Here is a 144,179-nt window from a genome sequence, read left to right on the forward strand (position 1 = left end):
TTTGACAATGCACAGTTTCTTTATGTGGCTAGTATATAATGAAACTGGGATTCGCATGAATGATAATCATGAATGACAAATGGCGGACATCGTCACAAAGGACGGGTTGGTCAAGCTGCAACGTAGCTGTATTTTATAAGACCAGCGTCAGTCCAGACTGTTCAGTCTATTCTGATACTAGATTGCACATAATCAGCATGTATTATCAAACAGACATGAGAAACGTGCCATTGAGGAAACACAACCACTGTCTGTCAAGATCCGTTTACTGACTACACACTGACCAACGTTAAATGACATAAGTAATGAAAATATTAAAACTCATGAGTCCATGGCCGCCCATTGCTGAGACGTTAAGTCCTCGCTCTCTCTATTGTTTTGTGCTTAATAAATATATATGAGTATATACTGCTCTGATTATATCCTGCTCAAATATTGTCGAGGATCTAGTTTTGATGACATAAATTTAAAAAAGTGAAAAATTCCGATGCAATGGCGCAACCATCCCTATGAGACAGTCTACAGTCATGGGCAAGACGTCTACGAAGTGCTTGAAAACTTGAATTTCGTTGTACACACAGAATGACAGAATCGTTGCTTATCATTATGATACTATTGATTTCCAAGTTGAAACTAAAACGTTAACCCGGAATAAGACAGACAGACAGACATTTTATTCAGTAATAGGCCACTGGCCCAAAATACATTCATAGATATATATTTTGCATGAAGTTACATGCGTAACATGCGTCAGAATTATATATTTTCCCAACAATATATAAAAATAGGCATAAATTATTTATTACATTTATGTTTGTTGAAGACATTATGTTGACAAAACTGTAGTTGTTATAGAGGATGTTTCAAATATTTATCCAGAAATCCTTTTATCTAGGTAGGCTTTACAATAAAGTATTACATGCATTTCATCTTCGATTAAATTAAGATTAATCTTCTGCAAAAAGGACAAAATCTTTAATCATAATGGACATTGTTATATCTACCGGTCTCAGAGCTAATTTTAAAATTACTACATCTAAATTTTGTTATAAGTCCGTAAATGAATTAGGTGTGAAACCAATAAACAGCAAAGAAATGTGATGTAAATAACCATTGTATTTACTACGTTCACAAATCAATACAAATTCAGTTAAAAGGTATCACTATGACAGATAAAAAAAAGTGAATTTAGTTTTTCGCCGCACTCAGCAGTATTCCAGCTTATGTGGCGGCGGTCTGTAAATAATTGAGCCTGGACCAGACAATCCAGTGATCAACAGCATGCCCATCGATCTACACAGTTGGGATACCATGATATGTGTCAACCAAGTCAGCGAGCCTGACCATTAGATCCCGTTAGTCGCCTCTTACGACAAGCATGGGATACTGAAGATCGATTCTAACCCGGATCTTCACGGGTACAGTTCAAAATAGAGTGGCAATGCAAATTCAGAGACAGCATAACACAAGCGCGGTGATTATAGCAATATACAGACAATGACGGTAATATTCACCTCAGTAACAGCAATCCGATTCAGTGGGCTCACAGCTAGGGGGCGGTGGGGTATCCTAGTGGTTAAAGCGTTCGCCCGTCACGCCGAAGGCCCGGGTTCGATTCCCCACATGGGTATAATGTGTGAAGCCGATTTCTGGTGTCCCCGGGACAACTCGGGCATTTAACAGGGGTGAAGAAGACTGGGTATAACTGTGTAACGAGTCGTGATTATGGCGTTTATGTTACTGAATCGAGCAGACGTATGAATAGCACGCGGAGGAGTGACTGTCCGCTGACGTGTCAAGAAATGAGCTTCTGAAATCAGGGCCTAGATTTTCGAAGCTCTCTTAGCGCTAAGATAGTCGTAAGTTAATGTTAATGAATGGCACTTACGACTATCTTAGCGCTAAGAGAGCTTGGAAAATCTAGGCCGAGGTGTGGTGCTCCGCAAAATAACGTGAGCTGTTTCATGTCGGTCTGTACATGTATGATCGAGTCTGGACCAGATAATTCAGTGATTGACATTATCAGTATAGATCTATGCAATTTGGATAAGATGACACAAGTTAACGAGCCTGACCTCCCGATCCCGCCAGTCGCCTCTAACAAGCATGGGTTGCTGAAGACCAATCGTAACCAATCTTCACGGGTCCTGGGGTAGAAGCAGCATAAAGACTACCATAAATGAGGACTGTCAACAGGACCATGTGGTACAAATCAGCATACTGAAGGCACCGTTCACAAGTAAGTTCTTGTAGTTAGTCGCATAGTGTTACAGACGTGTCGAAAAAGCGACAGAGAAGATGCAAACGTATTTATATAATAGTCCATTTATCATGGGCATTGCTCCATGCACAGTGCATCCTCGAAGGGCCCAAACAATAATTATTATTACCCCGGATAACCCAAGCTGCCTGTTAGGCGCTAGGTGGTTATAGTCACATGACTTTATCCCACCGGGTACCCAATTTCTACTGGGTGACCTGAGGCAATTTTTAACAAACTCGCTTGCCTAAGGTGAGACCATATGTATCACATGTGCTTCGTTGTGTAGAAACTTTCAGGAGTACAGCTGCCAAACACGGCCACCCATCCAAGGACTCTCCGCGCCCAACGTTGCTTAACTTCACTTGATTTGTGATGATGTGCCACCACGCAGGTAGAGAGAAAAAGTTACTACCTGTGATGAAAACTATTTTGTTTCTGTTCTTGATGCAAATGTGTTGGCCGAGAAGGGATACATGTATGTGAGTCGCCGATAATACGAGATGAGAAAGTTTTTTCGTCACGGTTTCTCTTCCTCTTGTGTTGCAGTTTTATGGTCTCGTTTTATCATTTCTTTACTTTAGCGTAATACGCAAGAGGAATACACCTCGTGTTGTTTCAAGGTACTTTTGAAATGGGTCATTATCTTTCAACACCATACAATCTGTAAATATTGTTCACATAATGGCTCGGACTAGCGCACAAGAAGCCTGTGAGTGAGTATGGTTTTACACCGTTTGTAGCACTACAGAAACTATCTCATGCAAAGAGAGGGGCTGTAGAGTAGCCCCGTAGTTACAACGTTTGAAGACCCGGGATTTGATTCCCTACACGGATACAATATGTGAAGCCCATTTCTGGTGACATTGCTGGAATATTGATAACTGCGGCGTAAAACCATACTCATTCACTCATGCAAAGAAAGAGGACTCAAGGGATTTCCTTCACATGACTTACATACCATGGATTTATACAATCGTGTATAACCAAAAAAACTCAAGATTGTGTGAAATGTGTTCCTGTAACTATGTAGAAAATGAGTACCACTTTTTACTGATTTGTACTGTCTATGATGATCTACGTAAACGTTTTATCCCTGTCGATGTTTTCACCCATCCAACCTTCTGTACATTTAATCGACTGATGAGTAATGCTACTCCTCTGGTTTTAAGAAATCTTGCCATGTTCATCTTCTATGCTAACAATCGTCGTCGCTACAGCTTGAAGGCTGCCAATGTATAACATTGTACCATGGGCCGATAGCCTACATTCACATGAATATAGACTATATATTTGTGTACATGCATATCATTGCCAACGACTGGAATGAGTTATCAATGTTACATCATGAATACGTATATGCTGACGGTGCAAGAAGTAGGTCTGAAACATCGTGACAAAGAATTAAAAAGTTGTTATAATCATGAGAAACGAGTCGCGAGCATATGTTAAAACGGACATCTTACCAAATCGGGCACACGTCAAGTTATGAATAGCACGCTGAGGGGTGAATGTCCGTTATTTAAAAAGTGTTAGTAGAAGGGACAAAACCCTTTCCACATCCATAAGAAATCTGTGCTAAAAGCAGAGTCTATTGTACAAGTGTGACTCTATTATGAGTATATATTTGTTTCATCAGTATTACGGCTGTACGATGGTGTACGAACAGAACACAGGAAGCCTATCTATAGGTGTGAGTATTGTTTTACGACGTGTATTGAACTCATGCAAAAAGAATGCACACTGAAGATGTTGCCTACTTCACATGAAGTGTTTACCTTGGATATCGCTCCGAGTCTTCTCCCACTATATAGGATACTCCGCAGATCATTACAATAATGTTACCGGATGCTCCTGCATGTGATATAAATGCGGTACATTAAGAAAGGATCAGCGTCTTTGCAACAAGCATCTTATCACAGGCAAACTGTAGCACAAAGAGGGTTGCGCAACAGAGAGTAAATGACCAGTCTTCCTAATTGCGAGCGAAGCATTTTCTCTCTGTTGCGCAACCGTCTTTGCGCTACAGTTTCCATGATCTGTACAATCTATCCACTACTGCAACTGTCTGAAAATCGTACGCGATACGACGCATATAAAACCACCACATACGGAATGTTCAAAATGACCAACATAAACAAGATTTATACAATCGTGCCAACCACTGGAGTAAGTTTTCAATGTTACATCATGAATATTTATATGATGAAGGTGCAAGAAGTAGGTCTGAAACGCCGTGACAAAGAATTGACAAGTTGTTATAATATAAATCATCCGTAAAATATTCGCTGTCTGAATATAAAATATCGTAATTTCTCTGTTGGACACGCGCGACGTCCATTGATTTAGCGCATATTCTATTAATGCAATGCACTTTCTTAGTATCCTTAGAAAGGGTACAGACGGCTGAATTTCTACGTAGAAATTTCTACGTGTACCCAAACTTGGCTGTATTATGTCCGCAGTTTTCTACTGAGGACTGTTTTCTCTCTTTCATCGGCAGAGTGGTAACTCATTGCCTTTCCCCAACACAAAGGGAACATTTGCAAGAAACTATTGCATGTACTGTGTATGCTACACAAAAATAAAACTTAAAGAACGCCCATTTTTTTTAATGACTGAAGGTGATTTGTCACGAGTGAATAAAGTCCAGTGAAAAGATCTTAAATGTGCACTTCAAACATGTCGAATGAATGTTTATTGTAGCTCGTAAGTGGTAGAAACATCAAAGTATAGTGTCAAAGTGTCGTGTCCATCTCGATTCTATATGAATTCTTACCAGTCTGCTGCAAATATTTTGAAAAGAGTCGATGCGGTTTGTTGAATGGCCTCTTGATATACGTCCCGTCTGCTTCCGTTTGTGGAGTCTTGAATAAACGCGCATCAAAATCTCGTGCAGCGGAAGTGAGACCCGATTGGTTTAACTAATTATGTTTGACATCACGTGACAATGCTACGAACACCTGCGTGAAGTATACAACGTGTCAAAATGACGAAGCCAACTTTAAGAACGAGAGTGGCGGGGTAGCGTTGAGGTTAAACTTTTGGCTCGCCAGACAGACGTCACAGGTTCCATTCCCTTGATGGGCGCAATGTGTGAAGCACATGTTTCCCCGGTGTATTATGCTTAGAATTATGCGACTGTTTAATCCGTGAAGGTCCGGGTTAGAATTGATCTTCAGTAACCCATGCTTGTCGTAAGTGGCAACTAACGGGATCGGGTGGTCAGGCTCGCTGACTTGGTTGACACAGATCGATGCTCATGATGTTGATCAATGTATGGAGCACATGTTTGGTTTTCCCCGCCCTATTATGCCTTGACCTTGGCGACACACGTCTAGACTGTTTTATTAGATTGTGTTAAATTGGTACAATATGTTGTGTTCATTCATTTAACAGATGAAGAGTGTCTTACAAAGATCTGATTCAAAACATCCCAAACGAGCCTAAATCCTTGTCTGTTCTTTTTGTAAATAGACATAATGATTCTACATAGAATTTTGTCGGTGTAGACTTTTATGCAGCTTGTCAAGGCGTGAACGCTATACTTCAGTTTGTGTACAATTAACAGTTCAAGTAACATACTTTACCAGCTATATATAGTTGGATCCCGTGAAGATCCAGGTTATACTATTAGGTCTCCAGCAACCCATGCTTGTCGGAAGAAGCGACTAAAACGGGATCGGGTTGTCAGGCTTACTGACTTGGTTGACATATTGTATCGTATCCCACTTATGTAGATCGATGCTCATGCTATTGATCACTGGATTGTCTGGTCCAGACTCGAGTATTTACACACCGCCGCCACATACACTGTAAAACTTTACCGTGAATTTTTACGGTAAAAGTTTGGCAACCATATAAAGAGTGATCTCTCTGAAAACATTACACGAAACAGAACGTGTTATCTAAATGACACTAAACACAAACAGACTACCATTTCCAAAACCTGGAATGCCTCTAGCACATATGCTAGACTCACCCTGTACACAACCCAAAATGAAAAACAGGTCAATGTCCTGTGCTCAAAGTAATACAATTTCCCTCTAATGGAGGATATTTGTCAAGGGAGTATTAGACAACCTTAAGTTTTGAAACTGTCCAGCATAAAACATCGCAGTAACACTTATATATTCCGTGAAAGAGAAAACTTGATATATATATTCCAATTAAGATTCAGAAACAATTTACAATATGACACAAAATCACATTGCCCATGCAGACTCTAGCATTACTTTAATGGTGTAATAAAAAACGGCCATCTTTCTTCAACTTTTTTCCTTTCATTAAACGATCCTTCAAACTGCTCAAATATTTCTAATCTCAAATAAGATGTCAATTCACAGTGAAATTTTAACAGAATATTTGAACTTAAAAACAATAAAATCACAACATTCAGAAGTGAAATTCTTCCGTGAAAATATTAATAATCGTACCGTACTCACTGATAGTCCTCCTGTTTAATACAATTAATTTTGAACAAATGATAAGCATTTTTATACTGGAATCTTCTTAACATCGACAATAAGGACAGCTAAGTGTCCACAAAAACTGAATCTATTCAAAGTGATCTGTTTCATAAAAGCTATGTCATGAAATAAGGATTGTGTTTATACATATCCAACATTGCAAGAACGCTAATATTCTTGATGAACACTGACATCATATGAATCACTTCTAAAAAAAATACATCAGTTATCTGTCTTACCATCAACAGACAACAGAATGCCAGGGACAGCTTACAATCATCATAAAAATTAATGGAAGAGCACCAAGTGCATACATGACACAGAAGTGTTCATTGTCCTGTTATAGACTCCAGTCATATTAGATCCCAGCAAGAGGAATAATCAGGTGCCATTTTAGTCATATGTGGTATATTTTAAAGCAATAAAACAGTCGGTGAAGAATGAGTATACAATGCAGTCAACACGGGTACGGTGTGTTTAACATAAATAAATAACTTACTTGAATCACATCCGTAAGTAATTGTTTAATTATGTTTTTAATATGATTCAGATGTTTCATTGGCAACCCTGATAGAGGATCTAAAGGGAACAAAGGAAAAAAGGAGAAGGTTAAGATTAACCCGAAGGTTCTCAGATTAATCAACGCTCTTGCGGATTTTGAGTGGCTGGAATCACACTCATAGTCTGATAGCATGGTAATTCGAGTTACTGTTAAATTTCAGTTAATCTCGTTGGTTACAGGTTACAGGTTTAAAGGTCTAAAGTGTAAAACCAAAGCAATAAGTAATGCTTACTTATCAGAGATATCTTTATTGTTTGGTCTTGAGTTGATGTTAACCATGGTAACAAGTTATTTCAAAGAAAGGGAGATGTTACAGTATCGTGCAATGATTACTCCCAAATGACAATGGACAATAAGCGCTCCCTGAGACGCACATGCGCAGTGCATTACCATGTGCGTTCGAGCAGACGCCATCGTTGGAATGTAACTTGTTTGTTTACATTTAACCTATGAAACTTGACGCCTTGTCATTTCATAACAACCTCAATATATGGGGCACAGTGTGTACCCTTGGGTCACACAGCAGAAGAGCTTAGGTATAATTAGTGGAGATTTACTGGTTATCCTTCCCAAAAACATGAAGTGGGTTATATGATAAATGCCATCCTTTTTCTATTGTGCAAACCATTTCAGTACGTTTCTTTTAGATGTCCTAGGTTCAAAATACCTAATTGTTTCAATACATGTCCAAAGTGCCCGACATTCTGGATGCCCTTTTATTGTAAGCCCACTCCGGGCAGGATACCTAATTTCCCAAGGCTATGAATGCCAGTAAATACCTTCTTACGTCCACACATCTTACGTATGTACCTGTGCGTAGGTCAGTAACCTTGCACAACATGACGTAATACCTCCATCCATGAAATCTAACCGGGATGGTCAAGAGTCGGTTAGGGAACTTGGCTGTAGTGGCTCCTTTCTCTGTGCTGATTGGTTGATCTGGCAAAATGTACAGGAGGATACTTTATCCTGAATGTGTTGGTTGAGTTCAGGCCACCACACACTCAACCCTGCACGTTCACGACAGTCAGTCCCTGGTGTCCATCATGAATCCTATCGAGAATGTCTGTTCTCATCACTTCCGGGATCCCAATCCTGTCTCTGTCCAGTAGAATGTTTCTGGATACTGACAGTTCACCTCTGACTGGATAGTACGCTCGTGTTGGTATTGGCACATCTATGTATGCCGCCGGCCAACCGTTCCTAGTCAGTGACATGACAAGCTGAAGAGTCTTGTCCTGTGTCGTGGCTTCCTGAATCTCTGTGAGTTTATGGTCCGACATAGGTTTTGTCTCGATGACGGACTCCGTGTAGGCTTCTACTTCCTCTACCAGGTTGTGGATTCCCGCTGCACTGGAACTTTCTGTGTAGTTTAGTGGTGCCCGTGAGAGCATGTCCGCTACCACCATGTTCTTCCCTGCTACATGTTCTGCCACCGGGTTGAATCTCATCAGACGCATAAGGAGACGAGTGCTGGTGCTCTATCCAGATCTGACTTGTTGATCAAGGGTACTAGCGGCTTACGGTCTGTCAGTAGTCGGAACGACTCCAGTCCATACAGGTATCTTGCAAACTTCTCGCAAGCCCATACACTCGCTAGCCATTCCTTCTCGATCTGAGAGTACCTGGTCTCAGCAGGAGTTAAGGTCCGTGAGCAGAATGCTACTGGCAACAACTGGTCGCCGTGCTGTTGTAGAAGTGTAGCTCCTAGGCCATAGCTGATTGCATCGGCACTCACAACTGTGGGTTTCTCCAGGTCGTAGAACTGTAGAACAGCTGGACTTGTCAGCATGTCTTTGACTCTCAAGAAAGCTGCATCTTGGGCAGGACCCCATGTCCATACTGCAGCAGATTTGAGTAGGTCACTCATTGGACGGAGAACTGATGAAAGGTCTGGACAAAATCATCCCAGATAGTTGATCATGCCCATAGCTCGCCTCAGTTCAGTGATATTTGTTGGAGCTGGTAGGTCTCTGATAACTTGAGTCTTCCATTTTCACTGATCACGTGACCAAAGTAGCAGATGGACGTTTTCCGGATTTCACACTTCTCCCGGTTCAACTTCAAACCTGAGCGTTTGACTCGTTCGAGAACACTGTTCAGTCTCTTGTCGTGCTCCTCGAGATCGATAGTTCGACCCCAGATCAAGACATCGACCATAATGGCTTCTGAGCCCTCCAACCCTTTGAGTACTTCGCACATCTTCCTCTGAAAGATCTCTGGAGCGGATGTAATTCCGAAGGGAACTCGTTTAAAGCAGAAACGACCGAAGGGAGTTATGAAGGTTGTTACCCAGCAAACATGACACAACTGGGCCAGTAACGGCTCCCTTCCTCACTTGTAACTTCAGTAACGGCATTAAGCATTAACCTAAATGGCCCATTATGCATTTTACAATACTGTCTTAACTGTATTGTTTTAATACTGGCCCAGTCGCAACATCACAGTTTGTTTAAAGGCATAGTGTAACGTTACTGGGCCAGTATGCTGCATACAGTATAGGACTAAGTTATTGGTCGGGTACTGGCACAGTACTTAATGAAATACGGTACGGGGCCATTAAAGGGCCACTACAGAGCCAGAACTTACATGGTGCATTGTGGGTAAATTGAATTACATTATCGGTTAAAATGTGCCTGCCATTTCATCGTCTGCTAGAGGTGAGGGGTTGATGTGTCAGCAAATCATTTGGCCAAATATGTAGGTATTCTTTGAAAACAACATATAAATCATATGTAACTTTAAGGCCAATATAAAGGGGCACGAGAAAATATCTATTACCAATTTGGGTCCATTCAGTTCTGCTCAAAACAAAACTGTTTTCCCTTCCACATTCAAAATCTGCTTGCAGTTCCATGACATTGACCACAATCTAACAACAGTAATGTCGTACCGATGAATTTAAATATTCTGTACTAAGATACATCAAATCATCTGGCATTTTATACTTGTGATAAATTTAGGAGTAGTAGATTATGGTCTAGTAGCAATACTACACCTCAAGCTTATACTACTAGATTATAAAGTGCAGTTGTACAATTGTTTGTAAGCATTCCTATACTGACAGGCTCAAATTGTTTTCAGTGCAATTTCACAAGTATTAATCAGACCTACTGAAAATCATTTAAAATAGACGTTACTGTTATCATGTGTTTATTTGATCCCATCTTGTATAAGTTATTTAGTCTTTTCACCTTATTCTAAAATGTTGTTACCCAGTTTTGCAAATAATTATCTTGACAGCCTTTTCAAAATGTTACCCTCCTAATACCCTGCAACATTACTTAGTGACCTAACCATCTGATATTTTCACAGGTTGATCGCCAAAAGCATATTGGCGGAAGCACCGTAAAGGAAACCGTCCAAAGAACCATGAAGTATGTCCTTGGACATACTATTGCTTCTCAATATAACTGGTTGAGACAAACAATGGCGGAAGAAGAAAGGACCAAGTAAGAAAGCATTTGCTCAACTTCAGCTGTGCGCTGCAATCACTAGTGAGTATAATAGCTCTGATATATAGTTCTATAGATTATGTAGATTTGAGAATTAAAGGAATATAATGTCAATGAAAGTTAGCACTTCAGCTGGAGTGCCTAGTCACTATAGTGAACCATATGTGAAATTAATGGTGGTCATTCCAATCAGATTTCAAATAAGGTCACTACGGCGGCCATATTAAAAATGCCAGTTTAACTCATTGATCATTTATTTCTGCAGTGATTAAGCAGAAATTGGGTATGTATAGGACGAGTCAAATACTCTGATCTCTGTCAGTGCTCTGGGTATGGCTGTGATGTTTCGTTTTGATTCAGATGAGCTAAAGTACAGTGACTTGAAACCTGCAGTAAGACCAAGTTTCCAGGGCAACCATTCTAACACTTGAAAGCTTTCCTAAATGATTAAGGCATTACATATTAGGTTTGACAGCTGTGCAGTTAAATAATTAGAACTCTATTTTTCTGCATAACGGTTTTGATGTTTATGAACATTCATATAATCTTCAACTATGCTTCAGGAGCTGTTCTCAAAACTCCCCTGCTTACAACAGCAACAGAAAAGGAGGCTCACAGTGAGATGATGGCTGATAAATTCGGGGGACAGGGACGGGGGCCGCAAGAAGCGGCTACGGGCTAAGGAGGCTGCGGCCACCACTCGCGATAACAACACATCCGAGTAACTACAATATATTGTATATGAACTCAGAAGATATAAAAGATGTTTTACTTTATCCCTGTTGTTTTCCTTTTAGTATGATCAGCAAATTGAATACAGAGGGGTGACGCTTCCAAGGGGTGACATTGGTGACAATTATTATAGATGGATCCTAGTGCTATGTCAATTGTTGAACTCGTGCCAGTTAAAATTTGGGAGTTTGCTGTTGTAACAGCCGAGATTCCTTTGCGGGAATAATCGACTTAGTTCGTGTACATTTGCACTGTTTATTTACATCATGATACATGCCCTGGGGGAGGCTCGTCGCCTCACTCACGGTGCCCACTTGGGGTGGCCATGGACTGGAGCAATGTAGATTCCTTGGTCGAGGCTGACATCCGAATCGAACTACGGACCCTTCGGTTGTGAAGCCAACGGACTACCTCTAGACCACAGGTCTAGTGTGGTTTCATACAAAAGGGTCCAGAATGTAAACGTGCTATGGTACCAGTACACATAATATCATACTGGGCCAGTACAAGACCAGTACACTGCCAGTACAACGCCAGTGTGTTGTTATTTGTATTGGGCCATTTCCACGCCAAAGTGCAAAACGTTACTGGTCCGGTACTGAGATCCGTTATCAAGCCTATATTGTGGTCCTTATAATACCAGTACGGGCTCAGTAGTGTCATGTTAGCTGGGTAAGAGACTGCTGTCTGGATCCAATGGAATTTGGTGAAATCCGCTTGATGCATCCAGTTTAGAGAAGAAACGTGCGCCGTTCAGTTTCGGAGTGACATCTTCAAACGTTGGGAGAATGTACCTTTCACGTTTGACAGCGACATTCAACTTCTTCAGGTCTACGCATATTCGTATCTTCTTGTTGCGTTTCACAACTGGTACCATCGGTGCGCACCACTCTGTGGGCTGTCACTTCCTCGATGATGCCGTCTTTCGCCATACGCCTCAACTCCTCTTCAACCTTCTTTAGGAGTGGGAACGGTACTCTTCTAGGTATGGACAGACTGTATCCTTCTTCAAAGTAATCGTCACACTCAAAAGTTTTACTTATGACAGTGAGCACTGGCTTCTAAATGGACTTAAAAAAATACACTGTTTTCTCTATACCATCTTTTGATTATTTTGTTTATCGATGCTTATTCAAACGTTTCATCTCAGGAAATATCAAAGTTAAAATTGAATTGAAACTTTCTTTGTAGCGAATAAGCTTTGGAGTGTCAAAACATATCACACTCCCATATGTCGCTAATTATGAAAATAACATTTATGAAACCTATGATATTTGTGCCATGTACTAGAATGTGTATGGCAACTGAAAGGCATTTTCGTGGTTTTTCAATGTCTCACAATCACCTGCCTGGTCAAGAGGCTCTGAGATGGCGATCGAGACAGATTCCCGTTCGTTCTTCGCTGGTTTCCGCCGAACGAATCCGGGTATTTCCGAGTGACCTTGGCCAGCAAACCATTAAAATCGGTGCGAGTCGTAAAGACGAGGCCCAGCTTAGTGAACCGTTCGTTCGTGAAACACACTTGGAAGACTTGTTACCGTTCCTCTCTTCTGCCGAGACAACCCGGAACCAGTCTAGAATGCATAGACGGGAAAGCCAATCTTATTCCGTAATACATCACAGCAAAACGTGATAAAAATAGACACGTTTGGGATCTAGGTTACCCCATTTCAACCAACGAATTTGCGTATTCTCGTGATAAGTGAATTAATTGTCGACTGGCCAGTCTGTCATGCACAAACAGTGAAACTCCACTGTCAGAGTGGTAGACCGACAGAGAGATGAATGTTTCGCACGTGTACTCGTTGCGTTTGTACAACAAACACCTTGTTACTGTGTGTGGAAGTGCATTACCAATATTGAGACCGACAGCTTCACAGTGTTGCGTTTGCAGAAGGCTACGAAGTACAGGTGTTTTCCAATCAGACGATTTCACAACCGTGAAAGCTCCCAAACCGTTTCGGGATATACCAGGTCCCCGCGGACTGCCTTACCTCGGGTCACTGTTGGACCACAGAATAGGTAAGTTAAGATTTCAAATACCGAACAATACTGACCAGCTATTCTGATCATTTGTGGTTAGCTCACTTTGTATCACATAAATGTTTGTCCGTTTCCCGAATGTGTACTGGCTAGCGAAGTTTTACGTCAATACATCAGTATCACATGTGATGCAGGTTTTGCAAATACCACTAAAATATGGCGATAACTTTTCGGTAGCCAGTAGATCGATGCTCATGATGTCAGTCACTGGATTGTCTGGTCCAGACTCGATTATATGTTATTTATCAAATGTCAGCTGAACTGTACCTGACTGTAGTGTGAAACAATACGTTTGCTGTTAGCCCAAACACTGTTTTGAAAAATTGTCAGGTTTATCAGTAAATCTCAAATCAGAGCAAATTGTGAAATATATTTTCAGAACCGTAACCTAAATTTGTGGATAACCTTGATTTGTGGATCGTGGTAATTATCATGCTATTTCATAATTTAAGTCTCGACTGACATCACGAAGCGGTAGTTTTGATGTACATACATTACGATACATATATAGAACGTCATACTAGTGCATTTGGATGTTTTGTATTGAACAAGATGTCATGGGAGCAGAAAAACAACGAGTTCGAAGAGAACGACATGACATGACATCTTCCAATTCAATACAAAACATCCAAATGCACGAGTATGATATTCTATATTTATTATATACCCTCTTATCTTGCATTAATCTGTTACTTAATAAAACAAATCATAGCGTAGTGGTAGGGGTTCAATACAGAATCTGGGGTGCAATACGGAATTTGACCACATCATCCGTTATGCCACCAAATACCCAATTTTATTTTGACAAAATGTCAAGTAAAAAAGATATCGTTTGCACCAACCTTCTCACATCTCGTCGTCTGCTTTCCTAGGTGTCTATACTTAATGCAATGGACTGTCGTACATAGTGATTAAAAAAGTAACCGACTATGCAATCCACGAAGGTGACCTCACATTTTGTTACCACACGAATGGGTGATGATTTCAAATGGCTTCTGTAAACAAACGTTTCATTCATGAGAGGAAAATTGGCCATTTCCTGAATCAATGTATAAAATGATCAGTGAGTATACAAAATGAAATCGTGCATTTATAATATGATTTTCGTCACACTTCCCTTATGTTCATGAATCAAGAGGGGCAGTGGGGTAGCCTAGTGATTAAAGCGTTGGCTCGTCACGCCGAAGACCCGGGTTCGAATCCCCACATGGGTAAAATGTGTGAAGCCCATTTCTGGTGTCCCCTGCCGTGATGTTGCTGGAATATTGCTAAAAGCGGCGTAAAACCAAACTCAGTCAGTCAGTCATGAATCAAGGTTATGCAAGTATAAAAATTTCCTGAAAATCCATCAGTCTTGAAAAGTGATTCCTTGAATGTTTTCGATAATGTGAGGCTTAAAAAGCAATTAGTGGGTTTAATGAGTGGCAAACATATTGTAAAGTTGTACCCCAGTGAGAATAATTATTTAAGGAGTCAAACATATAGTGAGCTAAATATACTTATAACCATCTTTATGTTAATCATCTCAGCTTAACACCCACAGATGTCCTGTTTTGTTCTAAGTAGGCAGGAAAAATGACAGCATGAGTCAGTATCAGTTGTATTTTAGCAGAATTCAACATGGCATGACAATTCATCACACATGTCCATTTTTCAACTCATTTCCATGTCAAATAAGCTGAACTGTTTCAACTACAGCTGACAGTTGAATAAAATCGTGACAGTCATGAGGCATGTGACCATGGCAGTATGCCAGATTTACCATTGACACACACTGTCATGAGCAGTTGTATATTGTTTTCATTGATTTTTTTTGTTTGTTTTTAACACCACACTCAGCAATATTCCAGCTATATGGCTATGGTCTGTATATAATTAAGCCTAGACCAGACAGTCCAGTGATCAACAGCATGAGCATTTATCTGTGCCATGGGATATGATGAGTCAGTGATCCTCACTAAGGGTCAAGGAACTGTACTGAACACATTAAATCATAATGGCAGATCGTGGAAGTTGTACCAACCAATGGATCAAACAGTCATCCTAGACAAGAAATGGCCGAACAGATTAGTCGGGACAATGGCATTGAGAAATTGGTTGCAAACTGCCACTCAGATAAGAAAGCTGTTAGCAAGAGTATGTGCTCAGACGGTACAAAATCGTCAGCACAGATGGCAGCTGATGCTCATGTGTCTTCCCTCAAACCAGATGTAGTCCGGTTTGGTTCAAATGAGAATGACATATTATTAAATAACTCGAAATAGGGACAAGTGCACAAAACATAAATAAAACACATGGTCCTGAAACCTCTGTACCCAACAGGATCTGAAGTCTGACCTTTTTTGATCGATCATGGAAAAAGTTGTTTATGAAACTATCAATGATAGTATCATGTAATATTGTGCTATTTTCACGCTTCACACCGGGGCATGACAAACGGCTGATGGAACAGTGCTTGACTAGCTGGGGTAATCTCACCTGGCTGTGCTGAATTACACCTGCATGTGTGCTGGTGCTGTCCCACCAGCCATTTGCCACCCCTCGGTGTGAAGCATGAAAATGGCTAGCAAAATTTGGAAAATATCCACACACTGTTCACAACCATCTCATCACACTAACCACTAGAACCCATGAGATCTGATCTGATGTCCCCGCCGTGATATTGCTGGAATATTGCTAAAAGCGGCGTGAAACTAAACTCACTCACTCATGAGATCTGATCACCTTATCTTTTTCAGATATGATCATATCATAATTCTGTCTGCTAATGGCACCTGGACTAGTAGATCTGTGTTCATTCCCACTATCCCCTACTATTTCAGCACAGTATATATAAGCATACAAATCCATTTAATATATATTTATGACGTTCAAATATTAGGTGGTATTCAGTTTTCTCAAAGTTTCTGTAAAGCTATTTAACAATATGAATCATCCTAGATTACTGTCAATAGAAAGTAGGGGAAGTTGCTGTCTTTTAACATATAACAAAACCTCAGACAATACTTAGCAGTATCTTCTTTTCAAACCAGTTTAACTGCTATCTTATTTGAACGGACAGAGCATCTGCCAAGGAATTAGATGGTCAGTGGTTTGATCCATGGCTGTTTAAAATGAGTAATTATTGTTACCCTGCCTGGCGCTCAGATTTGAGAAGGAAAAACAAGGACTAAAGTACTGTCGGAAATAGAAAAAAACTATTTTCTCATTTATCTCTACAATTTATGGAGTTGATATGTGAAAGTATGAAATATCTGTTATACTAAGTTCGGCCTAACTACAGTCTCAGTGGTAGAGGGATAGGAAACGGAGAAAAGGGACTTTACTGCGACGATATTGTATTACAAAGGACACTTTTTAAATGCCCAATTTGAAATTAGACGTAGATTCATTATAAACGATAGCTGACGTAAAAAATAATAACTTTTATGCTGAAATTCGAATCTATTAAGGATGTAGCTACCATGCAGTCTCATTGTCACTATAAAAGAAACAGATAGGAGAGGTCGTCTCAAAAGCAAAACCTGGGGTCGGGCTGGGGGATAGAGATATCAGCTAAGAAAAGATAATCCTTTAGGGCAATTATACTGGGGAGGAACACGGCACGTCATAACAATTTACAAATAATATCCAGTCCTGTCGATCTTCGGGTGGTCATGCCACCTATATACTACGATGCGTTTCTATGGTTTTCGGGTATCATACTCTTTTACATATCTCAACATAAACTTTATGAAAGAAAGACACGTAAGATGTTAATCAATAGATAAGACATAGTCAACACACATGAAAAAGCACAAAATATCTTTGAGATGACCCCTTGTGCCTGTAGGCAGCATGTGCATTTCATGCCAGGTAAGTCAACGGTCTGTCGTCATACCTGGCTGAGCGACCTAATTGCCATCTATAGTCTGATCTATTGTTTTCAGCAGCTATTCGTATTTTTCTAAGTTTTGCCCGATTTTACGAGTAAACATGCTTTTCTGGATATCGTATAATGCATCCCACTGAACGCCCAGTTAGGCCGAAGTGGGTTATTTCGACATATGCTATTTGCAATTGTGTAAATTTTAGGGATACAGAGTAACAGCCTAAAAACAGTTTTTTTCTATTTCCGACAGTACTTTAGTATCTTCATTTTAGACAGCAGCATGATGTCTCAATGAGCTGAGACTTTAAAACTGGCATTAGTCCGGAAAAATGTACACACATGCACTACATTATTCCAAATTACTCCATACCTACCATGAAATCAGTTGGTTGTATTGTATATGAAACACTTCCTTTTTCTATTCAGGACGCTTCAAGAATGTTGACAAGTACCAAGATTCATTGATATGGCTGCATGACAAATATGGGAAGATTGCGAAGAAGACACTTGCTGGTAAAACTACTGTCCACATATTTGATCCTGACTATTTCCGAACGGTGTACCAACATGAAGGCAGGATTCCCTACATCCCCCCACTGCTGGAGAGTGTGCAGCTCTACAGACGGAAGAGGGACATGTCTCCTGGACTGGGCTTTACGTAAGGGCAGCATTTTTATTTTTTGTGTTTCTCATCACTCGACCAAACCCTTTTAATTTCATTGCAGACACCCCCCAGAAAACTTCTTTTTTTCCAACATTCCAAAACCGCTAACTCGAACCTAAACTGTAACGCCTCGTCATATAAATTTTTTATCTGTCTAAAATGGTTTATTCAGTTGCTGCCACAAGTCCAAAGAACGCGAGAAATTGTAATAAGAATTTTTTTTAAAAAATTCCCGAACAAACGACACATTTTCAGAATTTGGTGGCTACGTGAAACACATAAGAAAAAATGATGCCCTAAGTGGAGTAACAATGTGCTCTTCCCAACTCCCCACCCCATTTTTTATCACTAACTGAGGACATATTGCATTGCTTACCATGAAAATGGGAATGACATTGCTTATAGAACTGGTGCAGTCTGAAACTGCAAAATTATACGGAGAGAAATAAATAGAGGATCACAGGAAAATTCAAGCGTTCCTTTGATATTTTCCAGTTTTCATCACCAGTTTGTATAGCGCTTTAGTGTAGAAAACTGGAAAATAATAAAGGAACACTTGAATTATCCTGTGATTCTTTATTTGTTTCTCTCAGAATACAACTTTCAAATATATGTAAAAACTTGCACCCTATGCATGTGTGTGAATTTGACTGTTCAGACTTCAGCTGGAACAGTATGTAAGGTAAAATATGTCCTTTTAAGATCAAGAATAAATTCGATATACCGGTAATGATCTTCTAAATCATCAATCCCATTATATGACACTGTTATATATAATTGTATGTTAAGCAGCAGGTGCAGTTGTTTTTGTCTGGTGCAACAGGTTTATCATGTAAGGTTGCACAAGTAGGTTTCATTTCCTTAAATGGAGTGCAGCATCAAAGTTTTTGATGCACAGATGTACTATTCTCATCTAATCCTTATAGTATTTTTTATTTACGCTCCCCACAGCCATGCTTTTTCAGGATCTCCTTGAAAAGGCAATATGCAAAGAGCTTTATATCTTACCATAAAATTTCTAGTTTTCAAGAGCCTCTGACATTAGTATAGTTTGGTATTATATATTACCCTAACCTAGAGAATTATATTTAGGTGGCCTCCCCTAGTTCCATTTGACCCCCCCAACCCCTAAAATAACTGACCTGTCCCTAATTAGGTCAGTTATCAGTTGCGAAATTGATACACCAAAAGAATTCCAGTTTACAGGCAAAGAAAGACGTTTTACAACGACTTGCAACATGTTGAAAGACTGCCAATTAAGAGAAGTCTAATCTCCTTTAAAATCCACAGGTCTAAGGCAAGAAAAAATTCATGAAAGACTAGTGACACAAGTAACCATTAGGTAGATGCAGAAGATATGTCCCGACTGCTTCTGTTTCAAATTGATTGTAACTCTACCGACATCTCTTGTTTACAGTAATGGTGAAGAGTGGTACCGTCTCCGCACAGCGGTCCAGAAGTTGATGATGAGACCTCACGAAGTCTATGCTTACCTCCCCTTTACAAATCAAGTTGCATCAGAATTTGTGGACAAGATTGAGAACTTAAGAAATGAAGATGGTGAAGTGAAAGACTTCGAAATTGAAATGGCAAAGTGGTCTTTGGAATGTAGGTCAAAGTTCTCCTAAACAACGTGTTTATGTGTGTACAGACCATGCCTATATGTATGTATGAAATAAGCCAAAAACCCAGCCAGACTTCTGGGCTAGTAACTTCTAAAACTTACCAGCCCAGGAGAGATTCAACAAGTCCTTCTTAAACACTAAATAGACAGTGCCAGTGGACACGTTATCTGAATATTGTTTTCACCCGTCCATCCAGCTGGCTAGCTGTAAAATTAGACTGTCCGGCAGAAATCTAGCCCATCTCGGTCGGTCGGTCGGATGGGCCTTATTTCATACACTGCTATATGATAACACCTGCATTGCCAGGTTTCACTTGTCAGAGGTACCCATGAACATCTCGGTTAGAATTGGTGTTCAGCAACCCATGCATGTCGTAAGAGGCAACTATTGGGATTGTCTGCTCAGACTCGCTGGCTTTGTTGATACATGTCATATCCCAACTATAGGATTATAGGATCACAGGATTGTCTGGTAAGACTTGCTGGCTTGGTTGATACATGTCATATCCCAACTATAGGATTATAGGATCACAGGATTGTCTGGTCAGACTCGCTGGCTTGGTTGATACATGTCATATCCCAACTATAGGATTATAGGATCACAGGATTGTCTGGTCAGACTGGCTGGCTTGGTTGATACATGTCATATCCCAACTATAGGATTATAGTATCACAGGATTGTCTGGTCTGACTCGCTGGCTTGGTTGATACATGTCATATCCCAACTATAGGATTATACGATCACAGGATTGTCAGGTCAGACTCGCTGGCTTGGTTGATACATGTCATATCCCAACTATAGGATTATAGGATCACAGGATTGTCTGGTCAGACTGGGTGGCTTGGTTGATACATGTCATATCCCAACTATAGGATTATAGGATCACAGGATTGTCTGGTCAGACTGGCTGGCTTGGCTGATACATGTCATAGCCCAACTATAGGATTATAGGATCACAGGATTGTCTGGTCAGACTGGCTGGCTTGGTTGATACATGTCATATCCCAACTATAGGTTCACAGGATTGTCTGGTCAGACTCGCTCGCTTGGTTGATACATGTCATATCCCAACTATAGGATTATAGGATCACAGGATTGTCTGGTCAGACTGGCTGGCTTGGTTGATATATGTCATATCCCAACTATAGGATCACAGGATTGTCTGGTCAGACTTGCTGGCTTGGTTGATACATGTCATATCCCAACTATAGGATTATAGGATCACAGGATTGTCAGGTCAGACTCGCTGGCTTGGTTGATACATGTCATATCCCAACTATAGGATCACAGTATCACAGGATTGTCAGGTAGAGGTTCAGTTATTTACAGACCGCTGCCATGTAGCTGGAATATTACTGAGTGCAGCATTAAACAACAAACAAATGAACATTTGCCTGAGGTCTACACAAGGTACATTGTCGAGACTACCCCTTGTCTGAGGTCTACACAAGGTACATAGTCTAGACTTTGTACCTTGTCTGAAGTCTGGGGCGGTGGGGTAGCCTAATGGTTAAAGTGTTGGCTCGTCACGCCAAAGACCCGGGTTCGAATCCCCACATGAGTACAATGTGTGAAGCCCATTTCTGGTGTCCCCCGCCATGATGTTGCTGGAATATTGCTAAAAGCGGCGTAAAACCAAACTCAGTCAGTCAGTCAGTTGTCTGAGGTCTACACAAGGTACATTGTCTAGACTACCCCTTGTCTGAGGTCTACACAAGGTACATTGTCTAGACTACCCCTTGTCTGAGGTCTACACAAGGTACATAGTCTAGACTACCCCTTGTCTGAGGTCTACACAAGGTACATAGTCTAGACTACCCCTTGTCTGAAGTCTGGGGCGGTGGGGTAGCCTAATGGTTAAAGCGTTGGCTCGTCACGCCAAAGACCCGGGTTCGAATCCCCACATGAGTACAATGTGTGAAGCCCATTTCTGGTGTCCCCCGCCATGATGTTGCTGGAATATTGCTAAAAGCGGCGTAAAACCAAACTCAGTCAGTCAGTCAGTTGTCTGAGGTCTACACAAGGTACATTGTCTAGACTACACCCATTGTCTGAGGTCTACCCCTTGTCAAGGTACATAGGTCTAGACTAGACTACCCTTGTCTGAGGTCTACACAAGGTACATAGTCTAGACTACCCCTTGTCTGAGGTCTACACAAGGTACATAGTCTAGACTACCCCTTGTCTGAGGTCTACACAAGGTACATAGTCTAGACTACCCCTTGTCAGAGGTCTACACAAGGTACATAGTCTAGACTACCCCTTGTCTGAGGTCTACACAAGGTACATAGTCTAGACTACCCCTTGTCTGAGGTCTACACAAGGTACATAGTCTAGACTACCACTTGTCTGAGGTCTACACAAGGTACATAGTCTAGACTACCCCTTGTCTGAGGTCTACACAAGGTACATAGTCTAGACTACCCCTTGTCTGAGGTCTACACAAGGTACATTGTCTAGACTACCCCTTGTCTGAGGTCTACACAAGGTACATAGTCTAGACTACCCCTTGTCTGAGGTCTACACAAGGTACATAGTCTAGACTACCCCTTGTCTGAGGTCTACACAAGGTACATAGTCTAGACTACCCCTTGTCTGAGGTCTACACAAGATACATAGTCTAGACTAACCTTGTCTGAGGTCTACACAAGGTACATTGTCGAGACTACCCCTTGTCTGAGGTCTACACAAGGTACATAGTCTAGACTACCCCTTGTCTGAGGTCTACATAAGGTACATAGTCTAGACTACCCCTTGTCTGAGGTCTACACAAGGTACATAGTCTAGACTACCCCTTGTCTGAGGTCTACACAAGGTACATTGTCTAGACTACCACTTGTCCGATTTCTTTTTTGTGGAAGTTTCAGTTGCTGAGTGATTTAGATCACTGTCTTTGTTTTCTGACAATTTGGTGCCTCAATCTGAGATTGTGGGTTCAAATCCTTAATTGGACTCAAAAAGTACAAAATTTTGGACTTAACTAAGAAAGTGTAATCCCAAATATAACACTTGTGACATCTGACCATTCCTCTTAGTTTTATCATGTTTATCCAACTGTTACCATTTTTCAGCTGCAGCAATGAATTGTTTTGAGACGCGTCTTGGATACTTGGACAATTCAGCCTCTGCAGAAGCAAATAGGATGGTCAACTCAAATACAGTTTTGTTTGAGAAGTCGACCAAAATGAAGTTTTTACTACCCCTGCATAAGCTTGTCACCACCCCAACATGGAAGACCATTTTAGATTCTGAGGACTTCTTTGCTGGGTAGAAACATTTTCTTTTCATTTGCAAAACAGTAAATATTATCTAGAGACTAGGGGTGGGTATTGCAGTGAATCTTCATATTGTGATATATTGCAGTGCGAAAGCATATATTGCGATTTGTATTGCAGGCATTATTTTTAACCCAAAAAACTACTTATAATCGAGTAAATGCTTGATTTATGAAGCAAAAACACGACAAAAATCACTATGATTGATTAAACTGTAATAAAAACTTTTAATCATAACAAAATAAATAATGTTTGGCACAAATGAAACAAGGAAAAGAACAATTTAACATGAACACAGTGGTTACTAGTTTGAACTAGTTTTTCCACTCTCAAAAAAAGTCCTGAGATTTTAGACAGCATCTTGACCTGGTCAGGACATATCAGAGATCACTGGTCATTCATGAGTAAACATTCAGATCCCAAACATTGCGAACACTTGAACAAAAAGTAAGAACACAAGTTCAAACCGAACTTAACTTGACTTCCGGTTTGAAAAACGGAAATATCCGAAGATTCCAATTGTTGCGAAGTTTACCGAATACATGTCGAAATACTGGTTTTCTATCAGCTGTTACGGATAAATAATTGCCGTGACGAAAGGTTTAAGAATCCCCTTAGAACCAGCAAAATATAACACAGACAAGTCTAAAATATTCAATAATGTATTGAGCAAACAATGAGCAAGATGTAATGAATCACAATTCAGATTTCTAGTACAATGCAATTGAGTCACAGATCTAAAGTTTTGAGTCACAAATAAAATATCAACTCACCACGAGCCTTGGTAATTACAGTGAGATCAGATATTCTAACTGAAGCTTGTTTACAAATGAGAGCAGTCAGGCACAAAGTGTCAGGGTCAGACGATGTTGACGAAGGCAAACAACGATGGTAGGCAAGTCCCGTGTAATTCCGTGTGTCAGTCTGTGTGTGATTCCTTGTCGCACCCCACAACAACCAGCCTTTATATATACTGACACAGATTCTCGAACTTTCCAGCAAAGCATGGCTATATCATTAACCACTTAGATCTTTCTCGATATCGCTGGGAGACTCCGCGACATAACGATGTCAACACATAAAGATGTGGTCAAGGGAGGTAACTCTGGAGCGCCATCCCAAAAGGCATGCCGCTAAAAATACTATTGCCATTGAACATATATGACGAGAAATGTGACCCACAACCAACACCCAAAACTTTAAACATTGTGACTCATAATTATTATCACCTAACCAATGTTATTACAAATTACAAAAAGCACACTCTCGTAACACAGCTTATCGCAATACGTATCAATTTCATGTCTGAACCGGTAAATACCAGTAAAACGGTTACATTGCGCAGCCCTACTATAGTTTGGCATGAAATGCATGTGGACCCGTTTTTTGGTAAATATCTCTTCATCCAATGACCCAATCGATCTCAAACTGTGCAAGTGGATGTTTTGTCAGACAACCTAATCACATTGTAAATCACCGATTTTATGCATTTGTATTAACTGTAGAGACTGTTGTTTACTGAGAAAGTGCAATACCAAATAGATCATGTGTTGCTTACAGCACATCCCCAGTGTATGTAGCATCCGGTCGCTCCTCCACCACCCCGATATGAGGGACTCAAATGCTTACTTCCAAAGTGATGTTCAAACGATTGTCATCTTCCTTCCCTCATGCACCTTCCCCTTCCCCTCTTTGCATCACTTTGGGTTTTCCGACCACACCACGCTGCCAGTGACTCACTCTGTATATGACTGAAATACTTTCTAAAGCACCATCAAACAAAGACTCACTCAATTGCGTTGTCTCATAGGACGGGATGTCGTTTAGTCGAAGAAACTGCCAAGAAGATCCAGACGTTGGTGGACGAGGACAAGCTGACGGAAAACAAGTACATGTTCCTGGCATACCTGCTCACACAGAAAGAACTCAGCTTTAAAGATGTCACCACTATCACTCTGTCCCTGTTTGGGGATGGCCTCAGCACGGTATGATTTGTATACATCACGATTATAGCATGACAAGACCGCCCATGATCTAGAGTTGGCAGATCGTTTTGGTATGACGGAATCATCATTGTTACAATCTAATTTAAACCAGTTCTTAGTTCTCACTACTGCTAAACGAAGATCTTAAGACATCCCTAAACCTCTAAGATGCCATGACTGCAAACTTGCATCACCTGGGCAGGCCAGGAATCTTGAGTTGTGGGTTCAACTCCCAGATTTGCCAACATTATATTTTCATCAACATACACCTGCTTGTGGATTTTACCATACTGCATCATCTAGACTTCCTCCTACATTTATTGTGATAAAAGCAACTCAGTTGCTCACTCAGAAACACAGAAATGTATGGTACAGTTTAAGATAGGTACACGCGTGAAGATCCGGGTTAGAATTGGTCTATAGCAACCCATGATTGTTGTAGGAGGTGGCTTACAGGATCAGATGGTCTTGCTCACTTGCCATGTAGACCCATGTCATCATATCCCAAATGCGTATATCGATTCTCATGCTATTGATCACTGGGTTGTCAGGTTAGACTCAGTTATTTACATACCGCCACTATATAGCTGGGATATTGTGAGTGCAGCATTAAAGGCAAAGTCACGATTTTCGACAATATGTTCGTCTATAATATACTCTTCAAAAAAAGAAACTTGACATGCTGTTTTGGAGTTTATTTACTGAGTGCACATAACTTGGTCACTTGGTCAGAGTGAAATGTCAGTATCTGGTGTGACCACCATGATCATCGATGGCAGCGGTGACCTATAGAAGAAAGGAGATGCCGAATGCTGTCTTGAGGAATGTTTTTTTACTCTTGCTGAACTGCTGTGTGCAGTTCTTGTGTCTGAGGTAGCAGACTACGCTGGCGCAAGCGTCAATCAAGGGTTTCCCATTGATGGTCAATGGGGGACAAATCCAGTGATCGAGAAGGCCAAGGTAACACCTGAACATTGTTTTGCTGGAGGAAGTCCTGTCAAACGCGTGCAGCGTGAGGTTGAGCATTGTCATGCTCCAAAGATCAACCGTTGACGTTGATGAAGGGAACAACGGCATCTTCTGGCAAAAGTTCTGGCTTCCCATAACCAATTGCGCACTGTTTGGTCGGCGATTTGGCGCAGTCCAGGGATTTGGATTGTTGTGGATGAGGCGGCGTGGTGTTTGAATGAAGATGTCTCAACCGGATGTAGCGATCCTGGGCAGCGGTGGTAACTCTAGGTTGACCTGACTTTGATCTGTCATTAACACTCCCAGTATTGTTGTATCGGGTCCATAGGTTTGAGATGGTCTGTCTGGACACACTGAAGTGCCTTGCCACCTCATGCTGCAATGCCCGTCCTTGTAAACGGCCGCTGGCGTTGGTCATTGAGCTTCAGTCAGTCTTTTCATTCTCTTGTCATCTATATTGGCTAAGAGCAATCCACATGGAGTGCCATTCATGTATCTTTTTAAAGTCTACAGTCATAGGCTTCAGCTCAGGGTGATACACAATTTCATGATGCACGTGCATTTCATGTAGGGTGCATTTTAGCGATTCACTACAGACGTGAGTGAGTGTAACCATTCCCCCACATGTTGGGATTCAGCATGGATTGGTTTGTGTCAAATAGTTTTCTAAAATTCAAATTTTTCATATGTCAAGTTTCTTCTTTTGAAGAGTATATATATATATACTGGGCCATAGCACTCAGTGGCACTCACTTTAGCTCCTTATTGATAGAATAAAAGACTTATTTTCCCTTACGATTTGCCTGAAATCAGTAATTGAAACTTCGAGATGAACAGCTTCCAAACAGATGACACTTGCCATATATGGAATGTAAACGATTGTTCCATACATTGAAAACTGTCGCACGTGGTGTTGTCGGTGTTTGCCGAACTGGCCTCAGTCAAAAGGTGCGTTATAGGATATTCGTAAAGAGCGTTCCAAGGGACATAATATGGGATTCGCTTGAAATATAGTTCGGTCGGTAGAGGGTGCGAGAGTCGATTTAATGCAACGTTGCATTAATTCATTCAAACTTTTTAATTTCATATTGCAATCTTAATACATAATTTTTTCAGAATAGATTATATGGTAGCTTTGCTGGGGGCTGATAGTTAGTGTTAATGAGAGAAATGCAATGTTGATTTTAGAGAAGTGTTTAAACAACAAACAACTCTAAATAGGGAAGCCTTACAGTTGCTTTGGCAAGGTTCAATTTAGAAGGAAACCAGCAAGCATTTACAAGCACTCAGCTTACATTGAACAAAAGCTTCCAACAACAGTGGAGTATAACTGTTACTTACTTCCTCCAGACAGTTCCAGCAGCACTCTTCAACTTATACTGTCTGGCTGCCCACCCCAATGTCCAGCAGACCCTGGTAGAGGAGATCAGAGCTGTGGTTCCCCAACAAGGGGAGATAACTGCACAGATGATACAGAAGATGCCATATCTTAAAGCTTTTGTCAAAGAGACTTTCAGGTAAAACCGCACTTACTTTTAAAAATGGCTAAAGGCTCTTTTTCAGTGGAAAATCTCCATTGGATCATGTGGCATATATATATATGGATAAGTGAATATGTTTGACTGTATGCTTCATGTGCGATATTTACCATGTGCAACTTCCTTTTGTCTGGCAGTTAATGGCAGACCTTGACCTTCTGCAAAATGCTGCCCTGAAAACAGCCTCAGCTTTATAACAATGAAGGAAAGCTGTGATGACAGTGGGCTCAGGTGGCCTTGTTTAAAGGCGGACTCACAAGGGTCAGCTCATCCAATTGATATGCGAATTTGACCGAGTCGTATCGTCGGAGTGTTTAGTTGAATTCAACAGACAGAGCAAATCGTCCACTTCAACCCGCATTGATTGTGTCCCGAGTGTGTGGAGCCTGTTCTAGATATTCAGCAAGTTGGATGTGGCCCGGCCAATCAAATTGCATTTTTGGTGTCATGTGGTAAATGTTTACATCAAAACACCAAACATTGCTTTGTCTGCTTCAAAGAAACCACGGCTCGATTTTTAGCAGGAGGAAACGGAGTGTTTTGTGGCTCATTATTATCTCAATATTTCAATACATGATCCTGAAAACCTTCTTTTCCTATGTGAAAGAAGTTGTAGCCGACTACATCTTCAATTTCTAGTTCTTCAATGAGTAGGTTGTATGCTCCGTGCATGTCACGACAGAGAATCAAATCCTTCGTCCAACAACTTCTCTTCCATACCGCAGTGAAGCATGAATACCCCACTCAGACACATTATACTGACTCCGAGGCGACCAGTCCTTGTTGTGCCCATTAATGCAGAGCGCCAGGCAGGGACCAACAAGTACCATATTTTAACGTCTATGACGCGGTCAGGGATTGAACCCGCGACGTTCCACTCTCTGGGCGGATGCTCTAACCACTACACCATGGAAGCGGTCTGTGATTGTGGGTTCAGATTCCAATTCACCCAGATAGTTCTGGGTTTGTTGGTGTCATGCTTGTGGGTAACCATGTAAGATCAGCATCACTTTGGACGTCCCAGTTAGCTCCATATTCTCCCATGAAGATCCGGGTTAGAATTGGTCTTCAGTGACCCATGCTTGATGTAAGAGGAGACTACCGGGATCAGGTGGTCAGGCTCGCTGACTTGGTTGACACAGTCATCGTATCTCAGATAGATGCTTGTGCTGTTGAACACTGGATTGTCTGGTCCAGACTCGATTATATACAGACCGCCGCCATATAACTGGAATACTGTTGAGTGCGGTGTTAAGCAACCAACAACCGTATTCTCCATGATTGTTTCTAGGTGTGTAAACACACTATGTGTGGGTTTCACCAAGATGATTAATGTCCAAGACCTGCATCTATCCTCCCAGCTAACATGAGCTGAGATGCTGGGTTATAAGTGGATTAATGTCTTTGAACAGCAATCGGAAGTGATGCGCATAAAGGCAAGAATAAGCCAAAATAAAGTGGATTAATGTTCAAAACAGCATAACAGCCATCTTATTCAAGATTCAGTAAGAAAGGTGTGACTTGAACTGCAGTGAAAGAGTAATTGAGTTTTACGCCACACTCAGCAATATTCCAGCTATATGGCACAGGTCTGTAAATAATCGAGTCTGGACCAGACAATCCAGTGATCAACAGCATGAGCAACAATCTGTGTGGTTTGGATACGATGACATGTATCAACCAAGTGAGCCAAGCGTGACCAGATCCTATTAGTCACCTCTTATGACAAGCATGGGTTGCTGAGATCAATTCTAACCTGGATCTTCACGGGTTAAATATGTAATTTTCAAGCAGGACTTCATCCACTTTCAGGTTTTACCCAATTGGCCTAGAAGTGTCCAGAAGTCTCCAGAAAGACCTGGTTATTGGAGGGTATCATGTACCTGCTGGGGTGAGTGAGGGGGTACCTGCTGGAGAGGGGGTGACTACAACTATTGTGGTTGCAGTTCATCAACAACTAGGGTCTGGGTTAGCAAGTGTTAAGCATTTATGCCTTTGTTCACTTTCCCATAATATAGCACACTATCAGTTCATTTGAACTATTCACTGATTTACTAAATGCCCTTCAAAGACTCTATTCACTGATTTACTAAATGCCCTTCAAAGACTCTATTCACTGATTTACTAAATGTCCTTCAAAGACTCTATTCACTGATTTACTAAATGTCCTTCAAAGACTCTATTCACTGATTTACTAAATGCCCTTCAAAGACTCTATTCACTGATTTACTAAATGTCCTTCAAAGAGTCTATTCACTGATTTACTAAATGTCCTTCAAAGAGTCTATTCACTGATTTACTAAATGCCCATCAAAGACTCTATTCACTGATTTACTAAATGCCCTTCAAAGACTATTCACTGATTTACTAAATGCCCTCAAAGACTCTATTCACTGATTTATTAAATGCCCTTCAAAGACTCTATTCACTGATTTATTAAATGCCCTTCAAAGACTCTATTCACTGATTTACTAAATGCCCTTCAAAGACTCTATTCACTGATTTACTAAATGCCCTTCAAAGACTCTATTCACTGATTTACTAAATGCCTTACTAAATGCCCTTCAAAGACTCTATTCACTGATTTACTAAATGCCCTTCAAAGACTCTATTCACTGATTTACTAAATGCCCTTCAAAGACTCTATTCACTGATTTACTGTTTTGTTCCCTACTGTTGCATATTTTCAGACTCAGCTGGAAATGAACAACTTTGTACTCTTTAAGAAGCCTGAGTACTTTCATGAACCAGAGACTTTTCTTCCCGAGCGTTGGCTCCGTGGTGGTTCTGCCCACAACATCCACCCATTCCTCCTCACACCGTTCAGCCACGGTCCAAGGATGTGTGCAGGTAACTCAATCTCTTCTCTGGCATCTGATATCATCTATTGGCATCCACTGGCATCTGTTGGCATCCACATCTTCTCCAGTAAAAACAAAGGACCAGTGAAGCTGGAACTCTTCATGCTTGATTCCATCAATGACAACACCCTAAATTGTTCTGGTAGTTTGAATCTGAATTTCAAAATGGCCACCACAGCACCCATATTGAAGGAGGTCTTTATGGCCCTTGCTCAAGTCATTATTGTAAAACTGTAATGAAATTTGGTAGATGTGGAGGTAGTTGTGTCTCTTGTTAATTGTTTTGCAATATTTCAAAGTTTGACCTTTGGATTGACTTTTGCACTTTGACCATGTTGCTAAGTTCTTTCCAAATGTTATTCCAGTGAAAGAAATTAACCTTATTTTCAAACTGGCCCTTTGGCCCAGTAGACATAAAAACTTACTGGTCCAACATGTTTTCTACTGGCCCAGTAAAAAAAAAAAACCAATGCAGTAAAAAACTCAGCTTTATATTGACCATCTGTAGTACTAGTAATACAAATGACTATGGTGAGGCATTTTAGAAGTTGTAGGTAATAGAAATGACAAAATCTTGCCAGGTTCTCGGTCACTGTGAACAAGCCATGAGACAGCGAAGATGCCTGGAATGTTCTACTTCGCTCATTTTTATCCCCCGCCGCACGTTTAGCGCAAACCGGGGGATATAGTATTAGGCTTCGTCCGTTCGTACGTACGTACGTACGAATTGGAATATCTTAAGAACCGTCGACTAGATTCTTTTCATATTTGGTACCTAGGTTCATCACACTATAAGAAAGGTCCAAGTCAGGTTTGGTGACCTTGACCTTAATTTCAAGGTCACAAGGGGGACTTTCTCGTTTTACCTGCATGTTAAGCTATCTCAAGAACCGTTCAGTGGATTTTTTCTTCATATTCAACCCCAAGCTTTATCTAGGGAAGGCGCAGGGCCCAGTCGATTTTGGTGACCTTCACATAATTTTCAAGGTCATGGCGACTTGGAAGATTTCAGCATGTTAACCTGCATGTTAAACTATCTCAAGAACCATTCACTGGATTTTCTTCATATTTAACCCCAAGCTTTATCCAGGGAAGGCGCAGGGCCCAGTCAATTTTGGTGACCTTCACTTAAGTTTAAAGGTCACAGAGACACTTTGAAGATTTCAGCATGTTAAATTGCTTGTTAAGATAGTCAGCAAGATATCGCAAAAAATATTCAGTGTATTTTTTTCATATTTGACACCAAGCTTCATCTAGGGAAGACCCAGGGCCCAGTCAATTTTGGTGACCTTCACATAATTTGTAGGGTCACGACGACACTATGAAGATTTCAGAATGTAAGCCTGAATTGTCAGCAAGATATTTTAAGAACAGTTCACTGGATTTTCTTCAGAGACTTTCAAGACCTCCCTTGAATGTTTTTCAATAAGGAATTTCTTTAGTACTAGTTTTGCATATTTCATACACTATGACATTCATGTCAAGGTCAAAATCAGTCTGGAAAATATGTGTGTTTGAACAAAGAGCAAAATAATGTTTTTGTTGACATTTAACTTCATCTTAAACTTTCATTACTTTATAAGTTTGATTTGATAATTTGCGGCGGGGGATTATGTCACCTTAGTGACAAAGCTTGTTTTCATAAGAATGCTGCACATATTTCTGCCATTTTCTGTCAGGCGCAGTCACTTACTTCCTTATGTATGAACTTCCAGATTACTGTGTTTACAAACAAAATGAAAGTAGGTAATGAACGCGTGTGTGGCAGGGCATATTAAAAGCGAAACTTATCAATGTTACTGATGTTTCTTTATAATCAGTGATGATAAAGACACATAACCTTGTCACCCACCGGGGGACCAGTGACAAGGTTTCAATTCGCCCAGGCAAGATTCTACTATTCGCCTCGGGGCAAGCTCTAATTTCTATCACTGTTATTCCTCTTCCAAAACACCTGCCTGTCTGACAGTCTCTTTCACAGTCAATTTTAAAAAGTTGCACACAAAGGATGTCACACTGCACTGGAGGACACTAATCGTTGTTCAAGGTAACTGGAATCTTGTACTGGGACAAAATCATTTGAAATCATGTTCTACCTCTGAATAAATGCAGAGGCAAGACCATGTTGCAGCAGTAGGGCTGAGACGATACACTGTCACGATATGATATGTATCACGATATTTTTCCTCCAATACGATATGTATCACGATACATACACCTTGAAAAAATGACACAGTATTAAGATGTAAAATGATTTATTTCAAGGTATTTGTATATAACAATAACACCATTGTAATAAACAAACAAGTAGCTCTATCATACTTGAGTAATTTTCTCTATATAAGTACTTTAACATGTTTAAGATAATGCTGTTTTGAAAAAAAGTCGTGTATCGTTTTGTATCAATACACCAGTCGACGATACGATGGCTGTATTAAACTTAAATGTATCGTGATGTATCGGTGCATCAGTGAATCGGTGAAACGTCCCAGGCCTATGCAGCAGTGTAATGTCCATCCTCATACTGCATGTGTGGCAAATTTAGGAGGCAGCATAACATTACTGTACTTTTCTCCGGCTGCTTCTCAGGAACTCTGTCCCATAGAACTTGTGTGGGATAAGATGGATGATGAGTCAGACGAATGACGAAAACATTACATATTTCAGTGATGAGTTGTCATCGTGTTTGACGATGAGTTGTCATCGTGTTTGATGATGAGTTGTGATGTGTTTGATGATGAGTTGTGATGTGTTTGATGATGAGTTGTCATGTGTTTGATGAGTTGTCATCGTGTTTGATGATGAGTTGTCATCGTGTTTGATGAGATGAGTTGTCATCGTGTTTGATGATGAGTTGTGATGTGTTTGATGATGAGTTGTGATGTGTTTGATGATGAGTTGTCATCGTGTTTGACGATGAGTTGTCATCGTGTTTGACGATGAGTTGTGACGTGTTTGATGAGTTGTGATGTGTTTGATGATGAGTTGTCATCATGTTTGATGAGTTGTCATGTTTGATGAGTTGTCATGTTTGATGAGTTGTCATCGTGTTTGATGATGAGTTGTCATCGTGTTTGATGATGAGTTGTCATCGTGTTTGATGATGAGTTGTGATGTGTTTTACAGGAAGAAGATTTGCTGAGCAGGATCTGTATGTACTACTGACAAAAGTTCTGCAGCGCTTCCAGGTAAAATGGCACCACAAGGAGATGGGGCAGAGATATCAGGTACTGATGGTGCCTGACTGCCCAGCTAGGTTCTCATTTGCAGACAGGACATAATTCATGGAATGTTCTGAAAAAAATGTTGTATGCAGTCTTGGATGTCATACTCAGTATCCAATGTCATATGCAATCTCTGTGTTGAATGTTATATGCAGTCTTTGAAGATACATGCAATCTCAGATGTTGTACACAGTCTTAAGTGAGTTAAAATATAATGTTGCATCAGCTTTTTTCAGCCATATAGTGACTCACTGCCTGAATTAGTGAGTACGTTTTTATTCAAGCAATATCATGGTGGGGGACACCAGAATTGGACTTCACACACTGTACCCATGTGGGGAATCGAACCCGGACCTTTGGCGTGACGAGCCAACACTTTAACCACTAGGCTACCCCACCCGCCCCACAGTCTTGAATGTTGTGTCCAGTCTCGAATGTAATTAACAATCTGAGATGTCATGTTCATTCAAAATAGTGTTCGACAACCAAATTTGATCTGAGATCATATGCAGTTTTGAATGTTGTATGCAGACTCAGATGTCATATTCAGTCTAGAATACCAGACTCAATACGGGATGCCATTTTTAATCAGATGGTGTTATACTACCACTAGTCAGTGATACGGGAGGCAGCAACTCCATAATCTGGTATTGGATGTATAATGAGTGAGTGAGTGAGTTTAGTTTTACGCCACACTCAGCAATATTCCAGCTATATGGCGGTGGTCTGTAAATAATCGAGTCTGGACCAGACAATCCAGTAATCAACAGCATGAGTATTGATCTATGCAATTGGGATACAATGACATGTCAACCAAGTCAGCAACCCTGACCACCCGATCCCCGTTAGTCGCTTTTTACCACAAGCATGGGTTACTGAAGATCAATTCTAAATCGGATCTTCACGGGTCTGTATATATAAAACCGCCTCCGTGGTGTAGTGGTTAGAGCGTCCGCCCGGAGAGCGGAAGGTTGCGGGTTCGATATCCGGCCGCGTCATACCAAAAGACGTTAAAATATGGTACTTGTTGGTCCCTGCCTGGCGCTCGGCATTAATGGGTACAACAAGGACTGGTCGGATCGGAGTCAGTATAATGTGTCTGAGTGGGGTATTCATGCTTCACTGCGGCATGGTATCTCAGTGGGCTAGCACTATAAAACCAGCTTAAGTCTGGGCTAGTTCAAGCAGCCGCACATACACACGCATGCACGTCGTCATATGAGCGAAATATTCTCAAGCACGACGTTAAACCCAATTTCACCTCACCTCACCTGTATATATAAAATCCACACAGCATTGGTATTGGTGTCAGTATGTACCGTACACTGTAAAGATCAGATTCACTGCAGTAAAGAAGTTGTATATACAGAGAAGTTTGTTGTTTTTGATGAATTGTTCTAGTAATCATTCATTCATAAATGACTGGTTTAACTGTGACTTCCATTTCTTGATTCTATTTAAAGAATTTTGTTTGAAGCATTATTCCAACTTTTGTTGAACTTTATCCTGACAATCCAGTGATTGGTATTATGAGCAGTGATCTACATCATTTGGGCATGACTGATAAACAATTACCCACTGTGATCACCAGATCTATTTGGTTGCTTCTGACAACCAGCATATACCGGTAGTAAGTATTCTAACCGCAAGTGTTTCATACTTATGTTGATCTCATCCATTATTGTTTTCTTTATGAATGATGTTGTGGAGTGTACAAATTTGCATATGTTATGTATATTTTTATGCACATATAATGCCCTTGTCAAAACAATCAACATGAATAAACTTTTTATTATACATTTGACATTTTATTTTGTTTTCATAACAAAACTCTCATTTACAAATGATAATAAATAAGAGAACAGCTGTACCCTGAAAACTGCACCCTAGATCAACACGTCAGATGGTCCCAGGACCGACACCCTTGATCAGAACATCAGTAGGTCCCAGTAAGACTCGAGTGGTAACAGACAGCATCACTTTTGGCGACTCCTGAAGATGGCACCAGGTCGTTTCATCTTCCTGTCCTTGAAGTTGGTTTTCCATGATCCGATACTCCTGGTTAAGTTGTCACGATATGGCATGGCCTCTTCGGTTTTCTGCAAGCAGATGAACACCTGGTGTTTGGAAGTACCGGTACATGAAAAGACAGATACATTGTGCCTGATTCCCATGAAACCTAGGACTGCAGCAACTCCACTATGAGGCAGATATGATACATATCAATAGATGACAAGTCAGCAGTTGACTTATTATTTATTCATCAGTCAGAGACGTAACTTGTCAATTATATAAAAAAATAAATTTTTTGAAATAGTGAAATAACCAGTGATAACATTACTGTCAAATTAGCATTATCCTACTTTGATAAATAACGCTCAAATTGAAGTAAAAAGACTCCTTTTTAAAAGATACATGAGTATTTGATTCTAGTGATCACAACTAATGAATCAAATTAATGAATGGATGCAGTCTGATTCACCAAATAAATGTGTGAATCGAACGGCCCCAGTGAAAACCTAATGAAGCTAACAAGGGAATAGCAAGCCCAGCATATTACAGTATTTTCACCTGCTGAACCAAAACAAACTTGTAAAAATACCACAAAAGATACTGATCTACCAACCCATTCAGACTTCGACCTAATTATGACTTAAGGTCAGCAAGAATGCCATTCACCACAAAATTAAAAATGTATTGTGGCAAACTGTTCTTGCATAAACAGAAACAGCTAATTCAAGCTCGTTTCTCGAGGTCCACAGACACATTTAACTTGAGACCTATAATATTTTATTATCTTTAAGAAATACTTGGCTAAAATGAAAGTGAATTAGAGCATGAAACACAAACCAGTTGCTGCAAGATAACAAACAAACAAGAATTGATATTTTATATTTTGTTGGAATAACGGATATTAAATGTCTCTTTCACATACTGCACTGATTAAATCTTCTTGATTTGGCTAAAAAAATTAAAGTTTCATTTTTTCAAAGTTTTCAGTTGAAACCAGCTAAAAGAATGTGAAGAATAGTTTATGTTTGAAGGATAAGATGCATGCTCCGCCTACCTGTTGCCTGGTGACCTGGTCTGGCAGAGTCACTGACCCCTTCACCAGAACGTTGACCTTGGACAGCTCATCCTGTGTCAAGGGCGTGACAATGTAGAGGAGCTTCGTTTTGGGGTCGATACCTCTCACAAGACCTGCAAAATAATTATAATGCACCAGAGGTCAGGAGAGTGAGTTGGGTTTATTGCTGGTTTAAACAATACTCAAGTCATATCACAGCATGGCAGCTTAATGTCAGAGGAAGGTCTGAAGCAATGCACACGTAGGGAAATGACAAATCTGGACACATGAGATCAAATGATGTTTCTGAATGAGCTTATATTCTAAAATACAAGGCGAACAACACAACACAACCTTGGAAACATCCACTCACCATCAGCCATTGATAGGGTCATAGTGAATTAATAAATGACTATTACATAGATTTTTAGTTCGAGCCCTTCAGTACAAAAACTCACCCAAAAAATTGTAAAATGTGTTCACAGCGTTAATCTGCAAATCTATATTGGCATTGCTCTCTGCTACTCATTCTATTGCAATGCCTTAATGGGAAGTAAAGGGAATACAAAACACATGACAAGAAGTGTTACATATAAAATTTGATTTAAAATTATCATTTTGATTAATTTTTAAATTTAGATAATTATTAGCATTCTTCTGCCTATTTTTGGGATAAAAATCAGTAATGTTTGGATGTTGTACCATATCTGAAATGTTAACAGAATCTTACCTAATCCGAGACACTGGCATACAGGGAGTGTTTTCAACATTCTTGGGTGGGAGTCTCCAGTGACCTTGACCTCTGGTAGAGACGCAGCACACAGTCCAACAATGCTTCCATTCAGCACCAACAGCATCTTTGACGGCTTCAGCCCAGCAGCATCACACACGTGGACTGCGAGGGCAGTCCAGGGCATGGTGTAGGGGACAAGAGACAGGAGGGACTGGCTGGGTTTGAGGGCGTTACAGAAGTAGGACAGGAGGGTCACGTTGCGATGGTCGGCTGCCATCCAGGTGATGAACTTTCTGAGAACCAAACATTTTGAGGGGAAACATGACAATAATGCCATAATCATATCCTGTCATAAATTACTGAAATAGGTCAAGAAACCTTTGGTTCAAAGCATGAGCAAGAGGGGGCCAAGACTAACACCTTGTCTCTGAATATATATATAATTTTGATAGAAACAAACAATTCTTGTTGAATTGAAAAGGAGCCCCAGTGAAATGAGAGATTCCTGAACCTGAGGACATCTAGACTTCTTCATTTAGGGCTTTAGCATTGAAAAAAATAATATAGTTCAGGAACTGTGAGACAGACTAGAGAGGGCCAAGTACCCAAGTCATCAACATACATAAACTGACCTACACTGGTTGACATGAGGTATCTGAGAAAAGGAGGGTGAAGTGCTGCTGCACATCCACACAACATTCACACAACACCCTATACATCCCCTACAATCAGTGAGTGAGTTTACGTTTTACGCCGCTTTTAGCAATATTCCAGCAATATCACGGCAGGGGACACCAGAAATGGGCTTCACACATTGTACCCATGTGGGGAATCGAACCCAGGTCTTTGGCGTGACGAGCCAACGCGTTAACCACTAGGCTACCCCACCGCCCCAACTACAATCAAGCAACTAACCACTAGGCAGTAGGTGTGACGATACCCCACGACACGATAGTTATCGTGATATCTTGGAACCGAATGCATATACAATCAGTCCCACTAGCAAGAAATTTTGACATAACAATATAATGAAAATTAACAATGTTAAGGTCAATCGATATTATCAAAAAAGTATCGATATATTTATCGCCAGATAAAGTATCACGATTATCGATACTACGACATATCGTCACAGCTCTGGCCATCAGCCCTAATGACAAGGGTATCTGACAACCCTAAGAGAGAGTACGTATGGTTTTACGCCACTTCTTGCAATATCAAGGCGGGGGACACCAGAAATGGGCTTCACACATTGTACCCATGAGGTGATTCCAACCCAGGTCTTTGGTGTGACAGACAAATGCTTAACCACTAGGCTACTTCTCCACCCAGTCTCCCTAACACCTCATGACTGATATAAAGTCATTATTGTAGAATCTCCAGAACACATTATGTGCCATGTTTTTACAATCATACAAGAAATATCAGCCATGATACTGAATCAATGATATGTCTAAACATATAAAAAGCATGTTATTTCTACAACAGCCAGTCAAATGCAAATATACTGAATGTGAAAGGGTAGGGATATTTAATTCTGAGGGAGATATTTTATGAAATGTGCATTCAGTGTTTAGTACAAAATACATACAAAAGTATTGTGATCTGTAACGTTTTTGTTCAGTACCGGTACATATAACATTATTGGTTCAGTAGGAATATTGCAATTCATGCACATCAGACATCTGATTGTAAAACACTCACTCATGCATCTTCATGACTGGCGTCTGCACAACACACAGCTCATGCCCGTCTGCTACCAGGTCCTGCTGCTATAAAACAAAGCATCACATCTGAGGTATATACATGTAGTTTCCATTGGTTCAGTAAATACATGTCCAATTATCATCATCGATGTTCCACAATTGGCATCAAGATATTGGCATTGTATTGTTATATATGAACAAAACAATCAAATGTTTCAACAACTTATTGTCTTAAGTGTATTGTCTTCAACACCTCTATACATCATATCCACACAGAAACATAAAGGTGCTAAGAGTATTTAAATATGTGTGCCTTAGCAAATACTTTCAGTGTCTCTTGCGCTAAAATGTCATTGTGCAAGTGCTGAGGTGAAGTGTGGCTTTGAGATGATGCAGCTGAGGATTGGCCAGTGACCATCCGCTCTCACAACAGGCTCTATACATTGTTCCACAGAGGCGTGAATGTGCTTGTAAGTCCACATGATGTTAGATGGTACACTTCACACTCACCATGTCGTCTGCGGCCTGTGTGTTATACAGCCAGCCCTGCTCCGCCATCTTGAACTGTGGTGTGACAGGAGGGAAGTTGTCCAGGAGCTTGTACGTGTCCATCTGGACCACGGTGTCCGGGTTGGTAATGCGGAGTATGTCCACCAGCAGCTTCAGCCCAATACCTGACAAGACACGCAACGTACAAACTGCAAATACATTCTGACATCCACAAAATATTAAGCCCCACCCCACGTCCCCCGACAAAACAAGAAAACAAACATCTTTGATCATCCAGTGCTGTGTACCAGGTCAAATTTTGACAGTGAGTGAATGATCTCTGTCTATCTGCTCATGAGTTACAAAATTACCTTTGTTCCAGCCCATGGTGTTGATGATAAGAGGGTTGTCTCCCTTGTGTGCAGCAAACACAAACTCCACACATTTCACGTACATCGACACATTAGCAGCTGCTGACACAGCTCCAAAGTAACACATTCTGCAAAACAGACACATACTTCCCACAATTAAAACAGTTATTGTCAACATGATTAAACAACCCCCTCCCCTCCATCAAAAAGGCATTTTTAAGCCATAGTATTGCCTGTCAATGTTTTACAAAATCCTTTGTGACTTTTTTGGTTTTTGTAATAAAAAGCTAAAATAAAATATTTCATTAAAAATTTATATAGTCCACGACGGAAAAATAGCTTCCGTAAATGACCAGTAACTGAGTTTGTGTCAGAGCAGTTCCCCAAACCAAAGGTCTGAAAAGTCCCAAAATGTATGAGCATCCCAAACATTCATTGTGCAATAAAGGCATCCAGGTAGAAAGAGTGAGTGAGTGAGTGAGTTGGGTTTAAAGGTCACATAAACCCTAGGGGGTACAAATACATAAATCACTAACTGGCATCGTTATAAATGAAACCCCGTCATTAAAACTACTCATTTCGACCTTTAATTGACTTAAATCGACCTTTTTGACAACAGTGCACAATTCTCACCCGAACGAAATTTCAACCAATCAGAGCGGCGCGTCTCTGTGACGTCATATGAGGAATAGCTTTGAGGGCCGATGCAGAATTCATCTACATTTTAGGGGGTAAATTATCTTGTTTACAGGTTTGTATAAACCTGAAATCGTGACAATTGTTGTGGAAAATGAAAGCTATATGTTCTCACAATCTACTGTCATTTAATTTTGTCTCCTGCTTTGCCTAGTTTCCGAGTTACAACTTGTTTTCATAGACGATTCTGTCAAAATCGATTGGTGTCGTTAGGCCCTATTTGTATAATGACTGATCCAAATTGATCCCATTTCTGTGTTTTTTTACCTCGATATTTAATCATGTCATGTAAAAATCTGTTTGTATTCTCAAAACAGTGTCGGCCCATAAGTTTTCACATGCAATACATCAATTAATACTCCCTTGTTGTAACCCGTGTTAGGTGGTATAAACCTACACATGTTATTTGTCATTCACTTGATGGTCAGTTAATGAATTTATAACAGGTATAATTAGTGGTAACACACTTAGATTACCCGACAAAGGTTCCCATTTGGCATTTCTTGTGTCTGGAGTAAATATTCAACATTATAAACATCGATCAAAGGATTAACCGATAACACGCTGATTGATTAATTACTTTTATCTTACACAGCGGAATTGTCAAAAGGTAGTGTTTATGTATGTAGATTTACTAATCTATACTGAATACACTCTGTCGTGTCGGTGTCTGCGTAAAAACAACGTGCTTCGTTCAAAGGATTAACCGCAATACATTGATTGATTGCCCATTATTGGCTAACTAAATTACGGTTTTTAAAGAAAGGCGGACATTATGCAATTAGTTGCCAGGTGTGCTATCTTGGGTGACCAATGAGACTATACACCAATACCTGAAAAGATTGATCACTTTTTCGTATATTAAACTGTTAAAAGACACATCATTTGGAACAGTTTTGTGGATATTGATGGATACATTCCTCGAACAAGGTAATGGCCTGATATTGTTCCTATAACTTTAATCTGTTTTAATTTTAATATTTGCATTTTGTTTTTATTCATTTGTCGTAGCATTCAACAGAATCATTGTTTTCGCCGTGAAGTGTAATGATACAGACAACATACACTAGGTAGTGTGTGCGGATTATGATTCACATTGGCAAACTATAAAATGTCTAGATATTACAGTTCTGTTATAAATTCACTATAAGTTTCAGCAGATCGTCTGCTTTATATTTAGTTTCAAAATGCATACAAGTATGATAACAAACTAATTAGGATTATAAGACCAAATATAAAGACGCACATTGACTAGTATCTACATACTGGTGAGTGGACATTAACCATGTGAATGTAGCAAGAAATTTATCGCGCAATATTGTAACTTCGACCCCCACCTCGCTTCCGTGGAAGAAATCGTTATGTTATAAGTTGTGTCATGCAAAATCCGTTTGGTTATGATTCCAATACATATTTAACTACGAGTAGAAAGTAGTTTTGATTTTCTAACTTGATGAAAACAAACTATAATCTCATTAATTCTAACAGACTTTACGATTTTTCAAAATGGCGTGACCTGTCGGGAACATGCGCCAGTCTGAGGATAAATGCTATTTAGGTTTGTTTTCACCGAGTTACAAAATCAAAACTACTTTCTACTAGTAGTAAAATATTTATTTTATTGATGGCCAATAGGATTTTGCATGACATAGCGTATAACATATCAATTTCTCTCCTGGCAGCGAGGTGGGTGTCAATATAATACTACTTACAATATTATTGTTACTTCGACCACAACCTCACTTCCGAGGAAGAAATCGTTATGTTACAAGTTGTGTCATGGAAAATCTTTATGGTCATCAATCATATACATATTTTACTACAACTAGTAAGTAGTTTTGATTCTTTAACTTCCGTGAAGCGATCTGAACACAAGTAAGATATCGTTTCAGGCTTCCACAACGCTCTTCGCACTCACAAACATAACCCATTTAGCACGAACTGCAGGGGTCCTGTGGAAATCTGTGCATGGTGACACCATCGCCCGACCCCTAGGCAATTGACGACAAAGCAACGATTCGGCATGTCGTCGTTGATGTCGAGAAATCATCAAAATGATGAGCATGCTACACACTTTCTATACAACTAACTGAAAATCGTTCCTCATATGACGTCACTCCAGTGCTCTGGCGACAGAGTTACGTAACCTGTCTGTGGTTTCGTTGGCGGGCGAGAGGGAAGCAGGCGACTTTTTGGCCACTTTTAATCGCTCGGTATTAATAAACCACAAGTTTTTAAAGAATAAATTTGGTGTTCCGCATATGACTAACCACAAATCTTTCATATGTAATGGTTAAAAGAGTAACCAAAAACAAAGTTTAGTGGTTCTTTAATGTCGCTTTTAGCAATATTTCAGTAGGAAACGCCAGAAATGGTTTTCACACATTGTACCCATGTGGGAATCAAACCCTGGTCTTAGGTGTGAGATGCAAACACTTTAACCACTGTTATGTTATCCCTAAAAAGAATTCAAGCTCTGCATGTATTATGTATAATGTCAAATATGTACTCCAATTTGGTTGCCTCTCATGACCAGCTTAGCAGACTAAAAAAAATTAATCCCCACTAATGGGCTATATAGAGACATCTTACAATTTCATTTTCATTATCATCCAATATTCATCAGCCTGCTGACACACATCTCCAATATTCAGGATTTGATTATTCAACACACACTCACCTTTCTGCCTTTCTAACATGGGTGAACGGTGGACCTGAAAATACATTTCTTATTATCTTTTGAAAGAAAAGAACATCGTCATAATTTGTCTGATCATGCTCACTTACACAAAAGCAGTACAAATGCAACTGCACAATAAAGCTGTCAAGTAATAACAGTTAATTATTCAGTTTATTGAAGAAAATCTGTTCACTAAAAAGTTCAATATATTTGTTTTATAAGTATTTTGAAAGAGCTGGTGTACCATGACAGCATGTGAAACAGGTCCTATGAATTACATTATTAAAACTACATATAACAGATTGTTGACAACCATGCTTAGGCTGAAAACATATTTGGTCACACTCTGCAATACTGCAGCTGTCTGGCCTGTAAATATTGAAGTCTAGACAAGACAATCAAGTGATCTCCTACTTCACGATCAACCAAGTCACCAAGCATGACCAAGCATGACCTCCAGATGACCAGAAAATGCTAGGGTCCATTTTTAACATGGAATTCCTGAGGCTAAATCATCTGTTTTAACTGTTTTTACTAACTGCATTCAGAAAGGGGTTTAACCAAGGTGAGAACTGCCCCGGAAGGGTCACCAAATAACATTCTATTTCTAATGTGAGCCATTGTTTGACACAGAAATCATTATAATCTGTTGATTCTTGAAATAGCCCCAATGATCCAACTTCTGGAATCAAACAGAATGATTCTGAAGATCTCTCCAATTTCTTAAACAATGTTATGCATGATATGATCTTACCTATAATTTTGCTAAATGGTTGAGGGTTTTTAACGCTGATGTGACAATACTTAATACATGGCAGTTTCTGCTGTAACGAAAGTCATATTGTCCTTGACACTTACCAAGCACTGGCTCTGTCACATTATGTAAGGAAGTGCAGCCAGGGGGAGAGAACTCTGTTTGGCCAATGTCCAGCTCCAAGTATGATACACCTTTACACCTGAAATCACAGTGAGTGAGTGAGAGTGAGTGAGTGAGTGAGTGAGTGAGTGAGTGAGTGAGTGAGTGAGTGAGTGAGTGAGTGAGTGAGTGAGTGAGTGAGTGAGTGAGTGAGTGAGTGAGTGGTTTAACAGTATACATAGGCGGATCCAGGAATTTTTTAACCCTTCCCCTTGACATTAACCTTAACTTCAATGTGTGGTCATTTTCAAAAGGGGGGTGGGGGGTCGGAAACACACACATGCACACACACACACACACACACCCAAACACAATGGATCCGCTAATGGTATAGCATGTATTGACATGCATAGTTTTATCACTTTAACGTCAAATACCTTCAGAATAACAAGAAACTACCATCTTGTCTAATTGCATAATGAAAACCATTCGCTCACCAGGCAGATGCTCTATCCACTGGACCCATAGCAAGGTGGGTTTAGGGGTTTTTTTCAAAACAAACCATATCAACATAGTATGGGCCATGCAGAGCCCTAGGTTATGCATGTTGTTGACATTTAGTGAAACCCACTGAAACTGTCATGGAGGTAACTATGGAACATAATTCTGAGATGTATTTATTTCAACCACTGACAAGCATGTCTATTTAGAATCAAGGGACACAGCTCTGCCCCACAAGTTCCATTATCTTTCAAGCAACATGTCAAAACCATTACACCAGCCATCTAAATTTGCTCAAGGGATACACTCCAAGTGAAACTCACAATCCCTTCATGAATGTCCCTGATTACACAGTAATTTTTCATTTACATTACTTACACATTGAGTGCAGAGTTGATGAGGTGTCGATTCAGAGTGGATTTGCCACTGTTCTTGCCTCCACACGTCAAAATCACAGGTGCCCGACCCTCACCTAGGGTATCAAATCTTACATATCAAGTTATATTAAGCTAGTGGTCAAAACTCAGATCAATTAGGTGAAGCTTTGATTTGATGACTTACCGTATGCACATCAGAAAATATATCACAATTAGGTCTGTCGGTGAGTGTGATTGAGTGAGCATGGTTTAATGCCACTTTTAGCTATATTCCAGCAATATCAAGGGGGGGGATACACAAATAGGCTTCACACATTGTACACATGTGAGGAATCAAGCCTGCATGACGAGCAAATGCTTTAACTGTCAAGCTACCCTACTGCCCCATGTCTGTCAGAGAAACTTCAGATGCAATGCAAACAACTCTCAGCAGTGTATGAAATAACCCCAAAACCCAGCCAGACATCAGGGCTGGTAGCTTCAAAATGTTACCAGCCCAAAATTGAATGAACCAGACCAGACACCAAGAATTCACTCAGATGTATGGAACATCTAAAATTTGCACCAGGCCGTCGGGCTGGCTAGCTGTAAATTTAGACCGTCCGACAGAAATCTAGCCCGTCTTGGGCGGTCGGACGGGCCTTATTTCATACACTGCTCTCAGATATAATAGAACATTAAATTAACTCATTACCAGACTTATCTCCCCTTCCGATCATCACCTCCCAAAGGTCAAGGATCTGCTTGATGTCCTTGGACAGCCTCAGCCAAGGCCTCATCACACACTCTCTAGGAAATAGTCCCAATCCCAGAGGAAGTAGTTCCATGTTATGGGGTAGTGGTTCCTCAGTCCTGATGGTAAACAGGCCAGTGTATGGCGACATTGTTGAAATGTAATTGTGTGCTTCAGAATCCAAGGGACGCACAACAAAGGCGACACTTTGCACATCTTGGAATATTTCCAACTCATCTTCCATCTCTTGCACAGACTTGGTTGATGCAAATAAAACAGAGATTTTTCAATGACTTGTTTAAAATCAACTGTTTTGACTGTTTTTAACACTTTATAACTATTGCTGATGGGGGAGTAAACTTTGTATGAACTATCTGGTTGAAATCTGTGTCCCATGATAGTTATCTCCCCTGTTACCATGGTGATTGATGCTTTGCCCTGGATGCAGAGTTCTTGTGGGTGACCAAGTACTACGAGTGTCGCCTCCTGTTTGGGTAATGGAACAGAAACACATCTGCAAAAAACAAACAAACAAACATATAAATATCACATTAACCAAAACACTTTTCATCATTCAAATTACTTACTCTTATTTCTGTATATCATTAATCAATTTCAGCTTTCTCAAAATATCCAGAGTATCATATCCCCTTTCTGTTATGACAAAGACTCTGGAAACTTGGCAGCAGAGCTTTCTGTGAGTCTTGTTCAAAAGAAGCATTTGGTTCTTGTTGTTGTTTTTCATAGTCACTGGCACAAGAATTCTGTGGTAAAATAGGATCATGAGAGATGAAGAGGGCGACCTCACTTCCTAGACAAACTTGATGGTGAATAGGTTCAAAGGTATTTATCATAAAAGAATGGGGACATATTTAGGACCGCGAAGGATAGATCAATGATAAAATAGACGGTATGTACACTGAGGAACAACTCACTTCAATTCTCCCTGCACAATTACTTCCCTTGATGACTGAACCACTCTCTTCTCTGCAGCTCCCGTGACTTCCCTGCCATCTTGTCCACCCTCCCCTCCAGCCTGGTCCCTGAGCTCAGTAGCCTGTACACTGACCACATGCTTCTTATCTTCACCTTTCAGCCTTGTGAGACTCTCTGCACAGGAATAGCCAGAGTCATTCAGTAATGGATCTGTGTTGTCAGCTGGGCCTTGCTCATGGAACTGGAAGTCTGATGACCCAAATCCAAAGGTACCACATTTATCAAATTCAGTCTGGTCCTGACCGAAAACTCGGAACAAAGTCTCCTGCTGTTCTATAGATTCTAAGATATCTTCATCACTGTCATCATCATTTGAATTTTCCGACTTGGATTCCATGTCAGAGCTCTCCATCTTGTCTTTTTCATCACCATAGTAACGGTTAAAGGCATCATAGGATAGCTCATCATCTGACTCTGAAAGTTCCTTTAGCTTCTTACGTCTTTCCTCAATCTGTTCCTTATTCAGATCAGTCTCTTTCAGCAGACTTCTGTTGTAACTTTTCTTCACAAAATCAGATTCAAATTTTGGCATATTTCTTTGGTTTCTCCCTTCTTCCTGGTGTATATACGATCTCTGAAAGCAGCAGCATTTTCACCATGGTTACCTTTTACCATATCTCTATCCATACCATCATATTTTCTTTTTCCAGTCCTCCTTTTCCCAGCATTTTCTGTCCCTTTCCTATTCTTGTTCAAATCAGTTTTTGGTGTTGTTTCAGAACCAGCAGGTGCTCCCTCAAGGATCATGATGCTTTCATTGTTTGCAGCTGTGATGAATTCTGTATCACAAGTCTTCCTGCTGGGTCCACCTTCTGACTCTGAAACCTTGTCTGTACTCTGTACAGTGTCTGGATGTCCCCTAGTATTGTCCTGTACAAAGCCTGGAGAAGATACTCGTAGACCGCTGTTATCCGCATCAGGAAGATTGATCACAGTAACACTTTCTGAATGAGTTACATCCATTAGTGTAGTCTTGTCTTTTGGTCCACTTATCTTCTTTGTTTTTTTCTTCTCAACTTTCGAAACTTTCTTGGATTTTGTTTTTTTCTGTTTGGCTTTACTCGTTTTCTCCTTATGGATCATGAATGCTGAGACTTTCCTTGCCATTATTCAACCAATGAAGTTCCAATATCTGTTTGTTTCCTGAAGAAAGAAGTTAAATTCATTTCAAGATATTCGGTGTTCTGTAGTTAAAGTATTAAACTTTCTTGATGATAGATATTTATAAAATCTGGTGATTTAATCACGTTAATCTACATGGAAAGTTGAGAAAAGGAGTGTGTGTGCCTTCTATTGCAGCGTTTTGGTACTTAGCTTTGCCTCTGTGCTCCATTTACTTTGCAGTCTCAGGACTTGGGCATTCTTTCAATGGCCTAATCACAACTATTTTTCCCAATCTTAGCTTAACATGTTGAATGGTCAATAATAGCATGGGTACTATAGATATATACCCCAGGTGTATTTCAGTTCATAGAAATGTTCCCTAGTAAACATCAAAATACAGAAAAATACCTGGTACCCTATACAGCATATAAGTCTGTACTCCTAAACCTGAAACCAGTGTAGTTTTGGCAGGTTACATGTTCATGGTGGATAATGCTGTGCCCTGTTGAATATGAATGTATTTTACAGACATCACTAAATACGTTTGGTTTTACATAGCACACTGGTTAGTGGGTAAGTGAGGCTGAAGGGGTTGTTGTCGGCACAGGTACTACAGATATGTACCCCAGGTACGTTTCTGTATACAGAAACGTACCTTGGCCATAATGAGAATACAGAAACGTAACCTAGGACGATTCCATTCCCATTGTGTCGTATTCTTGACCAAAAATGTCATACTGTTGTATTAGATACATTTGATTGCGTTATGTAAGTAATGAGAATACAGAGTAACGGATATTTCACAATGCACATGAATACCACTCGGAATCAGTTGAATGGGAACAACTACATACGGTTTCAGTTTTGGATTGAGGAATATGGACTCGTCCGCCTTATAGGGTACCGGGTACGTTTCTGTATTTTGACTTTGTTTAGGGTACATATCTGTATACAGAAACGTACCTGCATCGGGTACGTATCTGTAGTACCTGTGCCGACAACGACCACTTCAGCGTAAGTCAGTCTGGTTTTAAACCACGTTCAGCAATATTCCAGCAACATCGCGGCTCGGTACACCAGAAATGGTCTTCATACGTTGTACCCATGTGGGGAATCGAACCCAGACCTTCGGCGTGACAACTAGGCTACCCAATTAACCGCCACTATTCAAGGTTAGAGAGCTTGATTCTAGAGCGTGAATGTATCGCTGCGGAAATGCAAATTAACCATAACCTCCACATTCGTCCTGTTTACGCTGCTTTGAGTGTCATTTATGAATGACATGACAACACGTCGAATGAAATTACACATTTTCAAAGCAATGTTTGGTGATCGAAAACTGAACTTTGCAGGGAACATCACGCCAAACAATAAATTACTTAGTCTGCCCTTTCATTGATGTTACCTACAGGGCGAACCCAGATACTGTACAGCTACTGGAAAGTTCCAAACGAGGAATGGAAAGTAGCAAGGAGACCAGCAGACGTATATTCTTTTCCTGGGATCCCTGAATTTGACTTGCACGTGTTTTTGTTTACAGGAAGTTAGCAGATGATTATTTGCGCATGCGTAATAAGTTGTTTCCGATATTACAAGGAAGTCTCGTGATGTAAATAGGAAGGAAGATTTTCCTTTTGGAAAAGGTTACAACTCTTAATAGCTGGTTTTATGCCCATTTTGTTTTCACTCTTCCAAAACCTTCATGAACGATTTAATTAAGATTGTTTGGTGTATGCTATCTTACATAAAACGGGCTGCTCGGAAAATTTATATTGACCACATATTCTTTTTGAAGTTCCCATGTTTACCATTGGTGCCAGATATGCGCATCAAAAGCATATCTACAGTGTGATAAGATATTTAAAACCGATGAAGCGGACAAAGTGATTTGTACATGAAATCAAAATTCATTCAATAGAAGAAATCGACTGCATTTGTTTATATTGTCTCTCACTTTCAGGAAGTCTAGTTTGAACAGAAGTCAATTTTGCCATTTTCTTTCACATGTGTGTATATGTTTAATGTGTTGCAGTGTTCTGTCAGTCATAACGTCAGATGACTTCCCATTAAACAGTTACATTAATGTCTTAATGATGTAACATTGTGAAACAATACAGCATGTCAGGTTCATCCATATAGTGCTAACTGGTTCCAGCTGTGGTTCCTTCTCTGATCTACAATCCTTAGGGTTAGTTGTGTCAGGGTAGGCTGAACCTATCTCTTTTCTGACCTTGGATCTTTCATTAGACTAAGCATTATGGTCATATGTGTTAGATACTGCATGCCAGCCAAACAACCCTCGCAATTTTCAGAGCTGGGTACTGCTTGCAGATCAAACAGCACTTGAGGTGTAAATGTTAGTGAAAAATGTCTTACAGCTAGCGCTTTTCTTTCTGGGTCTTTTTTCAAATCTTTCTGGACTTGATATTATATTTATGCCTCAAAATCGTAGTGAAAAATGTGTTATCAGAGGTGCTTATCTCTGTGTTCTTTGAAATTATTCAGGACTTGATATTATGTTTTTACAGAGTTCACGTCAGAGAGAATGAGCGAGGTCACTGGGGACTCAGACGTGGCAACCTCAGCAACTCATTCCAAGTCGGACACACATCTTCAGAATGGTGTAGTGAAAGGACATGAGAAACAGTTAAGTCAAGCTAATGGCCAAGCAACTGTGTACACAAATGGTCATGATGTCAGCCCAGAGGAGAAAGGCAAGGAGAAAGAGAAAACAAGAGCTCCTTTGTTAAGTCAGGGCAGCAGTTATAAGTCTGAGGACACTCCAACAAATGCTGACACAACCATTTTATCAGCTTTGAGTGAAAATGCCAAAAATGTCCGACGGGAGAAGAAACCGAGTGATGGAGATAGTGCCGATTATGACACTCAGTCTGACTCCATTGAAACTTTGGAGGAAGAGAGCTCACACGAGGACACAGTTAATGACTTAAGTGACTCCCAGCGCCAGATGTCACTTACCAACAATGATGAAGAGTCGGATGAAGTTTCAGAAACTGATATAAGGGAAACCCAAGATGATTATCTTACCCTTAATGGTGTGTTGCGTCCAGATAGTCTTTCATTGCCGAGACCACTGCAGCAGGTGGAGCGCGGCCGAAGCAGAAGCGACGTTCAGATCAGATCGGTCAGCTGTGACCCTAGGGGTCAGTCAGAGCGAGGAAGGACACAAAGTGAAATTATTGACATTAACTCAGTGCTGAGGCGGACAGACGGTTTTGGTTCGGATGAGTACCTGTCCAAGAGTCTGCCTCAGGGAACTATCATGAGAAAGGGTGAGATGATAGAGTTCGTGGCAGAAGATCTTCAGGAAAAAATCCGAAGAAGTAGTCCGTTGTCTAGAACAGGTATGTCATCGTTATGTAGATTGAGGATACCTTGCTAATCCAGACCCTCTTTGTAATATTACCTTGGATATATTACTTTACAGAGGTTTAAATTGGAGGCAAGGTATTCAGCACGTTCCAGATGTATTTGGTATAAGAAGTTTTACTTTGTTCCCAATTTATCCAGATATGCCAACCCATACGATTTTATTGTATTCCATACGAAAATACAACTAAAAATACCTGACTACGATAGCAGTAAAAAAATATGAAGTTTTTAAAAAATACATTAAATTGAATTATCAATAGCATATGTACCATGCACAATAAATTGCAACCACATTTTATTCAGTATCCAGCAATATGTTTTTACTACTGATTTAGGTGAGTACAATGTTAATAACAAGTTCTTAGAATACATATCTATATATTTTGTATTAAATATGAAAATGCTTTGGAAAGGTTAATACTAATTTTTCCCAGAAAATACTAATTTTTGCATCAGTTTATGTCCAAAATACTAATTTAAATTAGGATTGGCATCTCTGTTTATCTTATATCCTAAAAATAAACTAGTAGAAGACCTAATTTAATAGAGAGTTGCAAGGATATCTCTGTTTATCTACAAATAAAGTAATATCCTTAAAAATAAAGGAGTAGAAGATAGGAAAGCGGAGAAATATTTAATGAAGAAATTTACAAGGATATCTGCCTAAAGATATTTGGAACAGACCATGGCTTTATGCAAATTAGTTTTAACGATATTGTATTACAAAAGGACAAAATGCCCAATTTGAAATTAAGATTCATTATAAAATGATAGCTGACATAAAAATAAGAATTTTAGCCAAAAGTTGATTTTAGGATGTTACCATTCAGTCTAATGTCACTAAAAGAAACAGATAGGAGGGTCAGCCTTCAAAAGCAAAACCAGGGGTCGGGCCTCCGTGGGATAGAGATATCAGCTAAGATAAGATAATCCTTTAGAGCAATTATACTGGGGAGGTACACGGCACGTCATAACAATTTACGCATAATATCCAGTCCTGTCGATCTTTCGGGTGGTCATGCCACCTATATACTAAAGATTGTCACACTCTCGTCAAGACAACATAAATATGACAACGTAAGATTTCAGTTGGTCCCATGAAAAAGCACAAAATATCTTTGAGATGACCCCTTGTGCCTGTAGGTGAGCGGCACATAATGGGTGAGTCGAGTCGGAGTAGAGTGTGAGTCATATAATGTGTCTGAGTGTATTCTAATGTTCATAGCTGATCTATTATTTTCTGCAGCATGGTATTTTTCTAAGTTTTGGAGTAAACATGCTTTTCTGGATATCGATACGTGATCCCACTGAACTTCCAGTTAGGCTGAAGTGGGTTATTTCGAATATGCTATTTGCAATTGTGTAAATTTTAGGGATTCAGAGTAACAGCCTAAAAACAGTTTTTTTCTATTTCCGACAGTACTTTAGTTATTGTGTCCCTGCACTTATACTTTGAAATAACATTTTGAGTTGTGTGCCTTGCATTGTAAAGATCAGCTGGCGGTGGAGTATGTGCAATAGTAACAAAGAACACAATCAACTGTAAATTTGTGAAAAATTGAAACACTCACCACAGATGTGTGTTTTAACAAGCATGCCAAACAAACTACCTTTGGTCATTTAATAGTATTTTAGCAGTTGTTACATCAGTAATGTAAAGTAGAAGTGATCCTCTAGTCTAGAAGTGAGGAAATTTCTACTGACATTGGCTGTTGACATAAAATCTCCTGGATACATATAAAATACAACCTCTCTTGCTCACAAAATACTGTTTCTTTGATAGTTCAGTGGATCAAAACCTTTGTATATGTAGCCTAGTTTTTTAAACACTAACCTAAAAAGGCAGTGATACATGACAAAGCTTTAAGTATCTCTTTTTAATGTACATTAAACTAGTAAAAGACATATCCTATGGTTCATGGAAAGTGTGTTTGAGATTTATAAACATATATGGGTGTCATCCTTTTATTCTTAATGTTTCTTAAAATTGTAGAAAGCCTGCAAACTCAGTTGCTAGTATCCATGTCCTTGACCTTCTAATTTAACTGAAGCAGGACTAAATGACCAAAGATTTTTAACATCCTTCTATTATGCTCCTTATGTAGATTTTTGATGGGTTAAAGGTCACAATTGTATTACATGAAATTTCCATGATGTGATCAACCGACAAATTCACATATCAAGTGTATTGAAACCAGTTGTTTTTCCACTGATCCACCATGGCAAGTGATGAAAGGGTGTTCATCTGACATGTCAAATTGTCATGGCTTCAGTAGTCTGCGTGCTGCAGAGGTCTTTTCTCACCATCTGTCATCACATTTGTTGGATACCATGAATATGATATTGGTTTTCTGTAAGGTAGCCCATTGATTTGTTATTCATTCTGGTATTTGCGTTTAGACAGTTCATAATGTACTTACAGTGTGAATTGTACCCTTATTAATTCATCAGAATCATGATTTGTTTTCAGGTTACTGTTTCTATTGTTTGAACATCCGTTGACGATATCAGTACCATATTGTCAAAGAAGCAATAACTTCACAGCATGTTCCTGATCTTATCTCATTAATTTGTCATGTTATATAGGCGTGAAAAGATAACGTCTTCTCATTATTGAATACCCGGTAGTTTCACATTGTTTCAGGTGTGACAGTTTTACTGTGACAAACTGGACAAATCTGACATCTTGTTGATAAGCAAACATTGTCCTTCCCTGCATACTAACTTGACAGCTTTTATTCCTAAATTAACACTATTATGATTATGGATGACAGTTTTCACTGAACCAACCTGTTTGTCACCATGCCAACAGACTCAAGTTGCTACAGTAGCAGACGGTCCAGTTTACGGAGTGTATCCAGTTCTACATCTGTGTCCACTTCAATGGCCACTTCCACAGCATCAGGAATGTCCCGGTCACCCAGCAGTCTGTTCCAGCAGAGTCCAGATGACATTCCCCCAATTGACCCTCAAGCTGTCCTTGAACTTGAGAATCAGGCCCATCTTGTTGCGGATAGCGTTGACCTGATGATGGGAAACTTGAAAGCAAATCTCCACAAGGTCAGTCTTTAGATTTGAATGGATATTTTCTATCATCCAAAACAAGCATCCACCGAAGATATCTCTTTGCTGCAATTAAGCAATATCTCCTAGTTTGAGATACTGCTGTGCAGTGAAATTGCATCACATTGCCTTGCAGATCATAGTGATGAGACCAATTTCAGGATGATTTAATCAAAAGACATCACTAAATCTCTTTCAATAAAGCTGGTCAAGACACAATTTATTACTGTATGTAAATTGAAAAATGTGGAAGAAAGATTTGTCAGCTCTTTTGTCATTTTTGTTGGCAGTCTGTGTGGCTGAACATTTTCTAGTCCTAGAAGTCTGTTCATCCTGACAATGTGTAACATAGGTCAGGATAATAATAATTATTACGATTTCAGTTATGGTTAATCCTATTTCAGATGTCGTCAATCACAATTGGCTGTCTTGATGCATACCGGAAATCGGTGGACGTCACGTGTGAGTCAGTAGATGGGAGTATTAAGGTAAGATTGGTCTTACTTCTTGTGTGAGTTTGATAGAACTGTGATAATTGCCTCTGACAGCTTTGGGCAATCATGTGTTAATGTGACTGCCCAGGTAACCAGTATTGACCACACAAGGAATGCCTCTATTTTCAGGGTCAGTGGTGTACTATTGGCTGCCTGCACATTGAAATTTTTATATCTGAATATTTTAGAATCTGCATAGTTCTCATAAAGAGATAGGTTTGTTTTCCTTTAAAAGACAACAAAGTGACAAGTAATCACTTCAGAACCAAATTACCATATTTATGATTACTGTAGTTAGTGTGCATATGTTATACTGGTTGTGTTTCATATGTTATATGTTGTAGTATGCTGGCATGCTAATGCTATGGACAGAAATGGGTTGCTTGCAAGAGGGGCACTTACATTTAGATCAGTTCCATTTGTTTGTTGAGATACAGTTTTGTGACAGGTAGAGTTTGAATGGTGTGTCTGTAAATAATGTGTTGTTTGTTTCAGTCGATGAACGCGCTCATGGCCAAGTGTGAGGAACTCAGTAAAAACATGCAGCCAGTCTACAAGCTGGCAGAAAAAATGTATCCTTTCCATTGAAGATGTTCAGTGTCTGCCTGCTCCACACAGCGTGCACAATAGCCACTGGCCCACTAGCCAGTGGCTAGTAAAAATCCAGTTGGGCCACTAAATCTCCACAGTCACTGGCCTGACTGGCTAGTGAATTTTCATGGGGTCATTTTGTAAATATATCATTCTCTCCGACTTGTTATCTTTTAACTCACTTTTAAATCATGCAATATTATGGCCTGATAAAAATGTTCATCATATTAGCAGCTTAATGATGAAACCTGGGTCTTCATTCAAATTTCGGACTAGTGATTTTATATCGTGGGCTAGTAACTTTAAGGCATAGCTAGCCCAACTGGCTAGTAATATTTGGAAACTATTTTGCACACTGGCCCCACATGTTTATTTCAACTGTGGACATAGTTATTGTGATGAGTTTTTGGATACCTAGATGTTGAAGCATCAGGTCAGACCTAGGTTTGATTCTGAACATTTGCACATTTGTGTGAAGCCTCTTTCTGACGTCCCCTGCCATGAAGCTAAATCTTTTATGCTTGATTGTACTTGAGGTATATAAACTGAACTGGTTAATGGTAGGTTATTGTAAGTCTTGGATGCAAATACACAGCTATCTTGATCTCAGGTGGACTGTAAGTATGACATAGTAATCAGGGCTTTACATAGACTTTGAAAAATGGTTGTCATGGTGACTCACAGTAAATGTTTGGGGGAGTCATTTTAGAAATGTTCTAAATTCATGAAAATATTATGTGAACAAAATGATTATAATGATCAATTCTCAGTATTGCAGTTAACAGTCAGAACACTTGAATTGTTTAGGTATTTGGAGGAGTTATTTGGATTCACAGTACACTATGAGTGTCAACTCTGACTTGGTTGAAAATATGTTGGGAGTATTACAAACTGTTTGAGTCAGATATGCAGGAATTATGGTAAAGCAGTGATATTTCATGTGTTGAATGAGAGGGACGACCATTATTACACAACATTCATTCAACCAGTACAAGATCTGTGAGAGTCATATCTTCCTGTTTACCTTTGTGCCATGGAGGAAATATTTTAAATCTTGTTAATGTTTGTCATGTCAGACATTTTCCTTAACTCTCCCCCAGAAAAGAGATAAAGCGGCTTCTGGATCTGTTTGAAGCCCAGCTTGCCGACAAGACATGAAGACCACCACCGCCAGCAGTGACGTTGTCAGCTGCATGAAAGAATCAACCATTTTTCATGGCCTTCTTCTGGTTTCCCTGATTGACGTCAGCAGACATCATTAACACACATAATACACCTAAATTCCAGTAACTAGTAAAAGAGATGACAGTTGTAGTGAGACAGAATTAGAAATGATTCTAAGAGTTTGAAGTTTGAAGATATATTGATACTTAATTTGGTTGAAGATGTGTGTGTTCAGTTGCAGTGACCATGATGGCAAGGGAGGTAACTTCAGTTACATAGTTACCTCCCTTGGTTGTCAACATCCAAAGCCCTTATTTCCAAAAAAACCCAGTAGTATCAGCTCTCTCAGATTTCCCAGCTCTGAATTATCAGGTGAAGAAGGACTTAATTTGGTGTGCATATCCTCAGCCAACAAGTTAATTATGCCTTTGAAGGTCACTGAAACATAATTGGCTCTTTGATTCAGCAAATATATATTTAGTATGTGTATTTTATGGTGTGTAAACTTCAGGTGTATTCTACACTCTCTGTGATCAATGTAACCATAATAGCAAGGTTAAAACAGCTTATCAGGACATGAAAGTTGCAATCTTCATAATGAAACAGACATATATTCAGCTATGGTATCTCAGGTGTACATATGAATAGATGTCTGCGATTTACCTTAGCCAAACTACACTTCCAGGTCTTTTTGTGTATTGATTGTATCTGTGAAGAGCTTGTGCAGTGTACTTAATGGTAGGTTTGTTAAAACATGTTGAATGAGATTACACAGGTAGGATGGTGGCAGAGGGGAATTTGGAAATGGCTTCCATGCAAAAACATACAATTGGTTCTGAATTTGTACATCTTTTGTACATGTTACACGACATTAACTAAGAATATGCCCGCCCTCAACACTGATTCACAAAATATGTGAAGATGGTTTCTGTTATGAAATGCTATACTTTGACATGTGAATTACCCTGTGCTAGTATTGACTTCATCCATTCATGGTTTGCAAGACATTTGGTTATTTGGAAACTGGGAAGGGGTTTAACACTGCCCTGTGTGATAACAGGAGTCCTACTTACTGAACTTTGCCCTTACAATTCTGTACTTACCCCTCCAAAAGTAGCTTTTGTAGTGCTGGGAGACAAATTCTCAGCTTATCAAAGTGTTATCAAGGTTGCAGTGTTATCATGAACTCTGGCGGATAGCCCTGGAAGTGTAGAATTGTATGGTTTACTTGTGACGTCCACAGTGTCTAGGGCTGTTTCATGGAGGTACAATGTCAAGAGCTGCTTCACAGAGCCACATTGTCAAGAGCTGCTTCACAGTGCCACAAAGTCAAGAGCTGCTTCAGTGCCACAATGTCAAGAGCTGCTCCACAGTGCCACAATGTCAAGAGCTGCTTCACAGTGCCACAATGTCAAGAGCTGCTCCACAGTGCCACAATGTCAAGAGCTGCTTCACAGTGCCACAATGTCAAGAGCTGCTTCACAGTGCCACAATGTCAAGAGCTGCTTCAGTGCCACAAAGTCAAGAGCTTCTTCACAGAGCCACAATGTCAAGAGCTGCTTCACAGTGCCACAAAGTCAAGAGCTGCTTCACAGTTCTTAAAAGTCTATACATATATATTCAAATATGCAGGTCTTGGATAACTTACAGCTACTATGAATATTAATTACCCTAACACCAGACTATTCTTCTTATTGTTATTATTGGTAATAACTATACAGATATGTTTGTGAGTATTTCTGTGACACGTTAACACTTTCCCTTGATTAAATGTAGAAATATACTCGAGTTAAGACTTTTCCAAAAATCAAAACTCTTCCGTCATTTCAAAGATTATATAACAATCATTTGTAGACTTATTTGATGAGATGTACGATTATCATTATCCATGATTATCCAGAGTGTAATATCTCCAGTGCAGTTGGATTTATTTTCTATTCCTATTGATTACCTGGTTTTTTTTGTGCTGGGTTAAAAAAATATAGTGCTTAAACTAGTCCTACACTTGAATTAAAAATATATCTCAAGATTGAAAGGAACAATAAGAACTATACTTTACTCACATTGTGTGACGTCTCGAATACATATTGGGACATCTTGCATCATAAGGACTTCTCTCCAAGTTGTGGGGCGGGAGGGTAGCCTAGTGATTAAGGCGTTTGCTCATAACCTGGGTTCGATTCCCCACATGGATTCAATGTGTGAAGCCCCTTTCTGGTGTCCCCCTGCCATGATATTGCTGGAATATTGCTAAAAGCAGCATAAAACTAAACTCACTCACTCACTCACTCCATGTTGATATATAATGCACATGAACAGTTTTATGCGAATAGCAAGTAAATATAGATTATGTTTCCCTTGTATAAAAATGCTGTTTTGTGACACCACACATGAAAATGAAGCTATTTCTCCAGGGTATTTATAGTATGGTGATAAACTACCCTGGATTAAAGAGGATGGTATGTTATGGTTCTCCACAACCCTGTACATAGAAACTCAACAAATATCTCCATCATGCGATGACTAGGAGGGTGATAAGCACAATATTTCTGTATCATACATGTTATAATAATAATACTTCATAGCCAACATTCCATTTGTAACCTTTTCATCACATTGTACATAATTAAAAAAATGGATTTTCAAATCTGCTTTTAGTCTTTGAATCCGTTGACAGTAATTTTGTAATCATACCAGGGATTTATCTATACCTGCTGAGAGACCAATGCCTACAGAAATTGTCTGTAAAAATTCCTGTGTAAGTGTAAAAAGTTCTTATTTCATGTACATATAATTATAAATAATGTGATGGCTTGGTCAAGGTGACGTTATTTACTTTATTCAGCTGAAAATAAGACTAAAAGAGAGGAAGAGGCTCAATTTTACGTCGTTGTAGTGAATGCATGCAATGTTAAAATATCTCTGAAAAGAAGAAACTATAAATTTTACAAACTTCCAATTTTCTCAAATTGCCCGACCATGGCACTTAGCTTGGAACCCAGGATGAATTCCTCTATTATAGTATGTGAAGAATGTGATTTTTCAATTATAATGGAACTGTCGACTTCAGAATGAATTCACATGCAGTAATGTTTAATATGTTGAATGTCATATATTACATTATAAGTAAATTGCTTTTACCCATAAGCGAAATCTTGGCATTTATCGTGCTGCTAGTTATAAGCATTTACAGTCATTACATGTTATATATGTCAATTATGAATTCATTTCATACTCTATCTAAAGCTATGCTAATTTCTTTGTCTTAAGCATAGTATTTAAAATATGCCCAAGTACTGTTACTTGTCATGAGTTGAAAAGTTTGGATTGGATGATCAGATTCAGTGTCTTGGTTCACGTGTCAGATCTTGGGAAGCCATTGGACAGTGCTCACATCAACAGCTTAGTTTTCTGACCTTGACTGTATTATTTCAGGCTGCTGTGATATAGTTTGAACGTTGCTGACTGCAGCTGACCAATGATTATGCAGATTTGTCAGTGTTTATCGATGATATAGGAATGATTTGTATGTGAGAGAGAAGACTATCTTTAACAGCAACAGCCAAGTGATGGTGATTCAATCAACTATCAGTTCTGTTTCGGCATCAGGTAGTCAGACTTGCTGATTTGGTTGAAGCATGCCATATCATAATGGCAAAAACTGATGCTCATGATGTCAGTCACTGGATTGTTTAGTCAAGACTTGTTTACAGCTTGCCGTCATATAGCTAAGTGCAGCATTGAACAAACAAGCAAATGTTTTATCTGACATGTGACAACTGAAATACTGTTCAATATGAAGCCCAACTGCTTTACCCATTGAGCCAACCTACAGGTGGTTTGAATGCATGACCAAGTTGGTGTTCTTTTGTATCTAAAGGTCTTCAGTGTGATGTCACAACTGCTTTACCTACTGAGCCCACCAACAGGAAGTGTTCAGACTACGTCACCATGCTGTTGGGGTTCCATGATCCTCAAGCTCATGCTTTCAACCACTGGTTTCGCTAGTCCAGACTTGAACACCGACTGCAGTAATCCAGTTGCTAAGAGCTAATGCAATTGCCTAGTCATATTTTAAGTGCTTGAAAGTAGACTCAAATATAACCTTAAATGTTATGATTATGTACATTTTTATTTATGTATATAATCTTTCACTTTGTAAATTAATTTGGTTATTTATCATTTCATATTGTATCAGCAGTGATGGTAATTAGTATGTCTTCAGTCCCGTGTCTTTTTATACTTAGTTTAACAAGATTCAAAATGGTCTATGTGCACACGATACTCATGCATTGATTGAGGCAAGTCAGTTAATGTATAGATATTAATCACCTTAAGATCAATTTGTCAAACAGACCAGGGTGCCATTGTACAAAGCAACCGTAGCGCTACGCCAGTCGTAAGTCTATGTTAAGGTTTGGGAGTTACGATCACCTTAGTGCTACGCCAGTCATAAGTCTATGTTAAGGTTTGGGAGTTACGGTCACCTTAGTGCTACGCCAGTCGTAAGTCTATGTTAAGGTTTGGCAGTTACGGTCACCTTAGTGCTACGCCAGTCGTAAGTCTATGTTAAGGTTTGGGAGTTACGGTCACCTTAGAGCTACGCCAGTCGTAAGTCTATGTTAAGGTATGGGAGTTATGATCACCTTAGCACTAAGATCGCCTTCTACAATGGCACCCTGGGACACCATTCGACAAAGCAATCATAGGGTTGTAAATTGGTGATATAGAATAAGAGTACTAATCATTCCCATTCTTTCACACTGATTGACAACAGGCATAGCTCTATGATCATTTTGTGGCACAGGTTTGTATCATTTCCCAACTATTCATTCACGATAAAGTCATTATTCTAGTAATTCTGTATATACCACATATCCTCTGCTAAGAATTAAGACTAGCAGTAGAACATGACATAGAAATTGTATAAACTATTTTAACATTTATGGGCATCCTGTTAATTTCTTGTACATATATGGGCTCAGTGTGTTGCTGTCTACAATGTAGGGACTGATGTCAGTGTAATCGGACTGATGTCATCTGGCAGTATTTTGGAGCCTTCAGAGCGAGAACAAGAATATTTTAAACTCAAAACACTAATGTAAGCCTGTTAGTGCATTTTATTTTTGAAGGATTTGGTTGTGAACAGATTGAGATATCTCTCCTGATGCTCTGATTTGGCTGTCAAGAAAGCATTGCTGTGCAATAAATTTTCTTTGCATGTGTTGTATTGCATTATGTGTTATTCCCGGACAGCACAGACAAATTCACAATAATTTAGAATATTAATAACATTTTCAGTGTCGTTCACTGGAAGACTGATGACAAACTTTCACAACTTTTCATAACATTATTTATTCATATTACAGCAAGTTGAATCGAACATCACTTCAATGGATGCCAACATGTTCATGACATTTCAAAATCCGACCATTCTGTTTTCCATGGAAGCATATTCGTGCCACCATCTAAACAATAATCATCTATGTCAAAGATGCTTTTATCACTGTATGTGAGATTATAATTGTGTGTATCCTTACTGAGACCATGAAATTGTGAAGTTTAGATGCTAGCTGTATATAAGTTAAAGAAATATTAGATATAGTGTATACAAATATATAGTGAAATATAGTTGCAGGCAACAATGAGGGCTCCTTGTCTTTAGTTCTATCTATTGTATCTGAGGGCTCGTGGGGGTCATGTACCTTTTTAAGAAGTTCCGGAGAAGAAATAGTTCCCTCTTTAAAAAGGCTGTATCTCAGTTGTTCTTGGGTCTACGGTCAAAACAATTAGTGTTCTGGAATCACCAAGCCTGCATCTACCATACTGGCACTTTCTGTGCAGAATTTGCATTTAAGCGACTTGACCCGTCCAGGCAAAATTGTTGGGAATTCCATTGTGCATCTGTACAAGAGATTTGGAAGTGTTTGAACAATTAGTTCTTGAGATATTTGCTGTCAAACTGTGCAATTTTGGAATTAATTTTGAATTATCTCACCTTTGCTATTGGGCCTAGAGCCTAGAAATTTTTAAGGGGAATATCTACACCTCGGTTTGCATCTGTGTGATTTTTTTGTAAGCGATTCGGTGCATTGGTTTAGGAGTTATGTTTGGTACAAAAATTGGCGGAATAATAAATAGAGGATATTATATGAGTGCCCATGTCATACTATGGGGGCGGTGGGGTAGCCTAATGGTTAAAGCGTTGGCTCGTCACGCTGAAGACCCAGGTTTGAATCCCCACATGGGTACAATGTGTGAAGCTCATTTCTGGTGTCCCTGCCGTGATGTTGCTGGAATATTGCTAAAAGCGGCGTAAAACCAAACTCAGTCAGTCATACTATGTTTACGACCCCAGTGCCTAAATGTTGGTATTTCCTGAGCGAGAGCGAGGGATATACCAATATTTAGGCACGAGTGTCGTAAACATAGTATGATATGGGCACGAATATAATATTCTGTTTATACCGAAGTTGTCAAATTCGGGTAAATAAACCAAAATCTACTTTCAAACATAGGCAGGCTACCCGCCTTCGGCGCATGTAGAACGCAACGTCACAGGTGAAACGTGGCGTCATAGCAGTGTTCATGACGTCACGTCACCATGACAAAGTGATATTTTACCCTAGTGCATCTGATGAAAAAATATGAACCCCGATATTTTCGCCATCATAGGTAATAAATAATAATAATAATCCGAACGATTACAATAGGTCTCCTGCCTAGAGGCAAGGAGCCCTAAAAATAGGTACACTGTGACACTAATACACTTCCACAGAAATCAGCTTGTAATTCCTTCCAGTTTTATACTTTGCATAAAGTTCATATCATGAAGAAGCCCCAACTTCTGGGCTATCCCTTTCAACAGTCATCATGCATATTAGAGTTGTCTCCCCTTGTCAGTACAATGATGAGCAGGGAGTTCCATCTATAATGCACTGTTGTTTTGTCCAGTGAGACTGCGTCACTCAACGCTGAGGACCTTGCGTTTCTTGGCTGTGTTCATATATGGCCGGTACACCCATTCCACGTCTGCTGTGTCGGCTGTTTCCAGGGTACCCAAGATTATCTGATATACTGGAATATTATTTGGACAAAATGGTTTTAAATTGGGAAAAGCATCGTCTTTTTTATCTAGTTAGTTATATGAAACAAAAGAAACTATCAACAAGATGGAATACTCCACCAAGCTCAGAAAAATAAGAAATGTGGACTGTCTTGCAATATGCCACAAGAAAGACTACTGTCAGTTGATCCTACATTCCACTTCCTACGCCCAAGGGAGCAGTGGGGTAGCCTGGTGGTTAAATCATTCACTCATCATGCCAAATTCCTGGTTCAATTTCCCTTGTGGGTACAACAGGTGAAGCCCATTCTGGTGTCCCCTGCCACAATATTGCTCGAGTTTTGCTAAAAATGGCATGTAACTATACTCACATCTATTCCCAAAGTCTACATTTTGATATGATGCAATCAGCAAAATGAACAACCCTACCACTAGCACTGGTTAACATTTACCATTAAAGTCAGTTGGAATCTTGTAATCACCCAGTCAAAACCAGAGTTACAAGGGACAGACATCGAGAAGAGAGGACTCACCAGAAGTAGGCTTACCAATGTGGGGAATCGAACCTGGGTCTTCAGCATGCCAAGGTTTACTGTAACCACCAGGATAACCCAGTAAGTCAAGCGTTAAGCCAACACACAAACATAACATTACTCACTTTTCATTTCAAACCTTGGTCCAACTTCTTTAAGTTCCAGCTCTTTGTCAACATATTTGTACACGTGGTGTCTGAAATTTTAAATACAGACATCACAAGCACATCTCCTTTTAATTTTGATTCCTTAAGTCCCAAGTCTTGGGATTCATACAGATGTAGAATTAAGCAAGAAAAGCAATCAGCCCAAGGAGCGCCTGGATTAAAATAACTACTGCAAACAAAAGCAGCAAACTTTAAGGATCTTTCTCCCTTAGAATTACACAGTGAAGGTTAACATAATGAGTGAATTAAGACATGATTACACAATGCCATTTAGAAAGTGGTCAAATGCAACATATGTTATATTTGTGATTACACTTTCTTAGTAAAGTACAAATTCTAGTACTTTTGGGGGTTGTGTCCCATCCGGGATTCGAACCCACACCCTCCAAGTCAGGCACCAAATCGTTAGCACACAAAGTCAGCCACCTAACCTGCTCAGCCGCCGCGACTTCCACAAAATGGAAGTAGGACAACTGGCAGTCTAGACTGCAGACTTTGTCTATCCCTCAGTTAAGTGTAAATTGGCTGACTTTGTGTGCTGGCCATTTGGTGCCTGACTCTGAGGGTGTGGGTTCGAATCCCGGATGGTACTCAACCGCAAAATGTACTAGAATTTGTACTCTGCTAAGAAAGTGTAATCCCAAATATAACATATGTTGCATTGAACTAAGACACATCAACAACCAATCAGCAGTTGTGTTCGCCAGGCAGGGGAACATCAAGTACTATCTTTCATTATTTAGCCACTTAACAATAGAGAAAATCAAGTTGAAGTTTAAAAACTGTCCACAAAACGTAACAATGTTTATCAGATTATTAATGCTCTGTACAGAACAACCGAAATGGAACACAATTAACTTGTAGAGTATTGTCAACACATTCCTGCTCACCTATATGAAACATAATCCTCTTCGTTAGCAAATGTAACAACTCGCTTGCTGTCTTCCTTGGGCACAGGAAACAAATATTTCAGGATGTTTTGTACCTGTAACAGTGGAGAATTGCACATAATAAACCGATACGAAGGTATTCCATAATATGAGTATCTATATTTTCATTACTCATATGTAAATAATTTCAACTTTTTGATAAAACGATTATTACAAATTTCTGATCACTAGTGTTTAAATATAAAAAGGGGTTACTATTCACATGACAGATTAGATTCCAAACAGTTTGTTGTGTTGCTTAATGTGGCACTCGACAATTTTCCAGATACATAAGATGGTCTGTAAAATAATCAAGTCTGGACCAGACAATCCAGTGATTGACATCATGAGCATACACCTGCTCAATTGGGATACAATGACATGTGTCAACCAGGTCAGTGAGTCTGGTCAACCAATTCAAACAGACAGATAAAGGATTAATAAAGTTTACCATACGTTCAAATGGTACAGAGCAAGGTTTAAATGAACACTAACCCTTTTCCCCAACTTTGATGTAAAGTTGTGGAAGATAAGATGTGGATATGCCTCGGACATCGTCCCGACGTCAGGAATGTCATGCCTCATGACCACATTGGAGAGGGTGAAATAGGCTGTCGGCCCGTACGGCATGTGACATACCACCAGGCCGTCTGAAACACACAGGCATTGGATTCCACAATCTATACTTACATCAGGTGGAGAAATAGGGATTAATGTCATTCAAAGAAGTTGCTCTTACACAGCAACATGGATGCATGTGTATGAGTGTGAGCACAGCTCTGTGTTTGTCTGTGTGTCTGGTGGTTCTAGTCGGGGCTAATGCTGTTTTTAAAGAGCTAGGTCATAGATACACATTCACTTTCAACTGAATGCCAGGAACTAACAGATTTGGGCTCGATCCACAAATTGATCATACTGCTAATATAATCATAATTCAGACTTATATCAACTGTAGCACTACTATGTGGAATTAGGACCTGTTCCACAAACAACTGACTGAATGAGTTTGGTTTTACGCTGCTTTTAGCAATATTCCAGCAACATCACAGCGGGGGACACCAGAAATGGGCTTCACACATTGTACCCATGTGGGGATTCGAACCCGGGTCTTCGGCGTGGCGAGAGCTTTGACCACTAGGCTACCCCACCGCCCCCACAAACAACTGAAACTCTACGACAGTCGTACATCTGTGTTAAAACCTGGGAGTTACGATCACCTTAGCTATACGATCGCTTCGTGGAGTGATGGCCTTGTGTCAAATGCGAGCAGCACTGTTGTATAAATTGTACTACTGAGAGTAAATCAAAGTGACACAATCAGACTACATGTCATCCAAATGACAAAAACAAACTGGACTAGAGACTCAGGCTGCACTCAACGGGTACAGTAGTGTCCCCAGCAAATTGAGAACCATGACATACAACGAGGATGATCATGACTTCAAATGTGTCATGAGGATATCAAGAACATTATTCACCTGGCTTCCCCCTGTGCTCCTGAACCATGATCAGGTCTGTGACATCGTTGGCTCGGCATGCTCCGACGAGCTGCTTCATCTCATAATTACCACGATTGATTCTTTGGCTGTTGGGAAACAGAAGCTTGATTTCCTGAAATGTCATTGAAGAAGATGTATTGACATTAAGTATCTTTATTGAAATTATAACAACTCTGTGTAGTGTTAATCAACAATGGCCATGCCGAAAATGTCACCCTGACCTTTATGATATCTATCAACACAATACAACAGATTATACCAAAGGCTGAACAATGAAGGAAACATCCCTAACACTTCATATAATTATCCACATATTTTCAAGAAAATCTCTCATTTGTATAAATTTCCTACCTCTTGACTAAAACTGTTGGTCAACAACTGTCACAATTTTCACCCACTTCCTTCACATATATCACTCATTCATGACATCACACTGTATTCAAGCTAACCTTTGCAAACTGTTTCAGTTTTGAGCTGGGGTCTCTGGCCGTTGTGATCATAATCTTGGGGTCCTCCACGCCAGCCCACTTGTACTCGTCATCAACATGAGTCGTCAAGCCTGAACACCACACAGAGATATCAACATAGTGAAGATATATCAACACAATCATATTACGATCACCTTAGCGCTATAATGGCTGTGTGAACAGAACCATGTCTACTACATCAAAGCCTTACAACAGTGCATGTTGATGGTTATAATAGTTTGTTTTTTTATAAGACACATTGAGCAGTACTTGGATCATGTCTAATGGTTTTAATGTTAAAAGAATATTTATAATCTTGATTTATAGATAATGACATCATGATTTTGTTTGTTTGCTTGCTGTTTAACACCACACTCAGCAATATTCCAGCTATATGGCCGCTGCCTGTAAATAAACAAAGTCTGGAGCAGACAATCCAGTGATCAACAGAATAAGCATCAATCACCCGATCCCATCAGTTGCCTTTTACAACAAGCATGGGTTGCTGAAGACCAATTCCAACCCCAATCTTCACGGCTTTGACATTATGAGGTATCATTGAACAAACTTATTTATAATAATTCCATCAATCAACATGATCTAAATGGAAGTGTTTGCTACATACCATCAGCTCCATCCCCTTCCCAGTCAAGGGTCTTTTCCAAGTACACTGCATCTTTCCTCAAGTCAACGGAACAGTTTTATTCTCTGAAAACAGAAACATATAGATTTCAGTGAACATGTCAACTACATGCAGACCACCTTGACCCAGGACATATTGTGTTACCTTCGTTACATCTTGCAGAGTTCAATATTGATATAATCCTTTTAGCATCTAGTGCCGCTGGAGATATTCATGATGTCAGAATATGCTCAATGCATGATTATCATGTTCAGTATACTATTTCTAAATGAAAGTGTTTATGAAGAGAACAAAACACCTTTTGGATTGTGCATACTTTGGGAATATCTTCTGGGATTGTGTGCTTCATTGTGTGTCTTCACTACAAAAAGAAAATATCCCCAAAAATATTCACTATTACTCCCTCGCTCAGCATATATTGGAATATATATTTGGGACAGTCTTCACTATTAAAAAAAATATCCACCAAAACATTCATTACCACTATTGTTTTTGCAGATATTATTATGTTGACACTATCAGAACCAAAACTGTATCTCTTGTCCACAATGGACTACCGATGTCAGTAATGTTGTTGAGACACCTAGGAATAACGGACTATAGAAATTTCACATATTCGCACAACATGTCAGTCCACTACCATGGAAACATGAAGTAAATGGGTTCCTAGTCTGTTATGACATAAATTTGTTGTCACAAAATTATGACACATGACACACATTATGCCCACATGAGTGAGTATGGTTTTATGCCGTTTTTAGCAACATTACAGCAATATCACTGTGGGGACACCAGAAATGGGTTAAAAAAGTCAAAGGGCGAGGCTAAAAGTCAAATGGGCGAAATGAAAAGTCAAAAGCCGAAAAAAGGGCCGAAATTAAAATAAAATGTAATAAATAATAATTTAATAAATTACGCAGTAAAATAGCATGAATAGTGTTTAGTTTGTTGTTTTGTTATTTTCAATGGAATTTGAACATTGGACTCAGTGTCATGACTAATCCGTATGGGATGTTTGTTTTGTTGTTGTTTGACTCAGTGTGTCAACTAATGAACTCACTTCAATTGACAATATGGTATATAACCTGCTTCCCAACATACAACATTCACAACACTAACCATGGCTGTCCAGTGTGTGCAGTGCTCTAAGACTATAAGAAGAAATCAGCATGCCTTAGAGTGTGATCAATGTCAGTCATGGACACACAGGACTTGTGGCACAGGGATGACTCGTGTGGCTACCTAGACTTATGCAGAAGTGGAGAAGAATTTAATTTCTTGTGTCATTTATGCAAGACAACTATTCCCAACTTCACTCTCCAGTTGGATTCTTCAATAGATGCTCCATCAGTTGCTTTCGATGACACTCTTGAAGTTCAGGAAGTGTAAGTATATTTAACATCATAATGTATAACATATAACTTAATGCCGATCAAACAATTATATGTATTATATATTTTCAAGTTTATGTATTTTAATAACACAAATTTTTATTGACATAACAGATCAATGGAGGAGGATATTCTTGCGGAGGAGCGGGAGGTGGAAGATCCTCCATACTGCGTTAGTATCAGGACGGCTCACAGAAATCAAAACCCAAGCTGGTAGACAGGAATGGATTCACCTACGTAATAAAGGTATTGTTACATCTTAATCCTATTATATCAACCATACTATACCTGGATATTTCTATATTTAATGTTATTGTTTCTGGCGTTATATTAGCGTTATTTAATTACATCTTTCAGGAGGTCACTCAGAATAAGATTTACTACAGATGTAGCAAGCGTCCCTGTAAGGCAACTGTTGCGAGACCAAATCAACAGGAGACAGAAGCCAGGCAAACATAACCACAGCCACACAGCAGAGGCAGGCAAAATTGTTTCAATCCAAGTAAGAGCTCAGGTGAGTAGTACTTTCTATTGATTGATTCCTAATTAGGATTAGTTAAATTGTCAATTGAACATCCTTAATTGTTAATTGGTAGATGTCGAATTGAATTGATTCTTAATTGGATCAATCAACCTTGTTGTTATAGGTGAAGAGGACTGCAGCATTAAGACCTGTTTAAGTCTGCCAGGTCAATAGCTGAGGATATCACCAGCGATATGGTAGATCAATACTGCCATCCGGAGCAGAGACAACCCTGAATATTTGGCTCATTATAAGCCAACAGGTGTGAGAAAAACTTGGCCAAAGAATCCGAAGATTTGGAATTTGAGGTAATCTTTTGACTTGTGTTAAGTTTCATTATTTGTAAATAAAATAACATGAATTAAGTAACACCACAAAATAATTGTAATAGTGCATAATATATTTATTATATGAATTGCAGCTTGCCGAGAGCTTCCTGCCTGAAGGGTTCCTGCGTGCTGATGTCAGGGTGAAGGGAGAGAGGCATCTCTTGTTTGCTACTGACCGGCAACTGGCTCAGTTATCCATGGCACAGCAGTGGTTCGTGGATGGGACATTCAAAATAGTTAAAATGTTACCTTAGGTTTTCGGGGTGTTGTACCCTTCCACCCTAGGTAATCTGTCTAGCCACTCTGGTCCAGGGGATAATGTAGCTAAGATGGATAGTCAAGGATAAGTCCGGTATGGTGTTCAAGTCCTGTTTATTTTAGCATGAATTCTTTCACAAAGGTCCTCAGATACTTCCTAGCTTTCCTAGTTTACATGCAACACGAATTCACAACTTCATGGAAGAACTTGTTGGTTTCTTGCCCAACTCCTAAAGTTACAATTACATCTCAGCCATTCTCTCAATATACAGAGAGAACCTCTCAAGTCAACGGTAGGGCCCAGCTCTCCCGCTCTCTCCCAGTCAGCTCAGTTTTGATTCTCTTCACAATTTTCGGGCTCCTCCCCCTGTAAATCGGTCCTACCCCATATAAAAATGACTCATAACCCATCTGACTAATAAGTTACTTTCATTAGTCCCTTTTCAACTGACTCATATTCCAGCTGCACCACTAACTATAATCATTTCCTCTCTTCCAAGACTTAATCGGTACCATCAATTTCTTCCATCATAAATGTACCTTATTAGTGAGCTTAAATCATTCGTGAAGCATTCAACCGAATAAAACTTCCGACTGTCAGGCGCCAGAGGTTGGTTAATCGAATTATTACGTGTGTCCCTTTTCTGATTCTTAGTATCTTAATTACTAGTAACTACCTAAATGGTATATGAGTCACCCGATCCACGTGTTCCACTCATCTCCCTTATTAGATTTGTTGTATGCAAGGGAAATGAATCGATATGAATCTGGTTACTCTGGTCAATGCACTTTCCCAGCACAATGACACTTCTTAACTGAACTTCAAATTTTCCTTAAATATTTACCAAATATATTTTAAGTTTTCAATCCTAAATACCCTGGTTATAAAAAGTCCCTTCTATCAACTACTCTCTGTACATGGATATCTGAAGGCCGCTCAGCAGATGAAGATGATGCCTCTCTGCTTTATCCTCATGTCGCGTCGCAGGACCATCGACTATGTGAAAGTCATACGAAAGATGCTGCACGTCCTACCCCGTCCACCCCAAGTCCGATGCATTATGATGGATTTCGAAGCTGCCACATGGAAGGCATTTGATCGACTCCTCCCCGATGTCAAGCTACGCGGTTGTGTATTCCATCTTACACAAGCCATCTGGCGACATTGCCAGGAACTTGGACTTCAGGTAACACATTCATTCATTCGTATATGCATCATATTCATATAGCCACATTTTTCAAAGTCATCTTCTGTTCCTATTCCTGTCATATTTATATACTCATATTCCTTTTTTCTTTTCTAGAGAGCGTATTGCGAGAACAATGCAGTTCACAAATTCATCAGGAAGCTGATGGCTTTGGCCTTTCTTCCAGCGGCACACATCAGACCTGTCTTCCGTCAGCTGAAGATGAGAGCGTCGTCACAGAAGCTGGTTGATCTCTGTGACTACATGGAGCGACAGTGGATGAGTCACTCCATCTTCAAAGTGGTCAGTTGGTGCGTATTCAACCAGTCAGTCCGCACCAACAACAATGTAGAAGGTATGTATAGTTTGTCATTCAATCGAAAAATGATTAAATTTGATATTTAAATGTCAAAATCGATTATAATTAACACAACAATATATATTATAAACAAATATTTTTAAATTTTAGGTTGGCATCGCCGGATGAATGTCTTGGACATCTGATCAACAACTGGGACTGTACAAGCTGATTCCAGCTCTCCATAAAGAAGCCAGTCTCCTGCCACTCCACGCCCAGCTCCTCCATGATGGAAAACTGACAAGATTTGTGAAGAAGTCGGCGTCTGCTGACCAGGCTGAAATCTTTGCTGCTTGGCGGCTGTACAAAGAAGGACAGCTCAGCCCTACTGCGCTACTGACAATGTGTTCCAGAGTGTATGCCCCAAGTGTGTTTGAATGAATCAATGAACAGTGTGTGAATTATGAACAAATGAAGTTGTGTGAATTATGAAGTTGTGTGAATTATGAATGAATGAACTTGTGTAAATTATGAACGAATGAACTTGTGTAAATTGCCATATTATTTTTGTTAATTATGTGAACTTGTGTTGATTAAATATATGTATTACCATTACATGAAAACCTGGCTACATGCTTTATTAATGTTATGCTGATATTATGCTTTATGTCAATAACTTTATATCAATAAATAATGTAAAACCTTTCTCAACTTTTTTTCTGTTCGGCCCATTTGACTTTCACCTCGGCCCTTTTGACTTTTTGTCTCGGCCCTTTTGACTTTCACCTCGGCCCTTTTGACTTTTTCCATCGGCCCTTTTGACTAGGCACTTCTCGGCCCTTTTGTCCTTCGGCCCTTTTGACTAGATCCCGCTTAAAAATATGGAAGGGGAGTCATTGATTTTGTACACGACATGCAGAGGGCACTTACTTTGTACATAAATTTTAGGGGGGCACTCACATTGTACATGCTTCTCCATAAAAAAATCATCAACCAACCAACCAACCCACCCCAGCCATAAATTATGAACGGTCTCTAAATCTTAGTCTGACACTAGTGACAGCCTGCGTTGTCGCCTCATGTTATGACATAAACTCGTACCTTCTAGTGACTGTTTTATTTTCTGCTTCTTTTCGTGGATAGTTCTTTCCCTTTCTTCAATGGATTTTCTATAAATATATTCCCTCCGAAGTCTGGCTTGCCTCCTCAGCTGAAAATGTCAAGAAGGCTTAGTCTGAACATACATGCTTATAGAGATTTAAAATATGATACTGATCAAACATTACTGATGAAACGTTTGCCTGTCTCACTTATATTTTATACGGCTAACCAACACATAAAAACCAAACAAACCATCTTTTTTGCTTGGATATTGTCCTGCTTGTCTATAATTTTCACAACTTGCCCACGTGTGGTCTGCTCAACCGGAAGTTTAGACTTTATGGAACCGGAAGTAATCATTTAATAATCGATAAATTCCTACTTCACCTCTTGTTTTTCAAAATTAATATCTTTCTAATTATCCACATTTTCGAACCGAGTCATTAGTTAATATACGTGTACATGTTGTGTATCATTCAATATTTGTATTTATATTTGTGGTTAAGAAATACAATTATATCAGGTTTATCGACTGTTGTAAAGGGACTTCCTGTAACATCGAGAAGCTGAAAACGTTTACCTTACATTTTGATTTTCTGTGGATTCTTCATCAAAATGGTAATAAGGATAGGATTATAACATTTACTTTCACTACATCTGCATACGTGGGAAATTTACTTTTACTTGTTAATGGTATTTTTGCTTCTCACGTTGTTACACAAACACAACCAAATTCATTTGTTTTAAAACATTTCTTATATTTATAACAATTATTACGGATATACAACTTCTTTTATTCTGTGGAGGCGACGTTTCGACATAGATTCTAATGTAGACTTGCTTGACAACGACATAAGAATCTATGTCGAAACGTCGCCTCCACAGAATAAAAGAAGTTGTATATCCATAATAATTGTCATTATTCAACACAAAAGTTCTAAAATACATGGAACTTTAATTCAAAAGCATGGTATTTATAACGATTGTTGACACACTCATATTAATGACAGTTACTTAAATCCAAAATATTTATTAATTTAATGGGAGGTTTATATGCCTTTTTCACCCATGAAGGTCGGGTTAGAATATTGATCTTCAGTAAATGCTTGTCGTAAGAGGCAACTAACGGGATCGAATGGGCAGGCTCGCTGACTTGGTTGACACATGTCATCGGTTCCCAACTGCGCAGATCGATGCTCATGCTGTTGACCACTGGATTGTCTGGTCCAGACTCAATTATTTACAGACCGCCGCCATATAGCTGGAATATTGCTGAGTGCGGTGTAAAACTAAACTCACTCACTCACTATATGCCTTTTTAAAAAGTATTCATTGTTTGACATGACGGATGTGGATATTAATCCAGTATTCTTGATATTATATGTGGTGATCTTGTTCAGGCAGTACATCATTTGGGGTAGCTCCTATATTGTACAAATTGTAGTTGCCTATGATAGAATTGTAAAGGGGTGCTTTACCCTATGGAATATTTGGGGACATTTGATCATAGTTGGCTCAGTGAAATTGAGATTAAAAATTTAATGTTAAAATAATAATTTCAAATGCTGATATGTATGATAAATTGTTCTATGACATTTGTTTCATTTTCATCTTTTAATATGTTATATTTCAGTGATTTTGCTTCTGATGATATATTTGATTGTAAAAGGTTACTTTGTAAAATTCTTTTCTTTTGTTTTACAGGCACGTAACAGTGAAAAGGCAATGTAAGTATTTGGTGTTATCTACTCATGTGCTTTTTGTGGTACCAATCTTATTATCATCTTCTTTTGTTCTACCATCTCAGTACTGTTCTACATGATCATGATGATGCATCTGACTGATGATGATGACTATTATTTCTGTATCTATATCCAACATGCAGAGAGAGGAAGGTCGCGGGTTCGATCCCCGACCGCGTTATACCAAAAAGACGTTAAAATATGGTACTTGTTGGTCCCTGCCTGGCGCTCGGCATTAATGGGTACAACAAGGACTGGTCGGCTCGGAGTCAGTATAATGAGTCTGAGTGGGGTATTCATGCTTTACTGCGGCATGGTATCTCAGTGGGCTAGCACTATAAAACCAGCTTAAGTCTGGGCTAGTACAAGCAGCTGCACATACACATACACACGCATGCACATCGTCATATGAGCGAAATAATCTGAAGTGCGACGTTAAACCCAATTTCACCTCACCCAACATCAGTATGTCTATGTAATATACAAGCAACATATGTAGGCCTGCAATGAATGCTAAATATGAACTAGCATCATCATTTAAAGGTGTAAAAAAGTATTTCTGCCTCCTCATTGTCCATCTTAACTGTGGTGACCTTAACAAATGTTAGTGTTGTATGAAATGTACATAGCATAATTTGGTGCTACTTCTAAACCTGTTTGATAAGTATCTTAAATATCATTTCAGGACCACACTGGCCCGATGGCGAGCTGCACATTTAGACGGAACAAGAGAAAAGGTAACTCTCTAAGAGGATGAAAGGCGCAAGATTCAGTGTCTGTATGCTTAAAAAGTATATTGACATTAATCTGACTTGAAAGAAGCATTCTAAAAATGCGTTTGTTACCATGCCATGGGCAAGGTATCAGATATTAAGCAAAAGTACAATCCCAACAGGGTTGTCAACTAACAATAGATTTATGACTACTGAGCTTTGTCATTGTATTATGAACATGAACACTTTACAAATACAACCAGGAATTACTTCCTGTGAGAAGATAACTGGTTTGTTGTTTAATGCCACACTCAGCAATATTACAGTTATGTGGTGGCGGCGGCTGCCTGTAAATAATCAAGTCTGGACCTGATTGTCCAGTAATCAACATCATGAGCATCAATTTACACAATTAGGACACTATGACAGGTTATTTTATCTTTAGGACTCAGATGTTTCACAACTGCACTCCGTATATTTGTTTGATAACGTGGGGTGTAGGGGCAGCCTAATGGTTAAAGAGTCTGCTCGTCACACTGAAGACCGGGGTTTGATTCCCCACATGGGTACAAAGTGTGCAGCCCATTTCTGGTTATCCCTGCCGTGATATTGCGGGAATATTGTTTAAAAATGGCATAAAACCATGCTCACTCACTCATGTTACATAACGCTAGCTTCATGATGGTTAGGATGCTACATTCAGGATTCGGGATCTGAATTGGTCTCCAGCAACCTTTACCCAGTAGATCAGGTGGTAAGGATTGATGGCTTGGTTGATTTCGTGTCATCATATTCTGAAAAAGTGGAGAAATGCTAACAGTATCGATCACTGGATTGTCTGGTCCAGACTTGATATTTGCCTGGCTGCCATCATATAGATAGAATGATGCTTATTTTGGTGTTAGCAACAAAGATATACAGTGAAGCCTCGTTAATCCGGACGGTTGCGTTTCTCAGCGAATTCGTCCGGATTCGCGAATCGTCCAGACTACTGAATCAAGACCCAAGTTGAAGCAAGAGTTGCTTCCCTTACTATTACAAAAAGCGACACGACTCTGGATAAAACAAATAGGCATTTAATGTAAAGCTTATAAAAGCGATGAATAGCAAGCACAACAATAAATTATAGTCATAGCAAAAGTCTTTCATAGTTGTTTGTGTTCGTTTAACCTTCCTCATTGAATTCATCACATCAATAATTTTACCGAAAGTGACATCCGCATGTTGATCCGACGTGTCTGATCACGTCCTTCCTCAGCACAGGTGAGGTAATGTCTAACAAGCGATCTATTGTAGTATGCCTTGAATGTCCAGATTATTCCTGCATCCATCGGTTGTATATGAGATGTGGTATTTGGTCACATTTCGCAAAGTTAGCGAAGCACACTTGTGACTTGCAGTGTTGTCGAGAAGCAAAATCACTTTAAGTCCACGTGACCGCATCTGTCTGTCAAAGTTCATTAACCAATCACAAAACAGCTCACTTGTCATCCACACCTTTGTATTGTGGTGTCAATCAAACTGTAAATGTACAGCATCATCAGTCGGGAGCTTTTAATGTCTAATTAAAACAACAACCCTTAATATACATTTCTCAAAAGTTAACAAGAGTTCATCTTGTCAACTCCATGACATCGAGTGTTTATTGTTTGAGGCCAGTTAAGTAAACATCGCCGGGAGGTGTTGTTATGGTTCATGAACACGACTTACAGCGTCCGGACTGTGAAGCAATTTACTGTTTATTTTACTTATTGGTTACAGTTACTTTCCGTCCGGTTCCGGAAAACGAATTTCCGGATTATCGAGGCAAATTAAATAGGCATAGATTGGTAACAAGCTGAAATCGTCCGGGAGGCGAGACATCCGGATTATCGGTGTCCGGACTAACGGGGGCTTCACTGTAAACAAAATAGGATACCACATATCAACAGTACATTTCACATAAAATCAAACATACTTTGCAGTTGGTAAATGGTCCAATACCTTTCTTGTAAGAATACCAATCCCTAGCATTAAATGGATGTGGCAACAGGTGACTAAATGTTTTAAATGGTGCCGCTGATTGATTTGAGTGATTGTATGTCACCATACCCCTTTAGTATTAATTGATGCTTATGACGTCAATCACTGGATTTCTAGGTCTGACATTTACAGACCGCCATCATATAGCTGGAATATTGCTGAGTGCTGTGATTAATAGGGCTGCGCAATATAACCGGTTTACCGGTACTTACTGGTTCAGACATGAAAACGATACGTATTGCGATACGCTGATTGAAAACCGGTATTTTGACAAGCATTCGGGAAAACGTCGTAACACTTGGGAATCTTCGGATATTTCTTTGTTTCATTTGTGCCAAATATTATTCACATTTTTATTTTATCATGATTAAAATTTGTTATTAAAGCTTAATCAAGCATAGTGATTTTGTTGTGTTCTTGCTCTGTAAATCAAGCAGTAACTCGATTATAAGTAGTTTTTTGTTCAAAAATACTTCATGCAATATATTGCAATTCATATCGCAATACATGCTTTCGCATCGCAATATATCGCGATATGAATATTCTCTGCAATACCCACCCTAGCGATTAACAAATGGACAAGCTAGCCTGCTCAGGATGATACCAGGAAAAACTTACATAGGATGCAACTGTACATTTGTCTGTGTCAGGAAAGACGTCCTTATTTGGCTTCTGATTGCGAAGATGTGAGTAAAGCTGAAAAATGGCGCCGGCAGATCATCGGGGAAATATCACGGAAGGTGGCCCAAATCCAGAATGGTGAGTTGAAGAATGAGTGAGTGAATGAGATTTGATCCCAAGTGAACAAGATTACTTGTGGATCACATGAGCCTGTTAAGCACTGGACAAGACCCTCAATGGAGATTATGGGTTAGAATTTATCTCAAACAACTCGTATAGGATCAGGGAGGTCAGGCTCGTTGACTTGCTTAATTGTATGTCATCGTACCCTGCCATCGTCAATTGAAGCTCATGATATCCATCACTGGATTGTCTGATCCTGACTTCATTAGTTACATCTGGAATTGTTAAGTGTGTAATTGTGTTTTCCTGTGACAGTTGAGCAAAATAATGAAAAGACCATGAAGATTATAGAATGGTTCAAGTAGTAGACAGACAGGTGTAGGCTGCAGGATCTGAATGGCCAGACCTGACTGTGTACAGAGCATTAAGGCTGCTGATGATTCCTTGTACATGTCACCTCAGTCTATGCAAATATCTCTGAGCCAATAATCACGAACTTAGCACTAAGTATTATATTCATTATAGTTGAGAGTGATCTTTGGAATTATTATAAGCAGAGTTTAGTAAACCCAACAGATCTTGAATGGACTCAGGCTTCAGACAAGTGGATAGAATTGGGCTTCAATCGTTTCAGACTGCCATTGTTGTGACCTTGACATTAACATCCAAGCATACATGAGCTCATTTTACACCAATACTTGGCTCCCTGTGTTGAGCACCCAGTATGAGCTCACGGTGGCTTCACAGTATTCACTCTCCGATGATGATGTTGTTGCTGGTAGTTATCTTTTTGATAAGATACAGTTTATTAAGTAATTTGTTGGATGAAAAATGTCACAATGCACAAGACAAGAAGACAAGTATGTCATTAGTTGGTAATAACTTGATGTTTTTTCCAGCTGGTCTGGGTGAGTTCAAGCTGCGAGATCTGAATGATGAGATCAACAAGCTGTTGAGGGAGAAGGGTCACTGGGAGGACCGCATCAAGGAGCTGGGGGGACCAGATTACAAGGTAAACAAGCTGGGGCTGGGGACCAGATTACAAGGTACACACACGAGGGGTTGAGGACCAGACTACAAGGTACACACACTAGGGGTGGGGGACCAGATTACAAGGTACACACACTGGGTTGGGGACCAGATTACAAAGTACACACACTGGGGGTGGGGGGACCAGATTACAAGGTACACACACTGGGGGTGGGGTGGGGTGGGGACCAGATTACAAGGTACACACACTGGGGGTGGGGGACAAGATTACAAGGTAAAACACACTAGGGGTTGAGGAACAGATTACAAGGTACACACACACTGGGGGTGGGGGACCAGATTACAAGGTAAACACACTGGGGGTGGGGACCAGGTTACAACGTACTGGGGTGTAAAACACACGGGGGAGATGACAAGGTAAACACACTGGGGGGGGGACCAAGTTACAAGGTACACACACTGGGGGTGGGGGACCAGATGACAAGGTAAACACACTGGGGTGGGGGACCAGGTTACAAGGTACACACACTGGGGGTGGGGACCAGATGACAAGGTAAACACACTGGGGTGGGGACCAGATGACAAGGTAAACACACTGGGGGTGGGGACCAGGATTACAAAGATTACAAAGATAAACACACTGGGGGTGGGGGAGGGAGAGATGACAAAGGTAAACACACTGGGGGGGGGCAGATGACAAGGTAAACACACTGGGGGCAGGTTACAAGGTACACACACTGGGGGTGGGGGACCCAGATTACAAGGTAAACACACTGGGGGTGTTGGACCAGATTACAGGGTACACACACTTGGGGTGGGGACCAGATTACAAGAAAACACACTGGGGAGGGGGACCAGATTACAAGCTAAACACACTGGAGGTGGGGACCAGATTACAAGGTAAACATGCTGGGGGTGGGGACCAGATTACAAGGTACACACACTGGGGGTGGGGACCAGATTACAAGGTAAACATGCTGGGGGGTGGGGACCAGATGACAAGGTACACACACTGGGGGTGGGGACCAGATTACAAGGTACACACACTGGGGTGGGGACCAGATTACAAGGTAAACATGCTGGGGTGGGGGACCAGATTACAAGGTACACACACTGGGGGTGGGGACCAGATTACAAGGTACACACACTGGGGGTGGGGACCAGATTACAAGGTACACACACTGGGGTGGGGACCAGATGACAAGGTACACACACACTGGGGTGGGGACCAGATTTCAAGGTACACACACTGGGGTGGGGGGCCAAGAGATGAAGGTACACACACTGGGGTGGGGACCAGATTACAAGGTACACACACTGGGGTGGGGGCCCAGATGACAAGGTACACACACTGGGGGTGGGGAACCAGATGACAAGGTACACAAACTGGGGGTGGGGACCAGATTACAAAGCAAACACACTGGGGGTGGGGGACCAGATTACAAGGTAAACATGCTGGTGTGGGGACCAGATTACAAAGTACACACTGGGGGTGGGAGATGGGGACCAGATTACAAGGTACACACACTGGGGGTGGGGCACCAGATTACAAGGTAAACATTCTGGGAGTGGGGGACCAGATTACAAAGTACACAAACTGGGGGTGGGAGATGGGGGACCAGGTTACAAGGTACACACACTAGGGGTTGAGGACCAGATTACAAGGTAAACACACTGGGGGTGGGGCACCAGATTACAAGGTTCTTGACAAAACTTTTTATATTGTTATCGAGGTGATTTTCTTTCAGAGAGTTGGACCCAAGATGCTGGACCATGATGGGAAGGAGGTGCCAGGAAACAGAGGGTACAAGTGAGTAGCCAGGGTTCCATCCACAGAGTCAGGGAGTTTGTTAATTAACTTGAAGTAAGTGATGAGCTTCAAGGTAAAACAGGATGCATCGGCAAAGCAGATTTCTGTTGTAACATAGGGTTTCAGGCCAGTTGATTTTCTAAGACAAGCAATGATTGTCATCCCAACATCCGTGAACATTATTGGAATTTGGTAATGCTACTGAAGCATGTCTTTAAAAAAATCACATAAATGTCCTGATGACATTTGTCTCTAGCAAAATCTTTAAGTCTTCGTAACAGGGAAATCATTCTATCATGCCATGTGTTGAGTGAGTTACATCAGGAGTCATTAAAGTAAAACTTTAAACATTCTTGGATAGATCCACATGATTGTCATGCCTTTTGAAGTCAAAAGTTTCTCATGCTTGTAATAGGGGCCAACTGAAATGGGGATTGTATGGAATGAATTATTGCTCGTGCTAGTAGTCTCTCATCTTCCTGGAACAGAACTGATCCGTTACACACTGTCTTGATTGATGGTTGTGCCCTTCATGCATGGGTGAATGAAGGACAGCATGTTATGGAGATTGTCCGTGATTATTAAGATGAGCATGTTGGTGTGTTAATGTATACTACAACTTTTAGAGTATAAAACTCTACTGAATCTACTTCCAGATATTTTGGAGCAGCCAAGGATCTACCAGGTGTTCGAGAATTATTTGAACAAGAACGTAAGATATTTTCTATATTCATGGTACCATGGAAGTTTAATGGAAGTCTCTAATGAGAGAGGGGCGGAGGGGTAGCTTGTCACGCCGAATACCTGGTTTGATTCCCCACATGGGTACAATGTGTGAAGCCCATTTTTCTGGTGTCCCCTGCCGTGATATTGCTGGAATATTGCTAAAATGCGGTGTAAAACCATACTCACTGACTCACTCTAATGAGAGAGAGGTTTATCCACTCATGAGTCACCAGCATATTCCACCATGTTAACCACTTATATAACATAGTGCTTGCAGCAAGATGAAACAATGCACATGTGATGTGGTTATGATAAGGTAAAAAGGGGTTTAACATTGTCTCGTTTAAGATTATAGTGTCACTGCTTGTTCTAGCCTTGACTTGTCCTGGTTCAATAGAGCTAGCCACTGAGATACTGTACCACACTTTGATGTTAATATTTGACTCAGATATAGTTAGCTGAGTTTACCACTTGTTTTATCCCTTTAATACCGAGTGCCAGGCAGAAATAAATAATTATGTTGTGTCCCTTGAGGGTTGTGGAAGATTTAAGAAAAGTAGTAGAAGTTAAAACAAATTGCATGGTCATAATCTCTGTAATTCCAGCTCCGCCCCAGCCTCGGAAGACCAGAGCCGAGTTAATGAAGGACATTGATGCTGATTACTATGGTTACCGAGATGAGGATGATGGGATACTTATCCCCCAGGAGCAGGACACAGAAAAGCAAGGTAGATATCCGCTTCACAATGGTAGATATCCGCTTCACATTGGTAGATATCCGCTTCACATTGGTAGATATCCGCTTCACATTGGTAGATATCCGCTTCACATTGGTAGATATCCGCTTCACATTGGTAGATATCCGCTTCACATTGGTAGATATCCGCTTCACATTGGTAGATATCCACATTGGTAGCTTCACATTGGTAGATATCCGCTTCACATTGGTAGATATCCGCTTCACATTGGTAGATATCCGCTTCACATTGGTAGATATCCGCTTCACATTGGTAGATATCCGCTTCACATTGGTAGATATCCGCTTCACATTGGTAGATATCCGCTTCACAATGGCTGCTGTCTTTATAGGAGACTACACTTGGATAAACTGACAGCTCCAGCAATCTGTACGTCAGTCATTCAAACACCATATGTGGGACTGATAACTGACCATATTTGTTGTATTAAATACTCTGCTACTCTAATATCCCCCGTGGGGTGGTTGGGTAGCCTAGTGGTGAAGGCGTTTGCCCATCACACTAAACACCCGGTTTGATTCCCCACATGGGCACCCCGCCATGAGGATATTGCTGGAATATTGCTAAAAGTGGCGTAAAAGCTTAACTCACTCACTCACTCACTCACTCACTAATCACTCTCACTCAACTAACTTCTAGACTAATCTGCAAGTAACCTTTGTAACACTTAGACTTAACCTTTGTAACATTTTCATGGTGTGTTTTTATGTATATTTAGACACATGTACAATTAACCTATGAATGGTTGTCCTGGGTGCACAGAAGGGTGAATGAATGTACTGACATTTGTACAGTTGGCTTCAGGTATACAGGGTGAATGTTGTGACACATGTATGGTTGACCCCAGTAAACACAGGTTGTTGTTGTTCCTCCTGCCAGCCATGGCTTCAGGTATACAGGGTGAATGTTGTGACACATGTATGGTTGACCCCAGTAAACACAGGTTGTTGTTGTTGTTCCTGCTGCCAGCCATGGCTTCAGGTATACAGGGTGAATGTTGTGACACATGTATGGTTGACCCCAGTAAACACAGGTTGTTGTTGTTCCTCCTGCCAGCCATGGCTTCAGGTATACAGGGTGAATGTTGTGACACATGTATGGTTGACCCCAGTAAACACAGGTTGTTGTTGTTCCTCCTGCCAGCCATGGCTTCAGGTATACAGGGTGAATGTTGTGACACATGTATGGTTGACCCCAGTAAACACAGGTTGTTGTTGTTGTTCCTCCTGCCAGCCATGGCTTCAGGTATACAGGGTGAATGTTGTGACACATGTATGGTTGACCCCAGTAAACACAGGTTGTTGTTGTTGTTCCTCCTGCCAGCCATTGCCAAGAAAGTTCGGGACTGGAAGGAGCAACAGGAGAAGATCAGTCGCGGGGAGGTCACGGAGGAGGACGCCATGGAAACCGAGGAGGAAATCTACCTGCCGGAGGAGGTGAGGCTAGAATTGCATTTGGACATTGTAGGATTCCTCACTTTCAGCTTTGAACCTCAGGGAAGCTGCTAGTCATTATGTTAATAAGTTACCTGGATGATCACCCCTTATTATTTGCTAGGTTCTGTCTTGTGTTAGGTGGGGCAGTGGGGCAGCCTAGTAGCCTTAAAGCGTTCTACGCCGAGGACCTGGGTTCGATTCCCCACATGGGTACAATGTGTGAAGCCCATTTCTGGTGTCCCCCGCCGTGTTTTTGCTAACAGCAGCGTAAAACCATACTCACTCACTTGTGTTAGGTCCAAAGATCTTTTTTGGTGTTATTGATTATCAGCTCTACTAGAACTATCTACAAAATACAATTCAGCATTTGTATACAACTCAAAAGTTATTTGTGCATGGTTTTCCTTGAGCTGTGGCCAAGTTCAGTTTAACCTGATTGTGTCTGGTCATATAGAGATTGTTTGGGGAGAATCGTCATGACTAGTAGAGTCAAACAATGTTTATGAAACTGACAAATTAAAATCTTGCATGTTTTGTGGTGACTGTTTATATACATTTGTTTCTTTAGATTGAAGAGGAAATTACAGAAACTCAAAAAACAGAAGAAACAGCTGAACACTTTATTGCCCATGTCCCAGTGCCATCCCAGAAAGAGGTCAGTAGATTATCTCCCTTTGTTTGAAACATCTATCTCAACATTATTGCTTCAGGTTTGTACTTCAAATCAGGGGTAGTTTGGTAATGGTTAAAGCGTCAACTCGTCACACTGAAGACCCAGGTTCGATTCCCCACATGGGTGCAATGTATGAGTCTCATTTTTGGTGTCCCCCGCTGTGATATTGCTGAAATATTGCTAAAAGCAACATACGACCATATTCTCTCTCTCTCCTCTCTCACTCTCTCCTCACTCTCTCTCTCTCTCTCACTCTCTCTCTCTCTCTCTCTCTCTATTTCTCTCTCCCTCTCTCACCTCTCTCTCTCTCTATTCCCTCTCATTCTCTCTCTCTCTCTCTCTCCGCCTCTCTCTATCTCTCTCTCTCTCTCAAATCATTGATTAGGAGAAGCAATGTTTTTTTCAGGCTTTGTTTCTGGTATCTTGAGTAGATATTTCACTGCTGGTATTTCTAAGATTGATTCAGAGGCAAGGGATGCCCATTTGTCTAGGCAGAGTTGCATCCCTTTTGCTTGTCATAATCCTGTGATTGTTGGTTTTAATTGCAGATTCTCTGTGATTGCTGCTTGGTTTGTCAGAACTATGTCTGTATTTGTGAGTTGTCAAAGTTGTAAACATGTAGACTTGCATCATTTCCATGTTTCATTGATGGATTTCGACATTTACAGACATCCATCATATGGCTTGAATGTTGCCAAGTGCATTATTAAACAACAAACACTCTCCAACTCACTCTCACTTACCAACTCATTTCATTCATTCATTAGTATCAAGTGATGGGTTCAGAGAGTCAGACTAGCTGACATTCATCATATCCCATTTGCATTGATCAATGCTCTTGATGTCGATCACTGGATTGTCTTCAGATTCATATGGCTTGAATGTTGCCAAGTGATTCATTCATTCATTCATTCATTCATTCATTCATTCATTCATTCATTCATGTTTTTTCAGATTGAGGAGGCACTGGTGATGCGGAAGAAGATGGAGTTGTTGAAGAAGTACGCGAGTGAAAGTCTCCTGGAGGAGGAGGAGGGTGTGCGGAAGATGCTGGGTGTCTGATGGGACGGGCAGGTGTGTCACCAATCACCGCAGGCCCTTGGTGTTCTCTCTGGAAACCATTTCCACAACAGTGAAAGTGAACAAGAACTTGTATTACACATGTATTACTGTCAGACAACAAAGGTTGCTCAGGTTACCATGTTCAGGATGTGAACCAAGAAACAATCGCAAACCATCAAGAACATCTCTGCATTTAAACGTGTGAATGTTAACCACCAGTTCGGTCATGTACAGAGTGTACAGACAAATGGTAATAGCCTCCCTTGCAGAGGGCTGGAGCCTGATTCTCCACTAGAGCGTTATCTATAACCAGCAGGGTGTGTGCACCTTGTAGGAGCTGATTGGTCTTGTACACCACCAAAGGCTTATTTGAATTAATCATGTTCATTTTCATTAACCTGTGTAGAGGCAGGTGATCTGATTCGATTTCTTGGTTGCTGCATGTCATAATATCAGTGCTCATGATGTCAATCACTGGATTGTGTGCTCCAGACATGATTGTTTGCAGGCCACTGTCATATAGCTGGAATATTACTGACTTTGCTGCCACTCGAAGTATGACTAAAGTCATCTGTGATGTTACCATGGTTTTACAAGCATGTGACATCACGTGAAACATGGTAACCTTGTGATGTTTGTACAATCCATCTGATCTTTCTAGTTCTTTAGACAGGCCAGTCAGATAGCTTTGCGTGGTTATGAGTAATGACAACCTGTCTTATAAAGTCTCACTCATTGAATATAGCTGTACAACTGTAGTGTAAAAATGGGAACATGATCATTTTGATTTTGGGAATTGTGGGTTCTAAATTGGTCAGATTATCTTTGATACTTCCGCCCCTGTCAGATGGGGAAGCTGGGTCCCTGAGCCCAAAGTGACCTCAGCGCTAACACTGTCATAAGTCTTTGTCAATGTGTGGGATTTAGGATCATCTTGGTAATAAGGCCGCTTTGAGTGATGGGTCCATGGTGATTAAATTGCTTTCACATCAGATGGTGTCCCAGTCATATTGCTGGAATAGTGCTAAAACTGATGTAAAACACCTACCTCACCCAATACCAAACCTGTTTGAGGACTTCACCAAAGTGGTAAATGTCGGTGACCTGCCCCACTTTGGGCTTTCACCTTGTTTAGAAATTTCTACACACTGTCAGAGACCATTGCATCAAAGTTGAAGGAACCTAACTAAAGTTGGTAGTATTTATTATTATTATTATTATTATTGATATTATTATTGATGATATTATTGATGATGATGATATTATTATTATTGATGATGACATTGTTATTATTGTGTGTGTGTTATTATTATTGGTATTATTATTATTATTATTATTATTATTATTATTATTATTATTGTGTGTGTGTTATTATTATTGATGATGATAATGATATTATTATTGTGTGTGTGTGTATTATTATTGATATTGTGTGTTATTGATATTATTATTATTATTATTATTATTATTATTATTGTGTGTATTATTGATATTATTATTATTATTGTGTGTGTATTATTATTATTGTGTGTGTGTAATGTTATTATTATTATTATTATTAATATTATTATTGTGTATTATTGTGTGTGTGTGTGTGTGTATGTGTGTGTGTGTGTGTGTGTGTGTGTGTGTGTGTGTGTGTGTGTGTGTGTGTGTGTGTGTGTGTGTGTGTGTGTGTGTGTGTGTGTGTGTGTGTGTGTGCTTTGAGTTGTGTGTTTGTTTGTGTGTGTGTTTCAGTTGTGTGTTTCAGTTCTTGAACAGCAACAAAAAATAATGCACACAAGGAACACAGGACCCAGCTTTAACTTTGAGACAGACTAAGTTCCACACTTGTGTCTGTACATATTGTAGCAGGCCCAGTTATTTTTATTGTTTATTATTATTATACATTTATATTCTGTAATTATCCTTCCACTAGTGTCTGCTGAAATGCAGTTTATTTGTTAAAAGGAAAAATGACTTAGCATTATAATTGTCAGAAGCCATTGTTGAAGTATGGAATTACGATCATCTTACTGCTAATAATGCTTTTGTGGAAGTGCATCCTGCTCTTTAACATTGATATTGGTTAATATGGACAAATTTAAAATTAGTGATATCGCTCAGGTTAACTGGTTTGACTGGACATAGGTGGTTTCTAATTTGTCGAAACATTACTTGTTTGTGAGAGGACATTGCCAAGTCAAACTCTCTGATGTGTCCATTGTTTTGTATGTCCATTCATTTTGTATGAGTGTATATATGAGGTACCATTCTCATTGTGTAAATATGTCAGTTGCCATGGTTATGGTTACATACTTAATGTTTTGATATTCCAGGGGTGATCCATGGCATCATTGTATATATCATGACACATTGTATATATTCTCAAAATTTGTTTAGTCATGACTATTTTACAAAAATATATTAAAGACATCAGCTAAAAATTGTTATATTATTTGTTGTGTGGTTCAAGTTGGAGTATGTGAAGCCCATTCCTGGTGTCCCGTGCCGTGATATTGCTGGAATATTGCTAAAAGCGCGTAAAACCATAAAACCATACTCACTCACTCACTCACCTCCACTCCTCCTCACTCACTCACTCCACTCTGGTCAGTCACTCACTCAGCCACTCCACCCATCCACCACCTCTGTGGTGTAGTGCTAGGTTCGATCCCCGAGAGCGACCATACCAAAAAGACGTTAAAATATGGTACTTGTTGGTCCCTGCCTGGCTCGGCATTAATGGGTACAACAAGGACTGGTCGGCTCGGAGTCCATATAATGTGTCTGAGTGGGGTATTCATGCTTCACTGTGGCATGGTATCTCAGTGAGCTAGCACTATAAAACCAGCTTAAGTCTGGGCTAGTACAAGCAGCCACACATACACATACACACGCATGCATGCACGTCGTCATATGAGCGAAATATTTTCAAGCATGACGTTAAACCCAATTCCACCACCACTCACTCACTCACTCACTCACTCACTCACTGGAGTATGATACCATAAGAGTGAGTGATTTTTAGTTTTATGCTGCTTTTAGCTATAATCCATCAATGTCACTGCATGGACACAAGAAATGGGACTCACGCAGTGTACCCATGTGGGGAATTGAACCCGGGTTTTTATGTGACAAGCACACTTGTGCAAGTGTTTTATGAAGGCCATATTGGGTGCCCACTTTTGTGTGAAGGTTATTGATGGAGTCCATTGTTGGCTAAAGGCCTTTATGATATCATCTGTTGATAGGCAATATGTGGAATTGACTGTTGTGTGAAGGCCATGTGTTGAGTCCACTGTCCTGTGAAGGCTTTAGGTGGAATTGGAATCGACTGTTGTGTGAAGGCCATGTGTTGAGTCCACTGTCCTGTGAAGGCTATAGGTGGAATCGACTGTTGTGTGAAGGCCATGTGTTGAGTCCACTGTCCTGTGAAGGCTATAGGTGGAATCGACTGTTGTGTGAAGGCCATGTGTTGAGTCCACTGTCCTGTGAAGGCTATAGGTGGAATCGACTGTTGTCCATGAAGGCTATAGGTGGAATCGACTGTTGTATGAAGGCCATGTGTTGAGTCCACTGTCCTGTGAAGGCTATAGGTGGAATCGACTGTTGTGTGTGTTGAGGCGTCCTGTGCTATAGGTGGAGTCCACTGTCCTGTGAAGGCTATAGGTGGAATCGACTGTTGTGTGAAGGCCATGTGTTGAGTCCACTGTCCTGTGAAGGCTATAGGTGGAATTGACTGTTGTGTGAAGGCCATGTGTTGAGTCCACTGTCCTGTGAAGGCTATAGGTGGAATCGACTGTTGTGTGAAGGCCATGTGTTGAGTCCACTGTCCTGTGAAGGCTATAGGTGGAATCGACTGTTGTGTGAAGGCCATGTGTGTTGAGTCCACTGTCCTGTGAAGGCTATAGGTGGAATTGATTGCTGTTGTGTGAAGGCCATGTGTTGAGTCCACTGTCCTGTGAAGGCTATAGGTGGAATCGACTGTTGTGTGAAGGCCATGTGTTGAGTCCACTGTCCTGTGAAGGCTATAGGTGGAATCGACTGTTGTGTGAAGGCCATGTGTTGAGTCCACTGTCCTGTGAAGGCTATAGGTGGAATCGACTGTTGTGTGAAGGCCATGTGTTGAGTCCACTGTCCTGTGAAGGCTATAGGTGGAATCGACTGTTGTGTGAAGGCCATGTGCTGAGTCCACTGTCCTGTGAAGGCTATAGGTGGAATCGACTGTTGTGTGAAGGCCATGTGTTGAGTCCACTGTCCTGTGAAGGCTATAGGTGGAATTGACTGTTGTGTGAAGGCCATGTGTTGAGTCCACTGTCCTGTGAAGGCTATAGGTGGAATCGACTGTTGTGTGAAGGCCATGTGTTGAGTCCACTGTCCTGTGAAGGCTATAGGTGGAATCGACTGTTGTGTGAAGGCCATGTGTTGAGTCCACTGTCCTGTGAAGGCTATAGGTGGAATCGACTGTTGTGTGAAGGCCATGTGTTGAGTCCACTGTCCTGTGAAGGCTATAGGTGGAATCGACTGTTGTGTGAAGGCCATGTGTTGAGTCCACTGTCCTGTGAAGGCTATAGGTGGAATCGACTGTTGTGTGAAGGCCATGTGTTGAGTCCACTGTCCTGTGAAGGCTATAGGTGGAATCGACTGTTGTGTGAAGGCCATATATGTTGTCAACTGTTGTATTAATTTTCTTTTCAACTTTTGTATGAAGGCCATATGTGGTGTATTGTCATGCCTTGCTCTTAATACCGACCACCTTTCTGATTCAGGCACATTAATCCTCCTGACCTGTTGTATTGTAGGGAAAGGACAATTCAGATGCAGATTACGCCAGATATTCATGTACTATAATTGCTTCAATTCAGGGGCAGCAATTGTGGATAAAGAGAGGACAACTGGTATGAGTGAGTGAGTGAACTTGGTTTCATAGTATTCTAGTTATATCGGGGGCAGTGGGGTAGCCCAGTGGTTAAAGTGATCACTTGTCATGCCAAGACCAGGGTTTGATTCCCCACATGGGTACAATGTGTGAAGCCTATTTCTGGTGTCCCCCCGCCATGATATTGCTGGAATGTTGTTAAAAGTGGCGAAAACTAAACTCACTCACTCACACAGCGGAGAAATGGATAGACAACTTCTTCATTGCAATACATGCAATGTTTTGGTGCAGATCCTAACACCGTTCTCATTATCAGTCTATGCCAAAACGTTGCATCTATTGTAGTAAAGAAGTTGTCGATCCATAAAAGTGTTCCTCTACATCATACCAGCTTCTAAATGCCACTTAAGGAGGATATATCACAGCATGTGAGGTTAATTTGGTAGGAAGGGATGCCAGCATGAGATGTTTACCACTAAAAAAAGTCTTGGTGAAACTCAAGAGTGCAGGTAAAGGGATAACAGTCCTGTATACAAAATAACATCCGAAGGCTTGTTTTTGTGATAATTAAACCAGGATACATTTTAAAATATATGTTTATGATATTTACATATTGCCGGTAATAAAATATGTATTATAATACATTTGATTTTTTCTAAGGATGTGGGTTCATATTTAAACAGCATGTAATAATTTTAATTTTAAACAGGGATATATCACAATTGTCAGTAGACATTCGATATCATTTATGTAAATAGAGTGTGTGTGTACGTCTGTGTGCATGTGTGTGCATGTGCACATGGGTGCGCATGTGTATGCATGTGTATGCGCAAAATGTGAAAAAATATTATATTCCATTTAAAAGTACATTTCCCCTACTGTTCAACTCTACGTGCTGGCTGGTGAAATCTCTGTGTTTAAGGAAGAAAGGTACAAAGATGTACTTATTTCCGACTAAGTACACTGAAGTTTGACAGGCCTTTGTCCTGGTTCTATTTATAAACTCCTGCTGTTATCTTGTGCCTATGTAATCATAGCTAGGTCAAGGCAGCAAGGTCAGTGACCTGTGGAGTAACATGCACTTAAAGGTCACCTATATTTTTGGTTTTGTCACAGGATGTTATGCTGTTCTATATAAACAAACATGTTTTCGATGCAAGGAGAGATAATCATATTATATAAGTACTTTATGTTAAGAGAATTATTGTTCTTGACTGAGTATGGAATTGGACAAAAATGAAGTTCATTGTCTATGAAAACATTTTCTTAATGATTGAATAATTTTTAAAGAATAATTCCTAATCATCTCTTGAATCAAGCAAACAAACCAAGATTAGTTTGATTTGGACTTGCTTAGGATTTGGGTAAACAAAGATATTTAATCATATAAGTGTGTTAGGGAACACTCGCGGTGAAATGGTCAGCTCTTCTTCTACACATAGAATATGTGATTTTAGCGATCCTAACTTGGTCTCGAGTAACTTAGACTTTGGATCTTAACTTTACGATTGACTTGGGTCAGATTGGTTAGTGGAACGGTATGCCGATCTTAACGTCACGCTACGATTCGGATTTTAGGGGTTTACGATTGGCGTAGGGCTAAGATCGGTTAGTGGAACGGCACCCTGGAATATTGAAAAAGTGGCGTAAAACTCACTCACTCACTCATGTTGGTGTCATATTGGTCAATTTCGGGAGTCTTGTCTTAATGGTATTAAGAGAAGCTTCAAATATGGATTGCATGGTAACAAGTGATGATTTGGTGTTAAAGTATTCTGGGGGCCTGACCATCCGATCCCATTAGTCGCCTCTTACGACAAACATGGGTTACTGAAGACTATTTCTAACCCAATTCACAGGCCTGTATATGTATTTTGTCTGTGATATGTAAATAATAACTTCAGTCTCCTCAGTGTAATTCACATCTTGGTGTTCCATTCTCTTGGAAGCATATTTATTATTGCTCATGTTTTCAACCACTGGTTACCCTGGTCCAGATATGAACACAGACTACAGGCGGTAGTGTAAATCTACAATTACCCTCAATCTTTACATCATTGTAACATGCTGTTATAAATATCTTATGAGGGACGGTGGGGTAGTCTAGTGGTTAAAGCGTTCGCTTGTCATACCTAAGGCCCTAGTTCAGTTCCAAACATGGGTACAATGTGAAGCCAATTTCTGGTGTCCCCCACTGTGATATTGCTGGAATATTGCTAAAAGCAGTATAAAACCATACTCACTCACTCACTCACATATCTCATGTTAGAACAAATTCCAGTCAAAACAGGACGTTTTAAATGAGTAATGTCATGTTCCTGCAGTCTTTAAAAGGACATGAATTTGTGTGAATTAGACACTGTATTCTGAATTAGTTCAGGAAATACTTTATCGATCCTGAACAACTGGCTTAATCAAAGTTCAATCTTTATGGAAATCTTAGATAACAAAATCAGCGAACAAACTGGGCAAACATATACAGAATATTTTTATTAACCTACAAAATGAAATATATGTAGATCTCGGTGAAACTGGAAATTGTAATTTCAGAGGTCATTTAGTGAGCAGTCTTATCACAAACACTTCTTACAGTAACCGAATCTTCCTGATCTACTTTCATCCATGTCATATCTTCAAACCTCTTTGCAAAACTTTCCTTATCCTTGATGTTGACCCCTGAAGGTCAAGGTTTGGTCTTCAGCATACCAGTTTAAGAGGAAACTAAAAGGGTCTTGCTAATGCTAGTCGTTGAATATTTTCAGAATGCTGTCTTATAGCTGGAATATTGCTGATGTGTCTTTTATTACTTGTTGTTTAATGCTGCACTCGGCAATATTCCATCTGTATGACAGTGGTCAGTAAACAATAGACAATCCAGTGATTAACATCACGATCATCCTCGATAATCTCCAGGGTATATGTTCCGATAAATCTCCACTATACCCTGGAGGCATCTACAGCTCGGCCCGATCATTTTAGTACCTCCCTTGGTTTGCTTTTTATCCAGTCAGGTGTCTACGCTGGCAAGTTGAGCGTACCAATCACAACTCACTTTTGCTTTTTAAATTATCTAACCGATTAAACTAAAATGGCAACACAATAATATATTGGCAGAGGTAGAAGGAGATCTTGCATGTATTTTTTTTAAGGTTTCAGACCTGTCAATTTGTCTATGTTTTCCCCCCAAATCTTAGTCAAATTGCGAACAAACTTTCGCAGCTGCGACCACTATCTTTGTTGACACTGGCAAGCTCGGTTGTAACGGCGGCTTATCTGTTTGGCCACTGTGAGAATGCGGAGCCAGCAAAGGGAGGTAATAAAATGATGAGGCCGAGCCATAGATGCATCCTGGGTATAGTGGAGATTTATCGGAACGTATACCCTGGAGATTATCGAGGATGCATCATGATAATCGATCTGCACAATTGGGATACGATGACAAGTATCAACCAAGTTAGCGAGCCTGACCACCCAACCCTGTTAACGGCCTCTTATGAAAAGCATAGGTTGCTGGAAACCAATTCTAACCCAGTTCTTCGCAGGTTTAGAGAAATATAAACAGAAGGAATATTGCTGAGTGTAGTTTTAGACAAACAACAATCAAACACAAAAACAGTGAGTGTCCTCATATCCCAGCTGCTTTGCTCATTATGTAAATCACTGGTCGAGAAATTGTTATTTACTGACACCAGTCGTATACTGGAATATAGCGGAGTGCAGTGTTAAACAACAGCTGTGGTTATTGAGACACCAGTACCCCAAGATCAATCAGCAATTCAAACAATGATAAGCAGATCTTTGTACTACAAAGGGAGGTCACTGAGATCTGTCACGATCCGAGTTAGACTTGGTCTTCAGTAACCCATGTTCCTGTGTTGTTGTTTTCAGTCAAACAACCGGTGAAGATCAGAGTTAGAACTGGTCTTCAGTAACCCATGCTTGTGGTAAGAGGCGATTTATTGTGATCAGGCGGTCAGGCTCGCTGACTTGGTTGACACATGTCATTGTATCTCAATTGCGTAGATCGATGCTCATGCTGTTGATCACTGGATTGTCTGGTCCAGACTTGATTATTTACAGACCGCCACCATTTTTATAGCTGGAATATATCACATTTGTCTAGACCAATGGTGTGATGATGTCAATCCTCACTCGAATATTTACAGACCGCATGAGTGTGTGCATGAGTTTAGTTTTATGCACAGTGAGTGAGTGAGGTTTTATGCAACTTTTTAGCAATATTCCAGCAATATCACGGTGGGGGGACACCAGAAATGGGCTCCACACTTTGTACCTATTTGGGGAATCGAACGAATTCGGTCTTCAGCATGACACGCGAATCCTTTAACCATTAGGCTACCGTATATTACCGTCTATAAGCCAACCCCATAGATAAGCTAACCCCATAGATAAGCCGACCCCCAAACTTGACCCTTAAAATCAGTGTCAAAATGGTACGTTTCGTACATAAGCCGATCCCCCGCGATAGGGTCCTAATCGTGGCAAACACAGACCACAAACAACTGGCGGTTACCAATAATTATGGTACCGATGTACCGGTAACCTGTAACATCGTCCTGGCTAGGCACTGGCGAGCTAAAAAATATTTCCGTGAAATTGTATCTCATAGATAAGACGACCCCCTTCTACAGACATATTTTTTGGGTCCTCAAAATTCGGCTTATAGACGGTAATATACGGTCCCCCACCACCCAGATTTCTCAGAAGGTGAGCTAGAAACAACAAAGACTCAGTACATGTTATAACAGTTTACTTGCTAGAATGACACATGCAGTGGTCAGCCATGACACACACCAGTGAGGGAGACACACTTATCTATAACAACTGCTCCATGTATCACTATAAACTGTTGATGAGCAGTTCAAGATAAACAGTGGAAGATGATTGGATGAAGATCTGAACATGTCAATGTTGCTAATAATGCTGAATGACAGGTGGATATTTCTCAATGAAAGAGAATGGCTTGTAATGATTGGTTGATAACATGATTGACAGGTCTCAAGTGTACATTCAAAGTCAGACCCAATATATCAGAAATAAAACTATACTACTCAAAACAAATTAAGGAACACCCACAATTAGATGGCTGTGCGTTGCAATACCACCCAGTCATAAGAAAAAATCAGGTCAACTTCAATTTCTCTTTGAGTAGTATAGAGATCTTGCTATGTACACTTATGTAATATTTCCACAGAGAAACACAAGAATTGGTCATTCAGTAGTCTAGAATGTTTTATCTAAAGGATGAACTTGCCTTAAAGCAAGAAAAAAAATATATTGTCTGATTAAAAATATGTAAATTTTCTCTGTATTTAAAGTAAGTTGTAATCTTTTATTTAATTAACCCAAAAACAACTCCAAATATAATTCTTGCTATTATTTAGCCAATTCCATCTTTGGCATAATTCTGCAAACAGCAATTAAACAATAAAATCTTGTTTCCGATATGGTTGGGTCTGTAAATAAATTAGGAATATATTACTAAAATACATGATATTTTCAAATTGAGTGTAGTATTTCACATGATTGTCCTGTGAAACATGATATGTCTATCATTCTATGTGTCCATGAAAGGGTTGTGGGGAATGGCTGGGTTTGGTCTCATTGCACAGTTACATGGATATTTTTCTGATTCAGATTATTCAATAATTTCAACCAAACTCACAAAGTCAAAAACAAACAATCATCATTAGGTGGCTCAAACTTGTCTTAATAAATAATGTTTTCAACATTTCTAAAAATTCCTCCTGAAGACAATATACAAATCAATATATACAAATCCTTACAAAACCTTGTTTATCTGGAACCTGTTACGGTAATCTGCACACATGACATCACATAAATTTCTGTTGGCAAAACTACCTAACTGTGATTCATATTTCAGTAATCCAGACCAAACAACTATCTGGATAAACAGGGTTTCCCCATATGTATCTATGGTAACCACAAGCGTAATGACTCTTCCAGGAGGGAAGATCAACAGGCACTTACTTCACATGACAAACTATGTATTATTTGTTCGATGGACTCATGATATTTGGAAAACTAGAACACCTCCTGATATACATTCCAACAGAACCTCCTGTTGGGACCAGTCATTTCTCTTCACAGCTGACCAAACATATTTGTATTTTCTTTCTAACCTCTAAATTTGTTTGTAGGCTGTCATTTATGATAAACTGTTCACATTTTCTTGAAAATAAACTATTTTCTTACTTTTTATCCATATTGTGATACTATTTGCTTATCCTTTCTGCAACCCTTTCTATTATATCATTTGTATTTTGCCATCATTATCTAACACTCAATACAGCATAAAAAATGACTGGTCTCTCATCTGACATAACTGGCAATTGACATCAATATTTATTTATAAAGGAATCAATTATTTTAAACTTAATGACAAATGTCAGCGTCCCACATTCTAAAGTAACATTTAAGAACATTGTTTCCTTCAACGGTAAAAACTAAGTGGATTTACAGACATGACATCTTTTTAATGTTAATGCCTCCATAAATGCAAACGCTGTTTAAGTCAAATCATACAATAATTATGTCTATTTTGATAACCTCAAAGTTTCCAAGTGAATTAGCCTGAATTATTATGTTACAATTTTCAAACCAATGTAATGTACCTGCACTCTTCATAATCTTTATTTAATTAAAAATATTTTCATTAAAAAACACATTTCAACAAGAACACCGGGTCATTACTGAGATCAATAACAGAATGCTAAAACAAGACAACAAAACACTGGGTACCTCAATAACAACTCTAATGCAGCTCTTATCACCCTCGTAGGGGTTATCTAGATTATCTGCATGAGGATAAACTCTGCTGTTATAAAGCTCTGGTACCAAACCCTTCGATATCTGTGAATGGAAACCTCCTCATTCTGGACACTGTCACTGCAGTAACCTCACAGATTATAGTAACACCTCCACTGTTGCTCCAATAACCTCACAGATATCACCACAGTCATGAAGCCCTCTTCCTTCTGGATACTGTCACTCACACATGTCATTACAGTTTAACCTTCCTTTACTGGATCCTGGCATTCCAGTAGCTATCACAGATGTCATGACAATAATATATCTTAGTGATACTGACATTCTAAGAATCTTACATAAATCAAAGCATTTAAGAACCTCAAAGAACCAGATCAAAATACTCTAATCCAAACAATTTTGTTATGTACCAAAACCTGTATTCCAGGTTCAAATTCAGACCAAGTCCATATACACCCCCTGTATAACAAGGTTTCATTGTATAAGAATCAATTATCCCTATGTCAACTGTCTCAGGGTCAGTGATTGGCTGATTATCTCTCCACCCCTATCTCACGTGTTACACTGCCTCTGATTGGCTGAAGGAGCTAAACTGATGATGTGGTTTCTGCTTTTGATAAATGCTGCCGTAGTTTATCTGTATGACTGGTAGAGATGTAATAATAAAGTAAATGCATAGTCTCAGACAAATATGTAAACTTCTGCTGTCATTCTGTAATAAATGCCTGACTATACCTTAAATTCTTCAAATGTTTTTCATTGTTTTAATTAATTCAAATTTGTAGGAGATTGACATTTTACTGTTTCTACAAACATTGTTGTATCAATCTTAACCCAGACAATCTAGTGCCTTGTTCTATGAAGCGATATTTTAACACAACTTTACCACAATCATAGTGCTAAGATCTCATAATCGAAGAGGCCCCATATTCTAGCACAGTACTCTTATTGAGCCAAGAATCCTTTGTATTCTACATTTCAAGCTTTAAAAAATATTCAGCATTTGATTCATGATGTCAGTAGGCATAAATTGAAGGGAACATGATTATACTTGGATAAAATATGTCCTCTTTGTGAAGAAAGCTAATAAAAATACATATTTTCAACAACCTCTAAAATATATATGCAAAGGGATAATAGTAAATGACTTCACCAGGAATTAAGCAAATATGTACCAGTTCCACCGTGTAGATTGAACCAAAAAACATATCAACACTGATCATGTTACAATTTTTTAAACTTCACCAAAAATTATTAAATTAAATTTGAAGGGGCTGTCATTGGTTCTGGTTGTTTCTACATCATACAGGAATTTGTGTTATGAATGTGACATTACACTATTAATTCCTACATGATTCAATTCTAAAACCAAACAATTGGCCTCTTGGCCCCATTCCTAAAGCTAATCTTAGCACTAAGTCTATCATAAGCCTATACCGAGTCACGGTCATCTTAGCCAAGACTGCTTGAGGAACTGTGTCAGCAAAGCAAAACTGGAATTGAAATTAAACAGATGTGTTTGAATATAATCAGATATTACTGTTTCAAAAGTAAAGTGAAAGTGATTACATCAGATAAAAAGCCACATCATAAATTAAAATGAAATGTTGACTTTTTCTCAGCATGTTATGGCCAATGCTTTCATTGTAAGCAACAAATATAATCTCATGCTTAATTCAAGGTGAAGTCTGATAGATCTCCTCTAAAGGAAAGAAATCATCTTGTAGAGGTAATCCAGCCCCCACTTCTTGAAACATTATCTTCAGGTTTTCTCAAATTTTCAACGGGGTTTGAACTCATATGAGTTTCTAATCAAATCACATTTCTCAAAAGTAACAACTTTTTTAATGTAGCTGGTGGTGGTGGCATCTGCAATTGGCAGCCATCTTGTCCCCTCTAAAGATGAGTTGAGTTTTCACAAATTTCCTTTCTTGTGGTTTTTTATCAGTTTTAGTCCAAATTTGGGTCTTGTTTCTTTTGAGAAATGTATTTTGAAAAGTTTTGCAAATTTGAGATAAACCTCAGACTTGTTTGTTTCAAGAAACCTGAAGTGGTCTGTCTCCTAACATGATAGGTCTCAGGGAATGTTCATACATCACAAATGGCTAGGGGTATCGTCACCATGACTCTAGTTGCTGCACATTAGTCACAGGTAATATTGGACAGTTAAAATATACTCTGTACAGGAGTTCTGATGAGGCTAAAATATATCATGATGCATGTCTTCATGTATAATTAATATTCACACAATTGACACAAACATTCGTAAAACCTCAGTACATGATTACATTGTTGTAGCAAACACAAGGATTCCATTGCCTATAACCTCTCCCCAAATATTGTGTAACTAGCTCGTGAAGCCTCGGACACTCGCCAGATATATTCTTGTTTATAGATGAGACGACCCTAAATTTGATTCTGTATTTTCTCTATGTATATTAAAAATATCGCTTTTCATTTACAAGGTAAGTATCTCATTGTGTAAGATTTGTGTGATGTTATTTTAGCGGCCATAATATAATGTGTGTTTCAATGCGCCAACATAAAAAATACTACCATTTATGAATGTATTCATACACTGCGATAAAACCAAAAAATGTAAGTGATGATGTGCTCATTTGACAACACGTTTCAACCATTAATGTTTGAAAACATATCAACATTCCTTGTGCAATTCTTTATGAAAGCCTAAAATGATAACTAGTGTTGGCATTTGGTCTCCAGATTTGGACCACTTGCTGATACCATTTGTGGAAAACCATGGTATGTTCTTATGTCAGAACAGCAATAAAATTATTGTTATATTTTCATCCCTGCCTCAATATTAAATATCCTGCCCATATATGTTAATTTTATTGTTCCCAAAGTACCTGGAGATGAATACAAGCAGTTTGTTTGTTGCTTTCTTTGATGAAAGGAATACACTATACACATAATCCTTCCAAACATTCCAGCTCTGCGTTAATGGCATTTGTCGACAATAACTGTACATAGTTGTCAAGAACAGCTTTTGTAAAAAATTAAAGAATAAAATTTCACCATCTCACATTATAATTAAATTTGGATAAAAACCAAGGCCTCATTCCACAAAGTGATAATAGCGCTAAGGTGATCGTAAATCAAATACTTTAACATAGAGTTACGACTGTTTTAGCGCGCTATGAGTGTTTTTTGGAACAGGGCCTTGATATTATATTTATTAAATACTAAAATATGTTTGTAATATTAAGTGAGACTATTATAATACAAGATAAAATCAGTAAGTTATGATAAAGATCAAAAGGCACAAAACACATAGAAAAATGTAACTCATCTGTTTACCAGTGCACAATACATTCTGCAAATTAACAGAATATCTAACAAATGTCTTCATCCCAGTAGTATCTTAACAACCTTTCCTTACCCTCCCCACCCTACCTCACCTTCATAACAGTATGTACACTCTGGGGTTTGTGTATGAAAATGGAATACACTCTTTCAATCTCACTAACAAATATGACAGACACTGTAACAGCCGAATAACATGTTAACCACACCGGTAGAGATAGAATCATTCTACCTCAGGACATCCTACAGTATAACTTGAGTATGTAGACACTCCACAGATTCTATGACAGAGGTCTTTAGGGGACATTAGCTTTGTTATACATTTATTGAAATTTCAGATAAAAAAGTTGAAATTTTAAATACTAATTTGAAATTTCAAGAAAATGCATTTATGTAGAGAAAATGGTTTATTTTTGTTCATTTTGAGGAGTTCATTACATCTGTAAATGCAAGTTGTAAACAATCTACCTAACATCTTGAAATTAATTTTAATATCTTTTAAGTTCAAGAAATGAATATGAAAACACCCAAATGTCCACGAAAGGATTCCTTATTTTTGGCAGAGCCTATTTGAAAACTGTGTTCATATCAAACCTACTTTTAAAAGGCATTGTTCAACTGAAATTAATGATATCTAAAAACTGATTCCTTGAAAATAACATCAGTTATTTAATCAGGGTCACTTGGTCAATGTGAAACACAAACACAATAAAATGCACTTTCTGTAGACAGCTGAGACAGGAAATTGTCACAAAGAGACTCATGAGAAAAAAGGATAGATATAAACTTTCAAGTCTGTTTACAATTACTTGCTATATCGTTTTCAGGAATCTACAAGAGGACATGTACATATATGTCTCCACTGGCAATCTGGTTACCATGGTTTGGTAAAACATTCCAGCTGTATCTAACTAACAGTTATTGCTATGATTTTTAATGAACCATTCGACTACATATGTTAATACAAACATATTTTTTTTAAAAATAAAATAAAATAAAATTTTGTGGAATTAAAAAAACTATGTAATTGAAGAAAGTGCATCTTTCCTGAAACAAGCCTTACCAAATCTCAAACCAATAAATTCATGTTGTATGATAATTTGTATAAGTGAATATATATTTAAACATCATCTATCACAAACATCATCACCACTGGGTTCTTGAGGAGCATGAGATTCATTTTCACTTCAGCTTACTTTGATCTCTCATTATCTCAAGATTAGCAGGATCTGTGACACTGAGATAATCCTATAATCTCACAAATCTGGTTCACAGAGGGCCAAATATTTTTATTAACAAAGACATAAAATTACTTAATCTCATAAACTCAGAAAATTATAAGTACCGGTATTAAATAAAATAAATGTATAACAAATATTAACATATCAAAATTAGTTAAACAGATTTTTTATATAATGTAAGTTTTAGTGTTAATGGCAGCCAACAGTGTAACTGTTTAAAGACCGGGTCTAATGTTCCATTCATCATTTATGCACATACATATTAGTGTGTGTGTGTGTGTGTGTGTGTGTGTGTGTGTGTGTGTGTGTGTGTGTGTGTGTGTGTGTGTGTGTGTGTGTGTGTGTGTGTGTGTGTGTGTGTGTGTGTGTGTGTGTGTGTGTGAGTGTGTGTGTGAGTGCATGAGTGCCTGTGTGTCTATGTGAGTGCATGTGTGTCTCTGTGTGTTTGCGAGTGCATGTGTGTATCTGTGTGTTTGTGAGTGCCTGTGTGTGTTTGTGTGTGTTTGTGAGTGCCTGTGTGTCTCTGTGTGTTTGTGAGTGTCTGTGAAGGTGCATGTGTGTGCCTGTGTGAGTGCCTGTGTGTTTGTGTGTGTCTGTGTGTCTGTGGCAACAACAAGTACCTTTGTTTAACAGTATTTGGTATGGCACAGCTGAGAATTAAAACAACCGATGATCGCTCTCTCCGCAAACACCCTACCTGTTCTCCCAACTGGAAGTCTGTGATTGAAATATAATAAAATAACTGGATCTTAGAGGCACAGTTACCCCTAGATAACCAACTAAGTTTTGAGATAATGAGAGACAACTACCCCAATTTCCCACTGAAAACAGTGGAACCTCTTTAACACAGACACTGTTAATCTGGACACCTGATTTAAGGACAGTCACCAGTACCATTGGGTACATCTATGTATATACAAAGGACATCACTCCTCAATAAGGATGAACTGATCCCAATGTTTACTAATACAAACACATTCGGAGAGGACAGCAGCATGCAGACTATCAATGTTTCACAGGTAATTTCTGACTAGTGATTCCAAAGGAATCTCATTCAGAAGACTTACTACAAGATTATTTCTCTTCTGTCTCACATGAAACAATGCAATCATACTGGGTTTTTTTAGATATTAGGTCCAACATAAATATAATTTGTTTTCATATACCTACAATATATTTGTGAATGAGGAAGAATGTTGGAATAGTTACCACTTGAGTTTCACTTAAGGCAAAAATGAGCATTTGAGGTATGGAAGTCTTTAGATAGTGCTTGATGAAGCCCTCTAAAATACAGATAGAGTTTTGCATGACTAAACATAATTTTGATGGAACAATCTGTCACTGTCAATAATAAATTAATAAACATTTGAACTTCTGTCTGATTCTGTCTCTATGAATAATATAACATTTGAGCTTCTACAAAGTTTCCCTCCAAATCACCAGCCAAGTGACCGGTACACACAATTGCTGGGTCTACATTCGAACAACCAACAGACTAACTTGCCTAATCATTCGAGCCATCATCAATTGAACTCCTCTTTCTCAAACACCATTTGGACTGCCTCCAGTACATTCTGCGTTACGTGGCATGGCCGTTTGAGGTCCGGGTCTATTACAAAATCTCTATGATTATGATTGGATGACCTCTTGCCCCCGTACGTCACAAAGTCTCTCTCGGTGCAGTACACACCGGTACATACCAGGATGCTTTCACACGACTTGGCGAAATTATCAACAAACTCTTCTCCTTCTGACTGAGATTCTAACATCTCCAACTCTTCGGAGGAGTCCTCATCATCGTCGTCCATGTCCGACACCTGTTGGCCACTGGCATGGGCAACGGCCTGCTTGACCACGGCCTGGGCTGACAGACGCTTCTGTTTAGACTTGAGTCTCTTTCTGAGGTAGCGGTTGTAGAGATTTGCTCCGTATATATCAGTCTCCGGGTTGTCACTGTGACAGGAAAAGATGGATTAAATAGGGTTATTTGACAAGAATAGTCGAACTATAGTCTGCTGTCTGTAGTCTCATGTAAAGTCAACCTACCCTCCATAAATCATATAGTATTACACAAGTTAACCTACCCTGAACAGTATATAGTCTGATGTTTACCTACCCTATACAGTATACAGTCTGATGTAAAGCCAACCTACCCTATACAGTATACAGTCTGATGTAAAGTCAACCTACCCTATACAGTGTGCAGTCTGATGTAAAGTTGCCCTATCCTACACTATACAGTGTGCAGTCTGATGTAAAGTTGCCCTATCCTACACTATACAGTATACAGTCTCATGTAAAGTTGCCCTATCCTACACTATACAGTATACAGTCTCATGTAAAGTTGTCCTATCCTACACTATACAGTATACTGTCTGTTGTAAGTTGTCCTATCCTACCCTATACAGTATACAGTCTGATGTAAAGTTGTCCTATCCTACCCTATACAGTATACAGTCTGATGTAAAGTTGTCCTATCCTACCCTATACAGTATACAGTCTGATGTAAAGCCAACCTACCCTTTACAGTATACAGTCTCATGTAAAGTTGCCCTATCCTACACTATACAGTATAAGTCTCATGTAAAGTTGCCCTATCCTACCCTATACAGTATAGTCTCATGTAAAGTTGTTCCTATCCTACACTATACAGTGTGCAGTCTCATGTAAAGTTGCCCTATCCTACCCTATACAGTATAGTCTCATGTAAAGTTGTCCTATCCTACCCTATACAGTATACAGTCTCATGTAAAGTTGCCCTATCCTACACTATACAGTGTGCAGTCTCATGTAAAGTTGTCCTATCCTACCCTATACAGTATACAGTCTGATGTAAAGTTGTCCTATCCTACACTATACAGTATACAGTCTGATGTAAAGTTGTCCTATCCTACACTATACAGTATACAGTCTGATGTAAAGTTGCCCTATTTACACTATACAGTATACAGTCTCATGTAAAGTTGCCCTATCCTACACTATACAGTGTGCAGTCTCATGTAAAGTTGCCCTATCCTACACTATACAGTATACAGTCTCATGTAAAGTTGCCATATCCTACACTATACAGTATACAGTCTCATGTAAAGTTGCCCTATCCTACCCTATACAGTATAGTCTAATGTAAAGTTGTCCTATCCTACACTATACAGTATACAGTCTCATGTAAAGTTGTATCCTATCCTATACACTATGCAGTCTGATGTAAAAGTCGCCCCATCCCCACACTATACAGTATACAGTCTGATGTAAAGTTGCCTTATCCTACACTATACAGTATACAGTCTCATGTAAAGTTGCCCTATCTTACCCTATACAGTATACAGTCTCATGTAAAGTTGCCCTATCCTACACTATACAGTATACAGTCTCATGTAAAGTTGCCCTATCCTACACTTATACAGTCTCATGTAAAGTTGCCCTATCCTACACTATACAGTATACAGTCTCATGTAAAGTTGCCCTATCCTACACTATACAGTATACAGTCTGATGTAAAGTTGTCCTATCCTACACTATACAGTATACAGTCTGATGTAGAGTTGCCCTATCCTACACTATACAGTATACAGTCTCATGTAAAGTTGTCCTATCCTACACTATACAGTGTAGTCTCATGTAAAGTTGTCCTATCCTACACTATACAGTGCACACAGTCTGATGTAAGTTGTCTTATCCCACACTATACAGTATACAGTCTCATGTAAAGTTGTCCTATCCTCATCCACATATACAGTATACAGTCTCATGTAAAGTTGTTCTATCCTACACTATACAGTATACAGTCTGTTGTAAGTTGTCCTATCCTACACTATACAGTGTGCAGTCTCATGTAAAGTTGTCCTATCCTACACTATACAGTATACAGTCTGTTTGTGTTGTCCTATCCTACACTATACAGTATACAGTCTGATGTAAAGTTGTCTCTATCCTACACACTCATACAGTATACAGTCTGATGTGAAGTTGCCCTATCCCTACACTATACAGTATACAGTCTCATGTAAAGTTGTTCTATCCTACACTATACAGTATACTGTCTGTAAGTTGTCCCATCCTACCCTATACAGTATACAGTCTGATGTAAAGTTGTCCTATCCTACCCTATACAGTATACAGTCTGATGTAAAGTTGTCCTATCCTACCCTATACAGTATACAGTCTGATGTAAAGCCAACCCCACTCCTTTACAGTATACAGTCTCATGTAAAGTTGTCTCTATCCCACAACTATACAGTATAAGTCTCATGTAAAGTTGTCTCTATCCTACCCTATACAGTATAGTCTCATGTAAAGTTGTTCTATCCTACACTATACAGTGTGCAGTCCTCATGTAAAGTTGTTCTATCCCAACTTCTATACAGTATAGTCTCATGTAAAGTTGTCTCTATCCCAATTCCTATACAGTATATAGTCTCATGTAAAGTTGTTCTATCCTACACTCATACAGTGTGTAGTCTCATGTAAAGTTGTCCTATCCTACTCCTATACAGTATACAGTCTGATGTAAAGTTGTCCTATCCTACACTATACAGTATACAGTCTGATGTAAAGTTGTCCTATCCTACATCATATACAGTATACAGTCTCATGTAAAGTTGCCCCTATTTACACTATACAGTATACAGTCTCATGTAAAGTTGTTCTATCCTAATACACTATACAGTGTGCAGTCTCATGTAAAGTTGTCTCCTATCCTACACTATACAGTATACAGTCTCATGTAAAGTTGCTTATATCCTACACTATACAGTATACAGTCTCATGTAAGTTGTCTCTATCCTACTCCTATACAGTATAGTCTAATGTCAAAGTTGTTCCTATCCTACACTCTATACAGTATACAGTCTCATGTAAAGTTGTCCTCTATCCTACACTATACAGTCTGATGTAAAGTCGCCTCTATCCTACACTATACAGTATACAGTCTGATGTAAAGTTGTCTCTATCCTATTAATTCATACAGTATACAGTCTCATGTAAAGTTGTCCCTATCTTACCCCTATACAGTATAACAGTCTCATGTAAAGTTGTCCTATCCCACACTTACTATACAGTATATAGTCTCATGTAAAGTTGTCCTATCCCACACCTCATACAGTATACTGTCTGTTGTAAGTTGTCCTATCCCCAATCTATAAGGCAGTATACAGTCTGATGTAAAGTTGTCCTATCCTACTCCTATAACTAGTATACAGTCTGATGTAAAGTTGTCCTATCCTAATTCTATACAGTATACAGTCTGATGTAAAGCCAACCTACTCCTTTACAGTATACAGTCTCATGTAAGTTGTCCTATCCCACACTATACAGTATAAGTCTCATGTAAAGTTGTCTCTATCCCAATTCTATACAGTATAGTCTCATGTAAAGTTGTTCTATCCTACACTATACAGTGTAGTCCTCATGTAAAGTTGTCCTATCCCTAACCTATACAGTATACAGTCTGATGTAAAGTTGTCCTATCCCACACTATACTATACAGTATACAGTCTGATGTAAAGTTGTCCTATCCTACACTATACAGTATACAGTCTGATGTAAAAGTTGTCTCCTATTTACACTATACAGTATACAGTCTCGTGTAAAGTTGTCCCTATCCCACACTATACAGTGTGCAGTCTCATGTAAAGTTGCCCTATCCTACACTATACAGTATACAGTCTCATGTAAAGTTGCCATATCCTACACTATACAGTATACAGTCTCATGTAAAGTCGCCCTATCCTACCCTATACAGTATAGTCTAATGTAAAGTTGTCCTATCCTACACTATACAGTATACAGTCTCATGTAAAGTTGCCCTATCCTACACTATACAGTCTGATGTAAAGTCGCCCTATCCTACACTATACAGTATACAGTCTGATGTAAAGTTGCCTTATCCTACACTATACAGTATACAGTCTCATGTAAAGTTGCCCCTATCTTACCCTATACAGTATACAGTCTCATGTAAAGTTGCCCTATCCTACACTATACAGTATACAGTCTCATGTAAAGTTGCCCTATCTTACACTATACAGTCTCATGTAAAGTTGCCCTATCCTACACTATACAGTATACAGTCTCATGTAAAGTTGCCCTATCCTACACTATACAGTATACAGTCTGATGTAAAGTTGTCCTATCCTACACTATACAGTATACAGTCTGATGTAGAGTTGCCCTATCCTACACTATACAGTATACAGTCTCATGTAAAGTTGTCCTATCCTACACTATACAGTGTGCAGTCTCATGTAAAGTTGCCCTATCCTACACACTATACAGTACACAGTCTGATGTGGAAGTTGTCTTATCTCTACACTATACAGTATACAGTCTCATGTAAAGTTGTCCCTATTCTACTCCTATACAGTATACAGTCTCATGTAAAGTTGTCTCTATCCTACACTATACAGTATACAGTCTGTTGTAAGTTGTCCCATCCTACACTATACAGTGCAGTCTCATGTAAAGTTAAGTTGTCCCATCCTACACTATACAGTATACAGTCTGTTGTAGTTGTCCTATCCTACACTATACAGTATACAGTCTGATGTAAAAGTTGCCCTATCCTACACTATACAGTATACAGTCTGATGTGAAGTTGTTCCTATCCCACACTATACAGTATACAGTCTCATGTAAAGTTGTTCTATCCTACACTATACAGTATAACTGTCTGTTGTAAGTTGTCCTATCCTAATCCTATACAGTATACAGTCTGATGTAAAGTTGTCCCATCCCAACCTCTATACAGTAGTACAGTCTGATGTAAAGTTGTCCTATCCTAACTTTATACAGTATACAGTCTGATGTAAAGCCAACCTACCCCTTTACAGTATACAGTCTCATGTAAAGTTGTCCTATCCTACACTATACAGTATAAGTCTCATGTAAAAGTTGTCCCTATCCTACCCTATACAGTATAGTCTCATGTAAAGTTGTTCTATCCTACACTATACAGTGTGCAGTCTCATGTAAAGTTGCCCTATCCCTACCCTATACAGTATAGTCTCATGTAAAGTTGCCCTATCCTACCCTATACAGTATACAGTCTCATGTAAAGTTGCCCTATCCTACACTATACAGTGTGCAGTCTCATGTAAAGTTGTCCTATCCTACCCTATACAGTATACAGTCTGATGTAAAGTTGTCCTATCCTACACTATACAGTATACAGTCTGATGTAAAGTTGTCCTATCCTACACTATACAGTATACAGTCTCATGTAAAGTTGCCCTATTTACACTATACAGTATACAGTCTCATGTAAAGTTGCCCTATCCTACACTATACAGTGTGCAGTCTCATGTAAAGTTGCCCTATCCTACACTATACAGTATACAGTCTCATGTAAAGTTGCCATATCCTACACTATACAGTATACAGTCTCATGTAAAGTTGCCCTATCCTACCCTATACAGTATAGTCTAATGTAAAGTTGCCCTATCCTACACTATACAGTATACAGTCTCATGTAAAGTTGCCCTATCCTACACTATACAGTCTGATGTAAAGTCGCCCTATCCTACACTATACAGTATACAGTCTGATGTAAAGTTGCCCTATCCTACACTATACAGTATACAGTCTCATGTAAAGTTGCCAAGGTCCCTATTTTACCCTATACAGTATACAGTCTCATGTAAAGTTGCCCTATCCTACACTATACAGTATATAGTCTCATGTAAAGTTGTCCTATCCTACACTATACAGTATACTGTCTGTTGTAAGTTGTCCTATCCTACCCTATACAGTATACAGTCTGATGTAAAGTTGTCCTATCCTACCCTATACAGTATACAGTCTGATGTAAAGTTGTCCTATCCTACCCTATACAGTATACAGTCTGATGTAAAGCCAACCTACCCTTTACAGTATACAGTCTCATGTAAAGTTGCCCTATCCTACACTATACAGTATAAGTCTCATGTAAAGTTGCCCTATCCTACCCTATACAGTATAGTCTCATGTAAAGTTGCCCTATCCTACACTATACAGTGTGCAGTCTCATGTAAAGTTGCCCTATCCTACCCTATACAGTATAGTCTCATGTAAAGTTGTCCTATCCTACCCTATACAGTATACAGTCTCATGTAAAGTTGCCCTATCCTACACTATACAGTGTGCAGTCTCATGTAAAGTTGTCCTATCCTACCCTATACAGTATACAGTCTGATGTAAAGTTGTCCTATCCTACACTATACAGTATACAGTCTGATGTAAAGTTGTCCTATCCTACACTATACAGTATACAGTCTGATGTAAAGTTGCCCTATTTACACTATACAGTATACAGTCTCATGTAAAGTTGCCCTATCCTACACTATACAGTGTGCAGTCTCATGTAAAGTTGCCCTATCCTACACTATACAGTATACAGTCTCATGTAAAGTTGCCATATCCTACACTATACAGTATACAGTCTCATGTAAAGTTGCCCTATCCTACCCTATACAGTATAGTCTAATGTAAAGTTGCCCTATCCTACACTATACAGTATACAGTCTCATGTAAAGTTGCCCTATCCTACACTATACAGTCTGATGTAAAGTCGCCCTATCCTACACTATACAGTATACAGTCTCATGTAAAGTTGCCCTATCCTACACCTATACAGTATACAGTCTCATGTAAAGTTGCCCTATCCTACACTATACAGTATACAGTCTCATGTAAAGTTGCCCTATCCTACACTATACAGTATACAGTCTGATGTAAAGTTGTCCTATCCTACACTATACAGTATACAGTCTGATGTAAAGTTGCCCTATCCTACACTATACAGTATACAGTCTCATGTAAAGTTGTCCTATCCTACACTATACAGTATACAGTCTCATGTAAAGTTGCCCTATCCTACACTATACAGTATACAGTCTGATGTAAGTTGTCTTATCCTACACTATACAGTATACAGTCTCATGTAAAGTTGCCCTATCTTACCCTATACAGTATACAGTCTCATGTAAAGTTGCCCTATCCTACACTATACAGTATACAGTCTGTTGTAAGTTGTCCTATCCTACACTATACAGTGTGCAGTCTCATGTAAAGTTGCCCTATCCTACACTATACAGTATACAGTCTGTTGTAAGTTGTCCTATCCTACACTATACAGTATACAGTCTGTTGTAAGTTGTCCTATCCTACCCTATACAGTATACAGTCTGATGTAAAGTTGTCCTATCCTACACTATACAGTATACAGTCTGATGTAAAGCCAACCTACCCTATACAGTATACAGTCTCATGTAAAGCCAACCTACCCTATACAGTATACAGTCTGATGTAAAGCCAACCTACCCTATAGAGTATACAGTCTCATGTAAAGCCAACCTACCCTATAGAGTATACAGTCTCATGTAAAGCCAACCTACCCTATACAGTATACAGTCTCATGTAAAGTTGCCCTATCCTACACTATACAGTATAAGGTCTGACGTAAAGCCAACCTACCCTATACAGTATATAGTGCTGATTCCATCAAGCCCCAACAGGCGTGACTGTTGGCTGAGAAGGTAGTCAGCATGGTGATATGTTATCTCGCTCGGCTTGCCAACTAAAGCTGTGTATTTCAACTCACGCCCTGTGATTTTCTGTAATCAGAAAAACAAAATTCATTGCAAGTATAATTTGAAGCCATTAATCATCAGCAAACAGTAACATGAGCCATCATGAAACAGTGACGTTTTTAATTTCCCCATGGAGAGCAAGCTAATAATTTATGTAATATCAGTGAGCATATACCGCATGACTTCTCCCTGGTATTACTACAGGACAACATTTCTATACACACATACATGTACCACGTGATTCCATGGTATTGCACAAGGATAAAAAAGATAAGCTCATTAGCACGCTACTGGTACAGAGAGACGGCAGATTTTGCCTTGCATCATAGAACTTATCAATGTCACTTATTTCATAAAGTGAGTGAGTGAGTTTAGTTTTAGGCTGCTTTTAGCAACATTCCAGCAATTTCACGGTGTGGGACAGAAATGGGCTTCACACATTGTACCCATGTGGGCAATCAAATACGTGTATTCCGTGTGATTATTAAAGGATATTTATATAGCGCACATATCCACGCAACTAGTGCTTGCTCAAGGCGCTGGTAGTTTTTCCGCTTGATCATTGGATGTCAATCTCAACGGCACATCTTATTATCAATCTCAACTCCCTGTGGAGTATACAACTGATGAGCGAACGCTTTAACCACTAGGCTACCACACCGCCCCTATTTCATAAAGAGATCATTAAGGGTATATATAGGGAGCTCTAAGGTCCATATATAGGAGCTTGTTGATCTGCATACATGAAGCTCCTCAGTGAATACATAGATCCACAGAGGCACATACAGATCCATTGCATACACACATAGGGAGGACATTCTGAATGTATATATTGGTAACCTTAAATGTACATGTAGGCATTCTTGATGTGGAAATAGGAGCTAAGGGATCTCTATGTAGGGATCCATTACAAAGAGATTGATTAACTTCTTGTGTATTCATCAAGGATCTCCTGTACATACATCAAGTATCCCTACATAGAGATCTTAAATTCTGTTCGGAGATCCTTCATGTATACACACAGGTGTACGGTATGTGGGGCATCATTAGTGGTACACTTAGAGGTTTCCCAGGAGTGTTTACAGATCTCCTTGGATACAGATATATACATGAGTTCCATAGGAGATATAACAGGCATTAAGCATGAAAACTCCAGTTTATACATATTATATGTTCTTATGGCAGATAAAATTACAAGCATCTATCAAGCACAGGATTTACATCAATTGCCTTCTGCACTTATTTTTAAGAGATTCTGCTACACAAACTTAAATAATATACGATATCAAGATTCTTGTTAGTCTTTTCATCTGAAATGTTTCAGCCTGAAATGAGTCTGCCAAAATTGTCAGATATATCATTTATAATGCAAATTAGAAACTAGAAATTCAAAACCACCATCTGTTTGAGATGACATATGAATAAATTGGTGAAGGTATATTAAGTATGCATATGCTTCTATTAAAACCATAGTTCTGCCCATGATTTATTGATGGATCGTGATAGTGTGACGTGTGACACACTGGTGGTCGTGTGAGTCATGGACAGCATCCAACTTGCATCCATCATATACACCCAAACTCTGATGCATGATATCCTGTGGCAGTGAGTGAGTGAGTGATATACTATGGCAGTTGTAGGATTGCTTTGTCTCTGAGTGGAGGAGTGAGTGATATCTTATGGCAGTTGTAGGATTGCTTTGTCTCTGAGTGAATGAGATACTATGGCAGTTGTAGGATTGCTTTGTCTCTGAGTGAGTGAGTGAGTGATATCTTATGGCAGTTGTAGGAATGCTTTGTCTTGAGTGAGTGAGTGATATCCTATGGCAGTTGTAGGATTGCTTTGTCTTGAGTGAGTGAGTGAGTTAGTGAGTGATATCCTATGGCAGTTGTAGGATTGCTTTGTCTATGAGTGAGTGAGTGATATACTATGGCACTTGTAGGATTGCTTTGTCTCTGAGTGAGTGAGCGAGTGAAATCTTATGGCAGTTGTAGGAATGCTTTGTCTTGAGTGAGTGAGTGATATCCTATGGCAGTTGTAGGATTGCTTTGTCTCTGAGTGAGTGAGTGATATACTATGGCAGTTGTAGGATTGCTTTGTCTCTGAGTGAGTGAGTGAGTGATATCCTATGGCAGTTGTAGGATTGCTTTGTCTTGAGTTAGTGAGTGAGTGATATTCTATGGCAGTAAATGTAGGAATGCTTTGTCTCTGAGTGAGTGAGTGATATACTATGGCAGTAAATGTAGGAATGCTTTGTCTCTGAGTGAGTGAGTGATATCCTATGGCAGTAAATGTCGGAATGCTTTGTCTCTGAGTGAGTGAATGAGTGACTGTGAGCAAGTGAGGTTTTGAACAGTCATAATTCCAGTTAATCACAGGACGCCAGTTTAATTTGGCACTAAAGCCTGAAGTGACGCCAGTCTCAGACATTTACCACTTTAAGAACAGGTATGGTGCTAACAAACCTAGAATCCTACTTTGAACCACTGATATTGCTGGTACCAAGGGACACAACTCTGCACTGTAAACTGCGGGGCAACTTAGAAGACAGCACCAACAATGGCCACTGTCTTGTCCTGACTTACGAGCAAACAAGGCATGGGCATATAAACACACTTTGAAAGTTCAGTAAGGGCCTTACTTAGACTCAGTCACCTTAAGCAGGTCTGTTAAGCAAAAAGTATGCTATTAAATATCAACATTAAATATTCATTAAACATTAGCTCTCTCATGCATGAAATGTTATAATTATGCTGTCTTGAAATTTAAGTTAAGCTTGAGTGACGTTAATTAGTTTGGTTGAGTTAAAATACATATTTGTCGTCATACTTACATCAGTCCACTGTATGAAATAAGGCCTGTCCGACTGCCCGAGACGGGCTAGATTTCTGCCAGACGGTCAAATTTTACAGCTAACCAGCCCGATTGACGGACGAAAAAAATATTCAGATAATGTGTCCACTGGCACTGTCTGTTTAGTATTTAAGAAGGACTGGTTAAATCTCTTCTGGGCTAGTAAGTTTTTGAAGTTACCAGCCTAGATGTCTGGCTGGGGTTTTGACTTATTTCATACACTGCTTACATCATAGAACCATCCCCCTTTCTGATATCATACCCTGACCGTCCTTACTCATCGCCTTTTCAGCTCCAGAAGCCTAACCCTTCCCATTCTCAGCTCCAGCTCATACACCACTTTCTCACCTGGTATCAACATTCACTCACCTGGTATCAACATTCACTCACCTGGTACAAACATTCACTCACCTGGTATCAACATTCACTCACCTGGTACAAACATTCACTCACCTGGTACAAACATTCACTCACCTGGTACAAACTCACCTGGTACAAACATTCACTCACCTGGTACAGACATTCACTCACCTGGTACAAACATTCACTTACTTGGTACAAACATTCACTCACCTGGTACAAACATTCACTCACCTGGTATCAACATTCACTTACCTTGTACAAACATTCACTCACCTGGTACAAACATTCACTCACCTGGTACAAACATTCACTCACCTGGTATCAACATTCACTCACCTGGTATCAACATTCACTCACCTGGTACAAACATTCACTCACCTGGTACAAACATTCACTCACCTTGTACAAACATTCACTCACCTGGTACAAACATTCACTCACCTTGTACAAACATTCACTCACTTGGTATCAACATTCACTCACCTTGTACAAACATTCACTCACCTGGTACAAACATTCACTCACCTTGTACAAACATTCACTCACCTGGTACAAACATTCACTCACCTGGTATCAACATTCACTCACCTGGTACAAACATTCACTCACCTGGTATCAACATTCACTCACCTAGTATCAACATTCACTCACCTGGTACAAACATTCACTCACCTGGTACAAACATTCACTCACCTGGTACAAACATTCACTCACCTGGTATCAACATTCACTTACCTTGTACAAACATTCACTCACCTTGTACAAACATTCACTCACCTGGTATCAACATTCACTCACCTGGTATCAACATTCACTCACCTAGTATCAACATTCACTCACCTGGTATCAACATTCACTTACTTTGTACAAACATTCACTCACCTTGTACAAACATCCACTCACCTGGTATAAACATTCACTCACCAGGTACAAACATTCACTCACCTGGTACAAACATTCACTCACCTTCACTCACCTGGTACAAACATTCACTCACCTGGTATCAACATTAACTCACCTGGTACAAACATTCACTTACCTGGTACAAACATTCACCTACCTGCTATCAACATTCACTCAACTTGTACAAACATTCACTCACCTGGTATCAACATTCACTCACCTGGTATCAACATTCACTTACCTTGTACAAACATTCACTCACCTGGTATCAACATTCACTCACCTGGTACAAACATTCACTTACCTTGTACAAACATTCACTCACCTTGTACAAACATTCACTCACCTGTATCAACATTCACTCACCTTCACTCACCTGGTACAAACATTCACTCACCTGGTACAAACATTCACTCACCTGGTATCAACATTCACTTACCTTGTACAAACATTCACTCACCTGGTACAAACATTCACTCACCTGGTACAAACATTCACTCACCTGGTATCAACATTCACTCACCTGGTATCAACATTCACTCACCTGGTACAAACATTCACTAACCTGGTACAAACATTCACTCACCTTGTACAAACATTCACTCACCTGGTACAAACATTCACTCACCTTGTACAAACATTCACTCACTTGGTATCAACATTCACTCACCTTGTACAAACATTCACTCACCTGGTACAAACATTCACTCACCTGGTACAAACATTCACTCACCTGGTATCAACATTCACTCACCTAGTATCAACATTCACTCACCTTGTACGAACATTCACTCACCTGGTACAAACATTCACTCACCTTGTACAAACATTCACTCACCTTGTACAAACATGTACAAACATTCACTCACCTTGTACAAACATTCACTCACCTGGTACAAACATTCACTCACCTTCACTCACCTGGTACAAACATTCACTCACCTGGTACAAACATTCATTCACCTGGTATCAACATTCACTCATCTGGTACAAACATTCACTCACCTTGTACAAACATTCACTCACCTTGTACAAACATTCACTCACCTGGTATCAACATTCACTCACCTGGTACAAACATTCACTTACGTTGTACAAACATTCACTCACCTGGTATCAACATTCACTCACCTTGTACAAACATTCACTCACCTTGTACAAACATTCACTCACCTTGTACAAAAATTTACTCACCTGGTACAAAATTTCACTTACCTGGTATAAACATTCACTCATCTGGTACAAACATTTACTCACCTGGTACAAAAATTCACTCACCTGGTATAAACATTCACTCACCTTGTACAAAAATTCACTCACCTGGTATAAAAATTCACTCACCTGGTATAAAAATTCACTCACCTGGTATAAACTTTCTAGACAATGAAGGAAACATCCATGTCCAAATCTGAAAAGAGTGAACACATTGAGTGTGAGACCTAAGTTGATTGAAAATACAATTGTGATTGAAGATGACATCATTAACAGGGATGAGAATTTTCCGCGATCCGCAGAATTCCGGGAATTTCATAAGGCCAAGGGTAATTTTTGTGAATCATCCAAATCCGTTGCCCCCAGACACCCGGCTAGTTTTCAGAGTTTTTCTCAAAACTTCATTCTCATCCCTGCATTAAGCAGACTGAACAACAGGCAGTAGATAACAAATGAGTTGGTGCAGTACGTGAGATCTAAGCTAAGAAGAAAGGGGATAATATATCCAAGAAGGAAGGTGGGATTTATGAAAAGGTTGAGGGAAAGATCACAGCTAAAACTAAGGGTGAAACTAAAACTAAAACACAGTGAGAGGCCAAAATAAACAAGAGTCATCAGAAGATGACATATTCCCCGTCCCAAACAATTTTGAAAGAACTAATCATATGACAGTTACTTAGTCCAACTTGAATTTTTTGGACTACGCCCAAATCGTTTCCATGAAAATGATGAAAAATATAAAAGCCACAAATCTGCACATAGCAAAAGGCACACTTCAAGATGTGTTTGATATATCTGCCAAGTTTTGTTGAAAGATATTGAAACGTTTTCGAGTTGTGCTCCGCAAACGAAGCCCACCCCTCCCTTTTGAGACTAAGTCCAAAACGTTTCCATGGAAACCAAGAAAACTAAAAATGACAAAAATCTGTAAATAGCAAAAAGGCACCACTTTAGGTTCTGTTTGATATATCTACTAATTTGTGTTGAAAAATATATTTTTAGTTATGCTCCGGAAACAAAAAGATTACGGATGGATGGATAAAAATTATTTTCAATCCAAAAAGATAGAACTGAGGTTGGATCAAAGCTAAAACTGAAGGTTAGATCAAAGACAGAATTGAGATGTATCAGAGCTAAAACTGAAGGTGAGATCAAAGATAAAACTGAAGGTGAGATCAAAGATAAGATGGAGGCAGGGATCTTAATTAGCTCAAACTGAGATTAGTATTAATTGCCCTTTAATTAAACTGTAAAAATGATACACAGGTTAGCGATGACACTCAGGTGTACTAAACTAAACACGTAAAGTAGTTAATATTTTGGGTGATAAATTTTACAGTGAATAAACAATTAAAACAAGAAGACAAAGTCATCAATATCCCCCGCAATGGCAAAATACTCTTCAAGAATATGTCTACGAGTTATGATTATGTCAAATGTTTTGGTGTGTATATAGCTATGTGGAAGGAGAGTACTGAAAGGTTTCAAAGTTCTGCTCCAGAAAGGAGCACTACCACCAAATTCAGTTGAAGACATGGAAATGCAAAAAAACCATTTTATTCAGAAATCCAAAACTAGCAAAAGGCACCAGTTCACCACTAGACCTACCTATGCATGAAATTTCGTGATGAAACAGTGAACAGTTTTTAATTCTGCTCCAGAAAAGAGCACTACCACCAATTTCAGTCAAAGTGAAACTTGTTGCCATGGAAATGCCAAAATCATTTTATTCAGAAATCCAAAAATACCAAAAGGCACCAGTTCACCACCAGATCTATCTAAATGCCAAGTTTGGTGAAGAAACATCGAACGGTTTTAGAGTTCTGCTCCAGAAAAGAGTACTACCATCAGTTTCAGTCAAACGTCAAACTTGTTGCCATGGAAATGCAAGAAATATTTTATTCAGAAATCCAAAACTACCAAAAGGCACCAGTTCACCACTAGACCTACCTATGTATGAAATTTGGTGATGAAACAATGAATTGTTTTTAAGCTCTGCTCCGGAAAAGAGTACTACCACAATTTCAGTCAAAGTGAAACTTGTTGCCATGGAAATGCCAAAAACACTTTATTCAGAAATCCAAAACTACCAAAAGGCACCAGTACCCCACCAGACCTATCTATTTACTACGTTTGGTGAAGAAATAGTGAACGGTTTTAAAGTTCTGCTCCGGAAAAGAGCACTACCACCAATTTCAGTCAGTCAAACTTGTTGCCATGGAAATGCAAAATATATTATATTCAGAAATCCAAAACTACCAAAATGCACCAGTAGACCACCAGATCTATCTATGTGCCAAGTTTGGTGAAAAAATAGTGAATGGTTTTGAAGTTATGCTCTGGAAAAGATGTCACGGACGGACGGACTCCATTTTATAACACACACGCACGCACGGACGCACGCACGCACGCGACGCGACGCGACACGCGCGCGACGACGCGACGCACGCACGCACGCACGGACGCACGCACACACGCATGCACACACATGCACACATGCACACGCACATGCAAAACGCCTAGTGGGGGATAAAAATATCCTAACAAATATTTGACTCCTAACTTTTTTGTCCAGCATTTTTATATGAATATATTTTAACATAAAGTTGACATAAACATAAGGAAGTCAAATATATCAACTTTGAAACATGGAAGATCTGGGAAGCACTTGATAAGTTTATTGGTTTAATTAATAACTGACAGGTGTGTGGAAAAGTACAGCAAATAATCATACGCCCACTGTCACACTGGGTCACAGTGACCTCAGGACTGGGTCAACGTGACCTTTAATGAGACCACCAGAAACACATGTCCATCAAAAACACACATCAGTAAACATGTCACACTTCTCATTGTATTTATAGGGCTCATGGAAGTAGAACACAGACCTCTATGAGGCTTACAGTTCAGGGTGAAAAACCTGAGAGTGTATAGAGTTCAAGTATATATAAACATTCTTCGAACAATTGAGTATGCTTTTATTGCCACGTATGACAATATTCCAGAAAGATCATGACAAAGGACGACAGAGATGACACAAAATTACAAGGAACTCGACTTTTTCTATTTATTCCACACTCTTGAAGCTCTGCATGATAAGATTCTCAAACCTAGTAATTAAGAAATGGTTTACATAGATCTGCAATAACTGGGCACCAAGTTTTATAAAGAAACAATGATGACCTTGACATTGGAATGATTTGTGTGACACTCATGTCGGATAATTGACAATCTGTCTGTGTGCAGTATGGTGGGAGTTCACATTCAAACAAGTTTGTTATTGTCCATTGTGTTCGATATTTAATGCAACACTTAACAATATTTCAGCTATATCATCGTGGCTTAAATAATTGAGTCTGGACCAGAAAATCTAGTTATCGGCCACACCCTCTGTAATCAGGGTATGATGACATGCAGCAAATTGAGTCATCGAGGAGGCGGGTTACCCAAGTATACAGGGCGGTTAAACAATTTTCACTATCCTGGTCCTAAATAAACTTGCCAGATCCATTTCATCGCGTGACTGTTAAACTTATGATAGTATCATACAATATGTTAACTCATAAGCCAAAATAATCAATCAAACTTAGTTTATTTTCGTTCTTCAATCATAAAATATGATATGACAAAATTGTTCGTTCTACATGAGGCATAGTGTTTATGATTGGTGTATTTAGACAGGGATGTGTTCCTCTCAACCAATCAGAACCAATCACAGTTTCCCTGACCCTGCTGACTAAAACAACAAAACAACAAACTAGAAGCGAACATAATTTAAACAATTCTAATTCATCCGTGAATACCATGAATACACAATGCTATTCAGAAAGTGGTCAAGTGTAACATTTAAACAATTCTATTTCATTCTTGAAGCTTTCGTCCTTGGGAGCCGTGTTAATTTACACTCATCAGAGGGGTACACAAAGTCTGTAGTCTAGACTACCAGTTGTCTGACTTTTAGTGGAAGCCGTGGTGGCTGAGTAGGTTAGACGGCTGATTTTGTGTGCTGACGATTAGATGCCTGACTCTGAGAGTGTGGGTTCAAATCCTGAATGGGATTCATCCCAACAAAAGTACTAGAATCTGTACTTTACTGTGAAAGTGTAATCTTAAATATAACATATGTTACTGCAAACCCCAGTTTAGCTAACAATTATTTCTGACATCTTTTGTAAAGTGTAAAATATTCATCCGAGTCATAAGGAAACAGATATATCACAGCGACAATGAAATATGAAATAATATGCTCACAGAAGAAATCTCTGTCTGATCTAAGTTTATAAAATATAACTTGAGAGCTGTCACATTAGTTGCCTAGCAATAAATCATTTAGAAGAATATGAGTAAGTGAGGTCATGCATTTTAATTGAAAACTCATTTTTCAGTATTATACTTTGTTTTAAAGAGAGTCAAATTCAAGTACGTAACTACAAAAGTTTAATTTGAAGATTGTGCACAGCTTTAGGGTAAAACTTGTAAGGAGTAATACCACCTCAGGTGTGGTGGTGCAAATCTCTACCCGTCACAGCCCTAATATACCGTGTCCACCTATACTTTCTGGAGGAAGCATTTGATTCATTGAACAAAAAACATTATAACCAGCATTCAATAAATATCTGTTGACAATTTTCACATTCCTGTCCAAAAACTTCATCAGGGTGCATCAAACCAAATACATCCCACAACCAGATACTGGTCCTACTATAGATTGATCTTCATTTCTGACCTTTCACCTCTCACCTTCACCTTCCTGAATGTGGAGCAGACAAACAAGGTCACTAGGACCAGTGCATGAATAGCAAATGGACTCTGAATTGACATAGTGTAGGGTGTATGTTAGACTAAGGCTTAGTCTCTGAATATGGTGTATGTGTATGTTGGGCTAGGCATACAACAGTCTTTTCTCACTGTGTCAGTATTTCCATTGGTGAGTTTCATTGCTATCCTTCATGTCCAGCAATGATGTGACCTTATAAGGTGGAATAGCTAACCTATCTGTCAGATGTTAGGCAGACAATAATCAGAGGCAAAATAATGTAATGGTAATGTCATGAAAATGCAAAGGAAAAGTAATGAAAAAGTAAATGAAAATGTAAAGGACATGTAATGAATATTAATGAAAATGTGAATGAAAATATGAAGAAAATGTAATGAAAATCTCACAGAAATGCAATGAAAATGGAAATGGAATGAAAATATAAATGGAATGTAATGGAAATGCAATGAAAACTGAAAGTACTGTTGCTAAATTAGATCATGTCTATCTAATCATCACTCATTCCATGCAACAGTTTGTAAGAGTAATCCGTGACTGGGGTATTTTGTGGTAAAACAGAAAGGTTTCAATAAAGACTGGGATAAGATATCAAATGTTTTAAATTGTGTACATGTGAGCCAAATCAAAGCCAATTTATTGATTTTCAAAGATATTATTTCTAAGAAACTCATCAGAAGCTGTACTATGTCAAATCTTGTTTAAAATTTTGGTATTCTGTTCAGAACAAAACATATCTCCCAACGCAAAATGTTTGTCAATAGGATATAAAGGGTTTGATTTTAATGGGATTGTTGTTTGTTTATTGTCTGATGTCACTTCCAGCAATATTCCATCTGGATAACTGTGGGCTGTAAATAACTGCATTGGGGCCAGGCTAACCAGTGATTGACATCATGAGCACCAAGCTACACAATAGGGATAATAGCATCCACCAAGTCAGTGACCCTGACCACCAAATCATGTTCGTTATCTTACGTGGCAGAAGATCCTGATCTTCAATAGGATAAGGTTATTGTTGAGTGTGAATATACGCACCTAGGGTTAGGCGCCTCGGCCATCCACAGGAGGTCCATATTGCAGGCTAGGACAGGTAGGTGAGGGTACAGTGTCTCCTTCTGAGTGTGTCCAGGCTTACCATTGGTCAATAACACATCAATGATGATTTGCAGGTTCGTTTCCCACCTCACCGGCTCACCAAACAATATCACAGCTGAAAAAGAGGAATATTAGTTACATTAAAGTCAATGTTTCTGTGCTAGAGTACACATCTCTCCCTGTCAGAGGTAACAGGAAACAGATGGGTCAGCACAAATTTCATGCAATTTGACAAAGTGGAGTCTAACTTTATGACTTGATACATGATGGGCCACAATAATGATTCATACATTCAGCTACATACCACAATATATTGCATGAGTTCATCCATATGTAATTTGTTATGAACCTCAATAAAATTTGACCCATATATCAGAGTTCCGCTACATAATTCTGACAACCTTGTAGCCATTCGACATTTTGTTAGATGTTGCTATGGTTACAACCCATGCTATGGTTACAACCCATATTTGGACACATTATATACAGCAGCTGGTTTTGAATTACGTTTCACAGGAACAAATTTCTGAATTTTATAATTGGACTTGCCACTCATGTTAACTTTGTCAACAAGATGAAAATATACATGATTTTGAAAAATGCAATATACCAATATTCTCAAACATTTTATGATAACTTTTCACAGGTCTTTCAAATTGACGTTTACACAGTAATGCAATGTGCTTCTCTCAAACACAGACCACACCATCACACAGCAGCAGTCAGTATTAAATACAGTAAATTATGTTTATAATGAATACCCTTATACCAGTGAGTGAGTGAGTTTAGTTTTATGCTGCACTCGGCATTATTCCAGCTATATGGCAGTGGTCTGTACATAATCAGCATTGGTCAACCATGTCAGCAAGCCTGACTACTTGATCCTGTTAGTCGCCTCTTACAAAAAGCATGGGTTACTGAAGATCAATTCTAACCCGGATCTTCACGGGTGCGAGACAGACAAACCACATGAGCATTACCGGTATGTCATAAAAGTTACACGTACCATCAATCTTTGGGAAATAATGCTCGAAAGCACAGGGCTGCAAAAAAGAAGAAAGATGTAATTTATTCATCTTGAACTGAAGACAGTAGGGTTGTAAAAACTCCACCATAACGTGAATATGATGTGTATCAGGAATATTGGGTTCCAAACATGAATATTAGATAACGAATACAATATCAAGTCATGAGTTGATTTATTATTCATTATATAAATTACAAAACATATTCTCTGACATGTTTTTAACCATGTTGATAACCAATAACCAATGATCACATTACTGCTTAAACATATAAAAGTGTTGACTATTATCCTGCCTGGCTGGGATATATTGCATTTTGCATGTCTCCCTTTATCAACAACACCTATATTCATGCAAAAACACTCTTTTTAAGAAAAGTCATGAATATTCGATTCTAGTGATCACAAAAAATGAATTGAATTAATGAAGTGATACGGTTCAGTTTCACTGAATATGAATGTGTAGATCAGCCCTTATGGGCAGCATGCCAACTGAAGTATGACAACTATATCCTAAATCCCATATACATTGCATCTGATGGTATTGGCATAGATATGTTCGTATGTGACCAATGTTTAGCTGATAATATGAACAATGACTTCATATGAGCACTAAATTTACATTTGGCACGAACTGATCCATCTTGTGAAATGTATCCTCTGGATTGCAGCTGCCCCCCGAGGTCATGGGCAGACCTCTGATTAAGTTGGCTGAACAAGGGAGATCGTTCTATGGACATACAACTTCTTTATTACAACAGATGAGATGTTTCTGTGTAGATGCTAACACCGTCATAACTGTTGTAGAAGAAGTTGAATAGCCATAGAAGTATCCCCCTTCTTCATCACACCAACTTCAAAATAGTGAGTGAGTGAGTTTAGTTTTATGCCGCACTCAGCAATATTCCAGCTATATAAATAATCAAGTCTGGATCAGACAATCCAGTGATCAACAGCATGAGCATCGATCTGCGCAATTGGGAACCGATGACATGTGTCAACCAAGTCAGCGAGCCTGACCACCCGATCCCATTAGTTGCCTCTTACGACAAGCATGGGTTACTGAAGATCAATATTCTAACCTGGACCTTCACGGGTCACTTCAAAATAGAAGTAATTTGGCTGATATCAAATTTGATCAGTCCGGTATTATTGAACATTTAGGGCATCAAATCTTGCTTGACAATGTCATACACAACAGTCACATCATAATATAATAAAGAAAGAAGTTGTCATCCACAAAGTATCATACCTTTTATATTATTCATCAACTTCTAAAACACCAGTCAAACAGATTTAATTTTTTAATGACCATCCCTAAATCTAAATGAGTGAGTGAGTGAGTTTAGTTTTATGCTGCTTTCAGCAATATTCTAGCAATATCACAGCAGGGGACACAAAAAATGGGCTTCACACATTGTACCCATATGGGGAATCAAACCCAGGTCTTCGCGTGACAAGTGAATGCTTTAACCACTAGGCTGCCACACCATCTCTTTATCTCTAAAACAATATTAACTTATGTATGGGTTTAATATGCAGCCCACTTTGTTGATTTGCTTATTATAACAAATATTATATAAAGAGAATCTTACCCTCGTGTCTACTGATATCAATATTAACACGAGTTGATGTATGGCTTTGAGGATATGCATCCCAGTGTTGATATTGATATTGAGATTCTATTATCATTAAAAATCATTCTTATTAATATTCAATGAAAAATGTACATCTCTGTACACTGTACTACCATTAGACTTGCAGTGCAGCGATGTCATAGCATTGTCAGGGCATTGTACAAAATCTACTGTCAAAACTATATCTCCTAGGAGATATCATATGATCTTACATAAGCAATATCTCCTGTGGAACACAGTTTTGGATGATAAAAGTGAAGATGAATTGTTTTCTGTTTCCAAGTATGTTCTTGTGTGTAACATGTGTGATGGCGGATCAGCTTCTACCCAGAGAGAGCCAGCATCCTGATCAATACGTTCACAGATACAACTTGGAAACAGCTGCTTGGCCTTGATTGAATATTGAATTATGAATGGTATTCAAGCCTGTAATTCATACTTTCATTATTAGACCACTCCTTGGTTTTTTTTCAATAGATAATTGAGTCTGATTAAACCTTGTGTAAAGAAATGAACAGTCTCTGAGTTAGGTTCTTCATTGTGACAGTGTCAGATCCTCTGATTATCGAACATCCACACCTGACATGTAGAGTCGGTATGTTTGTGATTTGATTTGTCTCAGAATATCTGCTGTCAGTCTTGTTTCATTATATTTGTGATATTGATAAGAATTGTTTGAGTAAAAGATGAATAAATGACTTATTGTCATTGTAACGCTTAATTCGTTTAAGGAACTGTCCACAGAAGATGAAGATGCAGAAAAGATTGCAATAAACGAATCCATAAACAATTCCTCACTCAATGCTAGAGTGAGTGCGTGGGTTTATTCATCAACTTCTAAAACGCCAATCAAACAGATTTTATTATTAAATGAGCATCCCTAATTCTAAATGAGTGAGTGAGTGAGTTTAGTTTTATGCCGCTTTTAGCAATAGTCCAGCAATTTCATGGTGGGAGACACCAGAAATGGGCTTCACACATTGTACCAATGTGGGGAATCGAACCCAGGTTTTCAGCATGACGGACGAGCTTTAAACACTTAACCGGTTAACACTACTGCCCCCCCTGCCTCTGATCAACACTAGAGCTGCCAGTTAACACTACCCCCTGCCTCTGATCAACACTAGAGCTGCCAGTTAACACTACCCCCTGCCTCTGATCAACACTAGAGCTGCTGCAGCTACTGGAAACGTCTAATGATAACAAAGAAGCAGCATACTGCGGCTTTTCGGCGCTTGTGGTCGACCATGTCCAGGTTGGTGAAGGTGTGGCGTAATGTTTCCACGGTGGTGATGCGGGTAAAACCTAAACCTCGAGCGATCTCCTGCACTGGGCCCTGGCCAGACACGAGGACATGCTTGTCATGGAACTGGCGGAACATCTTCAGGGGGCTGTGAGACATGACAACCTGGTCCTCATGTACCTGCAGCAGAATGTGAGTCAGTGTGAGTGTCATGTGACTCAGTGTCATGGGAATCAGGGTGAGTGTCATGTGACTCAGGGTGAATGTCATGTGAGTCAGTTGAGCATCATGTGAGTCATGATGAGTGTCATGTGAGCAAATGGAGTGTCATGTGAATCATGATGAGCGTCATGTGAGTCAGGATGTTTGTTATGTGAGTCAGGATGTGTGTGATGTGATGTGGGATGAGTGTGAGTCAGGGTGAGTGTCATGTGAGTTGGGATGAGTGTGAGTCAGGGTGAGTGTCATGTGAGTTGGGATAAGTGTGAGTCAGGGTGAGTGTGAATGAGTGTCATGTGAGTCAGGGTGAGTGTCATGTGAGTTGGGATGAGTGTGAGTCAGGGTGAGTGTGAGGTGAGTGTCATGTGAGTTGGGATGAGTGTGAGTCAGGGTGAGTGTGAGTGAGTGTCATGTGAGTTGGGATGAGTGTGAGTCAGGGTGAGTGTCATGTGAGTCAGTGTGAGTGTCATGTGAGTCAGGGTGAACGTCATGTGAGTCAGGGTGAGTGTCATCTCACATAGAGTGAAACAGGGTTCAATGCTGCATCATGTTCAGTGTACAATCAAACACTGTCAAACCTTTGTTAAGTCAAACTTATGGCTGTGTCGGACTTTGATACTCGAAGTAAGAGTTTCATCTCTGAGTGCACATTCTTAGTTTAATCAGCAGTTGTGTAAACCTTGGACAATGCTAAATATTTACACAGGTCCATTCAGCTTCACACAACACAACAGGGTTAACTAAACTAACAGTATTTTCATCCATCTGAATGTTCCAAGTTTATCCATAAGAAAAGATTAGTTATTAAATAAAATATAGAGCAACAATATTAAAACTTAAACAAAAATGTTCCAGTCAATTTTTCAATTAATAATTGATCAAAAGCATTGTTTATAGTCTACAGCCACTGCAAACATCTTTAGATAACAAAACCTCTGCCAAGAGTAGATATATACATGCAGCAGAAACAGTTAACATCATCATTAAAACACTGAGATAGTATATAGTTTTCCCAATGAATTGAAACATTAAGATTACAAAAATCTAAAATGTTAGAGCTAGTAGAATCATGATTAATTAATTTCAATATGTTAAAAGAAATTTGCCTCACCTTGACATTCAACCAGTCGGAAAGCTGTTTCGCTTTGTTTTGTCGGAGAGTATTGCCAGCATTTGTGACAAACAGACATGGCACTCGAAACTCTCCATTGTTGTCTGTTAATATAGAAAACGTCTCCTTTGCTGATGGCAAAACCTTCTTTCCTCGAACTATCACCCCATCAATGTCAAACAGGAAACCAAACTTGGCGCTTCTACTTGAAGCCTGCAAAACCAACAGAAACACAGCATTAGCAGGAATATTGAGTTGGACATATTAATATCTGAGGATTTAGAACCACCGGCACCATTTCCTAGATTGCTTGTAATGGATACGGAACTAATAGCTTAATGTGCATGGAATAAATGATATCTTGTGTATGAAATAAATAGTTTATTCTGCAGGGAATTAATAGTTTCTTACGGATGGAATAAATAGTTTCTTGTGTCATTAAATGAATAGTTTCTGGTGCATAGAATAAATAGATTCATCAGATATTAGATCCAAAATTATACTTTTTTTATTTTGCTGTTGCGCGGAATGCCTGACTGCGTTTCATATCCTCTTACAAAACATTATGACTGACTGACTGGTGGTTAAAGCGTTGGCTCGTCACGCCGAAGACCCGGGTTCGATTCCCCACATGGGCACAATGTGTCAAGCCCATTTCCGGTGTCCCCCGCCTTGATATTGCTGGAATATTGCTAAAAGCGGCGTAAAACTAAACTCAGTCAGTCAGTCAGTCTTACGACAAGCATGGGTTCCTGAAGACCAGTTCTCAGGTGAAACTTATCTGAGTGTTGCCATTGACGGACAAATGACCTTGTTATTTAATATTAGAACGCAGACATTTCAGGAAAGCTTGCCTTGTGTTAGATCCATGAGAATACTTAGTTTGAAATAAAGAAGTCATCATGCTTGCATGTTTTGGGGTGGTATATATCCTGAATCCAACGTTTACTAAATTCAGTGTTATGAGCTTATACAGGATATCTGTTGTCCTAAACCACACTTGCATGATAACCTCTGCTGATATGCCCGGATTAGTATGGATATCACATGATATCATATAACTGATATCATCAATGCATAGTGGCATAGTCTGGCCACACAGTTAATGCATGGAAGTAGAATATAAATTAAGGGTTGAAATATATGTGACATGACAGTACCTCTAGAGTGTGTTGAGTGTTTCTGGGAACACGTCAGCATACAAAAACACATGTCTGCCAGCCTGTCTCATGTCATCAACAAGACCAATATGGTTGTAATGAGTGAGTGAGTTTAGGTTTATGCTGCTTTTAGCAATATTCCAGCAATATCACGGTGGGGGACACCAGAAATGGACTTCACACATTGTACCCATGTTGGAATCAAACCAGAGTTTTCAGCATGGCAGGCAAACGCTTTGACCACTAGGCTTCCCACCCACCCACCCCCACCCCCCGATTATAATGAAAAGGGGGAGATAGTGTGAGGATGACAAACAACAGAACAACAGTAAACAACGGGACCAAAAATTTTAGTTCGTTAAATCATAGTTTATTATATGCATTTAAACTAAAACATACAGCAAGTGGTTGGGTCCAAGAAAAACTGTTCTCTATTTCTGTCCATTTGTCATGAGGATTTTCATAATAAAGAAATTTTACTGTAACTGATTTACCGCTAACATGTAAGATCGTCCTGACAGGGCACTGACGAACTGCAAAAATACTTTAGTAAAATTATATCTCATTGATAAGCCACCCCCCTTCTACAGACTGCTTTTTTTTGTCCTTAAAATTCGGCTTATAAACGGTAATATACGGTACTGTATTATCTGGACAGATGGATGGATGGATGGATAGACCAATGAATTGATGGACGAAAGGAACAATGGAAAGATGGATTAGATGGGTGGATGGATGGAACAATGAGTGGATGGGTGGATTGATGGATGGAACAATCAGGGTTTTACACAGACTTTTCATGGTGCCTCACAATAGTCATTTTTGGGAGTCATTTTTAATATTTGGGAGTCATGAAAATTTCAATATTTCTTTGTGTTAATCATTCTCAGTATGTAACTGTGTATGTCACACCACCAAATGAAACTACAGCATTGTTCAATTCAAACAACCAGGATTACTGTCTCCTCTGAGTTCTCTGGAATAATCTGACAGCTATCATTTTTTGCTAATCAAATCGATTTTATTGAACTGAATTGTGAGGGCCACCCATAAAACTTGCATGAAACTGAACATGTATGATAATATTTTGAGAGTCGTTTACAAAATTGTTGCGTCATGTAAAACCCTTAACAATGAGTAGATGGGTCACTGGATGGATGGAACAATGGAGAGAGAATGCCACTGATTCCATAGTGTTGTCTAGAGGCATGTGTATGCTATATAATGTGACTTAACAAACAACCATAAGAATTGTCTTTAATGTGTTTCTGCAACTGAAAAGTTATAATGCATGCACTCCATATTTTACTTTTATACCCAAATGTTTGCAAAAAATCATTTTACAAAGTCAATTTAACATTATCTAAAAAAGACTTACCCTTTTCCAGTAATAAAGCTTCCTGATTATATAATTCCTAACCACATTCATTATTGGTGTGCCGGGACAGACTGACATTTGTACTTTCTGTATCAACATCTTCAGTGATGCAGTTATAAGCATAATGCTGTGTGCATGTCATTGCTAAACCATCACATTTATCAGAGCATACACAAATATCATGTAAAAACATAGGCAAGAACAAAGTCATATATTATTAAAAATTATTATTTTTCTGGGCAAATACATGTATTGAATATGACAAAATGAGAAGGTGTGTTTGTGATTTGTGCATGCATGTGTGTGCATGAGTGCTGAGCATTGGGATAAGGATTTGTTTTACTGGAAGATGATAAAAAAAAGTCAGGAATGTATTTTGCAAATGCCAACTAATTATAAGGGTTAACAATCAATAGTTGCACCTTATTTCCAATAAATATTTGTATGTCATAATCTATCTATGTATATGCATGGCTACTCATGCAACAAACAGCATGGTTTAAACACGATCAAATTATGTCAACAGTTGAAAATAGGTTCTGTAACATGTGTTCAAGATTAGCTAACACAAACCGTCACAAATGAAGAATAAAATTTAATAATTTTGTGAACACACAAACTTTCCTTCCTGACAATACTGTCAACTGCTTCAAGCGGTCAAGTCAAATAATGACCCTTTGACCATGTTAAGATCATTGAAAACAAACTCACGTTAATTGTTTCTCTTTATTTGGGTTTATTTTATTTACCTTGTAGCAGGGTATGAAACTCCCAAAAATTTCATCCAGAGCACAGGGCTGGTTGGATGTAAAACTTGCCAGCCCTGACCAAAACTTACCTGCCCACAAATATTTTAGGTTTAACAAGCGACGTAATTTATCATCCAATTGGAATTCATCATTTATTTTTATGTGTGAATTAATAATGATTTATTATCCTGAAATTTGATGAATATCTTCATATACATGTCCAAATTTTAATCTGACTGTCGGGCAGGTGAATTTTAGAATCTGGCAGTCTGTGTTGAAAATAACCTGTCCCGGGCGGTCAGGCAGGCAGGTATATCGAACGCTGCTTGTAGTGCCCTATAGGCAGCTTGGCGTTATCCAAGATAATAATGTTTATTACGTTGTATATATGCTTAGAACATGCCCATGTGGCGTGAACTCCAGCATTATATAGTAGCCTTATTATTATACACCCAATTAACATGCTTTTTATGAGATCACATATTTTGTATTTTGACTAAACATTTTGAAAGAAGTGGCCTTGCATATGTCCACAGACAACACAGTTCATGTTTCCATGTCGCGACTGTTCGAGCATCATCCAGGTCTGAGCATTATTGATCACAGGTACAGAAATACTATCATTCATCAAATAAACCCTATTTAGTATAAGCAACAAACGCGATGAAACAGAATACAGGATTGATTTTGCCATCTAACAAATACTCCCAGTAATGAGAAGGTATTATCATAGACAGGCAGACATTTCACAGACAGGTGGCCAGTCATACCGTGATATATTTTTCAGGGATCACTTCCAAAATACATTTTCATTTCACTCAGTAAGTCAATTACTTTGAAAGATAAACAGCTGTCAAAACAAGCATAAATACAGAAATTGTAGATTTTCTTTTCAGATTTAGATGAATATATAAAAATGCTACCTTGAAACTCAGTATTAACATGCTAGTAACAAATTATAATGTGTTTATCATAATGGCAAACAAATTAAATTAACAATAAAACAATTTAAACAATTGTCAACGTCTTTTCATTTATTATCAGTAGATCATAAGGACAGTGAGGTGCAATGATATAACTTTCATAATGAGAGAACAGTACATATAGGTATTGGGCTGTCTTTAGAAACAAAATGGCAGCCACATTCATTGCACTATATCAGAATTTAAAATTACATAATTTGGTGGATACAAATACACGTTGATAAAATGAACTAAAGTGTTACATTGTAGTAATAATTTCAGGCATTTACTGATATTGCTAACATTTATTTATTGAAATTAACACTAATATACTTATGGGGTATGTATATATTTCAGTTGTATATATTTCTTTCTCAATGATCAGTCCTATTTAACATGCCTTTTTGCTAGCAAGCATTATATGGTTTTTATTATTTGGAATTGCTTGTGCCACTTGTTCTTGGCAAACATAATGAAGTTTGAGTTCTCCATCTTATAAATTTCAAAAGAAAGCGTAATTGTTGCAATATTTAAGGATCGTAGATTCATAATTAAAAACAAGACTGATATTTGAGTTCCAATAAATCAAAATTTTAACAAAAATATAATTTTCTGACAAATCTTAAATCTCTCGAAAATATATGCATTGATGTTAGGTCCTGCGAAAAAGTAAGGCAATCTAAAAGATCCTAGCAACTACTCGGCCACCTAACTGATTAAAATCACGTTTAGAAAGATTAACAATGACTTTAGACTTGTCCTAATTAACATTCAAATTGGTCTACCCATGCTTGCTAAAAATTATGACATTATTATTTTAAATTTTATATTTAATTTTTCAAGCTAGCTAATTAAAGTAAATTAATGATTGTCTTTCGCCTCACCTACCCTGGCCATCTAAAAAAAACAACCTGCAATACAAAAGCACATCACACATATAAAACAGGAGGAAGTGAGGATTTGTTTACCGCTCTGGTCTGAACTCTGTGAACAGCATTGTAGGATATTGCACTCATGAAAGCACCCATCATAAACAACATCCAAATAAATGTCCCCTTTGGTAAAACTGTGGAATAAATGTGGCTGCAACATTGCTCCAAGGTTTTATGGAAATTCAGATCCTGTAAAGACTGGTACTGTGGAACTGTGTCATGGTATTTTACATTCTAGTTGCATCATCCAAACAGAACATGGTGACCTACTTTGTCTATAAATAGCACAAGAAAGCCCCCCTACTGTGTGCAGTTATTTCATGGCAAGGAGAGGCTTTGGCTTGCCTGGTTGAAAACTGCTGTGTCATCATCAACAATAAACAAAATTTGCTGAGTCACTGTCAACAATAAACAATGTGTTACTTTAACATATAAAGAAGGGGAATAAACACATGTAAGACAGCTCAACCTAATAATGATTATAATTAAGAGAATCAGAAATTACACAACCACACAAAAGCATTCATTTTTACTTACAGGTAAATAACAACTGTATACACAGACTATTTTTTGGCATGATTGATATAAAAAAAGTTTCTTTTGATATTAAAAAAGGTTTCGTCAATTGGAGCTGGTACTTATATTATCCCCAATTTATAATTTGGGTCTAAATTTAAAAGTTATTTGGTATACTTTGAGGATACTTCGACCAGCACATGAGAGGTACGTGAGATTGATGTTTGATTTATCAGAGGTAACAATGAACCGACTCCCCCCTGACCCTCCTCCCTCTAGGGGTCATGAAGGTGAAGGTCGTACACAGATTGTGAGTGACTCTCTCATGTTGTTATGGCTGATGTCTGAATGGCCGGCTCATGGGAAGGGTGCACCTTGTGTATAGGTGATGCAATCAGGCTTGGGGCTCCACCTTGGTCTACAATGCTCTCACTTCCTGTTTGCTGACAATGTGTTTAGAAAACGAAAATAGAAGGCGCCTATGACTTCTGGCTATGTACAAATATTCAATAATGTAATGGTCTTATCTTTTTTCTTTTCTTTCTTTCTTGAACCAAAGAGACAGATTACAAAAACAGTTGAATTTACATGATATTAAAAATACAAGTGTGTAATGGTCTTGATTTAAAAAATCAAATTTGTGTGTGCAATTTTACCACAAAGTTATTTCATGAGAAATGTTCAGATTCTAACTTTAAACTTACATTATAAAACTATTAGGTACAAGTCCACAGAATCATTGAAAATTTCAGTCCATATGCTCATGATGTAAATCACCAGATCGTCTGGTTCAGACTTGATTATTTACAGACTAGTGTTATATAGCAAGAATATTGCTGAAAGTGGCATTAAACAACGAAAACAAACAAACATGATGACACAAGGTGGTCAGGTTTGGTGACTCGGTCAGTTGCATCACGGTCATTAATGTTCATGATGGCAGTCACTGGATTGTCTGGTCCTGACTTGGATATTGACAAACTGACTTAATGTGGATAAACTATTTCTGAGTATTAGACAGCAGGTCAGATTTGGTGAGTTGGTTGTCTTCATGTCACAGATGTTCATGATGTCAATCACTGGGTGAGTGAGTGAGTTTAGTTTTACAACACTTTTAGCAATATTCCAGGGATATTATGGTGGGGGACACCAGAAATGGGCTTCACACATTGTGTTAATCACTGGATTATCTGAGAAAAAATGTTTCAGTCACGGTTTCAAAGCATACAAATGTTATTAACAAAATTGTGGAGCCATCAATAGTTTTGTACCCACATCATCATTTATCACAACATCAGCCGTGATGAATGTATTCTTTTTTTTATTAAGGCCAGACCAATCTTATTTCTTGTTTTACGTATTTTTGTCCTTAGAAAACCTAACGGCAGGAGGACAAAACAACCCAAACAAACAAAACCAATTAGCAGTCAAAGTAATATTCCTTTAAATACTAAAAGTATTTTACTTTTGGAAATTTATGAAGTGTATGTGGGTCACAAAACAATCTAAAAACATTTTCTTGTAAGTTCACATTTTTGGCCAATAAATACATTAGGATTTATTTTTTGAGCGGGAAAATTCATTTTTATTTTTGTTCTTATTCTTGAAAAAATACGACCGGCGGATCCATAACACAAGAAATAACATTAGTCTGGCCTAAAACTTGAAGACAATTGTTTTCTCCAGCATTTAGGGGCAAATTACTTTTTACAAGGAATATCCCAACCAACACCATCTTGCTCTAGAATGCCAATCACCTCTCACAAGGTGATTACCAAGGAATAATTCCTCGTGATCAAGACATTAGACAAAGGCAAACCAATGACATGCTAAGGACTATTGGTCTGGAGCAGACGTCTCGAGCAGACGTCATTAGCTTATATGTTCTAGTGATACGCCAGGGCTTATCAGTGTCACATTGGCTAGTGTGGTCAACTGACCTCCGGACCCATACTGATTAACTTTGTCAGAGAATGTCGAGGAATCACTGATGGTGTCGAGGAATCACAGACGGTGGTCCTAATAGGAAGAGCAACTGGCCCATTCTGTTTACTAACACGTTTATCAGACAGAGCCATGTCAAGTTTAATAAAACGTGCATGTATAATATGCTAAGCTCCATTCACAAGGTGAATGCTCATAGAGCTAACAATCAAAGCACAGCACAATGTGATTATCATTACCCTGGATAACCCAAGCTCAGGCCTACCAAAGAAAACTTTCCCACTGTGCAGAAAAACGCAGAAAAGCCCATATTAATTGTGGAAATAGCAACATAAACACATTACCTCGCTACTGAAACAGTAAAAACGGCAACGAAAAACTATGAAACTGCAACATTTTTATATCAGCGAACTTTGACCTCTACTGCGCACGCGCATTACGATCCGGGCTTCCTTCCAATTTCCGAGCAACCGTGAATCGCCTCGCGTAGAAGAAGTATTAAATATGTCGAAATAATTGCTGTCAATCGTTTCATATGAATGGAAAGTAAACTAAAAAGGTGTGCACACAAGTATCCTGATGATAAATGCCAAATAACACAACAGAAATACTTAAAAAGGAATGTAACTTTTGTCCAAGGTGGAAAATGTCAGCATGCGGTAGAGACTTCCTCTTCCATGTGCGCATGCGCAAAATCGAAGTTGAGGGCTCCTCGTTTTATGATGCGGTGTTAGCGATTTAAAGTTGCCGTTTTTACTGTGTCAGTAGCGAGGTATTATGTTTATGTTGCTATTTCCACGATTAATTTGGGCTTTTCTGCGTTTTTCTGCACAGTGGGAAAGTTTTCTTTGGTAGACCTGAAGCTGCTAGAAGGCTAACAGTCACATGACTTATCCCACTGGGTACCCATTTTCTGTTTGGTGAACATAGGCAACTTTGAACAAACCCACTTGCCTACGGTGAGACCATTATGAACCTCATCATAAATCATAGTGTAGGCGCTAGAAGGCTAATGGTCACATGACTTATCCTACCGGGTACCCATATTCTGTTGGGTGAACAAAGGCAATTGTGAACAAACCCACATTATGATTTCTGACAGCATTGTGAGTATAGTTGACAGTGTTGTCAAGATAGTGGGTATGATTGTTTCATCAAGGTAGTGGGCATATCTTCATCAAGACTGTAGACATAGTGTCATCAAGACAGTATGTGTCACAGCATTGTCAAGATAGTGGAAATCTTGTTGTCAAGATAGTGAACACAGCATTGTCAAGATAATGGAAATCTTGTTGTCAAGATAGTGAACACAGCATTGTCAAGATAGTGAACACAGCACGGTCAAGATAATGGAAATGGTATTGTCATGATAGTGAACACAGCATTGTCAAGATAGTGAACACAGCATTGTCAAGATAGTGAACACAGCATTGTCAAGATAGTGAACACAGCATTGTCAAGATAGTGAACAGAGCATTGTCAAGATAGTGGAAATATGTTGTCAAGATAGTGAACACAGCATTGTCAAGATAGTGGAAATCTTGTTGTCAAGATAGTGAACACAGCATTGTCAAGATAATGGAAATCTTGTTGTCAAGATAGTGAACACAGAATTGTCAAGATAGTGAACACAGCATTGTCAAGATAGTGAACACAGCATTGTCAAGATAGTGGAAATATGTTGTCAAGATAGTGAACACAGCATTGTCAAGATAGTGAACACAGCATTGTCAAGATAGTGAACACAGCATTGTCAAGATAGTGGAAATATGTTGTCAAGATAGTGAACACAGCATTGTCAAGATAGTGAACACAGCATTGTCAAGATAATGGAAATATGTTGTCAAGATAGTGAACACAGCATTGTCAAGATAGTGGAAATCTTGTCAAGATAGTGAACACAGCATTGTCAAGATAATGGAAATCTTGTTGTCAAGATAGTGAACACAGAATTGTCAAGATAGTGAACACAGCATTGTCAAGATAATGGAAATCTTGTTGTCAAGATAGTGAACACAGCATTGTCAAGATAATGGAAATCTTGTTGTCAAGATAGTGAACACAGCATTGTCAAGATAATGGAAATCTTGTTGTCAAGATAGTGAACACAGAATTGTCACGATAGTGAACACAGAATTGTCAAGACAGCGATCATCATCATACAGTTTGAAAGCTAGAGCAAAATGTCATAACAACTTGAGCAGATTTTATAAATGGCAAAACCATATCAACACAGTGGAACCATGTGATGGGTCTTATACAACAAGGTTGCATCAGCAGAACTGCACTTGCTACACTATAGGACCTACCTACAAAACAGATATATGTAGGCCTCGGCCCTGATAACAGCAGGATACAGTACTCCACTGTCACGCCTCATGGACGGGATTGCCCCGATAACAAGCTGTCAACAAACAGATGGCTGAGTCACGACCAACAATAAACAGAGAAGGACTTCATTGATATACTATGTGGGTCAAGCGTAAGAGGCAACCTACATAGTCAATTGTTATTGTTGTTGTTTCCAAATGTCACAACGTTCGGCCGCATCATAATAAGAATTATTTTCAGATGTTAAAATCTTAAGCATGTACATCTTTTGAACAAACTATTAAAGAGATCTTGAATAAACTATACAAACACATGTGATGAGTTTTTGTGTTTTAGTCAACTTTAGTCCAGGCCCTAGCAAATTAAGTTTCTTTAAAAAATTTGAATACATATATATCATATGTAAATGACATGATGTCATGTAATTATATATATTAAGTATATATCTATTAAGTAATATTATGACCAATAACAAGTTTGTGTCATAAAAAAAACTATTAAAAAAGTTATTAATATTGAGACGAAAAAACAATTACATATCATTCTTAATGTATTCATTTTAACCTTGCATATAAGAAGTGACTAATTTGGGAACCCATTAGGATTTTGAGTTTGAATTGGCTCCTTGAAACCTGGACAAGTCGTGAGGGAAACCTAACGAATCAAATGGTGATGACTCAGGGACTTGGTTGACAGTGAGTTCATGTAACCTGACAGTGTGTCATATATCACAATTTATCTTACCTTCATGTAAAATACTTTAATTTCATTGGTCAATGACGCTTTAACAAGTTTCCGTGTCACCCCTCCCAGTAGGGTGACAACTGGAAAACATATTACCTGCTGCCACGGTAACCGCCAAACTCTCCGACGAGAAGCTGTATCACTAACAATCGTAGGACGTCATAATCTCATTTAGTGCTTAACACTCAATGCGTTTATTGAAACCATTCACACTTCCTTTCAGTTCATTCTTCCCGCTCTTTTATGTTTGCTTACGTCACTTCCAGTTATGTTAATTCCAATGACGTCATGTGTCTCCTTCTGATGACGTCATCTTTTGTTCATCCATTGATTTTTTAGATTCACACAGTGAGTCTATCCTCTTTGTCTCCTGCATTAAGTTATATTTTTGCTTGCCTCCCACCCTTCCTAGCCATCTCTTTCTTCTTTCTGTTTCCAGATTGTACATTATTGGCAAAGGGCTTGTAATGTCTATGTATATATGCCTATGTCAATAAGTGTTAGGGGTGGCCTGGATCTTGTGGGCTGCAATCATTAATACTTAGGCAATATTCAAAATTATGGCAGGACGGCTCTTCAGCCGGAATCTGTTTAACCCTTCTGCTTCTCATTCTCTTCCCACAGAGGTTACTCCTGTCATATCTTCCTACATAACCTCTGTTCTAATACGGCCATTTCATGGTGTGAACGTCCAGGACTCGTGATTGGAGGCAATCAGATTTAGTTGTGCAATCAGCGACGTTGTTTCAAAAGTGATCATTCGCAAGGCCTCGGTAATTTCCGTATGCTTCGAGAAAACTAAACTTCTTCCCCTACACGATGCGTAAACGTTTCTTCTAGACAGAACTCAGTCATGTTATGGCGGATCAGTGGCGTCTCCGTCGCCCTCGTTGACAACGGACAAGCTAGCCATTAAACGTCTTGTGTGTAACATCAACACAAGTTGCTTGTGTTAGTCAAGTTGAATCTAAGTCGATATAAAACGTGTTCAGATTGGATAGAAAGAAGGGAGATAATTCGTGTTGCGATCTTGTGCCGCTAGGGGATTTTACGAGAACCGGGAAATATGGCCGTATTAGAACAGAGGTTCGTAGGAAGATATGACAAGTAACCTCTGTGGGAAGAGAATGTCTGCTTCTCAGCGGATAGGAATCTTTTGGCTTTGCCTTATTATTGTCTGCTTTTCAGCAGAAATGTGATTGCTCTATATGCTGCTGGGAACATTGTCACCCATTGCTGCTGCTGCTGCTGGCAACTGTAATTGCCCATCCTAACATACTCATTATTTATTAGGGCAGCCCACAGATCAGCCTCACCTCTGACCTTGAACCCAATATTCTCTTGTTGTTATTTTAATGCTTTCCTTCTTAAGGCATACATGTATATATATACAGTACAAACAGAAATTATTGAGAATTTAAAGATTGTAAATATTTATATTTTTTCACTCATTACTCACATATTAAATGTGAATATTAGCAGAACATAACTCCAGATTCAAAGACAAGCTTGGCCAATCTAATAATGTCATATTTTGGGTCCGAAACCAGGCCTGTGAATGCTTTGAACGATGTTTTGGGTCGTTGTCCTGCTGGAAAATCAAAAGATTTCCATAGAACACATGAGCAAATGGAAGTAAATGTCCCTCGAGAATATCTGTGTACCGCTCACTGTTCATATTCCCTTCAAATACACAGAGGGACTTTAGGCGTTGCCCCTAACACAATATGCCACAGAGCGTTAAATTTAGGACTGGACTTTGGGCTGATACAAAGGTTTTTCAGTTTGTTTGGTCCAGAATTTCAGTGTATTAGGAAACAGCCACACACAACTTTCATCTGAGAAAATCACACTGTCCCAGTTAAAATTTCTATGCTGTAAGCACCAGTTCAACCTTGGCTCCTTTTTTTTAGGTTTCATGATCGGTGATTGAATTCGTCAACTTTTCTGCCAACCCATTGCATGCAGCTCAGTTCTAATTGTCTCCTTACAGACAGCCACAGTTCCTCTATCAATCATATCCAGCCTTAAGTTTTCTAAACTCCTTCGTTTGTTTTTAGAAACAAGAATACCAAGCCGCCTCCTGTCACAGACAGTCAATTTTCTGGGCCTACCTGCGCCTCCCTGGTGCTCAATGCCATATCCATTTGCAATATTTTTTCAAAACACTATAAACAGTGGACAAAGGGATGCCTGTTCTACTTGAAATCACTTTAGCTGATCTGATGTCCTTGTTATAATACTCTAAAATCAACTTCCTCTTCTCTAAATCATCCATACTGAGGATCACTGAAAATGTCGTCTGCTGGCAAGTAAACAAAGGGGGATAACTCTTCACAAACTAATGAAAAAAGATTAACAGAGTTGTCTCTCTTGAATGAAACCAAACACTTGATAGCTGGTCAAGGTTGTTTATACTAGAAATCCAATTAAACTTATTCCTAAAATTCTCAATAATTTCTGGTCATGCTATATACTGTAAACGTATTATATTTCGCGCAGGTTTTATTTTCACGCTTTTCGCGCGAAACATTTTAGCGCGAAAATTTATACACCGCGAATAAACCTGTCATTCATTCAGTCTAGCCACGCTCGCCCCTGAGTTGTTACTATAACACATCACGTTTGAAGACAGAAATCAACGGGAATCTTAAAATGACAACTGATCATACTTAACTGTAAGCTGTAATGGATTTCCTAAAACATAATTAAATAATGAGCCAAATCCATTGCGAATTAGCGAAAACAGCAATGTGTGTTGTGGCCGCCATGGAAATTGGTCACATGACATGGTTTGATACAAAACAGATTACCGTGAAGCGACTTCGGAAAGAAATAATACAGCAGTATTTTATTTATTCATTAAGATTTTATTCACCAGTACATCATGAAGTGAATAGTCACTAACACTCAATCATCTCATTCACAACAACCCGGCTTGTTTGAAATCACAAAGAGCTTCATATACAGTATAAGTTAATTCGTCAAATCGTCAGAATTCGGAACATAAGACTGATGTGTTTTCATCTCTTCGGGAGTAAATGGATTACTGTGTACTAGTATATCGCACAGATAGGGATTTCCTGTGAGTAAGCTATAAGCGCCGCCTGACAGGTTAAGCCACTCTGTTTGTTTTCACTGCTATTAGAAGTGGCCAAAGAGACAGCTGGCAGTTCCGGCAATTACTGATTTAGCGTGAACAATTGACCATGCGAAGTAGTCTAAACTGTCAATTCCGCGTAAAAATTGCACCACGCGAAAATAAGAATGCGTTTACAGTATATGTCTTCTTGCCAAAGGATGTGTTTCAATAATATGGCGATGCAGTGCGCAGAGTTCAAAAACTGTTCGATTAGCTGTTTTTGAGTTCACTATGTACACATTTATTTTACCGACTTTCACTGCTTTATTTAAACTATTTTATAGATTGAATTGTTTGCAAACTCAACTTAAACATAATTAACCATTTTTATAGCAGTTTTAAGCTTGTCAGAATATGTTTCACTGATTTTAAAATTCCAGTCGAGAAACAGACGCCATGTTGTTTACATGTCGTATAGTTGGTAGCAATCTTCAAAATAAAATAAGATGGTATTTTGTACATTTAACATAGCGGTAAGATAAATATGTTGTATGCTTCTCCCTGGGGTAATACAGTCTGATGTACACCTTTTTGTAGCAGTGTCATCCCTCACCTGTCGGCTCAGGAGACACTGCTACAAACAGGCGTACATCAGACCGTATTACCCCAGGGAGAAGCATACAACTTATAATCACTCCCTGGATTGTCTGGTCCGGAATCTTAATTATTTACAGGCTGCCACATATACTGTGAATATTGATGAGTGGGGTATAAAACAACAAACTCCCACACATATAAGCAGGAGGCTGTACCACTTGCTTGGTCTGTGATAGGAAATGTTAGCGAAATGCAAGAGTTTACTGAATATATTGCAGCAAAATGAAAATGGCTATTCAAATTATACCTATTCTCTTAATGAGCTTACAGATAATGTAAGTTAAAAACATCAGATATGACCATGTTTAGTGAAGTTTGTCTCCCTGAGAATCAGGAATCCAACTAAAGACTACAATCATTTGGCATCTTTAGATTAGACTCAGCTCTCGAAATTAGCATAATTCTTGCCTCCAATTGGATTTTATTTTATTTTTGGTAGATAACACATTTTTAGTAAGGTAACTATATTTCTGGGACTGAATGTTGGTTCATGCTGAGTCAGGCGATATCAAATATATTGTACACATGATTCACATGTTAGAGGCAATATTTACATTGGGTTCTACAGGGGAAGGGTTAGTCAGGCGATATCAAATATATTGTACACATGATTCACATGTTAGAGGCGATATTTACATTGGGTTCTAAAGGGGAAGGGTTTTTCCTTTTTGAATGACCCTGACCTTGGCTGGTCCCCCATGTTGTCAGGGCAACTTTGTTGTGAACTACCCATGCTGGGCACGTGGGTTGTGAAGTGTTTGCCTGTACAGATGATGCAACCTGGGACGCTAGTACGAGGAAGTATGCCACTGTGTCAATATCACACACCTTCACTTACCTCAACATCACTGCCTATAACTAGGGGGAATAAAAAGGGCAGGGGTTACAAAACATTCAAACTGTTTCACAACTGAATAGGGCATAATATTAATACAGAATCATATCAAAGATATGGCCATCATTAGTTCCAAAATACAATAATGAACAGACTTATGCTACTTTTTCCCAGGGTGTTCAGGGTGTTACTAGGAAGTGAGAGAGGATGAAGGAAAAGACTACCCCAATCACTTCCCACAATGAAAAGAAGAGCTCGGAGGTAGAATTTGACACATTTTGGTATTGTTTTTCAGAGGAACTGTTACCATAGCAGTAATAGGGTCTAGGTTTGATAGGAAAAGATAATTTACTTCAGTACATTTAAGATGTAAAAAAAACCCATAGAATTTAGGAGTAGCATATGTTTTTTCACCATTATAAATTTAAAGGCATACAGCATGCTTGGTGAAAATTTGGTATTTCATATGACTGTATTTTCAGTCCATGGTTTAAGATAAGAAACAAAACAAATAAAGCAACTTTGTTCTGAGTTTCCTGCAGGTTGTACAGCAGGTAGGGTTGTGTATTGGCTTATATAGAGTACAGCAATACATTGTACAGCAATATAGAGTACAGCAATATAGAGTACAGCAATATATAGTACAGCAATATATAGTACAGCAGGTAGGGTTGTGTATTGGCTTATATATTGTATAGCAATACATTGCAATCAAGGCATCTGTTCTGATCAACATCAATATTAGGTTTGACATTAAGGGATAATTTCTTCCTTTTCTATACAATATATATAATGTAAAGTATGTCATTGTCAATTAATCAGTTGTGAATGAAACTGATTTTAACTTAAACCATGGAGATTCTCACAAATGTTTACTAAGTAATACCTTTAAATATCCCATTTTTTTCTCAGACAAAATATTGTACCATGTATGATGTGAAAGGTGTATTGCGGTTCACCAATACTACCGTACAGTCCAACATTCAGGTATTTGAGGATCGAGGTATTATTTATTACGTATTTCACAAAATCCATT

At 39.1% G+C, this 144,179-nt stretch overlaps 6 protein-coding genes and 2 long non-coding RNA genes across 13 annotated transcripts in view; 5 read left to right on the forward strand and 3 right to left on the reverse strand.

Moving 5' to 3' along the window:
- The first annotated feature begins 12,941 nt into the window (after positions 1 to 12,941).
- LOC124277487 (probable cytochrome P450 CYP44) lies at positions 12,942 to 34,303 on the forward strand. Its single transcript, XM_046713184.1, has 9 exons — positions 12,942 to 13,500; positions 17,819 to 18,050; positions 19,474 to 19,664; positions 22,753 to 22,948; positions 24,767 to 24,941; positions 27,261 to 27,427; positions 29,261 to 29,339; positions 30,139 to 30,298; positions 33,436 to 34,303. The coding sequence occupies exons 1-9, from the start codon at positions 13,260 to 13,262 to the stop codon at positions 33,588 to 33,590; spliced, it is 1,596 nt and encodes a 531-aa protein (XP_046569140.1). The 5' UTR covers positions 12,942 to 13,259; the 3' UTR covers positions 33,591 to 34,303.
- A 1,003-nt stretch (positions 34,304 to 35,306) lies between these two features.
- On the reverse strand, positions 35,307 to 49,392 carry LOC124277488 (polynucleotide 5'-hydroxyl-kinase NOL9-like). Of its 5 annotated transcripts, none has more exons than XM_046713189.1 (12): positions 49,252 to 49,392; positions 46,678 to 47,881; positions 45,704 to 46,256; positions 45,011 to 45,104; positions 44,134 to 44,231; positions 43,276 to 43,309; positions 39,900 to 40,027; positions 39,550 to 39,713; positions 39,038 to 39,102; positions 37,331 to 37,626; positions 36,601 to 36,734; positions 35,307 to 35,650 (listed from the first exon to the last, which is right to left on the reverse strand). In XM_046713189.1, exons 3-12 carry the CDS (start codon positions 45,984 to 45,986, stop codon positions 35,510 to 35,512), a joined length of 1,437 nt encoding a protein of 478 aa, XP_046569145.1. In that variant the 5' UTR covers positions 45,987 to 46,256; positions 46,678 to 47,881; positions 49,252 to 49,392; the 3' UTR covers positions 35,307 to 35,509. The 5 variants fall into 5 exon arrangements, with proteins under 5 accessions (XP_046569145.1, XP_046569146.1, XP_046569141.1 ...); XM_046713190.1 differs by having other exon boundaries at positions 35,307 to 35,632; positions 39,038 to 39,105; XM_046713185.1 differs by having other exon boundaries at positions 39,038 to 39,105.
- Positions 49,393 to 49,423: 31 nt separating this feature from the next.
- On the forward strand, positions 49,424 to 61,773 carry LOC124277489 (BLOC-1-related complex subunit 6-like). Its single transcript, XM_046713191.1, has 7 exons — positions 49,424 to 49,485; positions 50,371 to 51,207; positions 54,048 to 54,295; positions 54,703 to 54,786; positions 55,288 to 55,364; positions 56,484 to 60,950; positions 61,164 to 61,773. The coding sequence occupies exons 2-6, from the start codon at positions 50,388 to 50,390 to the stop codon at positions 56,539 to 56,541; spliced, it is 1,287 nt and encodes a 428-aa protein (XP_046569147.1). The 5' UTR covers positions 49,424 to 49,485; positions 50,371 to 50,387; the 3' UTR covers positions 56,542 to 60,950; positions 61,164 to 61,773.
- Positions 61,774 to 62,963: 1,190 nt separating this feature from the next.
- LOC124277490 (U3 small nucleolar ribonucleoprotein protein IMP4-like) lies at positions 62,964 to 73,269 on the reverse strand. Its single transcript, XM_046713193.1, is given in 10 exon segments — positions 62,964 to 63,624; positions 64,272 to 64,342; positions 65,204 to 65,298; positions 65,738 to 65,892; positions 66,721 to 66,853; positions 67,191 to 67,300; positions 67,834 to 67,899; positions 67,902 to 67,916; positions 72,939 to 73,047; positions 73,191 to 73,269. Coding segments are annotated over 10 exon segments (870 nt in total). The 5' UTR covers positions 73,194 to 73,269; the 3' UTR covers positions 62,964 to 63,511.
- LOC124277491 lies at positions 70,034 to 72,543 on the forward strand. The gene is made up of 2 exons (XR_006898837.1): positions 70,034 to 70,073; positions 72,009 to 72,543. It is a non-coding gene; the product is annotated as an uncharacterized LOC124277491 (long non-coding RNA).
- A 201-nt stretch (positions 73,270 to 73,470) lies between the features above and the next one.
- On the forward strand, positions 73,471 to 85,625 carry LOC124277492 (pre-mRNA-splicing factor ISY1 homolog). Its single transcript, XM_046713194.1, has 11 exons — positions 73,471 to 73,556; positions 74,643 to 74,665; positions 75,366 to 75,417; positions 78,066 to 78,174; positions 79,059 to 79,171; positions 80,898 to 80,959; positions 81,616 to 81,671; positions 82,291 to 82,413; positions 83,767 to 83,879; positions 84,448 to 84,534; positions 85,507 to 85,625. The coding sequence occupies exons 1-11, from the start codon at positions 73,554 to 73,556 to the stop codon at positions 85,612 to 85,614; spliced, it is 849 nt and encodes a 282-aa protein (XP_046569150.1). The 5' UTR covers positions 73,471 to 73,553; the 3' UTR covers positions 85,615 to 85,625.
- A 1,590-nt stretch (positions 85,626 to 87,215) lies between these two features.
- On the forward strand, positions 87,216 to 88,032 carry LOC124277493. Its single transcript, XR_006898838.1, has 2 exons — positions 87,216 to 87,250; positions 87,352 to 88,032. It is a non-coding gene; the product is annotated as an uncharacterized LOC124277493 (long non-coding RNA).
- A 14,759-nt stretch (positions 88,033 to 102,791) lies between these two features.
- The window catches only part of LOC124277494 (haloacid dehalogenase-like hydrolase domain-containing 5), a 55,958-nt gene continuing 14,570 nt past the window's right edge, over positions 102,792 to 144,179 (reverse strand). Inside the window, exons 1-8 of one of the 2 annotated variants that reach the window (XM_046713196.1) lie at positions 133,071 to 133,271; positions 127,854 to 128,066; positions 126,500 to 126,703; positions 123,626 to 123,662; positions 122,560 to 122,734; positions 116,898 to 116,943; positions 111,301 to 111,440; positions 102,792 to 103,806 (exon numbers count right to left, since the gene is read on the reverse strand). In XM_046713196.1, coding sequence (XP_046569152.1) covers positions 103,377 to 103,806; positions 111,301 to 111,440; positions 116,898 to 116,943; positions 122,560 to 122,734; positions 123,626 to 123,662; positions 126,500 to 126,703; positions 127,854 to 128,066; positions 133,071 to 133,142 — 1,317 coding nt within the window. In that variant the 5' untranslated portion in view covers positions 133,143 to 133,271 and the 3' untranslated portion in view covers positions 102,792 to 103,376. Of the gene's footprint in view, positions 103,807 to 111,300; positions 111,441 to 116,897; positions 116,944 to 122,559; positions 122,735 to 123,625; positions 123,663 to 126,499; positions 126,704 to 127,853; positions 128,067 to 133,070; positions 133,272 to 144,179 lie in introns of those variants that run through there. The other variant, XM_046713195.1, reaches the window with a different exon arrangement.

This window comes from Haliotis rubra, unplaced genomic scaffold (assembly GCF_003918875.1).
Source record: "Haliotis rubra isolate DU_JTF1 unplaced genomic scaffold, ASM391887v1 Scf222, whole genome shotgun sequence".
NCBI classification, from domain to species: Eukaryota; Metazoa; Mollusca; class Gastropoda; order Lepetellida; family Haliotidae; genus Haliotis; species Haliotis rubra.

Excerpts from the sequence above, each read along its gene's own strand:
- LOC124277487 (XM_046713184.1), top strand. The coding sequence starts at position 13,260 with ATGAATGTTTCGCACGTGTACTCGTTGCGTTTGTACAACAAACACCTT. Across the intron at positions 24,942-27,260 it reads TTGGGGATGGCCTCAGCACG|ACAGTTCCAGCAGCACTCTT; the intron begins GTATGATTTGTA and ends TACTTCCTCCAG. Across the intron at positions 27,428-29,260 it reads TTTGTCAAAGAGACTTTCAG|GTTTTACCCAATTGGCCTAG; the intron begins GTAAAACCGCAC and ends ATCCACTTTCAG.
- LOC124277488 (XM_046713185.1), bottom strand. The coding sequence starts at position 45,986 with ATGGAAGATGAGTTGGAAATATTCCAAGATGTGCAAAGTGTCGCCTTT. Across the intron at positions 39,714-39,899 it reads CACCATGGGCTGGAACAAAG|GTATTGGGCTGAAGCTGCTG; the intron begins GTAATTTTGTAA and ends GTGTCTTGTCAG. Across the intron at positions 37,627-39,037 it reads CCAGTCATGAAGATGCATGA|AAAGTTCATCACCTGGATGG; the intron begins GTGAGTGTTTTA and ends TTTGGTTCTCAG.
- LOC124277489 (XM_046713191.1), top strand. The coding sequence starts at position 50,388 with ATGAGCGAGGTCACTGGGGACTCAGACGTGGCAACCTCAGCAACTCAT. Across the intron at positions 51,208-54,047 it reads TAGTCCGTTGTCTAGAACAG|ACTCAAGTTGCTACAGTAGC; the intron begins GTATGTCATCGT and ends CCATGCCAACAG. Across the intron at positions 54,296-54,702 it reads TGAAAGCAAATCTCCACAAG|ATGTCGTCAATCACAATTGG; the intron begins GTCAGTCTTTAG and ends ATCCTATTTCAG.
- LOC124277492 (XM_046713194.1), top strand. Across the intron at positions 81,672-82,290 it reads AGAATTATTTGAACAAGAAC|CTCCGCCCCAGCCTCGGAAG; the intron begins GTAAGATATTTT and ends CTGTAATTCCAG. Across the intron at positions 83,880-84,447 it reads AAATCTACCTGCCGGAGGAG|ATTGAAGAGGAAATTACAGA; the intron begins GTGAGGCTAGAA and ends TTGTTTCTTTAG.